This window comes from Diplotaxodon limnothrissa, linkage group LG10 (genome assembly GCF_057381915.1).
Source record: "Diplotaxodon limnothrissa isolate DT_005_m linkage group LG10, D_limnothrissa_male_GT1.1, whole genome shotgun sequence".
NCBI lineage: Eukaryota > Metazoa > Chordata > Actinopteri > Cichliformes > Cichlidae > Diplotaxodon > Diplotaxodon limnothrissa.
In genome coordinates this window covers 23,226,147-23,370,325 of record NC_140605.1, presented here as the reverse complement: position 1 = coordinate 23,370,325, position 144,179 = coordinate 23,226,147, and the positions used below count along the sequence as shown (strand labels likewise).

The 144,179-nt window shown below is 39.6% G+C and overlaps 2 protein-coding genes across 7 annotated transcripts; one reads left to right on the top strand and one right to left on the bottom strand.

Moving 5' to 3' along the window:
• Positions 1–48,879: 48,879 nt before the first annotated feature.
• LOC146624484 (putative fibroblast growth factor 1) lies at positions 48,880–52,715 on the bottom strand. Of its 5 annotated transcripts, none has more exons than XM_085363960.1 (4): positions 52,601–52,715; positions 50,419–50,635; positions 49,828–49,931; positions 48,880–49,306 (listed from the first exon to the last, which is right to left on the bottom strand). In XM_085363960.1, exons 1-4 carry the CDS (start codon positions 52,640–52,642, stop codon positions 49,121–49,123), a joined length of 549 nt encoding a protein of 182 aa, XP_085220086.1. In that variant the 5' UTR covers positions 52,643–52,715; the 3' UTR covers positions 48,880–49,120. The 5 variants fall into 5 exon arrangements, with proteins under 5 accessions (XP_085220086.1, XP_085220087.1, XP_085220088.1 ...); XM_085363961.1 differs by lacking the exon at positions 52,601–52,715 and adding an exon at positions 51,304–51,815; XM_085363962.1 differs by lacking the exon at positions 52,601–52,715 and adding an exon at positions 51,643–51,815.
• Positions 52,716–57,341: 4,626 nt separating this feature from the next.
• On the top strand, positions 57,342–140,544 carry LOC146624483 (rho GTPase-activating protein 26-like). Of its 2 annotated transcripts, XM_085364616.1 has the most exons (25): positions 57,342–57,420; positions 57,496–57,762; positions 98,450–98,545; positions 101,315–101,376; positions 101,596–101,667; positions 105,590–105,691; positions 105,805–105,915; positions 106,243–106,347; positions 108,529–108,658; positions 109,046–109,146; positions 110,966–111,060; positions 112,600–112,678; positions 113,469–113,505; positions 113,696–113,761; positions 114,763–114,837; positions 114,965–115,049; positions 116,218–116,276; positions 121,338–121,443; positions 123,051–123,210; positions 124,011–124,149; positions 124,813–124,996; positions 134,146–134,181; positions 134,325–134,435; positions 135,842–135,933; positions 140,050–140,544. In XM_085364616.1, the coding sequence occupies exons 1-25, from the start codon at positions 57,342–57,344 to the stop codon at positions 140,136–140,138; spliced, it is 2,538 nt and encodes an 845-aa protein (XP_085220742.1). In that variant the 3' UTR covers positions 140,139–140,544. The 2 variants fall into 2 exon arrangements, with proteins under 2 accessions (XP_085220742.1, XP_085220741.1); XM_085364615.1 differs by lacking the exon at positions 57,342–57,420 and having other exon boundaries at positions 57,495–57,762.
• Positions 140,545–144,179: the final 3,635 nt, after the last annotated feature.

The window sequence follows — 144,179 nt, the reverse complement described above, 5'->3', positions numbered from 1 at the left end:
ATGCAGAAAAACAATACATACCAGAATCTGCGAGAATATAAAACGTTTAATAAATATAGTGTACGTCTGAGGTTTATTTTTTTGCCTCATTCAGCGGATTCTCAACGAGGATATCAAGATACCGGAGGTCACATGCCTCTGCTCGATTAGACTTCATAATAGCCGCTCCCCTTGTGTTCCTGTTCCAGCTAAAGACATTTATTGCGAACAAGGACATGCCCTTCCTTCCTCGGCAACAATGTGAGGTATGACTACAGCCTCTCTGGCAATGTTAAAAAAAAAAAGAAAGAAAAAAAGGAGAAGATGAGGAGGAGGAGGAGGGGTAGGAGAACGGCGGGGGGTTTAACGCCTACTCTGAAACACAAACCAGCATGAGGGCAGGCAGGATTCACAAAAGGACAGGATGTTGTTGATTTGTACCGAAACCACACGGAGGAAATGAGTGCGAATTTCCTTTCTCACTGACATCCTAGTGTGTGTGTGTGTGTGTGTGTGTGTGTGTGTGTGTGTGTGTGTGTGTGTGTGTGTGTGTGTGTGTGTGTGTGTTTCCCTGCAAACTCCCCACCACTATCCTACCTCCCCTCCCTCAGCTTGGGGCTTTTAACCAGTCAAAGGTTAACAGTTGCCCTATTATCCATTTGCACTCATCACCATGGAAACCACTACATCTCCAAATTGGGATTATTGTTTTGAAGAAAAAGGAGGAAGAAAAAAGAAAGAATACAAGAAAGAAAGGGAATTAAGTCAGCATTCAATTTTTGAATATGTGTTTGGATGGACTGGCGTATTACTGTGATATGTCGGTAAAACATGTATTGAAAAGAATTTGAATTTAGTCAGAGGTGTTTCAAATGGTCAGGTACGGCAGTAGGAGACATACGAAAACAATCACACCTGCAAAGAATAGCCTATTATTTAATTTACATTGCATAAATGACTAAGTTTAAGAGAACTTTTGCAGCTTCTTGTAGTCTCTTGTTTTGCTCTGGTGGGAGTCATTTTATAAGATCAACATACTTGGACCACATTTTTTTGTGGAGCTTTGGCTCTGTACGCCACCACAGTGAATTTTAAATCAAACCATCAAGATATGATTGAAGTGCAGGTTTTAATCAGATCTATTTCTAAAATGGCCATTAAACCCATTTGAATTAAAACAGAAAGTCTGCATTTTATTCATATCTTAACAGTTTGATTTCAAATTCACTGGCGGTGGTGTACAAAATTACAAATATCTTACCACTGTCTAAATGCTTATAGACCTAAACATATAAATGAGTCTATAAATCGATGAAGTGTCACCTCATCATGGTGAAGCGGTGTGCAAACCTGTGTGGTCCCAGGAATTGTATTGTTTTGCCCATGGTAGGGTCTGCCAAGGTGAGAAGCTAGAGTAAGTGCGATTCACAAGATCCCCTTGACGAAGAAAACAATGGTCCTCGTTACTGCTCCCAGAACAGGATTATTGAGGCCACTCTCTGCATCCAGTTCTGGGGGAGGGGCTTATCTCACAAGGCCTAGCCTGAATGTGCCGTATGGGCTAGCCCTCATGTGGGCCTACATATACAGAAAAGGCCATAGGGGTCCATAGCAGTCAGAAGTCAGGGCTTTGGTGGTTGTGATCTCCAGTTGCTGAAACTGGATTTTGATACATGGAATGTCACCTCTCGGGTGGAGAGGGAGCCTAAGCTGGTGCATGAGGCTGAGAGATATTAGCTAGATATAGTTGGGCTTACCTGAGTGGAGAGTTTGAGTTCTGGAGCCAGTCTTCTGGAGAGGGGCTGGACTACTCAGTGCTGGAGTTGCCCTCGGTGCATTGGGATTTTTACCAGTGAATGAGAGTCTTGCTTTCCTGTATCTTTGGGTCAACGCACTGGCTTTGACTGTTGTTTGTGCAGAATGAGTTCAGAGCGCGCGGGCATATTGGAGTCACTGGTGGTTTAGGTTGCCTTTTCTGGGGATGCCATTGACCTACTGGGTGACATGAAAGGGCCACGATAGGCTGGCCCAATCGGAACCTGGCTGGTGTTATGTTACTGGACCTCTGCTGGTCACATGTTCTTCATTCTCACTGTTCGAGCATAAGGATGTCACCAAGAGAAGAACTGAACTGTCAGTTGATCAGGTGGTGGGGGAGGATGATAAAACAGGTTGGGAAAGGAACTTGGTTGGCTGGTGAAACTCTGGAGATTTGAGGATAGGGCAGTAGCTGAAGCAAAAAACTTGGATGTGAGGGACATTTACCGTGGACATGGAACAAGACTATTGGTTAGCCTCAAGGAGATTGTGGCAACCCATCAGGTGACTCAGGACTAGGAAGCAGTTTCCTAACCATTTGGGATCAGGTGCTGCTGAACTCAACCTAGTCAGCTGGTGGAAAGAATAATTCAAGGAGCCCCTGAATCCTGCTGATGCACCTTCTGTATTGGGAATAAATTGCCCATTGCTGTAGCTGAGTTCACCAAGGTAATTAAAAACTCCACAGCAGCCAGGCCCCTGGGGTTGATTTGATTTGCCTGAAGTCCCTTAAGGCTCTGGATGTTGTGCAGCTGTTCTGTTTGTAGATCAGTGGACCAGCTCTTTATCCTCTCAAGAATCTACATGTGTTTTGTAGACCTCGAGGAAGCATTTGAGTTCATACTTTGGGCAGTGCGTCGGAAATATGGGTTAAAGGGCTCAGTGTTATGGGCTCTTTGACCCCTGTTCAGCTGTAGTGAGAGCTTGTATTGCATTGCTGGCAATAAATCAGACTAATTCCTGGTGACAGGTGCACTCTGCCAGGACTGTCCTTTGTCATTGATTCTGTTAATAATTTTTATGTTGTGCGACACCTCAGTTGAGGTGGTTCGGGGTTCAGAGTAGGATGTCTCCTGGGTGAGATGCTAGAGATATGTTGAGCTGGAAGGAGGCCTTTGGAGCCAGCCCAGAACAGACTGTGACTGTGACTGTATCTCTCAGCTGGTTTAAGAACATTTTGGTTTCCCCTCCAGAAAAGCTGGAGGAGGTGGCTGAAATGGAGGAGGTCATCTCTTCCTAGACTGCTCTCTCCTCTGATCCATATTTGGAGAAGTAGGGAAAAATAGATGAATGGACCATGACAGTGTGCTGGCTTGTTAGTCTGCAGGGATATTTTCAGTGTAAAGCTATCTTAAAAGAGTACTGTAAAAAAAAAACCAAAAAACTGAAGACATAATAAAACATTAGGAAATGGCGGCCTCCTTTTCCTTTAGCTCACATTTTTGTATGTCTCTTGCACACACAGATGTGCAGACATGCACAAAGACACACACTGTGGATACTTGAAGATTTCTGTCTGCAGCTGGCTGGTTTCCAGGCATGGCCCACATGAAGTGCTCGTTGAATTGTAGATTTCTCATCGGTGTGATCATCCAGGCATACATGCACAGAAGGAAAGGCCCGGATTTCTCTCCAGAGTCTTCCCTCCCTACTTTTCTTCCTGCCACATCTGCTGGCTACTGCTGTGAGTTTGAGATTAGCCCCATCTGCTTCACGAGCAGTTTGACATACTTAATGTTAAAAGTATTTTCTACCATGTCACTGAGTAAACTTTGGAAAGTCTTCATTATTTGTAATGTAAAATACTTCTACTGTATGAATTGTTATCCTCAGCTTTGTTTTCGATGTGCTCCAATCCCCAAATGTCTCAGTCTAAATCAAATTACAGCATCAGTACACCTTTTGCTTATCACTTAGGTCTGTCTGTCTTTGTTTTTCACTAATCTGTTGCTGTTTGTCTGTCTAATATTTCCTGACTCTATCTGTATTTGTGTGTCTTAGCATGTTAACGGTGTTAGGTGACGGCCCTTCAATGCAAATCACAGTAACAGCTTTACAGGGTACTCACACCTTAAATCTAAAGCTTCCTCTTGCAGGTAAACCACCATTTATTTTTTCTGCCCACCCCTTCCCCTGTTTCACGTTTTAAAATCTTTCAACAATTAACACCAGTTGTGTGGGGCTCATGCAGAAATACAAACTCAAGAGTTTGAATACTTTCATAGTGCATTCCAAGGTCACACCATGTTTGTATGCTCACAGCTTTCCCCAAACACATGAAATAGCTGTGGAGCAAGAATCAACCTTGAGAAATAGATTTATAACCAATGATGAAGAAATGTTAATTAAACATTCACAATCAGCTGCAATTGAACAAAATTTGCCCATCAGAAATCTGAAGTTGATTACACAATACCAGCAGGAAAAAGCCTGCATTTTAAAATCAAATACAAATGTCAATAAAAACCACAGCTCCACATAAATCCTCAGCTCACTTTAGAGCTCTGTCACTTAGTTGGCAAATTTCCTCTGTCTACTTCCTGTAAATATTTGAGTTGTTAAGGAGTACTCAGCAGTCCAATTCAACCTCCTGGCTGTAGGCAGGGGACCTTTGGTGCATTCAGAAAGATGACTATTTCCTACAAATCACAACAACTCTGTTTGCTTGTTATGGTATTGTGCCTGGCTGTGGAGCAGAGTGTTTGCTAGTCAAATTTACAAAAGCATGTTGATGCAAAAATACTCCTCCCACAAATTTTCATGTTATTTATCTGTTGTGATATTTAAATGTTTGCATCAATATATGAGTGTTAGCAGGAGTAACCGTGCTTTACGGAAAGCTTGCGAATAAAGATATTGTCATATTTTTGGCAAATAGACCAAAAAAAAAAAACCCCCCACTACTTTTGGCTCCTTCTTTGAGTTTTTAAGCCACATGCCCCTTCTGTCCCAAAGGAGATTGGCGTTTCTAAACCAGCAGCTTTTTACTTGCTAAACAAATTTGCAAACCACTACAATAAAACACCAATTAGACAGCATACTGAAATCTCCATTAATTTGAGTGACAATTGTTGAAATAGTTCACAAAAAAGTACAAACTAGTGGCTTAATGATTGAAACTAAAGTAACTGATAGGTGAACTTGTTGCTAAACCACTAAAAAGCTGGTAGAAAAACAAAAAAAGACGACACTAAAACAAAACACACCAGAGGGAGTGAATAAAACAATGCATCATTTTCTAAAAGCAGTAACAGATACACACCTAAGACTGGCAAAACATACTGAAAACACAATTAAAAAGGTAAAAACAGAGTAATAAATAAACACATTAAATAAGTAGCTAAAAATAAAACTGATACTATGTAGACACTGAGGTAAATCAAAGAAATGCGTAGTTATTGGTTGTGCTAATGGCCAGACTTGATAGGAGCAGTATTTATTTTAATCAGTATTGACTTGTGAGCCTCGTAAACGTTATAGTTTGTCATAGATTCCATGTATTTTGAAAATGTATGATGGTGTCAGTAAGGGTGTATTTTAAGGGATTGTGAGGGAATGCCAGGCAAAAAAACCCCATTGGAAATCATTGCACCAGAGCAGATCACCAGTATGTGTTTTTCTTAAGTCTTACAGTAAGAGTGGGTTTTTCTTAAACAGTAGGGTAAGATTAGAGCCAAAGCTAACAGAATTCGCAAATGTAATGATGTGTTAACTTACAGTAACACTCAAGACGAGCAAGCCGAGAGCTGCATTGTAGGAAACACTATAGTTTGCCTACAGTAAAATCTTGACCATGAGGCCAGGTAGCCCAACTCCTCAAATATTGACTTCCTTCCTCGCTGCCCGCCTGCTCGGGGTGTGTGTTTGTGTGCTTTGGAGTCAGGAGAGGTGTGTGGTAAGAGAGGTAGGAAGGGGTGGTGGGGGAGCATGTATGTGTGGTTGTGTGAGTCTGTGTGTCCACATCCATCAAAATAAAGAGTCTGATGACTTTGGCCTGCCCTCATTGCACCATAATAGGATACATTAGACCTAATTCACTTAGAGCCATTAGAGAGCTCAAAAATTCCTGTAAAGGAAAAACAAGACAGAGGCCAAATGAGCTGCACTGGGTCTGCTGCCACAGGAGTTTTACAACAGATTGATTTGTAACAGCATCCCATTGTATTCATTTTAATCAAACGTATTTGTAGACTTTGGGAAATCAAATGTTCTTGTTCCATTTGACTTAAAAATTTGTTTTGCTCTATAAGTTGAAATCGTTCCTAACTTCAAATTACAAAGAAACTGCCAGTAAAAAAACATTTCTTTCAGCAAGTGCAGTATTGACTTGTCGTCCAACCAATTGAATCGTTTTGCAAATATTGTGTATTACTTCTGCTTCGTGCTAGAATATTTTCACTTGTAATATCTTCTTCATAATATATATATATATGGTTTAACGTTGGAATATTTAACATACCATAAGTGCATTAATTTGACTTATTTCTTTTAATGTCTGTTTTTCATGTTTGTATTTTAATAGGACATCTGTAGCTAAACCATATTCTATCCAGGTTCTTTTATCAGGTTTTCAGTTGGGCTGGAGCCTATAGCAGACGCAATGTTACACCCTAGACAGGTCACCAATCTGTCACCAGGTGAGCACGTAGAGATAGACAACCATTCAAACTCACATTCATGTTGATGGGCATGTGTTTGGACTGTGGGAGCAAGCTGGAGTACCTGGAGAGAACATGCAAACAAAGAAAGACCACGGCCTGGAATCAAACCCTGGAGACACAGTTGTTCTAACAAAGCAGAATGAAAATAGCCCCTATTTTACCAAAGCCAATATATTTTTTGCCAGTCTGGTCAGTGCTTATATGACTTTATTCCAGACAAATCTTGTAACCGATTATTTGACATGGCTGTGCAGGAAGAAAATGGGTTTTCTCCTTGTAGTTTAACATCCACAAAGCCTTCTCCCTTCACAGAACTTTATCCAGTCAGCAGTTATTTTTTTTCCTGAGAGGCCATTGCAGAAAATAAAGGCTCTTATGATCTGACTTTGTTACCTTTAAGAGAATATCAAGAAACACGTTGTTTAGCATAAACATTTATCTATAGTTGCAAGAACATTATATTAAGCAAAAGCCATATGCTGTGATCAGTTAATTTATATTTTCACATGTGACGAATTGCACATGAATTAAATGTAGGTTTAAAATCTATCAGGTTAAAGTCTATGAGCCTGATGACTCAAGCTTGAAGATCCCTGACCTTGAGGTTGAGTAGACTATATTTTAATGACTTGGCATCCATGTTGGTCGCAAACAAGACCCTGATTTTATGTCAGCTGCAGGGGTACTGCACTGTTGCTGACCCTGACCTCTGAACTTCCTGGGCTGGTGGAAAAGCAATAAAAAATTCTCTGCAGGGATCAATGAAACCATCTAATTAAAACACTGTGATACATTTGTTGCATGGATTTCCACAAGGAAACCAACACTGTAGACCATAACATGTAAGGCAAACAAATGTCAAGCATCCATCCATCCATCCACAGTTAGGCCACAGTTTCACATGCGAACTCTGTCTGTAAAATGAAAATGTGATTTTTGCATCCTTCAGATGTACGTTCTGTATGGAACGCCTTTCATTGTTGGGTTTGAAAACAAAGTGTTCATATCCTTTCCACATTTTCCTGCCCCAGCCCTGCGCTATACCAAACACTGGAAAAGCTATTTTTGAACAGGGCCATCATTTAAACCCTAATGGAAACTCTGTTTTGTAGGGGTTTTTTTGGAAGAAAAGATGCAGCAGACATTGTGGCATCACTGACTAACTTCTGTGTTTAGTCAAGTACAATATTATTTTCAGCATCTTTTGACCTGCTTTTGTCTGGCCCTGCTGTTTCTACATTTGACCTCTTAAACACAACAACAGTAAACATATACATTGCACAGTATATATAGTAAACAGAGCATTTACATACTACATTTACTCTATATGTACAAGCACTGAAGTCATCCATAAAAATCTATGAATAGCTAGTACAAGCAGAAATCACACATGAACACACATCCCTAACTTGGCCCTCCAACACTGTTTCCAGAGTCAACTGGTTGGCTGATATTATGTCTAATTTCAGGCATGTAATTAGTGTGTAGCCTGCTTTGGTTCTGTCTGGGGCAGCGTCGAGACTGCGTGTGTATGTAAGGGCGGTGTGCGCTTTTACTATATGTGTGTGTGAGTGTGTGCGAGCTGTGTGTGCGAGTATATGTCTGATGTTGGCTAGCACCAAAGAATGGGATGCAGACTACACGGCTTAAAGCTGAAAAAACACTTTACTGAACACACACATACATACACACTCTCAGGTCAATCCTTGGTACCCTTGTGCCAGGAATACTCGAGCAGTAATACACAAATAGCAAAGAACAACCGAATGGGGCGATGTGTTTTACCAGACAGCCACAAAACATACACATGCCTCATATTAAAACTCGTGCATCTGCCAAACTAAGGTGGAAGACAACTAAAAACGTCTTACATTTGTAAGACTTGTTCCAGCAAATTTGAGAGAGTGTTCCTAAATTAAAGGCTTTCTTGTGTAACTTGTTATACTCTGTCGGCATAGAAAAGCTCACAGACATTTACAAACTCATCGGCTGAGTTTGAGTAGGGTAAAGACATTTTGGCGTGCAAACACCTTCAGTCAATTTTTCACCCCATCTGTGTCGGGTATATGTATGTATGTACATTATCTTGGAGTTCCTGGATGATATGTGTGTACAGTGACACTTGGAATGCCCAGAATGTGAGGTGTGGTGAGGAGGAAGCCCCGCCTCTGACGGCAGGTCACGCTATAGTAATTGGTTGGTCCCTAGGGGTCAGAGTGCAGTTGGGGTCCTGTCGCTCCATTGAAGAAAGGTCAGAGGTCAACTTCCACTGGAGCTCTTCTTTCCTCCTCTCGCTCAGCAGGGCTCTTCCAGGTTACACGAGAGCCACAAAATCAAAGCTGAAGTGTTTTCAGGGCTTTTCAAAAGAGCAGAATAAAAGCTTTCTCTCTGCACGCGTGCAAGAAAAGTGGAAAAAAGGTGGAAACTAGTACATGACCACAGCTGACAAAATGAACTACTAATCTGAAAATATTTAAACCCTGAAGCAACTTCATTATTAGTTTTAGTGTGTAAGACAAATGACTCCCAATGGCAGGATGCAATTGTCAACTTTTACTGAGAAATTACATACATTATTTATACGATTTACCAGTTACATGTTTGAAACAAATGTTATTACTGGTTCAGTGATGACTTGAATTAATGAAGTGTCCTAGATGAAAGAAGCTCAAGCAGAACTATGTTTTTCCCCCATAATGTATATCAATGTGAAGGGTGAATGATGCTTTTTATACAACCTCTGTTTTTGCTGATTAACAGCTTTAAAGCTTTAAACTTATCTGGAGTTTGTAGTGTTAGTTTTGTAACCGATCTCTCAACTTTGATGCAGGTATTTCTAACTTTTCCTATCTCGTGACTAACAGTTACCGTCGTCTTAATTTGTAAAACAGGTGACTCATACTATTATACATAGTTCAAAATTAGTTTCCATTTCCAATAATCTCACCAGCATGTGCCACTGATTTTCTTATACTCAAAAAAGAAAACACAGCCTCTTTAAAAAAACTAAACATCACATAAATAATATACTAAAAAAATTGTATCAGGTCTTAAAATTAGGTAAATACAACCGCAGCTGAAATACAAAACATGAATATTATACTGCATCATTTATTTTATTTTATTTTTTCTGAAAAACGAAGCCGAAATGCTAAAAAGACGTGTGTGAAAAACAAAGTACACCATTACTCCTTCCATAGAAATTAAGAGGAATCAAATGTCTTTGACTTACTGATTATCAGCAGTTGTAAGCACCTCTATACAAGCTGAAGTTTTGGTAGCGTGCTGGTCTCGAGCATTCAGAAGTGTGTTAATAGAACACCAAGGAGCAAAGACACAAACAGTGATCTTAGAGACTACCTATCAGTCTCTGAAGGCCAAACAAGGTTATAAGGCGGAACAATTTGAAATGATTAAGCTTATTCACAAGTTGAAAACATTCACCCAGCAAATTCACTCCAAGGTCAGACCAGCAATGCCAAGAGTAACTACAAAGACTCTACATGCATCAGTTAACATGTTAAATTTTAATGTTCATGTCAGTACACTTAGAGATAGACTGAATGAGACAGCCTGTTCTCTCATGGCAGCAGAGCGTAGGTTTGGAGACATGTGTCTAAACAAAGCACGAGACTTCTGAAACAATGTCCTCGGACAGACAAAACCAAAACAGAAATGTTTGGCCACTATTGACACAGCATATCAGCATAAACACCTCATTCCAACTGTCAAGCATGGTGGTGGAGTGGTGACGATTTGGGTTTGTTTTGGAGCCACAGTGCCTTGACACCTTGCAGCCAATGAGTCAACCATCAACCCCTCCATATACAAAAGTATTCTAGAGTCAAATGTGAGGCCATCTGTCCAATGGCTAAAGCGTGGCCCAAACTTTTTCATGCAACACGACGATAATCCCAAGCACAGCAACAAATGTGCAACAGAATGGCTGAAAAAGAAAAGAATCACGGTGTTGAAACGGCCCAGTGAAAGTCCAGACCTCAACTACACTGAACAAAAATATAAACGCAACACTTTTGTTTTTGCTCCCATTCCCCATGGGATGGACGTAGAGACCTAAAATTCATTCCAGATACACAATATAACCATCCCTCCCAAACAGTGGTCACAAATCAGTCCAAATGTGTGGTAGTGGGCACATCTGCTATATTGAGATAATCCATCCCACCTCACAGGTGTGCCACATCAGGATGCTGATCTGACATCATGAGTAGTGCACAGGTGTACCTCAGACTGCCCACAACAAAAGGCCACCCTGGAATGTGCAGTTTTTTGCACTATTGGGGGTCTGGGGACCCAGAACCGGTCAGTATCTGGTGTGACCACCATTTGCCTCATGCAGTGCAACACATCGTCGCATGGAGTCTATCAGATTGTCAATTGTGGCCTGTGGAATGTTGGTCCACTCCACTTCAATGGCTGTGCGAGGTTGTTGGATATTCGTGGGAACTGGTACACGCTGTCGTATACGCCGGTCAAGCACATCCCGAACATGCTCAATGGGTGACATGTCCGGTGAGTATGCTGGCCATGCAAGAACTGGGACATTCTCAGCTGCCATCTGCCCTGAACAATGTGAACCATGATTCATCCGTGAAGCGCACACCTCTCCAACGTGCCAGACGCCATCGAATGTGAGCATTTGCCCACACAAGTCTGTTACGGCGACGAGCTGGAGTCAGGTCAAGACCCCGATGAGGACGACGGGCATGCAGTTGAGCGTCCCTGAGACGGTTTCTGACAGTTTGTGCAGAAATTGTTTGGTTGTGCAAACCAATTGTTCCAGCAGCTGTCTGGGTGGCTGGTCTCAGACGATCTTGGAGGTGAACCTGCTGGATGTGGAGGTCCTGGGCTGGTGTGGTTACACGAGGTCTGCGGTTGTGAGGCCGGTTGGATGTGCTGCCATATTCTCTGAAACGCCTGTGGAGACGGCTTATGGTTGAGAAATGAACATTCAATGCACGGGCGACAGATCTGGTTGACATTCCTGCTGTCAGCATGCCAATTGCACGCTCCCTCATTGCTTGTGGCATCTGTGGCATTTTGCTGTGAGACAAAACTGCACATTCCAGGGTGGCCTTTTGTTGTGGGCAGTCTGAGGTACACCTGTGCACTACTCATGCTGTCAGATCAGCATCCTGATGTGGCACACCTGTGAGGTGGGATGGATTATCTCAATATAGCAGATGTGCCCACTACCACACATTTGGACTGATTTGTGACCACTGTTTGGGAGGGATGGTTATATTGTGTATCTGGAATGAATTTTAGGTCTCTACGTCCATCCCATGGGGAATGGGAGCAAAAACAAAAGCGTTGCGTTTATATTTTTGTTCAGTGTATATTGAATGCTGTAATGCACTTTAACAGAGCTGTGGATAAACAAACGCCCACAAACCTGAATGAACCAACAGCATAAAGAAGAGCGGGTCAAAATTCCTCCACAACAATGTGAGAGACTGATAAAGTTATACAAAAAAACATTACTTCAAGTTAATGCTGCTACAGGTGGTTCCATAAGCTATTGAATCATGGGGTGTACTTAGTTCTTCTCACTTTGCTTCTGGAGTTTGTGTAATTTTTCCTAATGGCACTGTGTTGTGTGTCATGTAGCAATTTTAACACTAGAAAAGACGAGCTAAATTGTTGTTATTCCCTGATCCGTAAAACCTGAGAAAGAGAGTGTACACCTCTTTTTACCATCACTTTTTACTTAATGACTTAGCACATAAAATTTTCATGGGATGTCAAAAGCCAATGACAATTCATAGTTGCTCACAAGATGTAATTTGATGTCAGTGCAATGAGTAACTAAGTTATAGGAATAGTGAGACACACTGGGTAAACAGCACTTTCTGGGCAGTAAAGTATTTTCACCCAAGCCATGATCTATGTACTCCCAAACCTAACCAAGTAGTTTTTATTGCCTAAAACCAACTATGTAGTTCTGGGTGCCTTAATCTAACCAGAAAATCCAAACAAAGCAAAACCAAGTGCAAAAAACAAACTTCCAAATCGGACATGGAAAAATTAACACCAGGCTTCTTCTCAAATACAAAAAAAGGCAAAGAAACCACACACATACAGCTGAAACTCTGAGAAATCCCCAAAACTTTATTTTTAAGCTGTGTGAAACAAATTAATTTTAGGTTTTTTTCTTCTCTCTTCCTTTTCTGTTAAATTAAAAGACTGAAAAAAGGAAATAATACATTTTATACAATCGGGAGTGGACATCAAATTATCAAATTTATGGCAGAAGCATCAACAGTATCCAACCCCAACTCTCACACACTCTGAGGACAAGCTTAAATCAAGTGGTCAGAGGAAAAATAGGAAGACACCAGGACACCAAAGAAGTGAGGGAGAGAAGGAAAGACAAGAGCATCAGATGAGTGGAAAAGGAAGCAAATAGGAAAGTGTAGGAGAATGGCTAAGGAGGAGGGAAGATGAGAGGGATGAGCCGATCAAAGAAAGGGAATAAGGGATGGAGGTGAGAGGAGATGGTGAACAGTAACTTCCTGTGAGCCATAAACCTGGAGAGGAAGTGAAGCAAATGAAGTGGGTGGCTGACAAAGGAAAATTAGTTCCATGTTTGCAACATGACTGCAAAGATTTTTCAGTCTGGTCAGTTGTGAAATGCAGATGAAGGCTTACAAAGGAAGGGAGCAGGATAACATTTGATGTGGTGCTGAGATTTTGCTTAAAGTCCACTAACTCCTGGGCTGATAGATGTTCATATATTAGAGACAGTACACCTGATAATGACTGCTGTCTGTTGGTGTTTTTTTTTAAAGAAAGCTTCACATTGTGCGTTAGTAATCCAATAAAGATACGATTTTGGCCCTTGGGACAATTTTGGCCCCTGGGCCTTATGTTTGACACTCCTGGTCTAGATGATTAATATAAACCTGACCATAAACCTCTACGCCTTTAACTTCAGTGATATTAAAGAATAACTGATAACATAGACCACCCTGCAATTGGGTTTTATCAGTTTACCATCTGTAAAGGCGTATGTAAATCAAATATAAGACCTGACAGGTGGTGTGCGTTTGTGTGCATTGTGTGCATAGTGAATGTGCTTCACGGGCCTCTGATTAATATAACAAGATCTCCCCCTGAGCTGAGAGGATGTGGCTCAAGGGGGGGTGCTTTGAGTCATCAGCTCTTTTGTTGTGATGGATGATGAGGTGGTCAATTTCTGAACGCAGTCCCAGTCAATACAGGATATGAATCAGGATCAGATTCAATATGAAAAGAAAATAAACAGCAGCTCTTCACTATAAGGTCTATTTTTACAGTTCTCACTAAAATGAATCATTCCAGTTTCAGGAGCTGAGTCAGTTGCAGTGATTATATCCTAACAGTCAGATAACCTCTGCATAGGTTACAAAGAACACGTGTCTGACTTGGATGAAAATGTCACTTGGTGCATTTTCTTGTAGGAAAGTAATCTGGTTACTATCAGCTGTCACAAGTAACCTAATGTCATTTGTCAGGGTTCTAAGTTCTAAGTTTCTGCCGTGACCAAAAAATTTCCCACATGTGGGACTAACAAAGGTTTATCTTATCTAAGTTTGGAATTACGGTTTTGGTTTCATTGTAATTGTATCAACGCTTAACTTTAAATGTGCTGAATTTTACAGTTTGTGTTCCTGCTTGGTTTTATCGCTGTTCAAATTTTTTAAAATGTTCACTTTTGCTGTTTGGGTCTTATGTGCTTTCCTGCCCATGACTTCTTGTTTAGTGTTAGATTTCATGCCATGTCATGTCAAAGTGCTAGTTGTATTTTGGGTATTTCTGATTTCACTATGAAGTGTAATTTATACTGACACTTAAGGGTATGCGGATTCAATGTAGTCTTGTCCTGAATGACAGGTTTTGCAAATCAGAAACAACCTCTGCATCAGCACTGGTATAGAAGCAGAGGAAGTAGAAACATTAAGCAAAGATATCACCAAGATTTTTCCATAATGTCTCATCTTCCTTTGTTTAATCTGGTAATCTCTGGGTGCCTCTACTGATATTTTACCAAACTCTTGTTAAAAACTGATACAAATGTACACTTGTGTCTTCAACCTGGCCTTGCTATGAGTACCAAGTTAAAATAAAAGCACTCCAGAAGTGTGTTACCAGTCAAAACAATACCAGATCATGATGCATGCCATCTGGTATGTCACTTTTATATTGCGCTGCCATTTAAAAAGTCTATCATAAACTAGGTGTTAGTCTTCTGTGTATATATAGTCCTGTCTCTCACTTTGCCAAATCCACCTGATTTATCTCTGAATGTTTCTCTTCACTCTGCTGACTCTGGAATTTCTGCTTATGTCCCCTTTTCTGGACCTTTGTGTCACCAACAAAGGCTTTTGCTTGTTTTACCACCAACATCTGTCACCTGTATCTGTGTCTTCTCCTCACAGCTCGTGACACCAACGTTACTTTCAAGGAATCAAATGTCAACAAATAAAGGCAGACAAATGAAAAAGTCTAATAAGTCAATTTGTATTGATAAAGCTGGAACGATTGTAGTCAAAATGAAGAAAAAAGGCAGTTAACAAATCCTTCTATCTTAAACTGATGCGTTTGTTTGCTCGTGTTCATGCAAAATGCTAAAAGTTAGCATTTAGTTTATAACAGAGCAAAATGTAGTTGTTTGGTATGATGTTTGCACTTCTTTGACCTTTGTGCAAACAAACTCACTGAGAAACTTGTAAGACTGATGTAAGTGGCCTTTTCCTTCTCCCTCCTTACACCCCTCTCTTCATCACCACACCTTCATTACCTTAATTGATCCCCACATCCTGCATATCAGGCCGATTAGCTTTGGATTAACCAGGTAAACACAGCCGTGTGTGTGTCTGTGTGTGTGTGCATGTTTTAAACCTGAGGGGCGAAGTGGAGTCTTTGATCAGGCTAATGAGCTGCCAGAGTCCCTTCAGGGCCTGCTGGTTGTCTGGGGGTGTATGGACACCTGAAACAACATGGACACCGCGCATATCCTCAGGTGCCACTCACACACACTTTGGCGCGAACACACTCAGCACACACACCCTTATCAGTGCAGCACATCCACATCCTGTCATCATTATTCTGTCTCTGGCACCTCCTACCACCCCCTGCTAGTCATCTCCATCCATGTGTCAGTCACCCATCTCGTCTGCAGCTCCCACCCGACTAAACAGTAGATTAACCTTTCATGACACTCACACCACCCACCCACTGCCTTGCTTCCTACCTGTCCTCTGATTTTCAGTCTAGCACACTTTAACCTCAAGTCACTATCATCTTATTCACCTTTATATGGTTCTTCCTTTAATGAAGCAAAGGAGCTTGTTTACTTTGTCTTGCCAGCTTCAGAGACCCCACCTACATGCATACATTTTCTTTTCTGTCATTTTGGTCTGTCACAGTAATACAGTGACACACAACTGCTAACTAGACTGCCTCATTTCTTCCTGTATCTGCCCATTTCAATTATGTGTTGAAGAGTTCTGCCAAATGTCACACTTTTTATTATTTCCTCTCAGATCTTCCAGTACCACAGTTACCACCTCAGTGCTTTTAAATGTTAAAGATTAAAAGTCTGCTGAGTTGTCAGTTTGAGTCTTCTTTTTATATAAAATTATAACAGATAATTGATGCTGTTGCAGCAACATATTTCAGTAAAATGTAAAGCACAGGGCACAGGATTATAGTCAGATTGGATAATACAAGACACACTAAATGAAAATGAAATAAAAACCAACAACAAAAAACTCCTTAATGCCTATTATATTATACTTGATACATGTGTTTTTGAGAGTGGTTGAGACTTCTACATCATCAGTGTGATTTTTTCTCGTCCCTCACAAACGTACATAAATTGCAAAAAATAAAATAAAATAAAATAAAATAAAATATTGTGTGGTAAATATGATACTAATTAAAAGTCATATATGCAAATTAATATTAAATCCATTTTTAAAAAATCGTCAGAAGGCTTAATAAACACTCCATTATCAAAATAATTGTGAGTCCATAAAATGGTGTTTAAAAGTCTTGAAGGTCAATAGGGAATGATTGTTTTTTTGAATGAACTTCAGGTGGCTGAATAGTAAATTCAGTTTTTGATAATTTGGCAGTGGTTGCTCTTTGATGCTCACTGATAAGTTTGGTTCAGTATATCTACCTGTGAAAATGTCTATTATTATATATTATTAGAGCTAGTTCAGATGTCCCTCCAGAGGCAATAGACAACCACTGGGATTTCTGATGAGCTATTTTATACTTATTATCTTTTACCAATATAACACATACACACACACACAAACACACATGCTTCCTCAACCCCGTTGAACCCTCAACCCTGATGTGTGTCGTTCAAGGTGGTGACAGCCAGATATGGTGGTGCCGACACGAAGGCACTCAAGCGATAAGCATTTGTCTTTGAACTCCTGCATTTTCTTGTGTGTCTGTGCGTGTGTCTTTTCCTCTGTGGCACCTGCAACAATTTTACTATATGACCCATATGATCTGTCTTTTGAAAGCTGGCAAAGCAGTTTGTTATTTCATACTTTAAAGAAATATATAAATTCCAACAAAAGAGTATTGTGGTATTTTAACTTCATAAGGGCCTCTAAAAGTATAACTTCAAAATTATTTTTGTCCTTCTATTATGTACTTTTGTCTGTGTTTGTTATGTTATATGGCCAACGAACTTTCTTAGTCCATCATAACTCAAATTACAGGTCTATAATGATCAGCAGGAGAAACTTAAAATTATGGTTCAAAATTCCTGAACCTTCTTGTGCTTCTTCAAACAAAGCCAAGTCTTCTGAATATACTAAACTTACTCACTAACCTCTTTATGAGCCATCTTACAATAACTGCAGAACTCACATTTTCACAGCCTACCTCTCTCCACAGCGCTTATTTGCATGATTTAAAAACCATCCCACCGCAGATGTCTCTGTGTTATATTTAGCTCTCTGGGGTAGCAGCACTTTCAGCTTTCTGTGACACAGGAAACCAAAAAAAAAGTTTCCGAGGTGAGAAAGATGGAAACAAACCACTGATACGCTGCTTCTGTGATCAGATTTGCTGATGAAATATGGTGTCATGACATATGCATGTGTTAAGATGTTAGGATAAAAGGTCGTAAAAAAGATGCTGCGGTTTAATCTTAAAGGTTATCTGTAGATCTTTGTGATAGATGTGGTTTGCTAATGCATGTTTTGCCATGCTGACAAAACATGAGAAGTGTCATTTGACTCATCCATTCATTAGATATACATCTAGACCGCCTGGGATGCATAGATAGGCAGTTCATGTTAAAAACTGAATGTTATGCTTTCCTTTTACATCAGCTGAGTTATTACTCACCTCACATGGACATTTCTTGTATTAGTGTGTGTGTCAGCACGTACTCAGGATGTTTTCTCAGCACTCAGTTTTGACAGGGTGATTTACATCCTCCTAGAGATTCTTACTGAGGAATCACACACACACACACACACACACACACACACACACACACACACACACACACACACACACACACATGCATGCTTTCTAGAGACTTACTCCAACCTTGACCACAACTACAACTTGCCTAACCCAAACCTTTCCCCAACCTTAGATTTTACCTTAAAATTTTAATGACTACAGTTTGTCTTTCCCATAAATGTGACCGTATAACTTGATTTAGGTCCCCACAGCATGAGTAACTCACATGCAAAAACACACACACACAAAAGCCACATTGCACAGGCCAAAAGAGCGGAAGACGTGCTCAGCAAGAAAACAGGTTGATGATCAAACTGGTTTAACAGAGGCCTCAAGATGTTTGTATAGAGTTCTTGTCCTACAAAATCTGTTTCACATACTCAACCCTGACAGCACTTCCGCTGAACTCTGAATGTGAGTGTGATGGATATTTCAGAAGTTAGCAGAGTCCTGTCACACATGCATTCTGTTTCTGTAACAACTGGATTCTTGGCACAGGTTTAAGACCTGAAGCCACAATTCACTTTGACAGCATTTTTAAGTCACTCCTTGTATCGTGAGAAATAAACTGCTAAGTTTTTTCTTTGGTTTGTTTCAGGAACATTTCACCATGACAAATACAAATGCTTAATAAGTTAGTCCAGGAAGTCTGATGTGCTGTAATTTCCTCCTCCAGTTCAACATGCTGACAGGAAATAGTAGGCACAATGTATACAAAGAAGGCGGTAGGTGTTACCCAGATTAATACATACGGTAAACACCTCTGGCCTATCATCACATTTCCAAGCTAAATGAAAAAGAGAACTGTGACATGGTCGTGTGAATCAGTGGAGCTCCAGTATTATGTTTTTAGTGTTAAGGACCATTTAATCCATTTGAAACATTTTATAATGGAAATATTGGTATTTCATGAGTTTATGTGTGGTTAAAATACACCATTTTCAATTCCCCTCAAATTATGCATTTTAATCATATTCAAAACTACATTTACATTTACTGTAAATGTAGCTGTATGATTTTAGATACTAAAGACTGCCTCATTCTCTGGTGTTAAGCCTTGAATATATTTTCCACATCCATGAGTCTACTGGGTTCACATGGGTCCGTTTGATATAAATGTAATCATCAAACAGCGAGCGTCAGAGGACACATGCAAACATCCATATGAATGTCTATTTTTGTGACTACGTGTAATTCTCTGCGGAGAATTTTCATGACAGCGCACCAAGAGTGCACGCACCCCAGGCAGCGGACATCAAAGAAGTATAACAGGAACGACTACTTGGCAGAATCTGGTTCGCAACTGTCTGTTTCCAAATCCGCAACGGAATATAATCAAGGCGTTAGTTAGCTCACCGCTATGGATTATGGGACGTCAGATACCCCTCATGGAGTGCTTCAGAAAGCCAACAGCTACTTGCTTGTTCACAGAATGCTGTATGTATTACTTTTGGGCAGATGGGCGACAATGTTGGGGATCAACAATGGTCGAAGTGATGAGAGCTCATCAAAGGGATTTTTAGTAAATTGATTCGCATCATCAAAAGAGAAAAAAAGAGGGAAAAAAATCCTGACTACTGAACCGATTTTTACATAAGAGCTTAATGGAGCTATAGATTTGCAGAGACATTTGTTCATATTGTCACCTTAACTTTCCATCAAGAAATTTTTGCCAGTGAGAAGGAACCAGAGAATAGGGCAGGAGATACAGGTGGGATATTTTATGCAGAAAAAACTAATTGGGCCATGTATTAGAACTATAGGTGGAAGGTATTTAAGTAAAGAACTTTCAGATTCTATGACTTAATAATATTATATTAATAATTATTAATAAAATTACAATTGTTCCTGGACAGAAGAATTAGCTTTAGTCATTGTATGTTATGCTTGATTAATTTCTGACTTTTCAAAGAAGTCAATAGGAGAACGTGCACTTTTGCGCTGTATGTTAGAATCCAGATTGTTGCAAAGCTAAATCTGGAAGGGGGCAAATATTTTTTTATGGCACTGTATATCAGTTTTCTCTTCCGCACATTTTGAGCACTTTTTAGGACATGTCATATCACTGCTATGCAGATGACATTCAGCGGTAAATGGCTGACAATTACCTCTGAATAAAGGGAAGGGAAAACAAAACTCCTTGTCTATTCTCTTGCCATATTTATGAATTCTTCTCTCATAAACCTTAGGGTAGGTTTTGACTCTGCTTTCACTCTGGATGTTCATGTTAAATCTCTTGGTTTTATCGCTTAGGAAATATTTCCAAGTTGTGTTCCGTTGTGTCACACTCTATTTTGGAAACTGTTATGCATGCATTTATTTCATCACATTTAAATTCACTATTCACTTGTCTCACAGTTTCCTTGGAACACTTGCATAACTCTGTCAGGCTTCTGACTTTGTACCTGTACAATGTTTCCTACCGTCACACTGTTGCTAATTCAGTTGCACTGACCCCTAATTAACTTTAGAGTCCTATTTAAGATTCTGATAATGACTTTTAGAGCCCTGCATAGACAAATACCAGTGTACATCAGCAAACCTTTACATCCATACATCTCCAGCAAGTCCCTGAGAGGGCTGTATGGAGGTCAGGGGCTGCTGACTGTGCATCATACAAGCCTGAAAACTAAAGAAAAAAGCGCTCGTGTAACATTGGTCCCCAGACTCTGGAGCTTTCTCCCACTGAGCCTGAGAACTCTGGACTGTGCTTAAAAAGCAGCTAAAACTATTTATTTTTTTGTTTTAGGATTGTTGTTGTTCATCACTTTTTGATATTTACCTTGAAAGGTGCCATTAAAAAAAACTTAATTACGCATGTATTGCAGGAAGATTTGGAATCTTCCTTGATTAATAATCTTTACAACAAGTTCAGGTGTAACCCCGTGTCTGCATGCATGTGTCTATTCACATGTACTCCTGCTCTCAAACAGCTTCCACTCTGTGTTACCCCTTTCCCCCCCGTTGTTCTTCTTCTCAGGTGAAAGGGATCCTGGGAACAGCCAGGTTCCAGCTTCCCAAAAGCCTCTCAGTGCTCAGATTTTACAATGGAACAAAGATTGTCTCAGTGTTGTAATGCTTCTGGGAAACCAAACCCAAACTATAATGGGCACAGTTTGACAACTGGGAACTAAGAAGAGACTGAATGGAAGCCTGGACCTACTGTATAAGCCTGGGAAATTAGATTTCTACACTTTAATAGTGTTTTAATATCACACATAAATATTATGATACCCAATATCAAAATTACAATTTAATACAGTGCTGTTAGTCTTATTATTCTTAATATTATTAGTGCTGTGATGTCTGTCTGCATTATGGTTATTCCCAGAGGATGTGGCAGTGCTCCAAGCAAGTTCATATTATGCTTTTGTACAGTAAAATACTTAACATGATCAGATAACATGTTTTAGCAATTTAGTCCAGAGATTAGTCTATAGTATAGCCCAAACTAATTTGTAAGATTCATCGCCAGCCATGTTACAAACAACGTATGGGAATGAGAGAGCTTCAGTTGCCTCAGGGACTACAACCACAGTAAGAAACAAATGTTGCTGAGGAGAAGAATCCTCCACTCTTCTCTCACCTTTCAACTAAAGCCTAATCATGATGAGAAGGGATTATCGGCACAGGCCCAGCGTGAGTCCAAAAGAGTGCACGATGTGGGGGAGTGGCGGCCCAGGCTGTATGACACGTAGTTAGGAAGAACATACCTCCCACCATTTATCAAGATAAATAACTTTTGTAACATACCAGCACTGCTATAATGGATATAGTGGCAAACAGCTCGATTCAGCATGAATGTGCATGAATCCCATCCTGTGCTACCATACCAGAGAATGAAATGAAATCTGAGAAAGAGCAAGAAGGAGCTTTCTCTCTTGGACTAGTTTTCAAAACTGACTGGGTACTCAATTTTGTTAAATTATAGCTGGTTAAATCCAAGACAGAACATGATTTTGGAAGATATTTGTACGATTTACTAGAGATGTAATAGAGAATGACATGAAGTAAAGGTCTGTGCATCCAGAAATCAAACACTGTGTCTCGTTATCTTGTGGTACGTGCCCCAATCATTGCATCCTGAGCTGGTCAGACTTGCCATGGCAGCAAACCATCATTTTCTTTGAACAGAAACCCAACAATATTGAAGATCACGCGAAGAGAAAACAGATGGTAAAAGCAAACAGGAGACATGCGTAAACCCCACCAAAAAAAACAAAACAAAAACAGGTGATGAATGATTGAAAGTGCATTATTCATCGGGTGTGACACCACAACAGAGAGTCCAATGGTAAACATGTGTGTTGGTTTGGGGTCTAGTGACTGCCTCAACTCTGAAACAGACTTTCTACTTTGGGTTAGAAACTGTAGGCTTGGCCTGTCTCTCAGTACTCTGTGAGTGGTATGCTCAGGGATTTGAATGTGTTAGTCAATTACCTACTAATCATAAATTTATGTGTGTAAAATATTTGCCTGTACATATCTGTGTAGATAGGAAAACCTTTTCACTTTTTTCAGTCGATCTACCATATCCGAAAATTCTTTGCACATGGTACTGTGTTACCTCACGACAAGAAACTTGAGATTGAACCTCCTGGTTGGTTGAGGCCTGTCTGTGTCTCTATGTTTTCCCTGTGCCTCTGTTTGAAATACATGCAAATTAATTTAAATTGGTCATAGGTATTAATGTGAACAATTGTCTGTGACATACTGACCTGTGTGCACCCCAACGTCTTGTCTTATAACTAAAGGGATAGGACCCATCCCCTCTGCAACCCTGAGCTGGATAAGCGGTTAAGAAAACGGATGGATGGCAAGGGCAATCAGTTAATGGATACAAGATAAACGTTAGCTGCACTTAACAACAAAGAGTCATGCTTTAAAAATTAGCTGGAGTTTTGGAAACCTGTAAACTTAATCTTTCGTCATTATTAGAGCATTCACGTTTTCTGACAAGTCCAACCTTTACCCTGGCACGCTGGACTTACTGTATTCAGAGAGATGCATTGTTCCTGTTCCAAATGATTTGTATTGGTTAAAAAAAACAAACAACTGGATTTCCCAAATCTTCCCACTGCCCATTTACACATGAGTAAAGTATTGGCAGCTTTAGCAAGCTACAATCTAAATCTGCAGGCTTCAATCTGAGGAACTACAGAGAGAAAAAAAAACTAAACCATGCAAAGGCCCTAATCTGACAGTTTTCCAGTCATTCATGGGGTCTACCTGCAATCTGTCTGTCCGTCTGTGTGGGTGTGGTCATGGCTGTCTGAAGTTTCTGAAGTTCAGAGCAGAGCATTGTACAAAGTGACAACCCCATCAAAGAGACTGGGCCTGCATAAAAGGACATTTTATGACTCTGCCCTTCAAAAGAACAGTTTGAAGAGTTCAAAGCACACACACAGGCTGTGGATGGAAAGTTCAGCGCAAAACCAACAGTGAGACAGTGAGACGGTGGAAGAGAGAGCGAGGGGGGGGGGAGAGAAAAGTGAGAACGAAACATAAAAGGGAAAGAGAGGAAAACCCTCAAAAGCTATTTGATATCTTTCATCAAAGAGCGACACTAACCTGCCGCACTTTGCATTTCCATCTCGATGCTAAATCTCCAACATGAGGTTGTCATTCTCCCCCCACCCGACGCACATCAATCCCAGCCGTGGTGTTTGATCAACCTCACCAGTTTGCACGTGCGTTTTTAGGGCACACACCTTCCAGCCATATGCCAGGGATTTCTTCTGAAGACAGGAAATGTCATTTCGTGATTTACAGCGAGGTACTGATGTTTGGTTAAAGCAGAAACAATGGCCAGTGCTCATGGTTTGCCCTTTTGTACACCTTTCCAGTACAGTGCAAAGATTTAAAGCCTCAGCTGAATCATCTGGCCCAAAGGCAGACACAGGCAGACACCTACTGTGTTTTTAATTAATGGCTGCAAATCAAAGGTGGCGAGCTACATTTTCTTTCCAAAAAGCTTTAAAGTCATAGCTTGGATATTAAAAAAATAAAACGTTAAAAAAAGAAATCCAGTAAAATATCTCCATTTGATTCATATCATTTGTTTCGCATCAAACCAGTTAGCGAAATATGTTTATTCAGATTACTTTGGGCCCTTTAGAACCAACTAATGCTCATTGACCACAGTGTACCCATTTAGTGGCTGCTTGCATGTTGCAAAACTTCAGTAGTCTCAAACTGGTTTCTTGAGCATGAAAATGGCTTTTCTGGATTTAAAAGTCCTCTGCATTCACCAGATCTCAGTCCAGTAGAGCAGCGGTCCCCAACCTTTTTTTGCGCCATGGACCACTTTAATGTCAGACAATATTTTCACAGACCGCCCTTTAAGGTGTCACGGATAAATACAACAAAATAAAATGATACAACCAAGACAAAAATGGTGGTATTTTATAAATAGAACAATAAAAGCGAATTAACTAATGTAATTGTGTAACTTTATTAGCAGCGTCCTCCTGAATCGCGCCAACACTGAGAGTAACATCCTCCCCTGTGTCCCTCAATGCTTTCTGGTCACTATGGTAACGTGTAATTATTTCTTTCAAAATGAGACCCACAACTACAGCACGGGAAAAGACCCAGGCAAACCGAGTTAATGATAAAAAACACTGAAAACCATACATTTCACAGCTGAGCCTCAACTCTCGTGGCCCGGCACCAAACGACTGACAGACCGGTACTGGTCCGTGGCCCGGGGGTTGGGGAGTGCTGCAGTAGACCACCTTAGGAATATGGTGGAACAGGAGAGTCACAAATATGAATGTGACTGGAATGTCTGAGCAATGAGTCCAGCACCTTGTTGGATCTTTGCCATCAAGGCTTAGTTTTGGAGACAAAAGGGGGTCCAACCTGCTACTAGCAAGGTATACCTAATAAAGTGACCACTGAGTGTAGTATATGCAATTACAAAGGTGAACGCTTATGTTATATACATGTAAAGAATATAGGATTCGCAGTGGCCACAGTACTTCACCTTCATTCTGGTGTTGTTTTTCCACAGCTCAGCTGAGTTACTGAAGTTTACCAGAAAGTTGCTACCCTTGTAGTGCAAAGCACTCCAACATCCACTGAGTCATAGTCTTTCTTGTAGTCAGTCCAGGCAATGATCGGGTTGCCTTCCAAATGTTAAACACAAATCTTTCTCAGAAAACTTTAACAATAACAGTGTTCAGAGATCCACAATGAGCAAGTAATCCAACAAATCAAACCAAGTAAACACTAGTGGGTATGACATGAAAGTGCTCTTTTCAACTGCTAGAATGCATCCTAAACTTCAAAATAAAACCCCGTTCACATCTGTGCACACATGGCATTTTGTTTTTTTCATTCCATGCATGTGCGGAGTTAAGTGTGCTATTCTGGTGCTGGTGATAATTGTGGAGGTGTGAGAAGTATGGTGTTGGAGGTGGCAACCCTACTCTCACCACCTTAACTAATCCCCCAGTAACAAAAGCCTGCTTCTCTGCTCCGTTTGACACTGAACCCTGCTGGACTCTGCCTCGGCTGTTTACAGTTTCCCTGCTCCTGCTTAAATGTGGCTTTACCTCCCAAAAAAAGGGTGTGGTCGTGCTAGAGAGATGGTTAGCGAGGCAGAGGAGGAGGACAAATAGGTGTTTTTTTAAGCAGAAATAAGGGAGCTATTACATCGGAGATGCAGAAAGGAAGGGAGAATCATCGGTGGGTGGTGAGTAGAAGAGGAGGAGGAGGAGTAGGAGAAGGCGGGAGAAGACCCCGTCAGGGATTAACCAGCCAGCTGCTCCCTCAGGGACCAGACCTGAGCGACACTTTTATTCTGATAGGAAGAGCAGCTCGAGAGAGCAGCGAAGAAGAAACAGAAAGAATAACTGAAAGAAGTTGAGGGATAACAGAAGGACAACTGGGATGGGATAAAATTTAATTTAAGGTGTTCATTTAGCTAGCAGACATGGCCGGAGGCCATCCAGTGTCAGGGCCAGGAGTTTCAGATTCAAGACAGCACACTTTGAATGTAACTGAGAAAATTAGCTAAATAAAGCAACAAATCAAGTCTTAGTGACCCCGTAGTTTCCTTTTTCTTTTCGGCATGCTTATTATCACTCACTTTAGGACAACAAACTACCTGTCTATGGTAGTTTGTATGGTCAGGAACCTTCACCTGAGCACTTGTTGTCTCATTGGTCACCATCTTTGACCCTTTGCATTAGTCTTCTGTCAGAATCACAGGCATTGTAATTTAGTGAAAACACACAGAGCACCAACTAATACAGAACATTAACCGTTGATCTAATATTTCAATATTTTCTGTCCCCTAAAGCAGTAAACCTCCTTTTTTGGTAACTTTTACAGAAAGGAGAGAAGAAATGATCGATCCAAGCATTTGATTAGACACAGATTTTTATGCTAGATGCCTTTCTTGATGTAATGCTGCTTTGGTTCAACACTAGGGGTACACAAGCTAGAAAAGTAGCAATAAAACACAATGGAAATGTCTCAATATGCACACAAAACTATGGAATCTATCTTTTAGCATTGATAACTTTTTTGCTTTTGTTTGTTTTTCGCCATACATCCGTAAAAAAAATGTGCTATTATCTCAAAATGTGTCATTATGTCAACCTTCTACAGGAGCCCTGCTGACAGGCTGAATGACAGTTTGGTATGGGAGTTGCTCTTCCAACAGCCAAAATCACTACAGATTGTGGTAGAGGTGGCAGAGGACATATTTTTAAGAGCCTTCCTGCCATTAAGATCCTCTACCTCCAGTGGTGCTTACGTAAGACCCACAGTATTATTGGGTATCATAGCCATCCAGTACACCAGCTATTCTCCTGGTTACTGTCAGGTACACGATACAGGAGTGTGGCTGCAGGGATTACCAGATTAAAGAGCGATTTTTATTGTCAAGCCATCGGACTCCTCACCTGCAACACCTGACACCTGACTGCTGCTTACAACTGTCAGATCTCTCATGTGCAACATGCTGCTTAGCACTGACCTCCCACCTTATCTACATGTGAATATTCAACAATGTTTATTCATTTCTTAGTTTTTTTTTGTTTTTTTTTAAAGCCTTACTTATCATTTTTTTTGCTACTTTTTTTATCTTGTGAAATTTTCAGATTTTGAATGTTTTGTTTTGTCTTTCATCTCGCCAAACATGTTTCGTTGTAATGTTGACCCTGTGTGAACTTACATACTCAAACAGGAACAAAGTTTCAGGTTAGATATCTCAATTTTGTATTATCTGAAAGTTTCTACTTACTCAGAAGTTTGAGCCATCCATCCATTCGCTTCCATTTATCCTTTTCAGGCTCGCGGGGGGCGCTGGAGCCTATACCAGCTGTCATAGAGTACACCCTGGACAGGTTGCCAGTCTGTCGCAGGGCTAACACACAGAGACAGACAACCATTCCCGCTCATATTCACTCCCACGGGCAATTTGGATTAATCAGTTAACCCATCCCCACAAACTGTGGAAGGAAGCCGGAGTACCCAGAGGGAACCCACGCAAAGAAGAGGGGAACATGCAAACTTCACACAGAAAGGCCCCGGCCTGATGGTGGAATTGAACTCAGGACCTTCTTGCTGTGCAGCAACAGTGCTAACCACCATGCCACCGTGCTGCCAAGCTTGAGCCAGTCAGTTGAAAGTTTTTAAATGTGAAACTTGAAGTTTTGAGATGATAACGTAGCTCTTCCTGATGGGTTTTTTTCAGTGGTGGATACAAACCTTTATATAAAACTGTGCTACTATTGGCAAATTGTTTCGTTTTTTTCTTTTTGGAAACCTCCTAAAATTAAAGTTTGATTAAAACCTTGTTCTGTAAACCACTATGATTGTGTACAAGGGAAAACATACGAGGATTGTCTCTTTGACCAGCAAATTATAGACCTAACCCTCTGCCTGAATAATGCCATTTTTTGTGCCACCATTATTGTGAAATAGTAAAAAATAAGTTATATATGAGTTATAAATAAAAAATATTACTTCCAAAAAATGTCTTTTGCATTTATTAGCAAGTTATTAAATGCACTTGCACTGGTGATAAATTGTGAATCATTTTATTAAAATTAGATAATATAAGATGCATTTGGCACCATTACTGAAACTCTCCATACAACAGTGTCTCTAGCGTTATGTACCAAGTTTAGTTTTACTGAATGTGTCATGTGTGGCAGAGAAATGTGTCCCTATAGACCGCAGAGACAGAATGAATGTGGTCATGGTTTACAGCCCACAGAAGCTGTACATCTCTTTACAATGAGCCACTAGTATTGATATCTCCATCAGCTCGATGAGACAGCAGGCAGCTCAGATGCATCCCTCATGTTCATGTGGCACGAGACCTGAACCCATGCAACAGGAAATATTAACATGCTACCGTAGCATCATCCAAAAGATTGAAATTTAAAAACCCTTGAAGAAAACCTCCTACAAGATCATAAAGTATGAAGATACAGCAGAGAGTTTTTCTTCCTTTCCTTCTTCTCTGCCTCTCTGTCTTTCTTTCTCCATATGGCAGCCATTTGTCTGGAGGAGGTCTGTCAGACATAAATAATAGGTTATGAAAAAACAGACGGAGGGAGGGGGGGGGGACGCTTGCTTTCTTCCTGAGGGACGGGATCTCTAGAGGGCTGGTGTCCTTCATGGCAAAACAAGGAAAAAGTGAGACAGAGGGAGCGAGAGAGAGTGAGAATGAGGGGGACTGAAGGAGAAACTGAAAGAGAGGGAGAAAAAGCAAACTTAGAGCAAGGAAAGTTGACCGGCAGAGCCTCGCATATTTGAGCTATGAGTTTCCGCACTAAAACATGATGAAGTTTGATTAATTGACCAATCAGTGCAGCAGGAAGGAAGACGAAGAGCCAGGAAGAAAGAGAACGTGAGGGAAAGACGGAGAAGAGAAGGGGGAAAGGGAGATGAAGTGCAAGGCAAAGAACATTAAGGCCTTCTCAAGTTTGTGTGCGTTGATTTTCATCTGAAACCAATTAGTTCCAAACCACGAAGACAACACCAAGCCTAGTTTTTAAAAACATCCTCTCTCTTTCCCCTCATCTTCCCCCCTCCTGTCCATTCATGTGTCAGGCTCTGCAGCTCTCTGCTGGGTCTAGACTCCTTTGTGTGTATGCATGCAAGCATATGAGTGCGTGTGCATGTGTGTGCGTGTGTGCGCACTTAAAGGCATTGTGATTAACATTCGCCCCAATTCGCTGAGGGACACGCATTCTAAGCCCTTCCTTCCTGCTCCGAGTGGAATTCTCATTAGCTGATAACTACTTTTCAAGAGACTGCTGCATTCCTCTGCTCGATACCAGAGGCCTTACACACACACACATGCATGCACGCACACACTCGTGCATGTACACAGACAAACGCAGGCACAAATGCACAGGCAAAATCATAGATACAAACAAGCATTCTCACTGGCAGGGAAAACCACAAATGGAACACTCTGATTTTGGACCTTTTCCCCCTGTTTTCATTTTGAAAAGTTTCATGGCTGAAACAACTCTCATACCTGCACTACCAAAAGTTTCCGCAACCACAGACAGGTAGACAGGCAATAAAAATTTCTGATACCTTGCTTCCTGCATTATTCTGTCTTCCAGAGACTGAGGACCAAAGCACTTTCCTTATTAGATTCAAGCCAGAAGTTTATGGTATCTGTTACCAAATGCTCTCCAGCATCTTTCACTCACTTCCCAGGACAATGACGCTGTCAAACAGTGAAATATATAAAGAGAGGTGAAGGTGTCTGTTTTTAAGTGGGAGCAGACAGAGGGGTTGGGTTGGGGGGGGGTAGACGGCGACACCTGGCGCTCTGTTTTCTCATCATCATCACACCTCATTTGGATTCATCCTATTGTGAACTTTTGGCAGAGTTGTAGACATTGACTACAGCCAGAGGAATCTGACATTTATAGTTCCTTTGGGGGCATGGAACCTGTTAATGGGGAAAAGAAATATTGTTATATGTCAGAAGGATTTAAAAAATAAACATATTAGAAAGGATTTGGGACGACATCCATGAAAAAAGAGCAAAAATGAAAGTTCTCTAATCAGCCAAGTCTGGCAACACTGTTACAGTGCAAAAGGTAGCCTGTGAGCGATTAGTCAACAAATGACCAGCTGTCTCATATTCTTCTATATGTAAACTCACCTCCTTTGCCTCTCCATCTGCCTCTCTGCTTACAATAACAATGGCGTGGACTGTTTTGCTTTGCGACATTCAACTCTGTCTAAAAAAACGTCGCGATTTCTCGGGTGCTCAAAGTGCGCCGCAGGCTCGATTTTTCACGTCAACGAATGGGGCTATTAATTTATAATGTGTAATGCAGAGCGGCCTGGTTGTTGTAGAGGAGGAGTGCGTATCAGAAGTAATGGAGAAAGGGAGACTGAAGGGAGGTCACCTTTAAATCCTAAATTCTAAAAAGATTTTTGTGCAGGATCACTGGGGCAAGACACATAATGCAAGTAAGCACTATTTAAATGATGCAAACACAGCAGGGCGTAAGGGCACAGCAGAAACAAGACACAAGTCATGAATCAAAGCATGTTTGTACTGTCCAGTTCCACAAAGGTTCAGAAATCCTGTTAGTTCACAAAAAGGTGGCCACAATGTTGCCTTGCATGTGCCTGTAACTCCTCTTTTCCGCTTGTCAGCTAGAGGAAATCTAAAGTTGTTGCTTTTTTCTGTTAGTATTTCATCGCTCGCAAGCCGCAATTTGTCTCTGTGCTTCCTCTTGTCTACCTGTTGGACCATGCTCTGTTATAGGCCAGTATTGCCACCTACTTTGCTCTCACTCAGCCATTTGTCTGGCTCCTTCCCCTCCCCAGGAACACTTCCCCTTAGCCTGTAAAATGATCACCGGATGGCTACTTGATTTGCCTCTCTTTCTCTCTGTCTGCTCTTCTTTCTCCCCCTTCCTCTCATCTCCTCTTATTTTCACTCTCTCTACTGGCCTCCCGCTCGCCCACCCCTTTATAACCTTAAGTCTCGTGGTCCTTCCTCTCATTTCTCTTCCTCTATCATTTTGTTCTTCTTCCGTTGCTCCTTTCCTCTCTAAAATGGATGCTGTTCCCTGGGGAGTGGTCAGCAGAGAACAGAGGAAGTAGGAGGAACTTACTGTAGAGCTAAAAACTGATGCTCCTTAAATGAAGGCTGTTAATTCAAGGAGGTATTACGTGTTGGCAGTTGAGGTAGATGAGACAGGCACTCAAAAGGTCCTAAAAGGATTTCCTGTCTTAATTAAAACTGATTAACACAGTTTGTCATATTCAGCTTGATTACCACACTTGGAAAGCTAGGTCTCATGGTTTCTTTAGTGCTCCACATTACCTGCAAACTTACTGCACAAACATTTTGGGCTATTTTCAGCTAAAATATGGAAAAGCATCTACTTGTTATACTAAAAGTTTTGGACTATATGTTGCCAGATTTTAAAGTGAGCAGAACACCAGCCGAAAACAGGAGCAGCTTGCTTTACACAGTCAATAACCTGTAGATCAAACAATCACGACATGGTGTGTGGTTGCATTATAGTCAGGGTACAAGGAGTCCCTTTGCCACAAACTGCATGCTGTTCCAGCTCTGCACCATTCCTGAGTTTGTTTCCCTGCTGTTGTTGCGTGATCAGACAGTCTCAGAGGCCCCTGGTTGCACTGGCTGACTCCACTCCTTTTCAATGGGGTCTTCCGCTGTCATAGTCACAGCCGTGGCCCTGAATTCCCATTCCCGTACACACATAAACGGCCCCTTCCAATCCACCCATATGTGCGCGCACACTCACAGACATCAGGGGTGGTGGTGGAGGCTGAAGCCGGAGGTGGGGAGCGCATGGGGATAGCCCCAACCGGAGGCACGCTTCTAGACTTGTGGATGAGGCAGAAAAGCCATTATGAACTGTTATGGTTGGCTGATCGCTCCCTTTCAGCTGCTGAGCTGCAAACAAAAGCGCCAGGCAGAAGCTAAAATAATGGATCTCTTTTCGGCACGCCCCCTCCGGAGCGTATCTGACTTTGTGTGATCACAGATGCATGTTGAGAGGTGGAGGGGAGTGTGCGTTTGTTTGCATCTATAAGTGCACGTTCTCGGAGAAAGCATGCGAAAGTAGAAACGTCATTTTTAGCAACCCATTCAAAGGCCGGGCTGTTTTCTTGAATGGGTTCATAAATAATAGACTTTCATTGACCAAAAATGTTCACGAGGGGTGATGTTCAAAAGGTATTAGTATGATCCTCAGGTGTTACCAGGGAAACAAGGCTATTTTTAGTAAAACACACACACACATATTGAAACACACAAAAACATGGATGCATAAATGTGGATACAAACTCCCACACGGACATGGAAAGAGCCACATCATAGTGAGTAAGACGGTGTACAGCCCTGCTTGCTTAGATTGCAATTGTGATATTAAATATCATCACCCACACAAAGAAAAAGCTCAGCAGTGATGGTTGAACTCATTGTCATACTATTCTTTTACTACTAGGAAGAAAATGTGGGTTTGAAAATTATGCGGCTTGTCTGATTTACAGGCAGTCCTCAAAATATGTTTGCAGTTACCACTGTGTAAACAGCCTGCTTATTTTGAAAGGGTATTACTAGCACAGCACAATGGTAGTGGCACATCAGCTCCTGTTATGTCATTGCTTTCTGTGACATTGAGAGGAGTTACAGCTATCTATCCATGCACTGGTCTATAAATAGACCTGGAGCCATTTATACACCAATGCCACTCTGTGATGCTTTAATGCTACTTTTTCAAAATAGGATTATGTCTCAGTGTTATTCTTTTATATTTCTTTACATTGCTGTTTTACAGAGATTTACAAGAAAAGGAAAATGTGTATTATTAGAAAACATACAAGTAGAGATAATATATTTACTTTTTTTTTTAACAAAAAGAAGATGACTCCAGCACTCATACACTAGCATCTACTGACTATGAGTTTCTTCAAATAGGCACATGCTGAAACCCTCGCCCACTGTTTTCTTCTTGAACCCATCATCGTAGACGTCATCTTGTATTCTGTTTCCCTGAGCGTATGCATATCTGCTCTCTATATGGAGACCAAACTTGCCACAATTGACCTCAGACTTGATGCGTGTGAAATTCTGTGTGTTGCACAACTACTAAGCAAACATCTGCTTCCTCCGTGAGGTTTGAAACAAAACATTCAAACACTTAAAAGGGCACGCAGAGTACACTCTCCACCATAGCCAGCCCATTATATTTCAGTGATTTGGAGCTTAGCTGGAACTTTCCTTGCCCGTACTCCACCCCACCAATCACATTTCATGAAATTCGGCCTGTTGATTTTTCCATTATTTTGCTGACAGCCAAGCAGATTAGCAGAATGATTGAATATCTTATATGCTGTCAGTACAGAGTGGATTTTTTTTTGTTGTGGAAAAGCTAATCTACTGTATACTGAATGCACTCCCTAACAGTTGGCTACACTTTAATGTCTTGTGAAAATGATTGTTTTGGCTTAAGGCAGACACCAGACTATAACCTGTGTTATAGGTTATATCTCCACCTGGACTTTGTATTTGGGAGCTGCCAGGTTAGAGGTTGTTTAATGTCTGATCTGACTAAAGTTCAGTAGTGAAGACATGTTTTCTTTGTTCACAGATACCAATAACTTGATTGGCATAGATTCTCAGAATCAAAAAAGTGCCTGCCTTAGTTTGATTGATGTCATGTTATATGTGCAGAATTTCCTAGTATGAAGAAATGAAAAATACTGTGCAAGTATAATGAAAAACCCTTCCCCTCTATCATTCATTAGCCTAACCGCTTGTTTTATTTGTACAAAGATTCCTGTAGCAGCTCAACTTTTATCTGAATGGAAACATCGGAGGTGCTGTCAGTGCTGTTTATGACGCCCATTCACACCACAGTTACAAAACTCCTGTAATCAAACTCACAAATCTGTGTGTTTTATAAAGCTACAGCGAAACGGTAACTTTCCCTCCTGCTAGATTTGCTAAACTGAATAAAAAAAGATGAGATCACAGAGTTTAAGGGGTCTTTTTTTTTCTCTCGTGAAAATACAGTTGAATAACATTTTCTTACAGTTAACAGGCAAATTTCTGAGTAGAGTTGATAGAAGTCATTTGTTATCTGGGTTGTTTGGACTTGAGCGATATTATAGCACAGACCAAGCTCTTTACACTTTTCCCACCCACCAAGAAAGCTGCACTGACTCAGTCAAAATGTTTTTTCCTCTCATTGTGCCTGATTCAAACAGAGTCACAAACGCACAATTGACTGTTTCTGATGAATTTTCCAGTGATCTATTTCTGCCCAAATGACGTTAATCAAAGATATTTTTATCCTGTTAATGTCTTCCAAGTATTAGGCGTGTATATATGCATTTATTTAATTTCATATTAATAATAACTTTTGGAAATCCTCTGTTTATCGAGTAAACAAGGTGTTTTTACACTTTACCCAGTTTGCTGCTCATAATTTTTCTTCATCTCTGTCTTAAAGCCTTTTATTTGGGCATTTATTTATCTATTTTTAACATCAACTGGAGATGTTCACAGCAGTACCAAAGTACAAAAAACTTCTTTTCAACTAAAAAAATTCCAATTTCTAAGTTTTGAGAAAAGCATTTGACTTTCTAAGAAATCTTTTTCGGGTTCAAGGGGAAGGGAAGTGCTAGAGATCTCTTTTTCTGAGGACTTACAACACTGACAGTGAAGGCAGCTCTTGGTGACATACAACACTGGGAAATCTGAAGCAGTTTCTTGACATCAGGCAATGTAATGATATGTCATGTCAAGAATTAGACACAGCAGATTGAGCAGTTCCGTGTTACTACTGTGCTCACTCTCAAAAACCTCAAAAATATTTAATCGTTTTCAGTTCAGCTGCTTATTGGATCATAACCCAATATTTGGTCATATTGGACTGCGGTTATTAGTGATCACTGGAGTCAGAGGTGTTCCTATAGTGTCGTATTTCTGTGGCATTTTGGACTATTTAGGTGGGCTATTTGGGCAGGAGCCTAGTTTGAGTTTTGAAAAAGGAGGAAGGGGATGGGTGAGGGATAGGAAGAAAGAATACAATTACAGCTTCCAGTCTTAGAAGGCAGATCCGGATCCATTAGCTCACTAATCACTAAATCAATAGCCACCAAAGAAGCTGGTAGTTCACTTAACCGTGTCTGAATCACATGCGGAAGCGTTGTGCCTTGGGGAGGAGCACTGACTATGCACACCCTCATCTTTAAAATGGCCTATAGGAAAGCAATACATTTTAATGGCAGGTGACAAAACTGCCAAACTATGAACGCTGAAATAGACTAACAATGGAGATTATTCTGTAGATGGGCTCACATATTCCTGTTGCCCACCCGTAGACATATCTCTTGCATTTATCTTGCTAGACTGCATGCAAAAATAATACATGCAGATATTAAAACTATGTTGACTGTAGAAGAAAAATCTGTGCTAATAAGAAACAGGGTTACATATACGGAGACTCTATTCTCACAAATTCCTACTTCAGAATAAAGCATATATATAGGAGAAGAGAAAACCGTCTATATACCCATTGTTCAGCAGATTTTGGTGCAGAATTTGAATCTGGAACACCTTCTCAACTTCCAACTCAGGAAAGTAGAAGGAATCTCAGAAACCCTGAGTTAACAATCCTAGATGGCGGCAAGGAGCATAAACAGGATGTAAAACAGTTAAACTTTTCATCTGTACTGCCACTGTTGTGTATTTTTGTCTTGCTAAAAAGACTTTATCCATGAATGTGCTGCAGCAGCACTTTTAAGCACAAAGAAAAAAAATGCATTATGCTGTACTGATAGTGATACCTGAAGGACTCTACCTTGCCAAGGACCAAAACAAAAACAAATTTGGTCTTTGATTGAGAACAATTTAACAAAAAACATGACATATTCTGATGGCGTGAGGGCAGAGCTAGGTTTACATGAGTAATCTCCCTTTCACTAGGTTTGTGGTGTCAAAGTTGACACACCAGAAGAAAAAGGAGTAATGGCTTCCAGGACAGACAGTTTTATATTGCAACATACCATAAGCGGGCCATCTATATCCTACTCAGGACAACAGCAATAGCGCTAGCCTTGCTTTTTTCCAACACATGAGCCCTGGGGTAAAAACTACTGATATAATCATGTCACCGTCACGGTCACCCTTGTAGCACAGGACATATTTTAATGCTTTGTCTATATGTTAGACAAGAAATCGCTGTGAAATTTGGTAAAAAAAAATGTAATAGATGGTGGAAAAATAGCATTTTGTGCATAAATATAGTGATATTAACAATATTAATATACAACATGATCTATCCCTATATGAGTATTCTTTTTTCTAAAAGGAAAGCACTAGCTCCAAGTGTGCTGTCAGTCCTGATAATGAGTGATTCTTGGTCATGTGTGAGTAATAAAGCCCAGCACACTGTTTATTTCCTCAACTTGACCTCTTTTTAGAGCATGCATAACTAGGATTATTACACCAACTGCATTGAATGATTTCAGCTTTAACATATTCAATATAAGGTAAGTGCGTGTGTCTGTGTGTGAGAAAGAGATTAGCTGTAAGAGATTAACTGTAATGGCTCTAATTCAGAATTCATATAAGAGGAAAACCGTCCATTCATCATATTTGCTTCACTTGACACAACAACAAACATTTCACTTCATTTTGCTTTCTTTCACCCTATATCTCTCTCTTCCCTCCTCTTATCGCTCTTACTCTGCCTCCATTTGACTTTATTCTGCTCTGCATCCCCCCTCTTCTAAGTCTCTTCCCCTTCCGGTCTTCCCATGGGCCCACAGCCCACAGGAGACAAGGTGATGTCATACCTCCGCTTCCTGGCGATGTGGGTAACTGTACACTGTGTGCCTTGGGCCATGGCAGAGTGTGCGTGTGTGTGTGAGTGTACGTGTGAAAATGTGTGTGAGTAGCAAGTAGGTTATCTTTTTGAATGAGAGACACAAATGGAAAGAAGAGGAGGAGAGAGACAGTAGTGGGATGATTGTGAAATTTGTTCCAATAAAGTTTAATTTGTGTTTGCACCATACAATGTTTTCACTTAACTATGGTCCAGTTATGATCATGTTTTTTTGTGGTTATATGCAGTTTTTTGGACATAAATGTTATATATCAGCAAGTCCTCTAGCCTAATCTGTGTATTTGAAACAGCATTTTAACAGCGCTGTGGTAGAATCAGCTATATTCCTCAGTATGGAGCCATAGGCTAGTTTTGTGCCCAGAACTTAATAAATGTACAGTAAATACCTTAGCACTGACAAATCTAAGTATGACTTACATTTAATTTCTGCAAATAACATAGTAAAACACAACCTTTAATTCTTGTATCATGAGCAGGAAATCAAGCATATATGTCTTACATACTTTTCTCATCTGTTTCATTTGGTTTTGTATTTATGGTTAGGCTTAGGGAAAGATTTGAGATTACCTTAAAAAAAGAAATTTGTTTTCATAGTTTTCATAATAAATACAAATTTAAATAATGGACATAATTTAGAGAAATGTTGAACCTCAGTGTGGAACGTTCCATGTCATCCCATCCATCCACCCTGACCTCCTCCCAGCTTCCAGCATCGTCATCTTCAAAATTTGCTAAGACCGCTTAGATTTGTTGGATATAAGATAAGATCAGATAGCCTTTATTAATCTCAGTTTTCTCTTACCGTAGGTGTGATATATGGTTGACAACATGAGTAGACATCAGTCTTATTTAAGTCTGAGAATGAAAACCTGTATAAGTGATATTAATATACATGATAAGTTTGTGTCAAATGATTTCAGTACAAAACTCACATAACTGAAATTGTTAAATATCTAAGGCAGCACGGTGCAACGTTGGTTAGCACAGCACAGCAAGAAGATCCTAGGTTGAACTTCAGCATCTGGGCTTTCTGTGTTCGTTTGCCTGTTCTCTCTGTGTGCTCTGGTTTCCTCTCACTTCCTCCCACAGTCCAAAGATACAGTTAATGGGGCAGAAGAAAGTGGATGGAATAATAGCTTATATTTAAAAGTTGATTCGTTTGCATGCAGTATCTGTAAATGTTGCTGAAAACCTTTCTGGTACTGAATTATTACTAATATATTTTATAAGTATGTATGCATGTATGTATGTAACTATAACTGAAACTGTTTAATTGAATTGAATTTTCTTGCATTTTCTTGAATTTTCTTGAATTTTCTTGAAACCTTGAGTAGCAAGCAAAGGACAAAAAGTTAGCTATGTTTGTGTAGATGTTAGAGAACTGATTTTAAACATTCCCACAGTTTTTGTAACCTGAGTATATGTGTTATTAAAAGCAAGTTCTTGGTATTCATTTTAAACAAAATTATACTTTAAAACTCTCTCAGACAGGAGCAGAGACGAGAGACTGGATCAAAGGGAATCTGACAATAACTAAACCACTGAGAAAAATGAGATCCACCCTCCCCGCCTCCCCTCTTGTACCTGTAAGCTCTGCCTGTGCCCTAAGCCCAGGGCAATAACACTGGATAGCAGCATGAAGCTGTAAAACAATGTTGAGATTGTGCCTGAAGCAGCTCCCATATAAATCAAACATAAAACCATGCTGGCACTGCAGTCCACCTTGGCCCGCAGCAGCACTTTGAACAGACATCACGTGGAGCTTTCACCTTAACAAGAATTGCTTGCAGCTCCAATGCACTTACAGTAAATGGATAGTACTGTGTGTTTTTATTTTTTCTTAACCTTGTTACTTTATTGCTTATACCCTTACACAGTTTTAGGTTGGATGAGAGAAACGTTTGCAGCATTTTTGCTGACTTGACTACAAAAAAAATAATTCTGACATGTCTTTTAAAATAGTTGACGAAGCCTGAAAATCTAACAGCATTAGCCACATTTAAAGGTTTTATAATAAATAACTGTAACTTATATCATCGAGGATTTAACCAACCAGTCCCAGATTCAGCTCCAAACATACAGAGGCACTCTGTTAAATGTCTTCCATGCCAGTGTTATGTTTACTATGGGTTTGCCGAGGGTTTGCTTGGGTCAGCGTGAAATTTCATCATCTCAGTGAACATGAGGCAGACGTGTGGACATCCACATGGGTTGCAGTTTTTTGTGACCCCTGGACTTTTCCATGAGACACTACACTGCAACACACTAACTCCACAAGCCTCATTCATGTATCCTTCCTTTGTGAAAACCAGCAGTGATGCGGCAACCAGCATTGAAATGTATTCATTTGTAGGCTCTGCACTGTTTTTAGGGTGTTAGATGGTAGGACCTAGTACCAGGTACTCAAGCAGGGATCCAAGTGATCTAAGTCAGTGATGTCCAAACCCAGAGGCCTCGAGGGCCGGTGTCCTGCAGGTTTTAGATGTGTCCTCGATCCATCAAAGCTGATTTAAATGGCTAAATTACCTCCTCAATATTTCTTGAAGTTCTCCAGAAGCCTGGTAATGAACTAATTATTTGATTCAGGTGTGTAGACCCAGGGTGATATCTAAAACCTGCAGGGCACTGGCTCTCAAGGCCTGGAGTTGGCCAAACCGGATCTAAGTAATCCAAAAATGTAACGTCAACAGACTACAGCCTGTTGTCATCACCAATTGGCTACTCAATGAGACATGAGAGTGACTCCTTCCTGAAAACCAAAACCGCCATTTTTGAAACCTGACAGTGAGGGAAATGGCTATACAAACACCCTGGTCCTGGAGTTTGATAAAAAGCCTTAGACTGGGTAGCAGGTATACCTTTGCCTCGACATCCTCAATTACTGACTTCACGGGACTTTCAGCCACGTTGAGTGGATGCTCATAAGGTGGAATTGTAGTGGAAAATGTGGAAAATGCCATATTTTTTTGTGATACCCTTGATTTATCAATAAGACACTACTATATAATACAACAACTACACAGGTGTCCATCAGGCAGACTCCTAGCAGACTGGAAAAAAGTGTGCTGTGACTCTGAACATGGTATCCGGTCTTTAAGTCTGCTGTCATTAGCTGTTTCCCGGTCCAAACTCTGCTTCAGATCCCAAAGCCAAAGAAACACTGCAGCATCACTGAGAGTTAAAAACTGTCTAAATTCTTTCGTCTTTAATAAAATGATCAGTGTGGCTGCTCTACCAGGGGAAACATAAGTTTAAAGTTAAGTTTAAACTTATATTTTAAGTTTAAAATCCAGGCATCCATGAAAACAGAATTTATGAAATTTAATAGAGTTAGAATTTAGCAGGGAGTTAGCTTGCTAGTTCCCATCTAAAGATGATACACCATGTTCTGACTGAAAAATTAAAACTTACAGATCTGCTATCACTTCCGACATAAATGAAGACAGAAAACTAAACAGCAGTGATGTTTGCAGGGTTACTGAAGTCGGGCTAACTGGTATATAATTATGTGCTAGGTGGTTGCTAGCTATATGGTTAGCATGATATAAACACAGTGAAGCTAATGTATGCTAACTTTTTTCCACTCGATAAAAGTTAACACGAGGGTGGTTAGGGACAAATTTCAATTGCATGCCAGGATGCTTTAAACTGACCAAACCTCAGTCAGGAGAACAATTGAGATAATCAATACACAATATGAGGTTAGTCATTAATATACTGCTGCATGGGCTGGGCTGTAGTAAGATTGTAAGGTTTTAAAAACTGATCTTTAAAATGAACAGTGATAATAAAAACCGAGAGAGGCCGACAGTGGTCACTGACCTTTTGTAGGGGCTTGTTCAGATTAAATAGAACAAGATACAAAGCATTAAAATATGTTAAAAACACAACAGCCTTAATAAACTCAGAGCAGTTGGGAACTGGGAGCACAGTTCATACCTCATTACTAAAAGACCAAATAGTTGCTGGTGTCTGATCGGGTGGATGTGGGTGTGAGTATTTCAGAAACTGATGATCTACTGGGAATTTCCCACACAACCATCACTAGGGTTTAAAGAGAAGTAGTCGGGGGTAGTATTGTGAAGGACATTTTCTTTGCATCCTACAACCAACTGAGCATTGTTTGAAGGCCACAGCCTCACTGAGTATTTTTGCTGACCATGGTGATCCTTTTATGACCACAATAAACCACAGTATCTTCTGATAGCTGGATAATGAACCGTGTGAAGCAAACTAAAATAATCTCAAACTTGTACCTTAAAAGTCACTAGAAAAGGGGGCCCAACATGGCACTAGCACGGTGTACCTAATCCAATTACAATGCAGATTACTAAGAATCTTTATTTTCTAACCCAGTCTCTCCTTCCTTCTCTCTTGTCCTATTTGTTCATTTTTCCAAAACTCCCGACCTCTCCCTCGTTGCCCTCAGTGTTCACCACCTCTTCACCTACTGAAGTCGGCAAACAATGAACCACTTCAAAAGGTTGGTTTGCTTTAGACATTCCTTTTTGGAGAAGGAGAGAACAATTATAGCTACTCCTTTGGTCTGGGAACACGCAAAAAGGATGTCACCTAAAAACAGAAATGAAAGGAAGTGGCAACAGGATAAAATAGGGAGTGAGTAAGACATAAAGAAAGAGAGAGAGGAAGCCACAGTATCCTGCAATGACATGGCTGCGGCCACAGCCAAACACTCTGAGTTATCTGGGATGTGTGGTATTTAAGATATTTGCCATAAATAGGATCCAGCTGTTTGTTCAGAACTCTATTTTTCCTTTGGTCTGACAGGTTTTTTTCTCCTTTTTATTTTTGTGTCCTGAATGAAAGGAAAAGGAAGAGGAAGAGATAAGAGGTTAAACTCAGACATTTCTTTCCCAGACAGGAGACTGGGCAGCAGCACAGAGAAGAGTGGGAGTAATGGCTTTGCTTACGCATTTAGTGCCAGAATAAGAACTATTCCATGATCACTTCCAGGAGAATGAAAAGAGGATACTGTAATGGCTTTTTCATCATGTTCCTGACATTTGTGAAGTCATGGTTTTACTTAGAGAAACAGGCTTTCTGTTCCCATTGCCACATAAAGAAACAAAATTTATTATATTATGTTGTATTATATAATATTATGTGTTTAAAAACAATTGAGTTGGAATGAAATGGAATGAAAAAAGAAACTCATAGTTTCATAACTTTTTCTCAAAGTTATGGGAAAGCTGATGATTTTTTTTATGGTTTAGAAGTGAATAATACTTAAACAACTTAATAGCAAGCCCTTTCCTTTGTTCTGAACGTCATCAGGAAGTCTCAAACGTCAGTCATACTTGGAAAAATGAAGTAATAAAAGGTGTTTTCAGTGGAAGGGGTCATAACTCAGTTAACTCAGTTTCCTGCATAGGATACTGTGAGGTGCCATTTGCCTGGGTGTCCTCTAAAGATTGTAGATTGTGTATTGTAGCTTTCATCACAGAGTGTATCTGTGAATGTTTTTTCATCTCTTGTGGCAGAGTGCAGTGTCAGTAGTGTAAAATTCCTGAGCGTTGAAAAGGATTAAAAAAAACGAAAAGCAATGTGACTTCACTCCTAATTATTCCACTCGGGATATTTTTGACCATTCGCAGGCGTCATAGCTGCAGTTGGTCTAAGTGTGAGAGTGTATTTGTGTATGTGAGACATCGCAGCTGAGACGACAGGCCAGCTTCCGGTCTTGATAAAATGTGTGTGGGTGGGTGTGTGTGTGTGTGTGTGTTGGCTTCCCAACTAAAACAATAGATGACACTGCTCCCACATTTGTGGAAGTACAAACAGTGATTTAGAGAGTCACACTTAGCACGTGTAGGACTGTGGGTGTCTGTGCACAAGTCATACCGAGTGCAGGTATGACAGGGGAAACAATCACGCTGTTATTGTCGTCCCTCTCTTACTATTTTTAGGAAATTTGCAGGATATGAATGTTTAGAAAGTTCTGCTTTGCAATATCTGGTAACTGTGGTTATGTTACACTTTTGTCTGCACTTGATTTTGATGATATTGGTCATATGCATACTTTCGCCTCCACATACAAACCTTTTCATAATATTTTATCAGAGGTGATCCTTTTCCCACTCCTCTCAATAGCTTTGCCTTTTATTCACACTGAACTTGTTAAAAGAGGATTGAAATATCGCTGCTGCCTACTGTGGAGTTTAATTCTTTTATTTCATTGGAACCTTTTAAAAGCTTAAATCTTCTTGTTGAAGCTGACACCTTTAGGGGTCGACTCAGTGGATCAGCTGCTTCCTATATTTATATAGACCATATATAAATTAGCAATCTATGAGACTACTTACATTTAAAAAAAGATTGAATATTAAAAATAACTCTTGCATCTCTGTCCGAGTAACCTAGTTCAACATTACTGTTATTAAAAGTGAATTAACAGTGAAAAATCAATTTGTTTAATAGAAACAATGTCTCATGAACACAAATAATTAAAATCATGGGTATACCCCAGCAACCTGTAATCCATCCACTCATCCATCTATTCATTTTCTATCACTTATCCAGATTTGGGTTTGTGGGGGCACTCTGAGCAGAGAAGCTGAGACTTCCCTCACCCACCTCTTCTAGCTCATCCTGGGGGACACCGAGACGTTCCCAAGACAGCTGAGAAATGCAATCTCTCCATTGAGCCCTCTGTCTGCCCCGGGGCCTCCTCCAGGTAGGACATGCCTGTAATACCTCACCTAGAAGGCGTCCAGGAGGCATCATAGTCAGATCCGTGAGTCACCTCAACTCGTAATTTAAATGCTTTTTGTAATGAGATCATGTTTCACATGTTTCATAAAGGTCATTAAAAGGAAAAAAAAGTATAATCTTGCAGCTCTGTAGCACACTTTGCACAGAGGGATCAATAGTTCTGCTTGTGATTGATCACATGACAGTTTTCATATAGGAGCATAATGGATAATAAAGCATGAAGGTTCCGTTTAAATTTTGGATGGAGAAAATGAATTGGGTCAATCTTACTTTACAAACAAGGTTCCCTCATAGACTAAGACTTTAGTTATTATTTAGTTATTTATTTATATCAACTAAGGTGTTCTTGAAATTTTCAGGAACTAATAACTCATAACCTCTATTTGTAAAACCAAGACCAGGACCATTTATATGAGGTAATACCAAAACAGGCGAGTTTTCTGAATACACTGCATTACTGCAGTTCATGCAGTTCCATACAAATGTAGCAATAGCTTTGTATATTTAAAAGAAGACTGCAGAAAAACCATAATGTAGATGCTGTACTGCTCTATTGTGCTGAAGTGAGAGATGAGTGTGAAAGCAAAGCTGATGATTTATTGGTTATCAATGGTCCTACCCTCGCCTGTGTCCACCAGCTGTGGGTAGTGACGGAAAGAATTAGAACACTGAAACCAGCAGTGGAAATGAGCTTCCTTCAAAAATGTTGGGCTCGCCCTTAGCGATGTAGCGTGCAGGGGGAGGCTCTGACAGCAGCCCCTACTCTTACACATTGAAAGGAGCCAGTTGGGGCAGTTGGGGAATCTTAGTAATATGCCTCTTAGATGCCTTCTAGGTGAGGTGATTTCATCCATTTCTAAATGGTAGACGATCCTGGAAAGAACCAGGAAACTCTGGAAAGATTATATCTCTCAAGCTGGCTTAAAGTTTAGGACAATATTTCATGTGGGAAAACAACTTGTTTGATAGGAAGTTCAGTTTTTTGGGAGCATATCGACACATCAGCAGATGTAAAGCTCATAAAGACATTTATTATGCTTTAATTCACTATTCTTTCCCCTAAAAAGTTCCGCAACCAAGGAGTGTTAGCAGTTGCGCTAGTTTATTATGCAGTGACAGTAGTTATTATTAGTAGTGTTCTAATAAAACCTTTCTTTGTGTTGATATTACAGTCTGCAGACGGGGTTTGCACTTACGAAAGGTTTTGATCTTCTCAGGATTATTTCTTTCTTTCCTTTGTTTTTTTTAAACAATCTAGAAAGGACTCTCTTTGCTATATAGTAGTTGAGCTTATTTGTTGAACCGTACCATTTGCTTCTGCTCTGAGTACAAGATGCATTTTTGCAGCCCAGCAGAATGTGTCTATCCAGCAGAAATCATTTATTAGGAAAACAGTTGCAATAGGGCAAACCACAAGCATCCGGACGATTCTCTGAGTTGTCAAAATGCTCCTTCTCGCTTTCTCTGTCCCCCTAGTCTGCCTTCCTCCCCCATTGTCTCAGAGTGCAGTAGCAGATGGGGAGACAAGTGTCAGCATTTCCAGTTGGATCAGCTGACGGATATGCATCCCCTGCTTCCGTTCCTGTTGGTGTGTAAATGTTTGCTTGTGTGGAGGAGAAAGGTGACATGACAGAAAGGTAACATGTAGAGCAATCCTTTTTTAATATCATGAATTATTATTTCTTTGGCCTGCTTTAAAAAGCAATAGACTGTATTTGTTTCTCCCCCGTTTACAGGGCTTGATTATTAAGATTGTTGCTTAACCAAATCTGCATCTGTCTAATAAGAAAATGCAATGCAAACTTTCCAGAGGTATCCTCTCTTTGCTATACAAACTTTGTAAACTTCCCTGATAGGAGGGAGGAAGCAACACAGAGAAAGAAAGAGAAGAGAAAAAAGAACCATAAAAATTAAAAACAGAAGATAAAACAAAAACAAAATAAGGAAGAAGAGCTGTTTGAAGAAAATTGATGCGGGAACGTAGTAGGATGGAGCAGGAGATGAAAGTAGGCTGGAAATTGAGAGAAGGGCAGGAAGGGAGAGTAAAAAAAAGACGGAATTGAGGAAAGAGAGACGAGTAACAGATGAGAGAATGTGTCCTAGTTCCAGCGTGTGTACGTGCTGATTGCTGTGTGTGTGTGTGTGTCTGCTAGAGTGGTTTGTGTTGCAGGGATCTTGGCTGCTGTCAGGCTAGGGGACTCCCAGAGGAAGCCAGTCCTTGTTCAGTTTACAGTGAATGATTCCCTTCCTGCCCTGCACAGCCCTGCAGGCCAATGGCCAACCAGGTTTGTGTGTATATGTGTGTGTCTCTGGGTGTTTGTGTACTGAGCTGCTTCATAGGGTGGCCTGCTGGAATGAAGGAGAGACACTGTCCTGTAAATGAGAGGTCACAAGTTGTGTAATCGGCAGTGTTTGTCCACCAACAGCCATGTGTCCACTTAGAGTCCTTAAGAAAGAGAGGTCTACCAGTTTTTTTCTTCTTCTGCACATGAAATGTCTTCACAGCATTTTTGTGACAGAAAACAAATTTAAAAAGCAGAAAACTTTTTTTTTTTTAAAAAGCATGTTTATATTTATTCTCCTTAAGTCAGGGACTATACATAAAGAACTCATACTGAAAGCAAAGGCAATTGCTATGCAGAATTGCCCTTTACAGAGAGCTTCATATCTAAATTACTATTAGTTTAGTTTAGTTTAAATGTTATGATGCATTGTTTGCTCTAAACGAATTATCTATGTCCCATATAAATGTTTAGAGTGTAAATAGTTGACAATGACAAAAGTTGATACATCAATAAAGAATTTAAGATTATTGAAAAAATTGTATGGTAAGACGGATTACAAGTATTTTAATTTAGCTCTAATTTAACTTGTGCACAAAATGATTATTTCAGTAGGAAAGGGCAGACCTATTGCTCAACTTGAAACAGTAATTTGTCACACTCATGGTGCTTGGATAAGTAATAATCCTACTGTAATGTTCCCTGCCAACTCTGTTTAAATCCCACAATAATATGGGACTTGTTGGAGACATGAATCAGCTCCAGTCCTCCTGAAAATTTTTTAAACCACGCTCCAGTGTTTCCTCCAGGATATTTTCCTGGCACAGTCGACTCTAAAACAACGTTTCAGGCCATGTTCTGTTTCAGCCGTTACACATTAAGTGTGGATTAGATGAAGAATGCCACGGCTTCCAAAAATGTGGTGAAAATACTTGATCGGGGTGAATGGGGCTGGTAACATCTGTCACAGCTTTGTGGTTACAATCGTTTCGACTGGAGTGGAGAAAGTCTTCACTAAAACTAGTGCATATGGGGTTTCCTTACAGTTTTCAAAAAATTAGCTGCAAGTGCTTTGTTATGCAACTGCTCGGTACACATATTGTGTCTAAGAATGAAAATCTGTCAACAGCAGGAAATTGACACTGGATGTTTGGCATCTATGGGGAAGTTCAGCTATTTCAGATATTTTGGTGGTGGAATAACATTTTAACAGCATAATATTATTTTAGGTAGAAATAAAAATAAAATTCCAGTCCTTCAAAATGTAATTATCTTTATACAAAGAGTTAGATAGTAGAATGACTCCTGGGATGGCTTTCCTTGATTATTTTCCTTCTGCTTTTTCAGATGGTTTAATTTACATTGATTTTTTGTACATACTATAAGACAGTTAATATATAAAAATATACTATATCAATTGTTAGGTATGCCTGTTATATACACGAGTCGTCTTTACTTGGATTTGGACGTGTAAACCCAAGAACCATACATGGAAGTTTAGACAATGCCTCCATCTTGTGGCCAAATGTATATTTTGCCTATAGTAAATATCTTTAACAGTGTAATTTATCAATAAAACACCAGTTTTCACATTGGAATAATGCCATAGAAATTACATCAGAAACAGACTAAATACAAAACTAAAGGCACTACAAGAGCGCAAACATCCGCCAAGGCAGCTCAATAGTAATATTATATTTTGCATATACTGATTTTGTTTTTTAAATGCACTTTAAGAAGTTTCTCGTGTTGTAAAAACAAGTGCAAAGTGGAGGCTTTTGGTATCTGCCATGTTCAAACCTATTTTTATATACTTGACATCATTTTTAGTGTAATTATTTGTTGTTATTTTTTATTTGTGTAATTGTAGTACATCAATCAATACGCACCACATTTGCAAGAATCATAGCTTCTAGGTTAAAATGCTTTTTGTCAGTTTTTGAGCAATAACTTGATCATTTGAAGACCTTGAAGACCTTAGTGGATCCATGCCAGATTTTAATGGATCGTTAACACACACCCAAAGAATGACAGGCACACAACCAAACTCCTACCAATAACATATTGCTCCTTGGCAGAGGTAATAACTATCATAAATACAGTAAATCAAAAATAGTATTTATTCATTCATGTATAATAATACAGGCTTAATCATTACATTTAAATAGAGTGAATACAATATGTATTACTTTGTGAAAAGGTGATATAGTTACCTTTTTATTCCTTCACTGTAAGCATACATTATTTAGAAAATGTCTTTTACAATGTTGAGTAGAATTAAATGTTATTAGCAATAAATCTTTATAAATACATATTCATAATAATCTAGGATAAAGTTACAGTAACAGGATTTTAACTCAAAATTAAAAAGGGGGGAATTTACTTGAACTGTGAAGCATTTTACAAAATAAAAGAAAGCTTACGTTATATACCTGCTATACATCGTACATAAACACACTTAATAAAAGCTTCACTCATTTCTCTGACAAAGTTTTCACATCTGCTTTTATAGGTCTGTCAGCCTTCCAACAGTCACACAAATACAGTATATTAATACAATAATAATTCTTAGCAACACAAATTATTTAAGAGCTGCTGTTTTAAAAGGAAGAATTCTGGCTTCACAGTAACACCATATCATCTTTGCTCTCTTGACTCCCTCGATCGACATATTCATTACAAAATGAGGAATTGTTTAGGAAGACTAAATATCTATTGATTGAAATTCAATTATTATTATTAATTCAATCCATATAAGACATTTTTAGATTACTACTGTAAACCTTGAATATCTTTCCTTTCTTAAATTTTGAATTCAATGCCATATTTTTGGTTTTATTCTTTAATTATATTCTTTTTTTGTGCCAGACATTAGTAATGCTAAATACATTTACGTATGTAAATTGCATATTTTTTCCTCCCTGTGGTGTTTCAAATCAGGGTTTAAATTAATCACTTTATATATTTTCTATCTGCAGTGAGATAAAGTATATATGCTATGCACTTACAAAAAAAACTGTGCTGGATATGATCACATATCCATACAATGATCATTTATAAACTGTTCAGTCAAATGTTAAATTTGTGTATGAAGAGCGACATTTAGCCCAGTAAGAGTTTTGCCTCAGCCATTACCAGAAATAACAGATTTTCAGTGACCTCATAATCGTTTGTCAAGTGTAATTTTACACTAATAATGTGCATTTAAACATTTTAGCGAATATACAGTGCCTGCTGACATTTGGCTTTACATGTTGCCTGCAGGCCTTGGCAGGAAAAAAACGGCCTTCTGACCCTGGTGGGTGTCTGGTCCGGCTTTGGGCTGGCCGTTCCTCTTCAAGGCGACGTACCAGTTGTACTTCTGAGAACGATACGTGTTGTGATGGTTCTCTTCATATTTCTCCAGGAAGTAACACTCATCGTTCAGAGCTTGCTGAAGCAAGAAAATGAAGGGGGGGGGGGGGGGGGGGGGAGGGGGAGGATTGATTATATCACCAATATACGGTTAAAGGTAATGCGGGCATTCACAAACAGTAACTGAGCAGGATACAACGAGGAATATTGTAACATACTGAATCACCAAAATAATAATCAACATAACAACCCTCTAAAATAAAGCTTGTCTGTTTTATTTTAGACATCCCAGTGACAAATTATTAGTCACAGCAATTTGGTAATTACACTGAAACTTTCCACTGTTTTGCAGTCTAGGTTGTTTTGCACAACCGTTACAAAACTGTAACGATCAGCGAGTTTAAACTTACGCTGAGAAAGGAATGAACAATTGTGTGACTTGATGAAAAAAGAATTGAAACTGTTACATAGAAAGACAAACGGGACCAGTGAGCATTAGTTGCAATCTGTAAGTGTTCAACCTTTCCATCCAAAATTCATTTTTAAGTCAAACTGCAAAATATATATATATATATATATATATATATAAACACAACTCACTACTCCACAGAGGCGTCCATTTCTGTTCATAGCCAGATACCTTCCTGTCGCCTCACCTTTGATGACCACCACCCCCGCACTCACAGCCTTCAGCCTCAGGATGTCTGCAACACACATTACACAACACAACACCACAGCGTTATTGCTTTTTTGTTTTTTTCTGTTTTCTTTTCAAAGTTAACTGGACGATCAAATCATGTAAAAACAATGTAACTGTGATATCCCGGAATAAAAGTTTAATAAGTATTTTTCAGGGAAACTAGGCCCTGCTGTCCAAATGTGTACACAGGTTAAGATGCTATTATTGCAAAACCAAATCACTGAGCAGCTTTACCAGCAGCCTAATTATTATTCCTTTAGTGGCAAGATGTCCTCTTTTCCTCATACCCTCATAACCTTTAATCAAAACATCTTAAGTTTACCCATTCTCTTTTGTTTACCATCGTTATAACAATCACGAAGACTTTTAACCTAATGTTGAAACTAAAGTTAAAAGCCTCCCCTTCATATCTTGCACGTAATCTCTGGCTCCTGATTTTGAAATATAACCAGCAATCACAAATCAAACAGTTCTTTTGTTTTTTTCCTCACCATATGTGTCATTTTCTTGCCTCCCACCATTGACGGTTCCATCTGGTAAAATCCTTAGGTGATAGCCTCCATTCATACTGTAGAGCCTGGTCAGTGTCTGGGCTTCCTGCTTGGACAGGTCCAGGGACCCAGGTCCAAAAGGCAGCACTGTAATGTCTCCCTCAGACATCACACAGAGAGTTTGAGGTATGGACGGAGCAGCGTGATGTCCCTGTGTCTGCAACGACAGAGAAGATCCAACGTTTTCACTGTTCACGTCACCTGGACTGCGGCTGAGACACAAGACGAAACAGGAAGGGGAGGACAACGTCGCCTTCATAACATGATTACAGGAAATGCTCCCCTTTCCTACCCTCGCCTAATCACTTTCTCCATCTGCCTGGCTCTCTGTAACTTTCTGTCAGCCTTTTAAGGAACACACTTTATTATGAAGTGATAAAACCATCCAGGGATCAGTTCTGGATGAAGGCCAGGAGGGGCAGCAACATGACCGGACTTGTTTTAGAACTGAGCATCACTTTGATTCTCTTTGGAAAAATAATTTCCAGATGGTGGGTGATGTAATCTTACACCTGAAATCAGTGTGAGGCTAGACAACAAAATAACCAACACATGGACATAACAGCCAAGAGAGAAATTTGTGGTAATTGTTTAACTTCCTTTAAGTAAGTTTTATATTAGCCAGCATAATCTTACAAATAGGTGCAAACACATGACGCTGAATCCTACTCGTGGGATACTGGACCCTTGACATTCTTCCTACACACTCTGAAGCATTAACACTAATCTATCGTTCAGCTGGATTTAACAGACATGTTAACACGTCAACAAATCAGCGACTATCAATATGAGAATTTAGAGCCCAGGCAGCCCTCTTGGTCTTACCCCTGGATTCCCTGCTTCCTCAACAGCTTTTCCAAAAAACAGTCAAGCTCATTTTAAAGCCACACTGTCAGTATAGTTTTTATTTCCTGGATGCTTGAGATCCCAGAGCAGCGGTAGCTGTCATAAAGTCAATCCAGTCCAGAAACAGCAGTGGCAGACCAAGCCAGTGGGGATACTCTAACACTCACAGGTCTTTGTTATCATTTGAAACCGGAGGTATAGCTGCTGAAGAGCCAAGTTAGCCCACATCTGGAATGTCTTGGAAGAAGCAGAGAGAAGAAGGGGAAAAAGAGAGAGAGCGAGGGAAAGTGAAAGCCACAGGAGGAATGTAAGGCCTACCCACTGGCGGTCTGTTTTTCCTAAGAACAAGATCTGGAGGACAGGATTACTGGATATGAGAGCTTGTGCCAGACTGGCTTGGGGACCTTCGGACAGAGCAGCAAGTGGGAATGACGTCAAAAGTCCAACCAATGACCGAGTCAGAGTACAGATGTGTGGGAGGAGAGCTGGAATCTGTGTGTATTTTAGTGTTTATTTCAGTGTAAAGATGAAGAGCATGACGGTGAGCTAAAGTAAAGTTTGGTGAGGGGGGTGCAATGAAAGCCACAAAAATAAGAGGCTTTCCGTTGACCCTGCAGTGGTCCGAGTAAACAACCTTTAGTTTGCACGTTTCTAGCACCTCTTTTACTTTGAATCACTTGGCAATAGTTCTACATGTGCTTCACAAGAAGTTTTCTCTTATTTCATTTGAATTGGCTTCACTGTAAGTTGTTTTGGCCTTTGACTAACAGATTGTACTGTGTGGTAAAACGGACTGTACCACATACTGTAACCACTCATCTACCACAATATTTCATTATTCTCACGTGCACTCTACTGGTTGTTACCTTGTCTTTAACTCTTTACCCCTTGACTAACACTCTTTTCTGACTGAGCAGTTTCTTTCGTATTTCAGGCCTGCCTATAGAACAAAACAACTAGGTTAGTGACAGTGATCACTAACCTATACATCTACCCTTGGAAAAACCCAGAAGCTGTTCTAACGATCATCAAACCACATCTTTATTGATATATGTATATATATATATATATATATATATATATGCAGAAGTATCAAAAAGCAGGGGAAAAGTTATGTTACAGATATGTACACACACAGACCAGACAGTCAAAAAGAAAGCACAAAGAAAGACAAACATTAACTTCATTTTTTGTTATAAAGATCCGTATTTAACTCTGCAGCACTAATTACTAGCCAACTTTATTACCACACAGACAATAAGCCATCTTCACCTACCTGTGACAATGTCATGTGACAGTGCCCCCGTTGAGCCAGCATGTCCTCTTTTTTTCCTCTTAACTGAGGCTTGACTGAAACAAAGTTTTTGGGGCCTCTTGTGCCAAACTGTCTTCCTCCTTTCTCTGCCAGTGAAGTGTCTGGCCTTTATACGGGCTTCTTAAGTATGAATTTGAACTCCATCCACTCCTCCCTCACCTCACCCCCTCTTCTAACAACGTCAGAGGACGCATTTTAACAGGCTAACGTCAGGACTAAAATTACCATCCACGACTGGAGAGGGAGAAGGAGGACAAGCCAGACCCTAGAAATGAGCCAGGCCGCCTGTCTGACTGAGCACTGATACATTCTTGTAGTGGTGTCCTCCTGGAGACACTGGCAGGCAACACAATATAAACATTTATAAGAGACACAAAGGGAATGACTTCAGCTTCCAGAATTAACATAATGCCAGTGCCTTTGGATTCCAAGTTCTGCTTCCCATATTACAGGATAATAGGATTCCATAAAATTCCTGCAAAACATATAATGCTCAGGTATCAAAAGTACGAGTGCATTACATGTATACAGTAAAAGTATGTGGGGTGTAAATGGAGGAATACTGTACTTAAATGAGGCATTAAGGAAAAACAAAGTTGTATTTTCAACAAAATACTTCATATCCAAAACAAAGATTCATTAAAAAAAAAACAGAAAGAAGGAAATGTCGAGTTTTGTACCTCCATAATTCCAGCTCTGTAATCTTGAAAAAGAACAGACACACTCTCCTAAAAGGTTAACCAAAAGATATGAGGCTGATTTTTGACTGGCAGTAACACTGAAGCAGCTCTGAGAGGAAAACACATTAAAAAAAAGGAATGTAAGTCCAGAAGATAACACAGAAATGATCGACACCCTCACATTAGCGCTTACACAAGGTTAATGTTGGGAATTTGGGGGGAGTTATAGGAATTTATGATTCAAAATGCTGCAGGACATATTAAAAGCATTTTCCAAAGCCTATAAAAATAGACATTTTTGGATATGCACTGTGATGCGCTGACATTTCTAAAAATGGTGGAAATGGCTTCCAAGACATGGCAATCTCAATATCTATTTTTGCAGCCGTTCACTGTCTTTCCTGCAGCTATGTGAGAATAAACAGTGGCGGTGTGCAGGCTAGGTGATATATTCACACCGACTACTTTGTCCCCGTCTTCTTCTAATGGATTTTTCTCTCCCTAATTCATCATCTGCAGTGCATCTAAAGGTTAAAACCATCACTTTGAAGTCAAGTAATCACGAGGCACAAGACCGTGTCAAGAATGTGCAGAAAAAAAAGAGTGATAACCAAAAACTGAGGAATCTGACCTACTTTTCTCTCACCTGTTCCATCAGCATTGAACTGCTTCTTTTTCTTTGCTTCTATTAACCACAAGATGGCAGAATGGGTTAACCTTAGAGGTGCTTCAGTCTGCAAAAAATCAAGTCTGCTGTTCATGTCCACAGAGCTGACACAGGCATATTTAGAGCATGCACCATTATACTGCATTCTCATTAAACCGGCATTCTCAGTTTTTTATTGGCACAGTATCAGAACAGTGAAAGTAGTATCAAATGCACATTTACACGCTAGCATTTATTGGGTGTTTGTGTGTTTGAGTGTGATCAGCTGGTGAATATCAACTTCAATATTTCCATTCCTGAAACAAATATGCGGCTAATTAGCTTCTTAATGTTGTAGATTGTACACCAGCCTTGCCTGCCAGTGAGATTGTGTGCAGACAGTGTTGTTTGTCAGAGCTTTGACACCAAAAATTGGTGTGAGTGAACCAAAAAACTACAAGCTGCAGATTAAAAAGCTAAAGTCTGATAATTCTCCTTGGGTTCATCTCAGTTCATATTGCATGAATTCATTTTATGGGGCTTTAAAAGGCTAACTGACACTCAGTCATCATATGCTTTTATCTTTGACATGCTGCTGATTAGGTGCCATTAATCTACAAGTATTCTGCCAAAAATTAAATCCCCAATAATGTGTCTGATGCTTGAGGCAGGTTTGTAACAGTGCTTTCTTTTTCTCTAGATAATTCCACCTAAATTCTTGAGTTCCTGGCAGTCTTGGGCTTGTCATCAAAATGCATTTGTTCCAGTTGTCTTATTAAGTGCTATGTTCTCCATTTCAGATACAATTTCTTCCCCTTCAGTTTTTTGTGGTCTATTTTTTCTTGGCGTTATCAGAGAATTATTAAGACCAAATGCTGATCCTAAAGAAAAATCTGTTTCCTGCATCACCTCGTTGTGTGGTGGTTAATTCTGGTTCTTAAACTAGCCTCCTGGATTTTTAAAATTTATACATAAACAACAGGTGACTTCCTGTACATTGCATGTCTGCGTACACCAGACTGTGACAGATGGGGTAATGAGCAAGCGACCAGATGCAGTGCTCTACTCTGACAGAGGAAGTGACACTTCTAAATATGAGCTGTTTTCGCACAATAACCACATGCACTTAGTGTGCATGTATCAGTGACATGAAGTGAGATCTCAGGACAGGAATCAGTGGCGGAAATGCATTAGGCCTCTTCAAGCTTTACCGGATCTGCCGGTAGATCAGTATCAAGCTGATATCAAATAAATACAGAGCAAGTATTGCCAAAGCCAATAGCCTATGTAGGGGAGAACAGTGAGTCATGGTAAGATAAATCACTATTAATTTGAACAATTTTGAACACAAAGATAAATCACTTTCGTTTTTACTTGCCACAGTTATTAGCTAATGCAACAAATCACGCCTTTCCATCAAATATCGATACTATCGATCTATCAGCCCACCCGTAGTGCTCACAGCTAGATCAGATCACTTTAAAACGGATGTTCCCTCTTATCAAAGAGAGTCATAGAGTGTAAAAAACATATCTAAAACTACCAGTTTAGAGCCATCTGGAACCATATTTATTACAGCCTATTATATATATATATTTTGATGATTTGGCGTATTTTTACATTATATTATAAAACATCACAGCTATTTTAATGTGATGCAAACAACTATGGACCAGATTTTCAGAAAAGGCAAACTAGTGCGCTCAGGTGTGGTTGGTTTTATGCGATAAATACAAAAGTCGCAGCCAGTTTTTCCCAGTATCCAGTGCAAAAAATAAGGTATGCTCTTTCACTGCGAAATTAACATTAAATTGGCGTGTCGCAAACGACAGTAACTCAGTTTGCATACTCCTCCCAGAAATACATATACGACAGGGTGAGTCGCAAGGGTTTCCGAGTTCCCACCTCTTACACGTAATGCCCCCTCTCTGTTTATGCAGCCTCTTACCAGTAGAGGGCGCCAGAGGTGATGAGCCTTGGTGGGTACCTCTCCTCTCTACAGAAATTCCCCGCTCTGGTTGAAATGACATCACCGTCTCCTCCCACCAACCAGACTCCGGAGCCGCTGCATACACAGATCGTTTATTCACAAAAAGATGGTTCACTCGATCTTTGACAGGTTTTGACCTGTGGGACGCTTTTAAGCCGAAACATGTTCCGGTCATTGAAATAAAATGAATGAAAAGTATTTCATACATGTGACCCAGTTATTAGTCTTTCATCCCAGAGCGAGCCTACTTTCTGGGAAGCTCCAATTGACATTGTTTTTACCCCACGGGTTAAAGTTCACACCATTCAATAGAAACTTTGAAAATTTAGACAATTAAGCAATTTCGACTCAAAATGTAAACCGTTCTCTTCTTCAAATGTAAAGATATGTCTTCCAATCTTTCAGAAATCCTCATTTTATACAATAGTAACCAAATATTTTTGGCGTTTGAGCTTTTGGAAAAACCAAGAAATTAATAAAGAAAGTAATAAGCTCATCATTTCGGTTTAAAGGTAACTGTTGTGTACCTGATACTCCCTTTATTTTCCTCCATGTACACTGTAGTGGGAAGTGCATAGTATGCTGATTGCTGGGGTAGTGGTTGGTGATGTTCAGAAGTGGTCCAGTGGACCGGGATAAAATGCAGTACATACATTTACAGGTCTTAGGAGATCAGATGTGTGTTGACTTTGGTGAGCTATTAACTTTTCTTCCAGTGATTTACTTTCTTTGTTTTTCTGTTTAGAGTGTAACATGCTGACATTGGTTGAAGTATCAAAGGTAGAATGTTGACTTAATAAAATTAAGCCTACCTGCTAAGTATTAATTACTAATTAATTATGAAGGAAGTAGTAATGTGCGAATATTTTCACTGTTTATATGCTGGGTGCTGCTCTTTCCATCTAATTCTAAGAGTTCACTTTTCCAATGCAGTTTCAGGAAACTTGGTCAGAGTGGACCCTCCTTCTTTTATCCCACCCATCTTTGCTCTGGAGAAGCTCACCGCTCGATCCGCCCCTAAATGGTCGAAACTGCCCTCCACGTCGTGCCTTGCCATCTCATTGGTCTAGACAGACGTCAATCAGTGGATTATCCTTGTCGGGGTAGGTTGATTACGGTCTGCGGCGCTGAGCTGAGCGGTGCTGGGAGAAAACAGTGCATTTAAAACCGCCCAGGGAAGACACCGCATTTACGAGCGGAGTTTTGTTTTTTTGCTGCCTCCCTCCTCCTCGGCCCCGTTTCAGTCTGTCCGGTCCAGAATGAGTCGTTCGAGAGGAATGCAGCACCGGCTTACCTGAGCAAGTGGACACCTTTTCTTTGAAATCCATTTCCAGACACTTATTCAGCTCTGTCTCCCCCCCCCTTTTGAAATTTAATTTTAATTGGATGTCTTGTTGTGTTACTGCTGCTGCCTTGTGTGTCTGCCTGAGTGTTTTCCTTTGCAAAGAAAAACGAGGTTATGTAGGTAGGGATTTCTCTCGGATCCATCTCCGCCCTGTTGTTTTCATGTTGTAATTGGATTTTCTATCATTTACAACAGCAAAAGCAGCACCAGAACAACAGGTTTTCTCCCTCCATCATCATCATCTCGTTCCTCTTTCCTCCTGCTGTCCCAATCGTTTATTCTTTTGCCGGGTGGTGGTGGTGCAGAAGATGGGATTACCTGCCCTGGAATTCAGCGACTGCTACCTGGACAGTCCACAGTTCAGGGAGAGACTCAAGTCTCACGAACTAGAGCTGGACAAAACCAACAAGTTCATCAAAGAGCTGATTAAAGACAGCAAGGCTCTGATCCAGGCTTTGAAAAGTAAGTGGAGGTTGGAAGGGGCGTGAGTGTGTGAGACTGATAAAATGTGTGCGAGGAGGTTGCAGTTGACAGTTATATGTGATGTCCCTAATTATTGAAATAAAGGGGAAAACAGCCAAATCTGGTTCATGTGGGCTTGATAGAATCACAAGGATTGAGAGGTGAGAAGCCCCCAGGTGTGAAAGTCTCAGTTTCATTGGATTCATGTGAAAGGCTTACACTCTGCTTTGTGTGTGTGTGTGTGTGTGTGTGTGTGTGTGTGTGTGTGTGTGTGTGTGTGTGTGTTTCTGATAAGGCATGCTGAGAGGCTAGGCGGGTGAATTTGACTGATCACAGTGCATAGTGTCCTCTCATGTTGTCAGCACATTTGTTCCCATTAGCTACATTGTGAGGTGTTTACAGTGAGCGAGGGGGTGTGCACTGTGTTTCATCTACATTGATATCTGCTGCTGTTCATCTGATGGGATTTGAGGCTGTGATATGCTACAAACGTTGGCCTTTAATCTAAAAACAAAAGCCTTTATTTTACATTAAAATTTTTATTGTAGAAAGGCATAAAAATCAGAGTGGGATTGAACGGAATATGACTTTTAGGTGTGGTGGTAAAATATTTCTGCTTCTCTATAGGTCAAACTTAGATCAGCATTACAGGCCAAGTGTGTTTATGCATGCACGGAAATGGGCTCAGTGGTTCTCACACATATTTACAAGAGAAATGATGAGGAATAAGCAAACATTAATGCATGACGTGAACGACAAAGAAGGTTGGAAAATGCATGCTAGTGTATACATTTAATGGCAAGGTTTATCTAATGTGTATTCTTCAAAAGCAAGAAGATATGAATTTGAATAATAGCAAATGTCCAACATTCAAATGTTAATCTTATCATCCTAATCAGGGCAGCTCCTATCACATAACACTGGGTGAACCATGACTACTAACCTTAAACAAAACATTAATGTGTAACTTTTATGCATAACTTTACTTCAGTGAACCACGGTTCAGCTAAGGCTAAGCATAATCCCACCTCCCTAGTAAAAGATTAAACTAATAGTTTTTTCCATGCAAAAATATGAAATCCAAGGCTTTCACTTTTGGTAGGGAGTCACGAGCACCTCAGAGGCTGTGACAGCACTTCCTGCTTCGGTAGTGTAAAGTTCATTCTTGTGCCTACACAGTTTTCATCAGCATGTGCAAAGATAAACAAGTGCCATTAAAGACTTGCTGTGTCTTTAATAGTCCTGTCAGTACTATTCAAGTCTAACTTTTTATTGCGCCTTTTAAGTCTGCATTGATGTAAAGTTCATGACGGGCAGGGCTCAAAATGACGTGCAGTAAGGAGGGAAGATTTGGTGGTCAGTATTACTGTGGTATGTTCTAGAGGCTGGTCCAAATGTCTGCACTGACCAGCATGAAATCTTATTCTGGCATAAACTTTAACAAATGAACACATTCAGAATTTGTGATGTCATGGTTCAACTATACTAAAATTCACAGTTAGCAGCTGTTTTTACTCAGTGTAGTTTGCTTGCATACAGTCTTGAGCCACCCCAGATTTCTTTCTTAGGAAAATTTCCCATTTTCCTAAGAAAATGGGAAATGGGTGCAGAGATTTCATTGAAACATGTGCAAAGATACATGGAAATCCAGTGTCCAAGGCAAAAACAGAGTTTTTACAATTGTAATGAGCATGACGGTCGATGTCAGGTAAGATCAACTTTAATTCTTTAACACAGCCGGAACTCTCTTAGGTAACATTTCATGTTACCTCAGTCATCTTCATGAATAGTTCTCCAAGCATCTTGAAGGACATTCAAAGCTCGTCTGTGGACGTTGGCTGAATTTTGCTCTCTTCACTGTTGAGATGATCCCACACTGAGGTGAGGGCTCTGGGGAAACCAATCTATGATTGATAGGAAAATAAATCAAAGACCACTGGTTCGTAAGACACGATTTTCAGATGCTGCTCATCTGCTATAGATGTGTATATATTTAGACCTGCCGCTTCTTCTTTTGTCCTCCGCTTGTTTCCTCAATTCTTTTTAAGGACACATTAAACAACGTGCTGTGTTATGCCAGTTTCCCAGTAGCTCTTTGGGAATCCCCTTGTTGGTGCAAAAGCACTGTTTAATGCATGTTCTCTGTAATGGACATTTGTTTTTAGTCTATATCTTTTGACTTATTTCAGGTACCCTATTACGTCCTGATGTACTACGTAGAGGACCTCCTGGGCTTTCCAGTGATATCTCCTGTATTTGGGTTACCTCTTTTAGATCCAAAGAAAAAAACGTTTAATGGGAAGATTCTTTTTTCCTCGGTTCTCAGGAGGATACAGTGCTAAAATTCTTCTGTAATACTACTACTACTACTAATGATGATAATAATAATAATAAAGATAATAATTTATCAACAAAATCATGTTCAAAGTGATCGTGGGCGATCGTGGCTCAAAGAGTTGGCAGTTCGTCTTGTAACCGGAAGGTTGCCGGTTCGAGCCCCGGCTCGGACAGTCTCTGTCGTTGTGTCCTTGGGCAAGACACTTCACCTGCTGCCTACTGGTGATGGCCAGAGGGGCCGATGGCGCGATTATGGCAGCCTCGCTTCTGTCAGTCTGCCCCAGGGCAGCTGTGGCTACAACTGTAGCTTGCCTCCACCAGTGTGTGAATGGGAGAGTGAATGAATAGTGGAATTGTACAGCGCTTTGAGGGCCCCAAAAAGCGCTATATAAAATGCAATCCATTATTAATAAAGTGCTTTGAAATAAGTCACATTGCTTTTGTGTGAAAACGGCGTTAGAGCAAAGTAAGATCAAGACCTTGAAGCATTACAGAGAAAAGCCAGTGTTCTCTGCTGCTGTTATGCATGACAACAATGTGGAGACAGCCAGGACTGTTTGAGGTGTGGGGAAAGAAAAGAAAGAAAAGTAATGAGCAACAACAAACAATAAACACAGAGTAGCTTGGTTACCTGGAGCCAGAGATCCCTGCAGATAGATGGAAGGAAAGGGACAGCGGGAAGGAAAAAGCATGAACTACAAGAGAGAGAAGTAGAGCAGGGCGATATGGCCAAAAATATTTATCACGATATATATTTGAAAATTTGCGATAACGATATAACCGACGATATAATTGATGCGAGACAAAATACAACTCCACAACATTACTAGCGCAAAAAGACAACCTTCCATTTATTTTCACTTAAACAAGAAGCTGGTTTTTATGTACATTAAAGCTTTATAAAAATGTAACAGTGCAAATGCAAATTCCTTGCTGAAAGTTTAACCAAAAGGCATTTCCAGTAGAAATGGGCTGACATATCCTGAGCATAACCATGTATAATATCCACTGAAGTTAAAAAGAGGTGCTTTGCAACATTAAACTGCAGTGTGCAGTACGCATTTTTCGGACCATAAGGTGCACGGGATTATAAGGCACATTAAGCGAAACAAAGCAGTCAGATAAATCAAACTTTATTAAACTCATTCTTCTTGCTTCCTCCACTTCTGTACCATTGATTCATTAATGTTGAATTCTCTGGCAGCTGCTCTATTCCCATGTTGTTGCAGTATATTAATGACTAACCTTGTATTGTGGATGGATTATCTCAGTTGTTCTCCTGACTGAAGTTTGGTCCGTTTACAGCATCCTGCCATGCGATTGCATTTGTCTCTAACCATGAAGAACCTTCACGTTAACTTTTATAAGTGGAAAAGTGTTAGTGTTCGTCCTCCAGCTTCACTGTTTATGTTATGTTAACATAGCTGTGTCTACAAATGGCAATAAGAATTAGTTCTCAAAAGTTTCTCCGTTTCTGTTTTGTCTAATGAACTGATAAAAGTCGTCGTTTGGAGGTCAAACCTTTACCAATGTTGCTGCTGCAGCGGTATAATGACAAAGTTAACTGTAATTTCATTTGAATTTGATTGTGTGATGGGAAATTAAACTGTTGAGCATTAACAATTTTCATAATACAGGCAGTATTTGACCATGATTCTGGTTTCTAGAAATGATAGAATGTCATGCAAGAATGAATGAAACTATGACTGGCACTCCAGAACTGGATAATACCACAGAGATGAGTTAAGTACTTTGAAAGTGACTCCAAAATTTGGTTTAACCATATGTGAAATCATCTCTTTGGCTAAAGCTTAGTAGATTATTGTATTCAACAACATATTCAGTGGTGTGCCGATGCTAAGATGACCAGTAGTAATGTGTTTAACAAAATCTGTTATGATGGTACTGGAAAAAGTCTTCCAAATTCCTCTGGGGAATGAACCCCAGTTATTGAATTACGAGTTAAGAGGAACTCAGGCATGCTATGGCTGCTTTTGTGCATGACCAAATTGGAAGTTGTGTCACTTGGAGACTGAAACAGAGGTCTGTTTCCTCCTGGGAGATGTTGCTGAAGAACTGTTGATGCAGCAGGAAGATGGCATGTTTGTCCAACGTGTCTTCCATGGGGAAGATCCTCATTGCTCATTAAAGAGAGGGCCAGAGTGCACAAACAGTATATCCATTGCCCGTTTGTTGTCGTGAGCCGAGTTGAACCAGTCTCTGAAGTTGGTCATTGATAAATTGTCAAAAATTCTTGGCTACAACTTAACACCACAAAAGACATCATGATGGACCTTCTTGCTCTGTTAGGTAAATTGTTTGGATTACTTGGCCTCGCTGTTGCAGTACAGAGTGATCCTTGCAGTCAGCAAACCACAAACAGGGATGAAGCTTGAACATGCTTGTTCAAAGTAGTTTATTATTTACACTGTTCAGATAGGACAGAACCTGCAAAGGGCAGATGTTCCACTCTGCTAAATATACCTTTTTTAACAGCAAACTAGCCCAATTCTCTTTCACGACAAAGCGCTGGTCAGCTGATGTGTGGCTACGAAGACAATTCTGCTTTTGTCCAATGTGGGATCCAGAAATCAGACGGCGTGACCTGATTCACTAAGGCCGGGATGAGAGAGGGAGATGTTGTTGCGTGTTCTGTGCCATTGTAGCAGGGTGCTGGCAAATAAAGAGCAAGTCAGCAAATTTTTTGAGTTAATCTTTGTATACCTGCGCTGTGCTGCGTCATGTGCTTTTGAATCCGTTGCAACAGGTCTGTAATATCTAACAGCATGTCAGAGTCCTCTTTGCAGTTACATAAGTAACTGTCTGCGCACACGCACCTCCACCTCCTCGGCTTTTCTGTAAACAGTGAGGGGGATGTGTGACTGTCCCGGGAAGCCCCTAAGGTTTAGCTGGTTACAGTTTGCTGCTGTTTGCCTGGGGTAGCCTGACAGCTTTCACTTGTGTTTTTATTATGACAGTTTTAACCTTGGGCTTACTGTAAAATATGCCTGTTCCTGTCACTTTTTTATTTTCAGTTGAGTAGAGTTCGTCATGTGATGAGACTGGTGAGTTAAACATGTGGGTCCTCTGACCCACATGTTTAACTCACCAGTCTATGTAATGTTTTTGTCAAGGTTCTGTTTCTTTTAACTTTGACAGCAGTTACAGTGAAGCAAAACTGTTTTGCCTGCTATATCCTGAAATCCCCTTTCTGCACAGTCCATTTGTACGCCACCATGCCCACGATATCCACCATGTCAAAAGGTCAATCTGACTGGCACGTTGTGAGGCCTGTAGAAAGGACTTTCTGACTTCTTGCAAACTAAAAGTGTGCTTATGACCATATCTCACTTTTGGCCAGACACAATGTTGGTGATGCTATTTTGGGTGACCAAACAGAAACTGTGGCGGTTTTATATACCTTCCTCTGCTCCAGATATACTCATGTTTAGACTTTATACCTTCTTTTCCAGCAGCATTCATATTGGAAGCCTTGTCAAGCATTTCCTGTAAGAACTGGCTTAATTCCCCCAAACATATAAACGTAGTGGGGGGATTTTACTGTATTTTCTTTTTTGCCCTAGTCAATAAACTTCCACATTAATAAAGTAGAGGTAGAGCAGAACAAAACAGCAAAGCTTAACACTGGACTGGAATGACAATGTCTTTATTTTTTCTGCATTTATTTTTTTATTATTCTTCCCAAATTGTTTTTCATTTTTACAGTCTCCAGATTTGATATGTAATTGCTCATCACATAGTCATCATATTATTTACCAAAAAACGAATGTTGCTTGCAGAGGTGCCATCGCCACTGTTGCAAATTAACAGCAGCTTCATCCTGTTTGAGGGTAACAGACTGGCTTGTGTAGCAATTACAGATGTAGACACATTCAGACCAAAGCCTGTACACATGCAAACGCACACAAACTGTGTTTTAGTATAGACTCTGACAGCCACAAACCCTCACTTGAATAAGTAGTTTTGAAGCGTGCACAAACGTGGGACGTGAGATGAACATGCGCATGAGCAGATGCCCATGTGTGCGCACACGCAGATGTTGATGCGATTGCGTGTGTTAGCCAGATGTCATTTTAGGGTCGACCTAGCTTGTTATTACTGAGGCTGTAGAAATGTTTGGCTCTCTGCTCCACCTCTAACATGACACGGCTCAATCAGCCAAGAAAATCGTAATTACCAGCTAAGCGTTCACTGGAGCTCCAAAGGAAACGAGGCAGCATGCTCAGACGCTTGCATGACAGCAACATGTGATTTTTGCAATGTTTTCAGCTAAAAGTGTGTCTCAAGATTCAGAGTTGTGACTTCTATTATCTGTTGTGATACTTGATCATTTTTTGTTTCACATCTTAAATGTGTAAATATAACTCAGTGATTTAGTTCTGGTATTAACACTATTGATTGAAAACATACTATGCAAGTGTTTTGATTTGTAATAGCCTTATCTTGGTTCTTGTGATAAGCTAAAAGGTCTAGTTGTTTTTGGAACCTGTCTAAGACACATAATGAGAAAACTGCTGTAATTATTGTAACCAGTTAAAGACAAAGGACCTGTATTGAACCTAACATGACCACCCCAACAATTCACCATTGCTTTTACCCAATACTGTTTCACAGTTATAACTGCTGTTTATGTTTCAGTTATTTAAACAATGCTTCAGCCTGTAATTATATTCCAGTTTGGAGTCTCGGAGCTCAATTGTGACAATTTTTAAACAATCTGGCCATAGTCTTTGTAGATTAGCCACTAATGTGTGTTTTGGTTTGATTTATCTATTTTTTTTGGCCCAAGCCCCACAGGTTGTTTTTCTTTCCAGGTACTATCCCAACTTTCTCTCTGTGTTAGACCTCAGTCACATAATCCTGGGGATCAGTCAACGACTCCCTGTCCACCAATGGTCACAAGTGAAATGTGTCGAGTGAGTGAGGGCTCTCGCTGGGTGAACCTGGGTGTAAGGGTGCTACACCAAAAACCTCCTGATGATTGATTTTGTTGGTAGCAGATTGTTTTAGTGGATGTCACAGATTCATCAGCAAACAATTTACTTGCCAAGCAGTACTGAAACTTGGAAAAAGTGTGCTGCTAGCCAGAAATGGAGAGTGTGTCTTCAAAATCTAACTTCTACCTTATTACAGCCACTAACACACTTGAAAAGATGAGGCTTTTACTTTGGAAGAAAATAGTCTCGGTTTCTGGTTTTCACACTTCCTACATCCACTCTACAAGCACTTGGTGACTGCTTGTAGATGAATTGCATGAATTTGTATTGTGCCCAATGCAAACTACAGGCGATCACAGCAGTCTGCTAGTGACATCACCATATACCTCTTTTTGTGAACACTTTTCTCTACAGACCATTGATCACCAGGAGGTCAACGACTGGTCTCTAGACCTGTGTGACTGAGGCCTTCACTTGGATATGTTCTAGCCTCCCCTTGAACCCTATACTGGTTCCAGTGGTAAATGGACTGAGTCTTATATAGTACTTTTTTACTTGAGCACTCAAAACGTTTTATACAACATGCCTTATTCACCCATTCACACATCAGAGAGTTACTTGTGGTATCTTGCCGAAGGATGAAGCATGAAGAATGGAGCAGCCAATCAGCCACTGAACCACCAACCTTGCATTCAGTAGATGACCTACTCTACCTACTGATCGATAGCCATCCTGTAAGGCCACACATTATGTATGTGGTTACTGTATATAATAAGACAAATTATAACACCCACAGTTTTTTGTGAATTGAGTAGAAAGCAGCTTGCTGATGTATTATAACAGCAAGCCCCCCAACAAAAAGCTCAACGCTCTTAGAATATTTTCTGGTGACTACTCAGTGTGTATATAACTGTTTTAGTCTGATGGTTTATGAATATGATATGTTAAAATCAGACTGTCGTGCAGGCGTGGATGTGCAGAAAAGGACAGCATGACATCCATACAGATAATGTTCCTTAACCATGCATGCCAGGTTGCACATGTTGAGAATATGGACATAGTGCATTCTTTAAGTATGAGGTCTGTGTGTAATATACATGTTGTTTAGTTGGATTTACACTTTTGATGAGATGTTGCTACCAGACGGATGATAAAAAGATGCCAGGAGGACAAACTGTGCTCCTTTACAACCCAGAAACGAGGGACAAAGAAGTGAATCGTGTTTGATTTTCATGTGATTTTCAATCACTAAGTAACTGAGAATTTTAAAATTTTGTTGGAGTGTAAGGAAAGTTCAGGCATCTGCATAAGTTGGTGTAGCTATGGCTTTACAAGGACCCCTGTCTCTGTTGTAGTTTGGACACAAATGGCTGAATAGTAAAATTTTTGATGACCACAGTATTTTAACTGTGATTGTTATAATGTGCAGACCAGGTTTAGCCAGTAAAACAATGCCAGAGCTGGGTCTGTAGAAGAAATAGTTGATGGCTAAATTTTATTAAAGTAAATTTACTCCCTAAGAATTACAGCTACACGGACATGTTGTAGTAAACCTGTAATGCTTCCTGGCTGCAAAAATATAGTGTGTGCATATATTAAAGGCTAACTAAAATCACAAGCATATTGTTCAGGCATGTGTGCTTAGCTGCATGCTGTCTGTTACTGGTTTAAAAACAGGCTTTCCACCCATTAGGGCCATCTTGATAATGGCTTTCTTTTCAAGCATTTACTCTGACTTCAAATTGACCTTTAACTGTCATTGGCAACCTCACAAATAGGCTGCTGGCTAAGTGAATGTGTAAATGTCCCAGAGGAGAAGAAGAAGAAGCAGGAGTTCCCTGAAGCTCTGAGACCGCCTGTTAATGGCGGGAATATTATGCTTCTACTCCATGTGGCTGTTCTGTATAAAAAGCCTTTTAGCCAGCAGTCTGTGTAGTGACAGAGCCAATTCAGCTCCCACTGTGATGCTGTTGCATTTGGTGCCACACCCCTCTGGTTCTTTAACACCAGCACGCTATGTAAAATCACACACTTTGGTGCCATCGCGCTGGCTTGGTGTGTTTAAGTGTAAACATGCAATTGCGCTGTAAAGCTAGCTGTTCTTAAAGGTAAAATCTGTGAGTGGAAAAGGCTTCATTCTTCTTCTCACATTACCTTCTTTCTTTTTTCCGTAGCCACCCACTGTGTTCTTGGTTAGTAACAACAGGGGTAATGGCGGTTATTCAGTAGTTCAGCTGTCAACTATTCTGATGGATGAGGGTTATACGCACACACAAGTGCACACCACACCATAACTAATTCTCAATTATGGCACGACTGAACCTTTCTTTCTTTCTTCTTCTTTTTAACATCCAGAGCAAAAGAAGAGTTTGTGCTGGGAGGCAAATGAAAGAACCAGTACGTAAGGAGGAAAGGAGGTGGGGGGTGCGGTTGTGTTTCACACTGTTTAAAAGCTAACATGACCTTTTTTTTTTTTCTTCTTTCAAAAGTGTCTATAGAGGAGCCTCTGGCTTGGTGAAACAAAAGAGTAGAAAAAGAAATGTGTGAAAAAGAGTAAAAAATGGAGACAGAAAAGAGAGGCGTTTCACTCCTCTGCATATGTCGCATAAGAACAAAGATGATACAGTTACGTGTGCATGCATGCAGTTATATTCTAACTGTGCACCCTGTACATCGTGTGTGTTTCCTATTAGAGGCACATTTCTGCTTGCAGAAGATTTGTATGCATACAGTAAACGTGTGTGTGTGTGTGTGTGTGTGTGTTTCCACCGTAGCACAGCACAGTGGGGGCTGGGGGTCTTCCTCTATCTGTGACGTAGCATGGATGAAAAGGAAATTAGGGCACGACACAGCCCTGCTATTTTGCTATTGTTGTCTTGCATTGACGCTGGATGGAGACAGTCTGAGACACACACATGCATACACATTTGTACACACAAGAAGAAATTTAAAGGTTGTGTAAATTAAAAAAAATGTCTAGTGGGTATGATGTATGTAAGGCAAAAAGGATTTCATAATCTCTATCTTTTTGTCAGACCAGCGGTCATTGCTTCATAATTGTGAAGCAATAATTGTGGTCAGTAATTTGTGATGGATATGTTTTAATGCGCACGAAAAGATATCCATCTCACATTGTGTATTTATTGCACATTAGCATTGAACTAGCATAATGATGATTAGCATAATCATGATGAAGGAACTGACCTCCCAGTCCATTTTTTCCTTCAGTGGGCTGGTTTCAGTCATTATGCAAATGTACTGTTTATAAGATTTGGAGAAACCTGCAGTAGGGCTGGGCGATATGACCCAAAATTCATATCTCGATATTTTTTAGCTGGATGGCGATATAAGATATATCTCGATATATTTTTTTAAAGCCATAAAGTAAGAACAAGAAGAGAGTTCTTAGTCAAAGCTGTGTCCCAGATGTCACACAGGCACTTTTATTAACATAGAGCAGATGTACATAAAATTTACTCAAAAATAAATTATGAGCATTTATTAAATAATAATGCTCCATAAATAAAAGAAAACAATGTTGTTTTTGTGCATAACAAAAAGCTCACAATTGTGCAGTCAAAATGTAAACTAAAAGACGCTGAGCATAGTAACAAAGACAGATTTCACAGCTGCTCTGTTCCCAACTTGTACTGACTGACAGCCTGGAGTTTGAAATCCGCTTCATAACCACGTCTCTTAACAGGTGCCATTTATGGTCCTTATACACAGTAGGGTAATATTACGTTGAAGCACAGTACGTATCACTCCGCGAGGCTCAGCCGTAATGCTCCGACAATCCATCAAGCGGTGCAGCTCCGTAGCTTACCAAAGTCGTACTAAAACATTTTTTGACAGATTGCTGAGCGCCGTGTTCCACATAAAATCGGTTCGCGGCCATCAAGCACAACCAGAATTCATACATAAGGCGCGCTGTCAACTTTTGAGAAAATGAAAGGATTTTAGTCCGTGCAGCACCTCTGGGCTGCATGGCGTTAGCGTGGTTAGCTCGTTAGCGTGGTTAGCTAGCTAACACATTGACGCCGTCCAGCCCCACGCACGGGGCGATGCGCAGTAACTCGTTAACGGAGATTTGCCGTGTCCATCTTGTCGCTTCCTGCAGGTGAAGCGATGGGGGAGGAGGGGGAGTTGTGTTCAGTGAAAGAGAGGCGAGGCCGAGTAACGTTGCGTAGAGACGGAAGTGGACGAAAGAGAGGCAAACTTGCGGCTCCACAAGTATAATTATAACGTAACATAGACTATATCGATATAAAGGATATTGTCAGATCTTATATCTCGTATAAAAATATATCGATATTTTTTAAAAACTCGATATATCGCCCAGCTCTAACCTGCAGTCAGCTGAGACTGAAGAAGTCACTTGGATGAGTGACGAAACGTTTCTCCCACTGAAAACGCTACAACCAGATGAACAGAATCAACTTTTGGAGAAGCATTCATGTTGCAGTATAATAAATATCCTCATTAAAAATCTAGTAGGGTCGTATCAGGTCATTTAAATGTAAAATGGTAAATGGCCTATATTTGTATAGTGCTTTACTAGTCCCTAAGGACCCCAAAGCGCTTTACACATCCAGTTATCCACCCATTCACACACAGGTGATGGCAGCTACATTGTAGCCACAGCCACCCTGGGGCGCACTGACAGAGGCGAGGCTGCCAAACACTGGCGCCACCGGGCCCTCTGACCACCACCAGTAGGCAACGGGTGAAGTGTCTTGCCCAAGGACACAACGACTGAGACTGTCCAAACCGGGGCTCGAACCGGCAACCTTCTGATTAGAAGGCGAACTCCCAACTCTTGAGCAACGATCGCCCCGCAATCGTGACAAAGACAAGCGATTTGAAGCAGAAATGGCTTGTTTATCTATATCAGTTTTAAATTGGCGTTACTACTGCTGCCCTGTCATCTGATTAATTGAAACTTTGACGTGGAGTATTTGGATTCAGAATCAATTAGAATCCGAATACTTGTCCAGTATTCAAGCTGGACGAAGGCTTGTAAATATTTTAGCTTATGGTTATTCAGTTACATTGCTTGGCAGCAATACAGTAACTCAACCCCTCGATGTAGTGAGTACTTGTGTGTTGTGATAATTCTGACTTTTTGTTTTTTGTTCATCTTCCACGTCCAGTATAGGCTCAATAGATGCATACAGATCAGGATGACATGTTTCCTTTTGTCTCTGTGGTTGCGTCTACTCGCAAATTCACACATTTGACCATATATTAATGTAGAGGCAGTCTTCACGAGGTGTGAAGCATGCATAAAAATAAAAATGCCGTTTCTCTTTTTCGTTATCTGTTCCTTGCCCTGTTAAACCTAAAATGATTCAGTAAGAATTTATAGTCACAATGTAGAGATACAAAGAGAAGTCACTCAAGGAACTGAAAAAGGAACTGCAAAGCAACAAGTTCGTTTGTTGCTCTCATGCCATGGTTAGAAATGCACAAAACCCATCATGAATTAATTATAGTTGATCGTTCATGAAACTGTAAAGAGGAAGTGGGATTTGCACATAAATGTAAATTTAAAAAAAGCTTACAACTCTTGCACTCCTCACAACCCATACATCATTCTCTGACACGTACAGTGAGTTAATTGCAGAACCGATGCATGTGGTGAGTGTTTGCATATGCATGAAGTCATGTGTGTCAATGATAGAGGCTCCCTATCTGCTTAGCCACAAAGTTGCTGTTTTGTTTACGGGAACTACTGAAATAATTTAAAGGCATCTTGCACTACTTTAACCTAAATAAACCTAACCATTGCTGCGAAATACTGTATAAGTTCTTCTTTTTTTCTCCCTTTTTGCAACATACTTTGACTGAAATACACTTAAAACCAAGTTGTACAACCTATTGTTACTCTGCTAAATGAGTTGGTTACACTGTTTGTAATCCCCTGAAGCTCATCTTCTCTTCTTTCCAAAACCTTTTGAATTTTCTTTCTTGCACAAACAGTAAAGGTGTTCTGGTCATTTAAAAAGGGCTTGTATGAGGGGTTTTAATCACGGTGGTGGGACGGTGATGATTTAGGTTTGTTTTACAGCCACAGGACCTGGACCCTGACAATGAGTCAACCATGAACTCCTGTGTATATAAGACTGTCAGATAGCTAAAGCGTTGCCAAAACTGGACAATGATCCCAACAAAACAGCTGACAAAGAAAAGAATCAAGGTGATACATTGTCCCAAAGTCCAAATCTCAACCAGATTGAGAATATTTATTTATGCATCTCAAACTTTAAGTGATGTTTCAAAAAAAGAGTGAGACTCAACCTTTTGAGAGACTCGTGAAAGTCATAAACAGTAGCTGCTGCTGGTGTTTTATAAGCTGCTGAATCATGTGGTATGCTTTCATGGTGTACACGAAAGTACATGGTGGGTTACTGTCATGTTTTTGTTTTTACATGACATATTGTCATTATGTATGTAGTATTCAGTAATTCTTGCTTTCATAAACAAAATACTTACTTGGGAAAGCAAAACTGATATTTTTTCTTTGCTATTTAAGTTTTAATATTAAAGTGCAGGAAAATATGGGGGAATAAAATGTGTAGAGCACTTACAACTTTTTGCTGACTCCTGACTATACTTTGGATCTTTACAGCTGCATGGAGGAAATGCCATTTTAACAAGTGAAAGCGATATGTTCATTAACCTTAGGACTCGTTTCTCTGCGTAAAGCAAATGAATCCAGCTGCCATTAGTGGAAAACTCACTTGCAATCCAATAAAAACCAACTTGATTAAAGAACGTTTTTGAATTTGGCTTCAGTTTCTTCATGCTTCTGCAGGTGTAGTAGCAGTCTGCCTTTTTCTCCCTTAAAGGCAGTAAGCTATCTATCAACTTTAAGAAAAATGCTGCTTAAAGGGTAAACGTGATGTGTACATTTAACCGGCTCTACATTCACGTTTTCACATTGGTGTACTCTAAAGATCATAAAACACCCGGAATCGAGCAGGAAGTGAGAAGGGAAGCTGAACTCTCAGGAATGCTCTTTTACTTTCTGTACTCGGATAACTGATTGCTGCTGTTCGGTCATAAAAGAGACAGCTGCATTTTTTACAGCTGTTTAAAAATTTACTTTTACTGCAAGAGGTTACGGGAGCAAATTGTTTAATTGCAACTATCGAAGGTGATGTTGGTGAATGGCTGTACCTGACAACCCACCTTTCTGAGTGATGTTGCACATTTAGCGAAAGGATTCATGTTGAACCAGGATTTTTATAGTCAATTTACACCCTGCAAAACTGTTAACATACCACTGGCTACAAGTCTGACGACTTTACTGAGAATTTTAATAAAGAAACACGTTAGAAATGTCATCCGTGCGAGTGTGCTGGGTCTGGCTCTCTATAAAGTGTCACGTGTGAAGGTTAGGTTGGAAAATGTGCTTCAGTGCAGTAATTCCCAGATACTTAAGTTATGGAGTAATAGTAATGGGTATCTGCGACCCTAAAGGAATGTAACATGGTGGAATTTAGTGAGATTTATTTACCCCCAGCAAACCTCTTTAAAGTCAATTTGCAGTTTAAGGTTTTTATTTCTTAGCCTGGAGAGCTGAACCGTCATATCCAAATTCACCATGTCTGTGATAATGTCCTTTAAACTCAGCCTGCGGTGGAGAAAAGGTGTTGCTCACAGTTGATACACCTTTCAAAGAGGAACCTCAGGCCTCTGTAGCCGATGCCCAGACTTGCATATTCAGCAGGATGGGTTATTTTTTTAACCCTCTGACATATTAAGATCTGTCTGGGAACACTTGCAGAAGCAAGAAGACAGATGTGGCTTAAATGAGATAAATGCACAAATGCATCAACACACACGCCTTCTCTTGCTGACACATGTTGTTAATAAAACCGTCTATTTTGCCTTCACATCAAAGCCCTTGAAATGAGTCAGAACAAAAGGAGAGAGGAGCCTTTGTTGCATGTCACAGCTGGAGTGTGGTTGGACTCTGTCCTCTCTTTCCAGGGAACTGTGAGTCCGGAGGTTGTGAGGTTAAAGCAGGTGGTTGCCGTGTCCAGAAGTGCAGATGCTGCCTTTCATACAGGAGAGAACGCTTCCTCTTTCTCGTGTGTAATGTGGAGTCTTTTTCAGGTTAATCGAGTTTCGGTTGAAAGCCTTTTTGCAGGGAGTTTGGTATCCAGCTGCCGCCGTAATTTGAGATCAGTGGTTGTATTTTAATAGTTGCTAAAGTATTACTTACTGAACGAGGTGTAAATCCGACTGACTTTTTCATTTCGTGGCCACATCTTACTAAAACTGAGAAGTGAATCTTTTCCACAAAAATGGTTTTAATATATCACAATGCAACACAGCCTCAGAAAGCATTGGTGAAACTGTGTCTCCTCCTCTCTGTTATTCCTGTCATTCCAGTATGAATGTGGCAAGCTGGGGCATGTGTCTGAAGCTGTAAAAAGACATCTCTACTGCAGATACTCTAAGTGATCTACAAGATGACAGAAAGCCTTGAGGGGGGCATGCCAAGATAAGATAACTGTTGAATTAGTGAAGATTGTCTTTCCAAAACTCTTTGAGGGGAGACCCTAAAACTTGTGGGATTTCTCCTCCTGAGCTCTTATTGTTTTAACCTAAATTCTATCTGTTTCACATTTCACTAGGTTTTATGCTTATGATGTATGACTGCACTTCTCCGAAAGGCTGATATTTCATTTTGGCCTATTTTTATGGAATGGCGAATTCAGAATTCAAACTCTTCAACTTTGTATCCTCAGTGACTTCCTTACTAGCGCTGAAATCACACCCTTCCTTCCCCTTGTGGCTTCTTTTACCAGAGTGAGATTTATCAGCTCTCTCTGGTCACACATTTTTGGTTTTGATAAAGAATTTAAATGTAGTGTTAAAACAGGCCGCGAGTAACTTGTGTCATGTCAACATCCAGCTTGCCACCTTTAAAAATGCTCTTAATTTCAGCTTAATCTGCTAAGAGAAGAAATGATTAATGAAAAATGAATCTAACGTTTAAGGAAGAGCTTCCAAAACAATGATTTCTTCTTTCTGCTTTCAAATCTTCTTTCTCCTGCGTTACATTTTTTTTTTTTTAAGGTGAAAGTTTTTGATCATTGTATTGTAAATATATTAATCCCATCCTTCGTCATCCTCTTCTTTTTCTCATCCTCATGTCCTTCCTCATTTCCTTTCATCAGCCTGACATGGAAATGACTATTCGCCTTCTTCCTTCCTCCATCGTCTCTTACTCTGTTTCCCTCTGTGTAGTTACCCTGTTTTGTGTTGAGACATTGTGAAATGGCGTGGCGGATGAGTGAAGGAGTGTGTTTTAAATGAGGTGCAGGAGCCTTTAAGTGTCTCCATCACTCCCATTGTTTCATTTTGTACCACAACAGCAATGTCTGCTTTCTTGGCCCGGCTTTATGGTGCCATTTTTGCCAGAACCTGTGTTATTTTTATAAAAACTAGACATGAGCAAACCCCCACTGTGCTGAAGTAATCACACTGGGCATCAGTCCGATGCAAACACGGGAGACTTCTGTAATTCCATGACTACTGGCAGTCTTAAAAAACACATACTAGAATCTATAGTAGTAAAAATACATGAAAATACAGTATATAAGACAAAAACAGAGTTTGTATAGTTCTAACCTGCTTGAAAGTCAATATTTGATATGTCTACCTTTATTCTTAAACACAGCCCAACTCTCTTAGATAAGCTTTGTTGTAATTTCTTTAAGCAGCTTTCAGGAATGGTTTTCCAGGCTGCTTGAAAGACATTTAAAGCTCTTCTCTGGATATTGGCTGCCATGTTTTTTCTGTTATTTGTCAAGATGATCCCACACTGCTTTAATACTGTTGATGTGCAAGTTTTCAGCTAATAGCCCTTTGGAGATCACCTCACTGGTGCATATGTCTGTGTTCTGGCTCTCAGTCATCCAAGTCATGATATTAGTCAAAAGAGCTCAAAAAAGAAAGCAGCTTGAGTTGTTCAAGTTGGTGGAAAACAAGAAAAGTCGGTCACCTTCTTTTTCAAGCCCTTAAGACTTGTTGGTACAAAAATCCTATTTTTATGTCTGTCAAACTATGTTTACTTTGAGATTTTTCATAGATGCAGCTAAAGAAATGGAAACAATGATGCGTTTTTTGTATTTTTTTGGAGAGACTGCTATTAAGAAAGTGGAACTCATACTTTGAATTAGGTGCCTTTTTGATGCTTGAATAGGTCAGTGTTAAGTGGCTTAAACTCAGAAAATCAGTCAAAAAAAAAAAACAACTTTAAAAGGTCTCCAGAAAGCCTGAAGAACTATTGCTTAAGAATACTTAAAAGATCACAAGCCAGTTTGGCTCATTGGAAGAAAAAGTGAAGAAAACTGGGTTGGCTCAAGAATTTTGCACATTACTGTGTGTATGAAACTGTGACTGGAACATCAAATGTCTAAGCACACGTATCCAGACATTTGTTTTTAAAGTAATGCTCACAGATACAGGCCACATGTGTTAGTGAGCCAACAGATTAGGTTGGACTTTTGGGGTTAGCGTCTTTGCCAGTGTTGCACTTAGTAGGTGGGAATTGAACCAGCAACCCTGTGATTAGTGGACTGTACTTTTTGGTTTTCCAACCCACCAGATTTAGCTTGAGATGAATGCAAAACAGTCCTAAAAAGGAACAGATGCGCTGAATTATTGAACACAATGCAGTGACCCGAGCTGAGGTGTGGCCTTTCTGTAACTATTGCTGTGCTGTCTTGTGAGAGTCAGCAGGCGCAGATATGAAAGCAGAAGGAAAAGGGAGATGATCAAATAAAGATTTATAGAAGTTTTGCTATATTTTATTTATGGTGAAAGAGATGGTTTGCATGTTTAGAGTCAGCATAGTTGTCCCACTGTATGATCAGAAGGAATCAGGAGAACAGCCAGACTTGATGCAAGCGTATGCAAAGTCAGTGGAAGAAGCCAAAGTTTCAGGTTTCAAGGCTGTCAGATAGACCCATCGTAGTGCAAACCAAGATACAGATGTGTTGTGTTTTTAAAAAGCCTTTTGTGTACCACATCATTGCACTAAGTCTAATGTTCTGTGAAACAAAAGAGTGTTTGTTTTGCATTGAAAGATGTTTTTATGACTCAGAAGAGGCCACCTGTAGTGATGAGCTTTTTTTTTTTTTTTATGTCATTTTTTTGTGTTATTGTCTTGTTCCTTTGCATGTTAATCACATTCGTCTCACCCACCCTTGTAGGTTTTTCCAGTAAATCTGATACATGGTGTCTTCCTAGCACATGACGCCAGCTGACTAACAGGAAAGGATAGTGGGTTAGGTTGATGTAAAAGAAGAAGAAAAAGAATTCCATAGTCTTTGTGTGGTTGTTATTAATTAAGATGAAATGATGAAATACAGGTCAACAGAATATACTCCAAGACATGCATCCTGCACTTGTTTAGAGCGTCGTTTGTGGGTGGAAGGAAGTGTGCTACGCCTCAACTTCCAGCGCCTTTTCCCCCCCATCCAGTTAAGGCAATTTATGCATGTAATGCAACAAACCTAATATATTATCTCGCTCACTCACTTTACCTCTTAATGGTGTTTAGTATGCAGAACACCGAAGGCACACATTTTAATTTCACTTTGACTGTGTGTGTATGAGTCTACGAGACAGGAGCGCGTGCAGGGGTGGGCTGAGACTTCCCAGAGCCAACCCAAGCAAACCACAGTCCCCTGGCATGGTGAGCGAGGGTGTGCGTGTGTGCGTGCATGTCCATTAAACCGAGTGTGTGTCTGCATTCAGCTCCGGTCTGTTTTGTCCTCCAGAAATAACCTCCCGCTAAGAATATTTAATCCCCAGGTTACCGCTCTTCTCCATCTCGCTCTTTATCTCACCCTCACACATTTGATATACATATTTTACACACTCGTCCACACACGTGCAAGGCTAAGTGGGCTGGGGGTCTCCTGGTGTACAGCCGGCCAAAACTCTTTGGCTTAGTGGGGGTAATCTGGTTGGTGAGTATTGCTTTACTCTGTCTGGGTGTAAAGTGGTATTGGCTTGATTTAATGTCTGGCTCTCGCTCTAGAGGAGAGTGAGATTACACTGTTTGATATTTAAATATTTTATAATATATTTATTTAAATCTTTTTTTTAAGGATTTTTTTAGAGCACTTTTGGTCTTTAACAGATTTTGTGGGGCTGATGGGACTGAGGGTCAGGATGTCAAGACTAATGCTCAAAAACTGAAGGGTTAGGGTGATGTAGGTGGAAGAGGATTGAGTATGGCAGGCTGGGATTAATGCCCATCTCAGCAGGAAATTGTAGTAAACACAGCTTTTTGGGTAGTTTGGTTGATGATGATGGCAGAAGGGTGTGGGGGAAGGGGTTGATTAAGCTGGTCGACCAACTGTATATTTCAGTATGATGGTTGACTCATGAATTTTGACTTAATGCAATGCAACATCCATTCAAGGCCGCACTTCAGGCGAATGACTCATTGGGGTTCAATATGATCTTTGCACTATTAGCTCTACTTAACCTGAAATGGAAAGCTGAAAGGCAGCTATATATATAGATATATCTCAAATAAGCATTTTAGTCTACCATATTTAATGTGCTTGTGTGCATTTTTCTAACCGCTACATCAACTGATTATTGCAATACCAAAGAATACCAGTTGTATTTAATTAGGGTTTATTTATATGCTGTCATATATAATCATTTATATCTTTAATTATGGCTGTGTGAGTGCCATTTAAAGCTCGATTTGAAAGTCTTACTCTTATTAGGTGATATGCATGCAGCAAATGGGACAGAAATTGTACTTTTTTTGCTTTTTTTGTAAATAATAGACCTTAAATTATGAGTTTCATTGATTCCCATTGTCATCTAGATATGTTAAATACCTCTGAGCATTTAGAAATATATTCTAGGAAGCAGTACATAAGCATGGGTCTTCAGCACTGTACCAACACTTATGAGTTCTGAAAGCATCTGTGCATCTTATTCCATTGGTCAAAAATTAGTGCATAACGAAAAGTTTTACTTTTTTGATATTATTATTGTTCTCTTTGACGTGCACGATCTCAGAGAATATGTCAGTTTTATATAATTTTACTGGTCTGAGAGAAAAAGTTTATATTTACCCTTACACAGATGTTATAATTTTAACAGAATGAAAATATTTTGGCGTACAAATTTAATTGCAATAGAAATATTATCGTGTCACTATCTGTGTTGACACAAAAAGCCATATGGGCTTGCCTGTCTTTCATTGTTGTGACAGAGGAGTTGCCTAATCCAATTAGACATTTATTTTGGAAGTTTGCACTGGCAAAATTCTTCTCTCTTCTAAATTTAGACCCTTGTATAACAAGACACAGTCTTTCCAAATGCGATTTGTTCTGTTGTGGCTTCATTTGAAGAGGAAAATGAGGGCAAATGCCAACTAATCTCTGACCAAAACTAAACAAATGGAATCCTGGGGGGGATACATTCTCTAAACTATAAAACAGTAAAAGGAAAAACCTTTTAAATGATGCAGCAGTTTAATATTTTTGCTTTGCTTCATGCATCTGGCAATAAATTAATCAATAAGTGAATAAATCAAGATTCAAAGCAGAGCTCTAACATTGAGAGGCATTCTGTGAAAATCAAACGCTGACCACAGGAATGCTGCGGAGGATCATATGGTGATAAAAGCAAATTTTCTGGCCCAGAACTGAAACACAAAAACCACAATAATGTAAGGCTCATTTGTCTCTCTGTGTGCTGTTGGTTACACAGAGTCCGTTTCCCATCTACTGTCAACAGACCATCACATGTAGAATTCTTTGTGTGATCAGCTAATCGGAGGTTTTCCAGTTTCTTTCAGTGGCTGTTGATAAGACTGTTAACCCTAAACTAAGCGAACAACTTGTTAAGATGCTAAATTAAGTGGAAATCGCCTCTCGGTTTGTCTGTAAACCATTCCCGCATCTTATTTGTTCTTTGTTCGCTATCATTTTCCACACTGACGCTGAAGTCTTAAGCTGGGATTTTGGCCTCCATTTAAAAATTCTGTCTCTCCTCAATTAGTTTTGGTCCATTCGTTGTGGTTTCATTAAAATGTGCTTTCACCACTACATGCACCATTTATACATAGTTTAGTGAAGTTTATGTCCGTAATTAATGTTGTGGGTAGGACTAAGGCAATCTCTGTCTCTCATATTTATTGAGGTTTTGCAGACCTGTGATTGCTAACATCTGATGTTAACTTGTTGGCCATTTTGGGCAGGTGGCAATATAGGATCAAGTGAAAAAGCCAACCACGCAGGCTTGGAGACCGGTCCGTGACTATCTGACAACCATCAGTTGTGAGGGGAAAAATGAGTATTCCCCAGCTGGCTGCAAGTGGCTGCTGGAGGTTGATAGCAGAAAATGATAACTAAACCCCCCCAGTCACACAGGCCCAGAGACTGACCAGTGAGCCCCTGGCAACCACCTGTTGCTAGGGAAAAGTATGTGATCCCCAAGCAGTTGGTAAAAAACCTTCAAGTTTCAGCTTCCTGGGAAATGACAGATAACCTGACAGTTTGTTATGTCTCCCCCCCATGCTTTACATGTGTCAGTTATAATCTGTCACCTTATAAAGATGAAGCGGACATTTGCGGGCCATGAACCTGCCACAGCGGCCTCAGAGGAAGAGCTTAAGCAGACAAGCCACTCAGCTGCACATCCCCCAGGCTGCTGTGATCCATTCTGACAGAGACAAAGCGAGAGAACCAGGGTGAAGAGGGCGAGAGAGAGGCAGTGATGGCTATGCTAACAAAAGAGTTGGAGGGCACAACATGTACTCCGTCTTTATTTCTGGTATTTGTGTAATAGGCGCTGAAGAGAAAAGCAGGCTATGCCTGTGCGTGCAGTTGGTAATAAAGAATATGTGGATGCCTTCGGGGCTGCTTTTTAGTCTTCTACTCAAAGAGTGATTTTTGAGGAAGGAAGTTGAGCTTGCATGTTTTCTGAAATACGTCAGATATACTGTTTAACTATAGCTCATCGGCAGTGTTTCCATTTCTGTATTTCTGTGTGACTTGTTTACTTTTGCAGTTTTTCTGGTTATTTCTTCCATTATTTTTATATTTTAAAGTTTACACACTTTTGCTTGATGACAGCTTAGATGGATGGATGGATGGATGGATGGATGGATGGATGGATGGATGGATGGAGTGATCAATGAAGGGTCTAAAGTTAGCTGATTAGAGATGGCTGTTGGACGTACTATTGAGGGATTGTTTTTCCTCAGACCAAACATGGTGGATTAAACAATTTTTGAAAGCTGCAACACCTTTTTTTTTTTTCTTTTTTTTTTTTAAACGTGAGAACTGCATGCGAGCATATTAGGTTACTGGCATTTTGTGTTAAGTGTTATTTTTTGTTGTTGTGAAGGGATCCTATTCATTGACATACCGAGTGACATTTTTTTGTGCTGTTACATAAACACTCCAATTGTTGACCTTTTCCGACCCTTAACCTATTTAATATCAATCATCATATGGATGGATTTGCTCTGTGCCTTTCTTAACCTCACAGCTTCTTGCCCAGGGCTGCAGCAGGTGTCAGGGACAGCTTGTCCGCACATGCCTGGATACACACAGCAGCATATACTCACACACACACTGAGACACACACCTCATTAACTGTCATCGCCTTGTAGCATTGGTGATGCAATATTCAGAACATTTACAAATTTGCAAGTGACTCTCTGAAAGTGCTCTTCATGGTGACGCATGCTACGCGGTAAGAAATGAGAGCTTAAGGGCTTGAATATAACACTAAAATCTTGGTGATTTAATAGGATTGGCCTGATGACCTAGTAAGATCTTGACAGGAACAGACCGAATGGGAGAGCGACAGATTAATGAGAAAAGCAGAGAAGAGAGGGAAGGGAGATGACAACTTCGAGGTGCTTGGTCCGCGTGGGGTTTGGCTTTCTATAGGTCGAGGTTTTAGTGCTGGAGATGGTGGGGGTTGGTTGGGGGGTTGGGTATTGATGGGACAGACATTGAGGCCCATTCATAGAGCCAAAAGAATATTAATTTAAATGCATATTTCTCTGACTCTAGGGAGAGAGAAAGAGGGAATACAGATAAGCGAGAGAGAGAGAGAAGTTTATAAAAATGTTGCTCATATTTAAAGGTTGTGGGAAAGATCAAGGTGCAATTTCTTTTTTTTATTACTGTTTGCAGATTCTTTTTGAAGCTAGATTTCTCTGACTATCCTCTGATCCCTTGAAAATGTTCTGCTGTCAAAACACATAAAAGGCATTGAGGTATTGAAGGGGGTGCTGTATCCAATGCCATCCAATGAGATGAGTTTTGTGCTCAGAGGACAACTAGTTTAGGCCAAGTTAAAGTTCGCCCTGTGTGGCAGCCTTTCAATCAGTGTGTTTAGTGCTTCATAAAAATAAGATGACTTCTTGCTGTGGGTGTTCAATTTTGGCATAATCAGTTATTTTTGGCGAATACTGAGATCTTTGTTATTTAACTTTACGAACGTCAGAATTAAGTGAAATGTTTGGTTTCCTTAGACTTTAAAAATGTTTAAAGTGATAAATTAATGAAAGCATAGTTGGTTAAGTATGCAAGGTTATCGGGTCAGAATTATAGTTTGTCATGCATAACATTAAAATCAGCAGCATGATATTGTGTTGGTCCATCCAAAAGAGCTTTTGCGTGCAGGGCTGTAGCGAACACTGAGATCTGATGATGACTTGTGGAGCCAGCATCAGTATCTTGGGCTCCTTATCACGTTGCTCGTGCAGGATCTGAGCGCTTTAAGGAATGATGGGAAACAATTTCCTTCTTGGGGATGTTTTTGCCACTGAATGATGCTGCCATGGGGGCATGTGACCATGTTTAGATGGATGATTTCAAAATAACGTTCACTAAAATGCCAGGATGGAAACTTTTCCAACAAAACTTTGCAGTGTAAGAATATTGATTCAGTTTTTCTGGCTGGAAAACTGTCTGGATCGAGAACCTACTTCCTCTTCCTGTTCCTGTGTGGCCTTTCTTGTTCCTGACTTCCCAGACCTATGACAAAGAAAGTAGGCAAAGTGCGGGTTGAAATCTCACAGCCTGGAAAATCGTTTTGTTAAACACAGACAAAATATTCAGGGCTATATTTAGGTTTATTTTACTTGGCAGTGTTGTGTGGAACATGACTAAATCAGGAATCATAGTAATTTTCTAGAACCTAAGCTTCAGATATCATTTTTTTCTGGACAGTCACAAATGGCCAAGAAGCAGTTTATTTATAGGCTTAAGTACTTAAAAAAACAGTGAGAGGCAATAAGTTTATGAAAAATGACAGTTTATCTCAGTTGACCTTACCTACTAATTGTATTTCTGGCTTTTTCCTGCATCCTGTTTACATCGTCATCCTCTCTGTGGTCGAATGCTCAGTTAGAAAGTAGTCGTAGTTTAGATCAGTCATTGCTCTGTTAACTAATGAAGTAATAATCAAAAATATAATAAATACACAAAAAGACGAAGAAACTTGACTTCCAATTGGTATTTTTTGTTACGATCGTAAGCAATAAAGTTTCTCTTGATCGAGTAATTGGCTATTTAAATGATCATTTTTTTTTAGATGTCAGAGGTCCGTAGCATTGTGGTTAACACATTTGGCTTGTACACCAAAGGAGAAATGACCTCCTCAGGGGGTTGTAAGCTAGTGTACTAGTGCTGGTTCCAGCCTTGGGTAAATGGGGCCGTTGTGTCAGGAAGGGCATCCATGCCAGATCAAATATGCAGTCCATCTGTTTTGGCAACCCTTTAGAGAAAAAAAAGGAACAGATAAAAGGATCTTTCTAAGTCTATTTTCCACAGCTTTGTGGGGTCTTATGATCTTTCTTACTAAGCAGTACTTATTCAAAGCTGCAAACTTACGTTTTTATGACTGCCAGCCATTCATCCATTCAACTGCTTATCCAATTTAGTGTCTGGACTGTAACCTATCCCAAGTTTGATAGAGTGCGAGACCACAGTCAGGTCACCAGTGTATCACAGGGCACAGAGAAGCAGACGACGCATGCTTGCATTCACACTTGCAGTCAATTTGGAATCAGCAGTTAACCTAACATGCAGATCTTTGGACTGTGGTAGGAACTGGATTCAAACCCAGGACCTTCAGTGAGGCGACAATGCTACCCACTGAACCATTGAGCTGCTGACCACATTTCGCATTCCAAATTCTTAGTTCACTGCCAGTTTTCACTGCATTACAGGGTATATATATATTGGAGGTAATAAAAAATAGACCAGGACTTGTCATTGTTTTATGCACTACTCTGTCAAACACAGCTTTCTTTTTTTTGTTTTTTTCCTTTGATTTTGCTTCATTTGTGAGTTTCATGCTTTTGTTTGTTTGTTTTTGTTCCTCTCTTTATTCTTTCCTTCATCTGTCTCATAAGAGTTGATTGAATGAGGTCAGAGGATTTCACCCAGGCCCACTGGAGACAGCTGATTTATTTCCTGGTTGATGTCACACAGAGTCTTTGCTTAGAGCTGCTGTCCAGTGTTGTCCTCTGTTGTCTTGGACAGAAAACACTGGCAGCTTTACGAACACCTCCAATCCAGTCAGCACTGGCACTCTTGCTCGATATTGGCTGCCAATTCAAAGACAAGTATTTAGCTGTTAGTGAGTTTGGCTTCCCTTCCATACAAGGCAAGTTGCCATGCTGTATGGCATGTAAAGGAGAACTATTTAATGTCTTTAAAACTGGTATGGCAGATGTACTAGTTATAATAGCCTAAATTCTCCTCATCTAAACTTTGTTAAAACTCCATTACACTGTATGGCAGTAATGTCCTCTGACTAGATCCTCTTTTTTAAGCATATTTGAGACGATTAAAGTGTAGCTTTTGATCTAATACTAGCATAAACTGAAGGTTCAGGTCCTGTGTTAGTTAGTGTAGATGAACACTGAACATCCCATGATACATAATATATTTCGGAAAATAATTAGTAAGTGCTGGAAGGAATTATGAAGATTGTGTGAAGATAATTGGTATCTTTACACAATGGGCAATATGCAGACATTTTTCTGGCTTTTGGATGATACTAAAAAAACCTTTCCATTTATGTTTGCACGAAATCATAAAATACACAGTGGTTTAGATTGTCTTAGATCCAAGCTAGATAAGGTTTACATTAAGCAGTACTGCATAAGTAGGACTTACATAACCAGTCAAACATTAGACAATGAATATACCTCTCAGTGCTAATAGGTTAAAAAACCAGCAGTAAACAGTAATAACTTCAGTATAACTGAATTAACAAGGTGACAGTTCAGCTCTCAGGGAGAGTTGTAGGCATTGTTTTGCAGCATGTTTGTGTTTCTATCTGGAACAGAGGTCAAGTTTGTGTCGGGCGTAGTGGAGGAAGTGGACGAAGGCTATTTGGAGACTGGCACTAATCTGGTTAGTGTGGTTTCCACCCTCTCTCCTCTTTCGTATCACCGCTGCTGCCTTACTGGTCTGATCTGTAATGCGTCCAACAGGCATTCAAACTGTAGGCTGCCACTTGGATGTTGTTTAACTCAAGGGAAAAGCACTTTCAAGATGTGTTTCCTATTGTTTTGTAGTAACTGGTTGTTTTGTAGCCACAAGTTGGGACCCAGGGCAGTTGAATTGTCTTGCTTCATCACAGAGAACACTGCCTTGTGAAACTGGACGTTTTTTGAGAGAAACTTGTGTAAAAATGTGTGAAAGATGTCCTCACCATTGTTGCATAATGTGATTTATTCACAAATTCTTCAAATAATAATGAAGTGTAATTATTCTTTTCCCACTGTTTGTGTTGGAACAGTATTTAGGGTGTTTGTTACCAGCAATGACCTCTAATGGGTCAAGTCTCTCCGGCAGCTCAGCAAAACTGTACACAACAGAAGGAAAACTACTCCATCATCCTTGTTTTCTTCTGTTTCTTACCTTCTGTACGATGAGCTGCTTTCCTCTGCTCTGTCACTCTGTGTCTGTATCTATCATCGCCTGCACTCCCTGTGAGCTCTGTGCAAAGGGAAAGTCATATATTCTCTTACGTTTCCTGTTATGAAGAGTGCGCTTGGGCTTTAAGTAAGTCATGGTTGTCATATGAAGGGCTGCCGTTACTGGAGATGTCTTCAGTTTGCAACTGAGTCAAACTCCAGAACCCTAGTGACCTGAAATAAATATTATTTTATTCCTTTTTTTAAATTAATGTCATAAAATTGTTGTATTATACAAAATGTCTAAATATTCTGTTTAAAGTCATAAAATCTCTCAAACGGTGCATCTGAAAATTTTCAAAGACCAAAATTTGAGCACAAGTTCAAAATTATGATGAGTACTCAATTATTTATCACAGGAAACAGGTGACCTGAGGCTGTCTTCAGACTAAAACCACTTTTTTAATGCTTGTTGCAGATGGTTTCAACATTGTGAACAGGGCTCCAGGGCAAATGATCCTGGGGACACTCGGATACTTGTGGTGTCTGTGTTCTCCACATTTCACAAGAATGTTATAAAACTGGCTGAAATCTTGGTGTTTTCCTTTAAATTACGAGGTAAGTTTTAGCCAGAGCAGGGCATTTCTGGCCCCCAGTCCTCCGCTCGGATTCCAGCTTAGATTGTCCCACATTCCTGCTGCGGATTTTTCCAGCGGCAGTCGGCGGTCTGCAGGATGATTTCACCCCGCAGATGCTCTTTTTAAAAAAGGAGAGAGGAAAACCTCCCCGGTTGTCTCTGTTCGCTGTGTCAGCAGCAGGTGTGGCAGTGCCAAAATGAGAGTTTGAAAGGGAACTACAGACAGTGTGTGAGGCAGGAAGGGGACAGAGTGGGATTGAGTGTAAAACTAAGAGAAGCTGATGGGGACTAAAAACAACAAAACAGTGAAATGTAAAAGCTAACGATGGAAAGGCATAGAGAAAAAAGTGTCAAAGAGAAAGCTGAACTGTAAGGGAGACACAAACGATGACACAAACTAAACTTTCTGCTTGTCGTCGTGGTCTGGCTTCTTTGTGCCAGTTGCTAGGATACGATAGCTATGTGGCCTGGGACAAGAGGAGGGAGAGTGTGAAAGCCTCGGTGATGTACAGTGTTTCTCTCTTGTCCAAAGCTGCACAGATAATTCATGACTGTTTGATTTACTATGAAAATAGAAATGGTGTTTCTCCCTGTCTGTCTGTTTGTTAGCAAGACTATGGACTGACTGTGGCCCAGCTGACCCAGTCTCTCACACACATGGATACGATGCTGTATTCTAAAGAGTCATTTGTGGCAAATTTGCCCGTTTGCGAACCCAGTCTGTTTCGACACTAAATAGAGAAGGGTTCTCACCCGCTGCAAAAGTGCTCGACGTGCATGACATAATTGCATCAGTCGGATCCTGATTGGCTTGACCAGCAGGCTGGAATAGGGAAGAGAGTAACAGTTCATCGGAGAAATTCACAAAAATTTGGTGGACAGATGGAGCATGAGCATTGAAATCTGGTGTGGGAAAGATTACTGTCTTTAAATGTGAGAAATGTCAAATCAAGTTTGGTGGCAGATTTATACTAAAAAAAAAAACTTAAAGAAGTCCATTTGCTTTGCTTTTCAAGCTCCTTAGATGACCATGACCTGGATGACTGAAAACCTACTCAGACAAATTTAATTTAAATGTTGTTATTTAATTATGGAATTAAGTGGGATTTATTAATCCCACTTAATTCTACTTTGATACTAGATCCCTAGTATCTAGAATTTAGGGATCTAGGTACTTTGATATACCCAGATCCCTAAATTCTGTTTATTCCACTTCCTCCCTGAGTCCTTAAACTGGCAAGAAATAGTTCACATTTCCTTCTCTTACAGCTGTTTCTCAGCTTAGTTCCCTCCTTCGTTCACTAAACCTTTGACTTTCTTCCTCTTGTGCCTATGTGTTTCCCCTGAACCTTCCTGCCCCCACTCCAACATACAACTCTCAGTTCATTCTGGCTGGGACTTTGTCATTGTTAGGGTCTTTTTTGTTCCCAGGCTTTATTTAGCCATTGTTCATCACTTTGTTGGGCTCTGACCACCATTGAGACAGTTTCTGATGAGCCAAGTACTATTGCAGTGTAACTAAAGGCCACCATAAACTTAGTGTAGACTTTATAATCTCTGTAAAATTCAGAGGATTTTTAAAAAAGTGTTTTGTTTTTTTTTCCTGTTTTTCTTTCTCTTGTTCCATCTTTAAATACTTTCCATGAGATTCTTCTTTGGGATGGGCAGTTTGACACTCATTAAACAGGAATGAAGATGTTGTTGGGTGTGTACTGTGTGTGTGTGTGTGTGTGTGTGTGTGTGTGTGTGTGTGTGTGTGTGTGTGTGTGTGTGTGTGTGTGTGTGTGTGTGTTTTCAATTTGAAATATGGGGAAAAATAAAAGCTAATTACAATGAACTCCTACAGTGCACACATAACACGTGTACACTCAGTCACTGCACTGACACATTCAGATGTGATGAAAGCCATCTGCTGAGACAGACAAAGTGAGTGTTTCCAGTGTGTGTGTGTGTGTGTGTGCGTGTGTGTGTGTGTGACAATGATGGGTCTGCTTTGTTAACCCCACTGCTGTGTCATGTGTTGGCCTGTCTTTGCTTTTATAAATGCTTCCAAATGCAGGCCAATGACAGCTCATGTAGTTTGTGCATGTTTGTGTGTGTCTGTGTGTGCACTGTCAACTCTCACATTCAAGGGGACTGAAGGGTGTTTATGTATCATGGATTTTCTGTTGACACATGCAAAATTTCACAACATTATTGTAATAACTACAAAAAAACAAAAACAAATACACAAACAATTACCCTGATCTGCTCATGTAAACAAAATGCATTTGTCACCAAAACTATAACCATGCTAGATTTTTACAATTTATGATTTTGGAGGTTTTAATAATTAAAGTTGATGAAAAATATAAATCATACCTTTTTGTATAGTCTGAAAGACAAATGTTTTTTAGAGCAAATGTAATTCATTGTTATTAAATGCAGAAAAATATTCTAGCCAGTGTTCATTTTTAGTATTGTAGCTTCGAAATGACCTTTCCCGTCTTCATTGCTCTCTTTGGTTAAACACGTGTTTAAAATAAAATTGACAGTGAATGGCTGCTGTTGGTGGCAGTTGGAGGGGGTGTGTGTGACTGACGCACTGGACCTCATGCCTGTGTGTCAGCTTGTAGTTAAACCACCAGCAGGAATATTTATACAAGTGGCAGCAATTAGTGTATGATTGAGAAATATGCAGAAACTGTGTGTGTGTGTGTGTGTGTGTGTGTGTGTGTGTGTGTGTGTGTGTGTGTGTGTGTGTGTGTGTGTGTGTGTGTGTGTGTGTGTGTGTGAACGTGCACCTGTGGGCGTCTGTATTTGGTAGCTGAGGTTTTGATTTGCCCTGGAGCTCACATCTGTAGTCCCCATGCTATAGAAGGTGAAGCAATGGGGCCAGTACATTACTGAAGCCGCATTCTTCCTCTGACAGATCCCAATAAAGTGCAAAGAATTATTCTATGTAATTTCAAAAGTTACAAGAAATATTTAAAGGTGAATAGATCTTTAAAAAATAAGCAATCATGTGAAAAAGAAAGCTTTGATAGGTCTCCATGGAGTCCTGTGATTAAAGTAAGTACATCCCATGATTCTTGCTTGCTGAACCACCTTTAGCAGCAATAACTTGAAGCAATAGTCTCTGTTTGACTTTATCAATCTCTCACGTCATGGTGGATGAATTTTGGCCCACTCTTCTTTACAATGGTGCTTTAGTTCATTGAGGTTTGGGGGTATTTGTTTAGGCGCAGCCCTCTTAAGGTTGACCACAGCATTTAAATTACTTGAGGTCTGGACTTTGACTGGCCCATTGCAGCAATTTGATTCTTTTCTTTATCAGCCTGTTGAAAGCTGATAAAGTTTGTATTGTTCTCCTGCTGTGTGACACATTTTTGGGCCGAGCTTTAGCTGTTGGACAGATGGCCTTATATTTAACTCTAGAATATTTTGGTATACAGATGAGTTCATGGTGGACTCAATGGCTTCAAGATGCCCGGGTCAGTTTCAGTCTGAGTCAAGTGATTACCAACCAGAGGACTTGAAGTTCTACAACAACAGGATAAAGGTGGTTAAGGGGTGCATGAAAGTCGGTATGAGGTGTTTGTGATGATGTGGTGTATTTGATTTGAACTAAACTGTATATTATGGCCAAAAATCTCCTCTTTGGTCTTGGTCTGTCTTCCAGAAGTCTTGCCGTTTGTCTGTCATTAACTTTAACATGCTACATGCTAATTGAGGCCTCTAGAGTCTGAGATGCAATCTCTTTTTTGTAAACTCTTTGAGCATTGCATGGTCTTACCTTGGAGCCATCCATGAAATTTTGTACAGATGTTCAGATATTCCCCCTTCAGTTTTTGGCAGCTATTGGATGGATACTAGCAATACAGCTTTTTCACGGCAGATACCGTTACAAATTATAAGAGGGGCAAATGTGTCTGTTAGAGCAGATTGTTAGACTACTTTTGACTGTAAGCATCTTAGTCATAACCTTAGCTCAGCCCAGCCATTATATGGCATTTTTCAGCCATTTTAGTGTTAATAAGAGGCCATACATTCGTATTACCAATAAACTGGTCCATGTTACACAACTTCAGGAGAAAGAATATCAACCAGACCAAGAACTGGGTGACCCCCTAACAAATATTGTAAAGGTTGGTAAGGTAATTCAGTCTTAGCCTGATGAGGTGTAATAAAGTTCTTGATCTCCTGAACCATCATCAGTTTTAAAATGTACTTGTAATCATTTTTGTTTATGACAGCTAATCCACTAACCTTAGCTGTACTTTGTATTTACTTACATTTTGCATGCTGGCATTAACATTTACCTGAAGGATGACATCAAGGACCACCAGTCTGGCTCCAGACTTTTAGTTGTATTGCTGTATACAACATTCTAATAAAGGAAATGTAACCTATATGTGCATGTGTGCTTGCGTCCATGTAGACTGCATAAGTAGGCTATGCGTGTGTCTCCTGCATCTGTGAGGATGTTAGCATAAAGAGTCCAAGCTACAGCCCGGGGGTTGTTTCATGCATCTTGGCAGCAGCTTGTCGTGATGACATACTTGCTGTAAAGACAGCCAGGCTGGACTTTGGAGGGAATGATATAAAATATAACTCTAAACTGTTTTTCTCTCTTTCTCTTCATTTCTCTGCCAATCTCTGACTCTTTCTTTCGATCTCTAAGGTGACGTTATTGTCGTCGCATCCAACTCAAACGTTCTCCCATGCCATAACAAAGCTCTAAGCTCTACATTTTTTGTTCTTACACTCACATAGCGTTTTTTCACACAAAACAAATTACCATCACTTGTGCTGCAATATTTTAATCACTGAAGAGGCTGAATTTGATTCCACCTTAATTTAACCTCTGAACATCAACCGTTTCCGCACAGTCCTCAGGGAATGCATGGCAAGATATTATATGGTATGGACTTAATATTAGCAGACAGCGGTGAGCGTTTTTTCCTGTGGCCCCCCGCTGTGATGGTGGGTTGTATTACAAGCAGATGACGGATATGAAATGTGGATGCGTAACAGGATCTACACTCATGGCCAGATTTGACCTTAATCACCCATATATGCTTCAAAATGATAGTGATGAGCTGTGTTGTGCGACAATGAACGCCCTACCCAGTTAGCTTCCAATAAAGCTGGCTGAGCTGAGTGGACAGACACAACGTGACCTATGAACCTTGCTCCCCCCCCCAACCTGCACTCACCATGGTAACGCCTGAAAAACAGCCATCTCCACTTCCTTGCCTTTTTATGCTCTCACACTTTCCCTGCTTCTGTGGCCTGTTGTTGCTGTGAAACTAGTGCTTCCTCTCCACTACGCATCAGTTTGACCTTGTGTGCTGCGTCCAACAGGAAAGCCTGCCCATATACAGACGTTCCTGCTCAGCTTGATGATGTTTACTCATTGCAGGCGTCTTTTCCTTTTCATTTTTGGTTCTTGTGACATGTCTGCTTTACTAATGAGCTTTAAGGCACTGATAATGCATTTGTTGCTTTAGATCTGATTAAAGTGTCACTCAACATGACTATCACTAATAAAAGAACAAAGGCAAATTAGGAAAAATAGAGTCCCCTATACAATAGTATGCATCCTTCAGTACATGCAGTAAGACATGGTAGTATAGAGGTATAATAATTATAAGATTAATACAGTTTTGTTTTTTGACTGTTGGCATAGTTTTGTTTCTAATTGATAGATGTATTTTAAGGTGTAATTCAATAAGGAGTCAATGGGTAACAATTATATTAACTTACAAGCTAAGCAACACTGGAGAGGACTTTACATTGACTTCTATTCATTTCCTAGATGTGCTTTAGCACTAACCCTAATGACTACTTGCCAAATGACAACTGACCTAAATGTAGCCAAAACCCAATGTTAAATCTTGTCTTCAGTATAATGATTCATGTATGAGAAACTCTCTATTTGTTCACTAAAGGGGAAGCAAGGCCCAAGAGTGTGCCTTTTCAAACACATTTTTGTTTTGTTTTTTAATCTGTGATTTAGCTAAAAAATATGCACTTATATGTATTTGAAAGCAGTTTTGGCATTTACTATCTAGTAGCCAGCTTAGCTTATTATCTGGATATGAAAATGGAAGGGCACAAGTGTATGATAATGTTGGTTTCTACTGTCATTTTAATGGTATTCCCCTACAGAAGCTCAGAGTTATACAGATATGCAGAGGAAGATTTAAATCTCTGAAAACTTGAGACTTTGCCGAGTGTTTTTATCACCAAGTCTTTGCTTCCAGTTTTGTTGACTTCTCTTCCTATATCAGATAGGATGTAGGGATACTGTCTCAGTGGCGACACCTATCTTTCAGGGGAATACTGCAACTGCTTCCTGCAGTTTAATGGTGAGCAATACGAATATAAGTGACTGCATCATGATGTTGTGGTTGTGCCCGGTACTCAATGTGAAATAAATTGCCAAAGTCTCATTGATGCAAGTCTAAAGACTGGTTAGTGGTCAGAAACAAACATTCTCCATTTCTGGGTTAGTTAGTGAATGTTTGTAGACAAATTGGGATCTTCCAAAATTGAAAACTATAGGTGACTGCAGAAAACTGCTAGTGACAAAAGCAATCACAAGGAGGTTTTTGGTGCAGAACCTTCTTTGCACCAATTACAAAGCCAACTAGTTGAGGCATGGACACTTTTCACCTAGTTAGAGGGGGAAAAGCAGGGCGTTGCTAACTAGTCCCTAAGACTGTGTTACTACGGCCTTTACTGTGTCAGTGTTTAAACAGAGAAAATTTGCATTAAATGGTTAGAGAATTTAATTTGACCTCCGTATCAGGCTGTGAACAGTTAATTTTCAAGTTCCTGACAAATTCCCGTCAAACAGTTGGCAGTCGGCCATTATGAAAAATGCTTTATTCATATGCACTTTTTAAAAATAGGGTTTTGAAGTTACATGTATAAATAAATTAACATAAAATAATGATGGTCCTTATTTCGTACAATATTAACCTTGATGCAACATATACACTGCCAGTAACATCATAAAAATATGTGTCCCAATGTAAACTCCCATACAGTGCCTCGTACACTACGTAGTGATTTTTACATTCCTTCCACTATAATTGAGTCCATCAGTTCCTCTCCTTGCTTGGCTGCTGGGTCATGTAAAGAATTAGATGAGGAGACTGAAATCTGTCTTTGTCTCCCAGATGAATTGTGTGTGTGTGTGTGTGTGTGTGTGTGTGTGTGTGTGTGTGTCCTACTTGATGAATAAAGTTTCTATTCACATGCTCATGGAACAAAGCTTCTGTAGAGTTCAAGCTACTGTTGGATATCCTGTTGACATCACACAGGCCCATTCTTTTGACCGTGTATGTGTGTGTTTGTGACACACATAGCGGCCGTTGTAGAGCTGCTGCATGGTTGTGGTTAATTACAGATTCCTTTTGTGTAGCTTACAGTGCTCTGTGTGTGTGTGTTTCTCTGTGTTTTTTGAGTAAGATGCAACATTTCAGCAGTATCCAAGTCACTGTCATACAAATACCTTTGTTAAAATGCAGCACTGAGAGGATTTTTCTACTTTTGCAGTGAGATTTTCCACTGTGACTCAGAGTACTGTCTTTAAAAGTGATTTTATCCAATTTTGACAAAATATTTATCACGATATATATTTGAAAATTTTCTATAACGATATAACTGACGATATAATTGACGAAAGACAAAATACTTTACAACTCCACAACTTTATTAGTGCAAAAAACCCCCCATCAATGTATTTTTACTTAAACAAGCAGCTGTTTCTTATGTGCATTTAAGCTATATAAAAATTGAACAGTGCAAATGCAAATTCCTTGCTGACAGTTTAACCAAAAGGCATTTCCAGTGGAAATTGAAAAAGAGGTTATACGCACATAATACACAGTACGTAATACACAGTACGTAATACTCAGCGAGGCTCCTGACTACGGTAGCCATAATGCTCCGACAATCCATCGAGTGGTGCGGCTTCGTAGCTCAGCAAAGTCGTACTAAAACATTTTTTGACAGATTTTTGAGCGCTGTGTACCACATAAAATTAGTTCGGTAAGAACTGTAATAACGACGGCCCGCTTGCATGCTCTACCAAAAAAATGTGCTGTGGTGTGTCTGACGGACGAAAGCCAAACCAGTTCCACACCACTGAAGTTGCACCATTTTTACAAACCAATTCTGGTTCATCTGTTTCGTTCAATGCTCCGCCTTCGCCCTTCTCATTCTCCGTTGCCGCCATGCTTTTTTCGCCATGTACGTATGAAAACAAAGGCACTGGCGCATGCGCGTTTTATCCATATTCTATCGCGATATTTCATTTTCTTACCATTACCTAGCATTATACCGGTATTACCGTGAATGGTATGATATGGTCCAGCCGTACTTGCATATGTTCAAAAAGCCGCCTTCCCACATTTTCTTTTTACATTTGTTCATGAGTGCTCTGATTAGTGCCTGAAAGAAAAAGCTAAGTGTGTCTTAGCTTACCCCTAATTATAGAGTGGCAGTCATTCAGGAGGGGTTCAGAGTACTCCTCCAAACAAAGTTAGTTGAAGTGCTTCTGATGAGATTGCGTCTTAGGCGAGGAAGTTCAGGCATGTCCCAGCTGAGAGGAGCCCTTGGGCTACTAAATATCTGGGTTGCTTTGGCAGCACCATAATATTCCTGCAGAAGAGCTCGATTGATGGATGGGTGGAGTTTGGAGGCCATGTCTTCATCATCATATTCATCAAACTGTTCTTGTGGAGTTCTCTTGCAGCAGGGCGTTTGTCCTATCGGTGCATGTTTGTGTGTTTCCGTTTGTGTTTCTCTTTTTCGTTGGTGTCTTAAGCTCAGAATTAAAGGAGCGAAGCATGGCAGGAATTTTGTCCTGTGAGTGTGAGAGAAAAGACGGAGAGGCAAGTGTCAACAGGGTCATCTATTTTTAGTTGTCCTTGTCTTTTGCTGTCCTTCCTGCCTGGGCACAGACATACAGGCGCGCACATACAAATACACACATACTGACGACAGGGCATCAACACATCCAACTGTGTGTTTTTATTTTAGCTTCTAATCTGATTCAGCATATTTAAAATGGTTTACATATTTTCTCGTAGAATTTTAAGATTTTTATCACATTGACAGCTGACCTATGCACTAATAACGACAATGGGACAGTGCTGTAGTGGCAAACATGCAGTTCAGTTCTGTTTGGTGGTTAAAAGTAGCAACAAGCAGCCCAAAATTTTGAAGCACACAGTCTGCTATCGTGTTAATAGTTTTTGTATAACTTTAGTAATGTAAACCATCTACTTTTCCCTTTCCTTTTTAGTACCTAGCCAGAAATTGGACTCATGTGTACAAATGACTGACCAGTGTTATAGCTCAGCCTGTCAGCCAGTTACAACCTTTCTTTTAACCTGGAGCTTGAACATGTGTCTTACCGCATTAAATTGGATGCCATAAATGGCAAGCATCACTTCTTGCTACATCTGTAAGTAGACTTTCCCTTTTCCTAAAGCTTTCTGGACAATGTACTTGTTGTGGTGTGATTCATTTTTTTTGTTTTATAGTGATTCCTTTGTGTTGGCAGGATTTTACAGAATCTCATCAGCCAACAATGTGGTTTTGATTTGAAAACATGGTTCATATAAGCCGAGAGACCCGCATGGGGCTGACACGTGTATGTGCGCGTGCATAAATGTGTGAATATATATGTGGATTTATGTGTGTCCTGTTGTGTCATTGCTGCCAAAAATGCTGACTATCCACTGGTCCACTCCTGATGCGTATCTGTATTTATGAGCCAGAGTAAAAAGTTACCTTATCACGCTGTTTGCCAAAGTGTAGAGTGAGACTCTCCAAGGGAAAGTAGGTTAAACAGAATTTCGCACTTTGATTTTTATTTTTCCGTCACATTTTTAAGTGATTCAAGGGGGAAACAAACCTTAAACTTTCATGCAAAAGTGCTATGATGGTGTGTCTGAAAAATAATGCAATTATATCAAATTATTTTTGTCCTGTCTTAATGATGATACTTTGCTACAAATAACAAAAACAGTGTCCGTTTCAATTTTCTCTTAGAAAACCTGAAAGATCTTATCTAGGAGATAAGATTTCTCGAAGGAATTCTTCTTAAGGCTAGTAATATTACTTTTTTAAATTTTTTATTTCAATAGGACAATAACGGCTGGGAGAAAGACCGGGGAAGACATGCAGTGAATGGCCTTGGGGCCAGATTTGAACTCAGGCCTCTGCAATAGCCTTGCAGCATATGAGTTGTCTACTTTATCTAGTGTGCTACACACTGGTGTTTATAATGTATTTGTCGACGTGCTTGGGGTTTCCATGACATGAAAATGAGATTTCTAGGAGGAATAAAACTTCATGTTGTGTTCAAACCTTTAGTTCTTTTTATGTTCTGTTTATGGGCTTCCAGTTCTTCCCTGGATGGAAAGTGCTGATTTTTCTGCTGACATACTTATCAAGTGATATACTTTTTTCATGGGGTCAGGAAGGTTTGGATAGTTTTTTTTTTTTTCCCTTTAAGAAAATTAAAAATCACCATTTAAGAACTGCCTTTTGTATTTATTCAGTTTATCTTGCTCCAGGTTGTCTAATGTTAGAATTTGTTCAATGCTCTGAAACATGTAAGTGTTTAAATATGCAAAATCAGAAAGGGGCACTGAGTGTGTGTGTGTTTAGTTTGTGGTTAGTTGTGATTTGTGTGCAGGAGAGCACACAGAGTGGCTGAAGCCGGAGAGGAGAAATCATCGATGGGCACGTTTCACTCACGGGGTGCTGAGAAGAACTCTCAGTGGGAATAAAGGAGGGGGAAAAAAGAAACTGTCAAAAAGGAGACCTAAGGGAGGTGGAGGCCAAAAATAAGAGAGAGGAGACGTAAGAATGAGAGAGTGTAGAGAGAGATATGGTTTTATACAGCTCAGTAGATGTGATGTCACTATTGCCAGGGCTGGATGTGATTCCCGCTGAGGCCACCCGTGCTGAAAATAAATCACCCATGCTACTACACAAAACAAATAAGTAAGTTTACTGAAATGTGTGATAGAAAGCAGGCGCCTCGGTTACCCAAGATCTGGCTCATAGATACCTGAGATCACTCAGTGCAGCCTCATTTGCCAATATGTAATGGCAGTGATTATAAAGCCTGAAAACAGCATGTTTAATCATTGAAACCTAAAAACACCCTGAAACGTTTGAGAGCTGAGACCTGCTGGCTTTCAAAACGACTGAAGAAAAGGTTATATTACTTTATGTATGCTACTTATATTAGTTAGTTATTTATGCTGTAAATTCACTGGCAATATGACATTATAGACGACATTTGGTTTTCATTGCAATTTTCTATTGGAAAAACATATTTGCTTCACTATATACATGTTTACCTTTAAACATTGTTATATATTTAATTTTATTAAAATATGTCACATGATTTCTGTTATGTAATTGCAGCAAAATATTGAGAATTGGGGAAATACTGTGAAAGTACAGTGGGTTGTTTTGTTTTTTGGACACTGACTGGCACCGTAAAACCGCAGTTTATCCTTCAAGTTTGGAGTGTGGTCTCATTTTGGTCATACTTTAGTTATTTTGATGACACAGGGCCACTGTGACTCACTGCTCACGGACATCCTAAATGTTTTTTTGAGTCAGTCCGGAGAGAGAAAGTGGTCTGTGTGCGTTTCTCTCTGCCAGCGTGCACGTTTTTCTGGCAGCACATTTAAGCGGAGCTGCTGGGCCTGCGTTTCATTTCTGTGACTGGCAAACTGCACTGATCTACACAGAGGAGCAGTGGTATTTACTTGAACATGGCCAATTACTCTCTGTCTTTCTTCTGTCTGCGCTTGCTGTCCTTTCCCTGACTCCCATGCGCATTTTCATGAAACTCTTGATCTCTCCTCTTGTGTTTTTTTTTATTTTCCTTCCTTGCCTGGATTTAATTATACTTTCTATCTTTATTTTACAAAATGCCACAAATACATATTTGCTTGTGTAGCTTTTGTATAAATTTTGTCCTCCTCCCTATCGTCGTGGGTTTCCCTGCTGAAGCTGACCGCGTCATGCATAAGTTTCTTTTCTTTTTTTGAATGTTAAAGTAAAAGAACACTTTATTCAGTATAAAATGATAATTATTTTAATCCATTCCTTCGGGGTCGGTGTCAGAATGGCGAGCAAGCCATTGTTGCAGGGTGCTGTTCCACAGCATGCGATTTACAAGAAAGTTATGTGAAGTCTGTTTCTTTTTTGTGTCTTCCTCTTCATCCTTCCACTATTTCATCGTGATCCTTTGAATGTTGCTGACCTAAGCCAGTCAAGCAACAGGAAATGTTGTAGTGGAGGTGACCCTGCGTTGAGTTTAAATGCAAGGGAAGCCAAGCTCGCCGTGAGTGTCTGTCTCCTAGGAGCTCTTAGCGCCTCATGTATTATTTGAAAGGCATCCAGCTGTCTAAGGCTTTTCAGTTCCTCGCCTGGCTAATGTGACTTAAGTCGAACGGAACTTTTTTTTTTTTTGCACTTTTCAGCACGAACACACACAAATATATGAGCTGTCAACCTCCATCACTGACGCCACAGGGGACCCACTCGTGTTGTCCGCCTTTCCACTCACTTTCAGTACCTGCATTAAAAGTATAATCAGGACAAAACAGCTATTCTCGTCCATAATCTTATCACATTATTTAGAACTAGGTTTTCTAGAGTTCAGATTAAGATTTTTCGGTACAGCTTGTTATTACATTATTACAAACTCACTTAAAGTGAGGTGGACCACCATAAAATACGACCTTAACGTTCTTATTTTTTCTGTTCTCTCAGGTCTGTCGACAGCGAAGAGGAAGTTTGCTGACTCTCTCAATGACTTTAAATTCCAGTGCATTGGAGATGCTGAGACGGATGATGAGATGTGCATAGGTGAGTGTGCGGATGTGAAATCCAATACATTCGGTGCACCAGAAGAGGAAAGCCTCTAAATAGACATCAAATGATGTTGTATCATGTCTCGTCACTAAAATAGAATAGCCAAATCAGCGTTGACTTCAAGGTCAGCTTGATTTTCATTTTAGTGCTGCTGGACAGGAAACTGATGAGTCTCAGATTAGGTATCTGCCCTGAATGTGCTATTTTTGTTAAAATATCAAAGCTTATTCTGTACTTAATAAAACTACTGGCACATTTTGAAAACGGGTGTAATTTTGATCCATCTGACTTGTGGCTTAAAATAGTTCAAAAATTGAAATGATTATCAGCAGCTGATGGACAGTCTAATAGTAACACTGTAAAACAAGGAAAAAACTGGACATTGGCTCAGATTTTGCAGCCCTTTCGGTATAATTTCATTATTTTTGATAGCTACAGTTAGTCTTCATAAATGTTGTAGTTATTTCATGAAATAAAATGTCATTACACAAAAGTTTGTGATATTGGTGTGTAAAATATGAGTTCCCAGAACTCATCCGGCTGTTTCTGCTCAAACAGCCTGCTGTGTGAGAGTCTGTGCAGTCACCACACCCTCTCTGTGTCAGTCTGCAGCTCTTTGCTGCCCTGATTCTGACCTACAACCCTGCTGTTGTTTCACTATCGCTGGCTATCTTTCCTGAACAGCTTGGTGCTCAGCTGGATTGCAGCACTGTTGCTGTTAGGCTATTCATGGCGAGACTCATGTCAAAACCCATCTTCATCTCTCTGATGCTATAATAAGTCCTCTTAGAACAATGTGGAAAAAAACAATAGGTACTGATTTACGTCAATGTGTCAACATGAAAGAGTTTAGATTAATCGTCAAGTTTTGATTGCATAATAAGAGCCGTATTACAATTTTATACTATTTTTAAGACATCAGGATTTATTTGTAGAAAGAACTTTGTCTGCATTGTCTCAATAAGTCGGACACATTTGTTTGCGAGTATTATACGCCACCAGGGCTTTCATCTGTCATGGATTTTGGTTATAATTGTTATGGACTGAATTTGTAGCCCAGGGTGGATGGTGTTAGATTCTGTGGTCTCTCTCTGGATGTCATCTCTCCTTTCTGCAGATGATGTGGTTATGTTGGCTTCACTGAATGATGACCTCCAGCTTGTGGTTGGGAGGTTTGCAGCCAAATCTGAAGCAGCAGGGATGGGAATTAGCACCTCAAAGTCTTGAGTTGCTGCTCTAAGTGTGGGAGTTAAAGAATTTTAGGGTCTTGTTCACAAGTGAGGGGAGAAGGAAGGGGGAGATGGACACACATATTGTCAGCAGTAATCTGGATGTCGTACCTTCCTGTTGTGGAGAGAGAGATGAGCATGAAAGCAAAGCCGTCCGTTTACCAGTTGATCTACATTCCTACCTTCACCTTTGGCTGTGAGTTGTGGGTGTCAGATCACAGGTGGCAGAAATGAGCTTCCTCTGTAGGATGTCTGAGCACTCCTAGATAGAGTGAGGAGCCCAGCCATTTGGGAGGAATTTAGAGTAGAGCTGCTACTCCTCCACATCAAAAGGTGCCAGTTGAGGTGGTTTGGGCATCTGATTGGGATGCTTCCGAGGTGCTGTGTTTTGGGCTTGTCCCTGTAGCTGGAGACCTCAGAGCTGACCCAGGACACATTGGAGAGATTACATTTCCCAGCTGGCTTGGGAGTGCTTTGATGTCCCCTTGGAACAGTTAAAGTAGGTGACAGGGGAGGGAGGGCTGTGGTCTGGTTATCTGTACTTGGACTAATAATGGATGAAAGAAGCCATGTGTAGGGTGTAGTGTCAGCTGACAGTACAGATTGCACCCTGATTAATTTCTGTGTTCTGGTGATGCTAGAGTTGGTGCTAAAACACAAAATGGAAAAGGCCCTCTGTATGGTTTGTCCATTCTGGGCTTCTATAGAAGCACCTGGACGTGTACCTGCAGGCTCTGTAGATAAAGAGCTTATTCTGAGGCAATGAAAAATTGTCTCCTACACTAAAAATTCAATTCTACGCTAATTAAAACACAACTACAATTATATCACATTTCTGCCATTAGATTCCACTCAAACCTGGACGTTTAAGGCCTGCATCTACTTTTTAATAGCCAAATACAAAACCTATAATTTACAGAAACATGAAGTTTGATGTTAATGAGGATAAAATGGATAACTGTGGAATGGATTATCACAGTGCGCATACAATTTCTGCATGCCTGTGCATAAGGAACACATGTTCGGAACACATGTTCTGTAGGCACACTCTTCAATTACTTGAGGTGCGCTCAGTGTGCCTGAAGAACAAGTCTGTGTGTTCGTGTGTGTGAAGTGTTGGACAGGGTCAGAGGCAATTGAAGTGGAAACTCTGACCTGAACAATGTAGCTGTGGCTCGTTTGCCAGTGAATGGGGTAACCTTGCACCGATCCATGCTGACTGTGAAAGCACCATAGAAACAAACCCTTTAAGTTGCGGTTTCATTTCCAGTTAATTACTCTGCTATGTCATGAGTTTAGAAACATTTCGAAACCTCTAAATAAGTGGTACCGAAGCAGAAACAAAGCACCTTTAACCTCTTTACTCCCCGATAGCTGTATTCTGTTCGATGCTTTTCCCTTGCATCTTTTTTTTGTCTCGCTCTTTATCAGCATTAAAAATAGCAGTGCTTTGCCTTTCTGCCTCATTTTTATTTTCAATGATCTCTTTTGTCTCTTTCTCGTTCACCCCATCTACCAACATGACTGTCCCTAGCCAAGTCACTTCAGGAGTTTGCAGCAGTTTTACAGAACCTGGAGGATGAACGGACACGAATGGTGAGTGACCTACCTAGCTATATTGTCTATATTATAGGTTATTCTTAATGAGAGTGAACGTTTGGTCTTTTATAACCACGGAAACATTAGTCCTCTCCAGAAAATGACTGGCGGCTGTGATAGAAACTGCTGGTACAAATGATACAAATATTAAAATACCTGGTGTATACTGGCGTGTCTGTAACATGGATTTTTATGGTGTGTATATCTGCCTTGTAGATCGAGAATGCCAATGATGTGTTAATTTTGCCGCTGGAGCGGTTCAGGAAAGAGCAAATCAGTGCAGCCAAGGTAAGAAGGGTGACAGTACACACAGAAATGACTTTTAACTGTACATGAGCTGTGGGTTTGTATTGATACATGTATGCTAGCATGAAGAATAAATCAATAATGGCCTTTAGTGCTTCTGGAGCTATTAAAGGATCTGTGTCAGACAGCACCTACTCAAAACATACAGATCAGAAAAACATTCAGATTTTTCTCTCTTTTTTTTGTTCTCGTTTTTATTGTTTTTTGTGCCTTTTGCTGGTTGCCAGGGACACATGCATACAGTTTCACATTAACTCGTGAATGCAATGCCTTTGATTTTGAAACTTTGCTTTACCACAACTAATACACGCCCATTGTCTGGCCTGTTTAGCTGTTGGTAAACCGCAATATGTAATCACGGTTAAAAAATTTAAATGATTAGAGGAGGTGGATTTTGTTTATACATTGAAAAGAGGTCATTTAAGCCAATTGATAGGTGGTAGCCTGGCAGCATGATAATATCATAGTATATCATGCATAATTAAGTATATGCGGATATGAATAAGACGTTATTGTTGTAAAATTAAAGCAATAGCACATTTTCATATAAGGTGCTGTACGTGCATAAAGTCTAAAAACGGGTCATTTGAGCAGTGTGATGGTGTCACAATATATCATTCAAAATTCAGCTTTTCTCACAAAATAAACACAATACAAATCCTTTACAGGTGAGTAAATACTAAAAACGTGATATTTTAGCTCATTGCTAGGCAGTTGCTTGGTAAGATCATGGCATTATAGCTGATCTAGGGTAAGAACCTTCAGCGGCCCAAGACTTTGGACTACATGTGTGTCTGATGCTCTAGGAATAATTTGCAGAAACTGTTAGAGTAGATGTATGTACAAGATTTTTAATCCAGAGAAACACTCCAGTTTACTCACCTGGTTAGCATTACTGCATAATATCTGACTTTAATACAATAATATACTATAATTATACTATATTTACCAGTGAGTGTCTCGATGCATTTTTAAAAAAAATTGGCTATATAGTTTGTAGAGTTGTAGAGAGATGGTTCAGAATACAGGACAGCCTTTAAGAATTTCCAAATACACCAATGATAGAATAGAAGAAATATAAAGTACAATGCTTAAAGATTTTATTTTGATGATAAAATTTCGTGTTTGGAACTCAAACACATGAGTTTAGTTACAGTTGTTGTTACCGCTGCACAGTGACATGGAACTAATAGGTGCTTTTCATGTATGCTTGGAATAAAAGGCAGCACACTTCACACGAGGCTCAGGGTCTCCCTCTCCTTACGTGATGGGTGTATGTTAAGGTCTGAACCATTACTAAATGACCTGGATAAGAGATTAGAGGAAGACATAAATGCTGCCATAAATCACTGATTCCCTCTTACATGCAGGCTGGGCTCCCTCTAGCAGGTCTGTGTGTGATTTATTTATCTATTTTTTTAAAAGTGTGCTTAAATCTCTTCATTTGCTTCTTATTCTATAGAAGTAAAACATAAGTATACAAAGTTTTTTGATGTTATGATTGTGTTAATTTTTATTTTTTCACACTCCAGAAAAATAGAAATCCTTTAAAAAGATAAAGGATGAACACTGAACTGTACATTTTTAAATAACGCCGGCCCCTGTGCGGTAAATATACCACGCCCCAGCGTCTTTAATCTCCTTATATAGGGTCATGGTGTGCTTGCTCCATGCTGTCATTAGCCATAGGGCGGCACGGGGTTCCCCTGATGCATTCAGTGTTTTATCAGTACATGATCTATTAAAACATGCCCATGTTGCAGGTCACTGTCTGATTTTGACATTATGGTCAGATTAAAGTGTGAAGCATAATCACTTCAGTTAAGTCACCGCGAGTGATGCACTAATCCTAGTTTAGCCCCAAAAGAACCGATAATATCTTGGCCTGGCACAGTTTCACCTTGTCCCAAAGCTACAGAGCTGGCAGCCGTCTTGCACGGGACCAGTTTGACCAAAATAGCAGCGAATGGCTAACAGATAAAAGATAAATATGTTTAAAATGTGTGTGTGTGGGGGGGGGTTACACATCACAGTTTATTTAAGGAAAACTCAAGGTTCAGATTCTAATCTTATTCACAGAGGAATTCACACCAATCAGATTACTGCAGCCAGTAGGAAACATTAGACAAGAAGTCTTTACATAGAGCTTAAGTGTAAGACTAAATTTTAAAAAAAAAATGCTGTTTGCAATTCAAGGTCTTTTTGTATAAAAACACTTCACTCATGCAACAATGACGGATTTCTGTTAAAACGCACTGAGAACATCATCATTTCCAGAAATCCTTTTAGTTGTTGAGAATACGTTGTCAGGCATCACTTTGCTCTTGTGTTTGTTGTCAGTTATCCACTTTAAAGTCATTCCAAGTTGCTGCGAGTGACAGCAAGTGCTGCTTTTGTTAAAAAGGTGTGTTTTAATAATGCACGTCTTGTAAACAAAGGATTGTTGGTGCATTTGTTGGCTTTAGATTTGACTGGGACTTCTATGTAACTGTTGCAAAAGAACCTGATTTGATCTGTGATGAGTCAATCTGGTGGGGTATGGTCTTGCATCAAAACATTTTCAATTACCTTATATTTCTGGGAAAAATTAAATAAATAAAAAAGGAAGACATTTTATCATACTGTGAAGACACTGCCACCTGCTGGCTGAGGGTGGAAGTAACCTAAAGTAAATGAAGTTTAACACCTTTAACTTTTTAACCCAAGCGTTAGGGAAAATAGAAACAAGTCATTTTAATGTTATAAAACCTTTCCTGATGATTTGTCTCACGCAAATGAATTCCTTTCACAAAGGAAGCCTGTCTTTTTTTTTTTTTAGTTTCAAATTTTTCAAAAGGCTGTAATGAAATCTCTAATAATGAACACATGGGAGAGGGCTGCCACGACACTCGTTTCAGACATGATTTCCGCAGAGAATATGACAAATCAGAGAGGCAGACTTTAAACAGAGGCCTTGTTGTTTAGAGGGGCGTTCATCATTTCTGATGCTTTCCGCAGCTGCTGTCTGTTCCTCCTCTGGCCAAGAGCACTCAGCTTCTTGTTGCTGAAACCAGCTCGGCAGTGAGCAGAGATCATCTTACAGTACACATCGTATTATTTTAGTGCCAGTTCCAGCGTTGTTAAAGAAATGGTTAAAAGGAATAATAAAGGCAAAATGAAATCAGCAAATGCACATGCGGCTCACTGATGTTCAGAAATTTCTCTTTGACTTTTGAAATAAGTCCAAGTTATTTTTTGTTTAATGACCAAACAATTGAATATATATTGTTTTGTCTTGTGTATATATATCATTTAGAACAGAAGTGTCAAGTATTCACATTCAGTAAGCACTTCTCTCATACCCCAGTTTGTTGCTTCAAAAGTAAATAAGATTAACAGGCTGGTTTCTCTTTATGCGTCTTACTGTACTGCTATCTCTATCTTCCTGTTGAAGTGACACGTTTTTAAGTTTAATGATCCTAATCTGACTGGTAATTCCAACATTGCCTGTGTAACAGTTTCTTTCTGTTGCTTTCATTCCATAAACACACACCCTGAGCTCTCTGTCCCAGGCTCATCATCTATCAAAACATGTCTGTCTCTCATGTCGCTGATCTCATTTCTGATGAAACAGTCTGTTGTTTAATAACCAGCTGTGCTCCCTGGAGGAAAATATTCATTGCTTTACTCCCTAAAAAAAGGGAATTTGTTATTAGAAAGCTAAAAGAAATCTGCATTATATGAAGTTTTGCTGTGCTCCCTGTTCTCAAATCCTGACTGCAGATAACTGCTAAAATATACTACAGTACATGTGTTGGTTTATTAAAACTGGAGGAAAAACTCCCCGGTACAAGTGTTGAGACAGTTTCGTTAAACTCAGTCAAAAGATTTGTATTTTATTTTTAATTTTTCCCCCCTGTGACAGGACGCCAAGAAAAAATATGACAAAGAGACGGAGAAGTATTGTGCAGTACTGGAAAAGCACCTTAGCCTCTCAGCAAAGAAGAAAGAGGCACATCTACTTGAGGTAAGATGCCGTGTCTGAGTTTAGACCTTGCTGGTTTCTCTGAGCGAGCAGGTTTTACGTGTAACCCTTGATTATCGGTGTGTCAGTTTCCTTAATTTCCTTCTCTGTTGTAGGCGGACAACCAGGTAGATAACGTGAGGCAGCATTTCTACGAGGTTTCTTTGGAATACGTCTTCAAGGTGCAGGAAGTCCAAGAGAGGAAGATGTTTGACTTTGTGGAGCCTGTAAGATGCTACTAAAAAAAGTTCTTCTTCTTCTTTAAAGATGTTGCACACAAACTTTCTTTTTGTAGCAGTGATTTGTGTTATAGTCACACTTTAAGATAACCAAGCACATTAGCTACTCAGTGCTAACTTTTGTTGAGGTATTCCCTGTTTTCCCTTACTTCTTCTAAATTGTCAACCTCTTGCTCAGTCTTCCTGTTATGTTTTCTTTCCTCCACTCAGACACGTGCATTCATTTTTTCTGATGTACATTTTCCCCTATCCCCGTGTTGTTCATCTTTTTTAAATCTTTACCTTCATTCTGTTTTTTTTTTCTTCTTCCTGTAGCTGTTGGCATTTCTTCAAGGCCTTTTCACCTACTATCACCATGGCTACGAGTTGGCAAAGGACTTTAATCACTTCAAGACCGACCTCACCATCAGCATACAGAATGTAAGATCAAGTACACACACCACACACACATACAGTAGTGTATCAATGGGGCATTATATCATTTTTTGAAGACTTTCTCTAGTCTTAACCATATTTACTACTTGTCTAACCATAATCTTAACCATGACCCAAATTGACCTTAAAATCACCTGATGAGTACTTCCTGTTATTTCTCCTATAAGGAAATTATGTCTCCACAGTGCAAACAGCAGATACAGTGGGGCAAAAAAGTATTTAGTCAGCCACCGATTGTGCAAGTTCCCCCACCTAAAATGATGACAGAGGTCAGTAATTTGCACCAGAGGTGCACTTCAACTGTGAGAGACAGAATGTGAAAAAAAAATCCATGAATCCACATGGTAGGATTTGTAAAGAATTTATTTGTAAATTAGGGTGGAAAATAAGTATTTGGTCACCTCAAACAAGGAAAAGCTCTGGCTCTCACAGACCTGTAACGTCTTCTGTAAGAAGCTTTTCTGTCCCCCACTCGTTACCTGTATGAATGGCACCTGTTTAAACTCATCATCTGTATAAAAGACACCTGTCCACAGCCTCAAACAGTCAGACTCCAAACGCCGCCATGGCCAAGACCAAAGAGCTTTCGAAGGACACCAGGAAAAGTATTGTAGACCTGCACCAGACTGGGAAGAGTGAATCTACAATAGGCAAGCAGCTTGGTGTGAAAAAAATCAACTGTGGGAGCAATCATCAGAAAATGGAAGACATACAAGACCACTGATAATCTCCCTCGATCTGGGGCTCCACGCAAGATCTCATCCCGTGGGGTCAAAATGATCATGAGAACGGTGAGCAAAGATCCCAGAACCACACGGGGGGACCTGGTGAATGACCTGCAGAGAGCTGGGACCAAAGTAACAAAGGTCACCATCAGTAACACACTACAACGGCAGGGAATCAAATCCCGCAGTGCCAGACGTGTTCCCCTGCTGAAGCCAGTGCATGTCCAGGCCCGTCTGAAGTTTGCCAGAGAGCACATGGATGATACAGCAGAGGATTGGGAGAATGTCATGTGGTCAGATGAAACCAAAGTAGAACTTTTTGGTATAAACTCAACTCGTCGTGTTTGGAGGAAGAAGAATACTGAGTTGCATCCCAAGAACACCATACCTACTGTGAAGCATGGGGGTGGAAACATCATGCTATGGGGCTGTTTTTCTGCCAAGGCGACAGGACGACTGATCCGTGTTAAGGACAGAATGAATGGGGCCATGTATCGTGAGATTTTGAGCCAAAACCTCCTTCCATCAGTGAGAACTTTGAAGATGAAACGAGGCTGGGTCTTCCAACATGACAATGATCCAAAACACACCGCCCGGGCAACAAAGGAGTGGCTCCGTAAGAAGCATTTGAAAGTCCTGGAGTGGCCTAGCCAGTCTCCAGACCTCAACCCCATAGAAAATCTGTGGCGGGAGTTGAAAGTCCGTGTTGCTCGGCGACAGCCCCAAAACATCACTGCTCTCGAGAAGATCTGCATGGAGGAATGGGCCAAAATACCAGCTACTGTGTGTGCAAACCTGGTAAAGACCTATAGTAAACGTTTGACCTCTGTTATTGCCAACAAAGGTTATGTTACAAAGTATTGAGTTGTATTTTTGTTATTGACCAAATACTTATTTTCCACCCTGATTTACGAATAAATTCTTTACAAATCCTACCATGTGGATTCATGGATTTTTTTTTCACATTCTGTCTCTCACAGTTGAAGTGTACCTCTGGTGCAAATTACTGACCTCTGTCATCATTTTAGGTGGGGGAACTTGCACAATCGGTGGCTGACTAAATACTTTTTTGCCCCACTGTAACTAACCTGTTTGTTGCCACTTGGTTTTCCAAAGAAAATTGTTTCTATGTTAATGACCCCACAGCTAATTTAATTTATTACAACAGAAAGCACTTTTTTGATGAGTTAATGGCTTTATGTAGTATATAAAAGTATTTATTTAGCATTATATGGTCCAGTTAGAATAAACCTGATGAATAATGCAGGATCGCCCTTACTTGTGATGTGTGTTTTTAACCCAAAGATTCTCAACTTGCAGCTTTAAAATAGGCCTTCAAAACTTGTTCATTCTGCAACATATAAGGCTTGTTATGTACTTTCCCATCTACAAGTTGAATTTCTGAGGAAAAATCTGCACTCCTGTGTGCTTTTGTTGGCAGACGAGGAACCGTTTTGAGAGCACGCGGTCGGAGGTTGAGAGTTTGATGAGGAAGATGAAGGAGAATCCACATGAACACAAGAGTGTCAGCCAGCACACGATGGAGGGCTACCTGTATGTGCAGGAAAAGCGTAAGTAAGCCACATACAACAGTGAACGAGTGTGTGTGTGTGTGTGTGTGTAACGAGGTATAGTGTGTGGATGTTAGTGGCATCTTGTTTGGCTCACACGGTGTCAGAGCAGCAGAACAAACAAGCCATAATGAACCAATGGTTGACAAACTCAAGTCTGATCTGTTGGAGACGTGACAGCAGCTCTGTCCACGTGCGGTAGCCATGGTAACACTAAAGCACTAAAAGAGGTCTGACCAGGACTCGTCCTTTTCTTTTTCTTTTTTTTTTGGTTCTTGTTGTTTTGACCCTGTCTCCAATTCACCCATTTTCTTTTTTTCTCTTCTCCTTTCTTGTGTTTTTGTTTTTTTACCACTCTTCATCTCTATGTTTTCTATCTATCTTTAGGCTCATTTGTATCTACTTGGGTGAAGTACTACTGTACATACTACCGTGAGTCCAAGAAAGTCACCATGGTCCTGTTTGACCCTAAGTCTGGAGGTAAAACGGTGAGTAGCCTGTGCTGTTAAAATATACAGATAAAATCACAAGTTCACTAACAAAATCCAGGTTTGGACTTGTATGGGAGAAAAAAAAAGTACACATTCAGGTTCACTTCACAAGCGCCCTCATATACAGGCGCTCATGCAGGCATTCATGCAAATGTGCTTCGTCCCAGTGTGGATAAGCACAACTTGGTGTGTGTTTTTATTTAGTTATTTTTTTATTATTCCCCATGCCCGTACCACTGTTTTCAGCAATCAGCTCAAAAAGCTGTGCGTTTTCATTCGGTCGCACAGTCACAGAGCGAGATACTGGTTTTACGAGCAAGTGCTAACGACTTCTTCCACGTCACCCTTAATAGGTGAGAGTGCAGTGTGGGTGAATAATGTTCTGAGTAAGCAGCAGTAAGCAGAAAATGTTGTCTCCAACTGTTTTCTCAGAGACCTATCTCTGATCGCCCTCCACCTACAAACCGATTAAGCCAGAGCTGATATGAGCCCGAAGTGCAGCTCAGTTCTGAGAAAGTTGCCACAGTTTCATTTTGAGTAACTGAAGGAAACTTGGAAACATTAAAAGTCACAGAAAACCCTTTGGCTTTAACACAAAGCTCTGAAATCCAAAATAGCAAATAAATAGTAGGTGGACTGCACTGAAAGAAAAAAAAAAGCACTCACTAATGACATCAAACCTGGCCCATCTGCGCTTTGCTTTAGAGTATGGCAATAAAACCTGTACTTTGAATTGGTATGACACCAGAGTGTGTAGCCATCTGTAGATTGTGAGTTATCACACTCATCTACCCATCCATTTTCTTCCCCGTCTGTGGCCATTTTAGAATCATCAATAAAACTAAGTACTTGTTACTACTACTACTACTAAGTTAAGGTTGTGGGAAGAAGCAGGAGCATCTGGAGAGAACCAGCATAGGCACACAAAGAATCCATGAAGGCCCCAGCAGGCTTGCAGATTCAAAACCAGTATACCAGTATACCTAACCCTAACAATTGTTACTACCTTTGAAAAGAAGTGATGTCACCATAGCATAAATTGTATAATATTGTTGCTACAGGTAGCAACATTGTCTGTCTGTGTTTTCTTTACTTATAAGAAAACCAAGCTTTTGAAAAGCTAACAAGCTGAGTGTCTCATGGATAATGTGTGAAATGGAAATAATATTGCTGTAATCCTTTATATTGGTTATAAAACTGCCAGATGGCACTCCCCGCACATCAGTTTATAGTGTCTATTTCTTCATATTGTTCTTTTTAAAGCACATATGATTCATTGCTCAGTTCAAACAGCAAGTCTTACTTCTAAAATGGAAGTCAAGGCAAATTTAAAATGCTAAATCTTCAGTTTTACTCCAACGTAAGATATATTTCAACCAGTGATTCATTTCTAATAATAATAACTATATGCTACATACTGGGTTTTTTTTTTTGTTTGTTTGTTTGTTTTTCTGCCCTTGCCTCTGTATAATACGCCTTATCGGACAAGCCTTGGAGCACAGAATAAACTGCTATTTAGGTCTTCTGTTTGCGACGGGCAGCCAATTAGAAAAAAGTCGGCTTAAAGAGAGGAGGAAGGGAGCTAAATGTGCTCCTTTCAGACAGGATATATTGACGACCTGCACCAAGACTCCATATGGGAAAAGTACAGAATATTTTAATCAGTGAATCTTGCAGAGCTAGTCTTAGTATGGAGCTGAAAATTACCGTCCTGGCTATTAAATTCCACTCAAACAGTATGGTTGCATTATGATGTCTTAAATGCTCTTCATGTGTTATTGATGTACTACATTGCTTCTTGCTTTTGCTGTGTCAGGGAGAGGAAGAGAGCTTTATTCTCAAGTCGTGCACCAGAAGGAAGACGGACTCGATAGAAAAGCGGTTCTGTTTCGATGTGGAGGCTGTGGACAGGTTAGTGAATATTCACCCAGCTTTCTTTTCACCGGGTTTTACTTTATGTGTCATCGATATGAAAGATTTGGTTAAATGTGGTTCAGTCCCAGCTCATAATCTCAGGATTAGCATGGGCTTTTTTTCCTTTTTTTTCCCCTTTTTTTTTTTAAAGCAGGATGTAATTACAGCAAACCAACACATGAGGGCACTGCACAGTTGGTGTGAGCTTGAAGATTGAGGCTCTTTTTCCTGTCTGACTCAGCCCTCTGTGGCATTTCCCTTCTTATACCGCCTCCACTGTTCCTGTCCACTCACACACAACTTCAGCTATCCTCTATCACACCCTGCCTATCTGTTAACCATCCATCTTTAGGCTTAACTCAGGTCCTTTAGGAACACAAAGCAGTCTCACTCTTAAGCGGGACAGATTGCTGTGGTACAGTAACTCATGCTCCGTGAAGCAGGTTTATTTTAGAGAGCCAGCTCTAAAACATAAATCTTCAAATTGATCAAAACAGTCTGATCACTGCATACACAGACTCGTTCCTGCAGGATCCTGATGGGGGGGAAATGTAGCAAATTATCAAGAGCAATAGAGACGGCATAAATCATTTGTTTGGCATTATAGACAAGTTTTTTTTTTTTTAACAGAGCTTTTAACACAAGGAGGGGGCGTTTATAACACAAAGGGAAGAGTGGCTACACTGACAGAGTTACAGACTGCGTCAGTGCTTATTCATTCTTCTTCCGTCACAGTGACTCGGAATAAGAGGAGGGAACGGTGATCATCTCTGTGATGAGTTTCCCATGCAAACACAGAATTTAAAGCAGCACAAAATAAAAACAAAGGCCAGTAAAATTGCACACAAAACGAAAAGTATGAAGAAGACGGTAATAGGAGCAATACATTACATATTCTCTATGCAAAATACAAAATCATGGAATTAACAGAGCCGGCTTTGTTATCAAGGATTTTTACGATTTTCAGGCTTTATAACCTCCGAAGAGCTGGTCTCAGTTTAAATCATGAGTACGTGCGCATCACACGTTGCCTGTGTGGATGATTTTTCGCTGCTTAGCCTAATGAATTCTTGTTAGATGCTGAATTTTCATGCTGTATTCGTCATCTTTTTGTTATCCTTTTAAGGGGAAAAATCTGATTGGAGCTGCTGATCATGTGATTTACTGGAACACAGTAGTATAGTCATAGCTCTGGCACCCATAAATGAATATGTTTTGCTATAAAAAGAACAAGACTGGCATTTATCTAAGAATGGGCACATCTATTAAGTAGTTTTTAGTTAGAACATATAACTACTTAGTTGAAAACCTTCATAAGAATTTCTTTAGTTGATAAACTTTTTATTTAAATACAATGATTTTATTACAGTTGTGGTTCGATTTATAGGTGCCCCTTGTTGCACCAGTTATCGACATGTTTGTCTTTGTGTGTATTTGTTGAGTATTATTATTTGATGATCTAACACCTAATGTTTGCAACTCACCTGTATGTTTGATAAGCTTATGTGCCTTTCCTGTTATTGCTTGTGTGCGAAGGCCGGGAGTGATCACCATGCAGGCTCTGTCGGAAGAAGACCGTAGATTGTGGATGGAGGCCATGGATGGGAGAGAACCGGTAGGTTGCCATGGTTACCAGTTTGTTCTCATGTGACACAGACAAACAGGAGAGTGAGGCCGAGACAGAAAAGGGGATGGGATGAGAGCTAAACAAACCACGAGGTGTAATTGGAAAACTGTTGGCTCAAATTCTGCGTCTTTTCCTCAGCACATGCTGTCCACGTCTGGTCACATTTAGAGAGACACAACATAAGTCTGAGAGGGATAATTTGGTCTTTATGCTCCACAACAATCAACACATCAGCTTTCTGCCAACCAACTTCCTCAGCACTTGGTTTATACCTCCTCGGTGTACAGCATTTTTGCTCTTTGGCTGGAAGTCTATTTTAACGCTCTTATTCAGATGTGTTCTTGTTCCAACACCTCTCTCATGTCTGCATTCAAGTGTGCAAAGGTAATCCACATTCAGGAGCTCACCACAAGTTGGAACACGCGGTTGCAGAGTTCAGGGGAACGGTCATAAAATTAAAAAATGCTGGCGATCTTGTTCTCTGGCTCCTACTTCTCGTCATTACAAGCTTGCCACAGATCATGACTGTGAAATACCAGCAGCAGACAAAAGGATGGATCTGAGCATTAGAGTCATAGCTACTGTATTTTCTATATAATGTGACTTTTGATAGAAATAATAAGTGGATATTCCCTAAAGAACCCTGACTATATGCTTGCATAACTAGATTTATCTATATTTATATTTATATTATAGCATGTGAAACACTGGTAATGTACTTACGTTTGCTTCCCTAATTAAGCATAACTGTGAAGTGTTCTGTTCTTTATTTCTGCAGGTGTACAACCTCAATAAAGATAACCAGAGTGAAGGCAGTAAGTGTCTTTAATTTATTTGGATTGAGTTGATTATCGTTGCCATCTTCAATTAATATATAAGACCTAATAATACTTGTGCCTAAAAAAGTGCCAACAAACTTTTAGGTTGGAACACTGTGTTTTTAGTGATGTTAAAACAAATCGGTAGTTGGCTCAGATTCATTCTTGTCGCTTCCCGCTCCATCAGTGGCCCAGCTGGATGTCATTGGGTTCAACGTGATGAAAAAATTCATCTATGCGGTGGAAACGCGAGGTACAGTGTCAACCCACGTTATTTCCTTTGTTTTTTTTTTTTAAATGCTCTGTAAATCTTTTTGCTTCTTTGCTGTGATACACTGTATTTTTTTATCCAATAAACTTTATCGTCTGCTGTATCCAAATCATTGACAATAGTTTCAATAAATATCAGAAGATAATACTGTTTGTGGACTGTTTGTTTACAGTCTTCTCGTGAATATTTTTACTGCATTCAGTGTTGCAGTCACCGTAAAGCTCTCAATGCTGCCATGCGTTTTTAAGGGTTTATCTCAGTAGAACTGAAGTTTTTCTCAGTTCATTTGATACTAAATAGAATTTTTAGGAATATTATTTCTCTCTCTTTTTTTTTTAAATATTTGCACCAAAATCATTGCAAATAATCTAAAAAAATAAATGAATATTTTTTATAATGCAGAACATTGGTTTGCATGAATTGAAATTCTGTTCAGGAGTTATGAGTGCGATTTAAACCTTCCTGATGTGTCTGGACATCGCTCCCTACAGATCTACAATATCAATACCTCTTTTTATCTGTTGCACTAAGAGCACCCATTTCTGGTCACTCTGTACCTTTTCATTGCTTTGTCAGGTGGTTTTGTATTTAGCTTATATATGAAGGTAACCTTGGATTTCTTAGCTGGGTCAGGTTTGCAATGGGACAGATAAAGATTAAACACATTAAATTTATATGAGTTTCATGCTGATGCCAAAAAAGTGCATCAAAGCACAACAATGTGGTGCCTTTTTTTCTGTTCATGCCTTATTTGGCACGATTTTAAATTGGTGAGAGGAAGACACATCGTAGTACATTAATAACACTTTAACACATACAGAAGAGCATCTAAAGCATTTATCAAAGTAGAGGAACTAAAGTTTCGCTGGTAAAAATCCCCTTGCTGAAATCTCCACGTGCTTGCTTGAGGGAGAATTTTGTAGTATCATAAAGTCCTGATCTTATCATATCAGTTACAGATGATCTCTTGTCTCCTCCTTCAGGTATCGATGAACAGGGCTTATACAGAATCGCTGGCGTCAACTCCAAAATACAAAAACTACTGAGCTTGGCTATGGGTAAACACTGAAGCACATGAATAAAAAGCACATGTTTAAATTGTATCAAAACAGTAACTAAAATATCTTTTTAAAAAATTTATCTCTTTTGTTTCTTTCTTTTTCTCTTCATATTTTTGTCCATCAGATCCAAAGACGTGTGCTGACGTAGAGCTGGAAAGCCCAGAGTGGGAGATTAAAACAATAACTAGTGCTATCAAGCACTATCTCAGGTTTGTGCGAAAACTCTTACATAAATGCAAACTCACAGTGATTTCATTTGTTCTTCTACTAAGAATTATTGGCAAAAAATAATTCTTCCAGTGTTCACCGAGCATGAGTGCATTTTAACCTCCGTGACCGTGATGAATGAATTAAATGTGCTTTTTGTGTCTTGGAATTATTCCTCTTATTCTAAATTATAGCACTTTTCTGCACTTATCACATAATAACTTGTTAAAAAGACCTCTGGCCTGAATATATTTTGCTTGATTTTGCTGTCATTTCTATCATTTGTGGTCTGTTTTTCTTTATTTTATATATGTTATTTAATGCTGTGTCAAAACTGCCCGATATTCTGGTCATTATATTGCACGTTATAGTTAATTTACTTCCTCTGGTGCGGTGCAACAATAAGAGAAGGATTGTGATTGTGGGAAGCCAGAGATGAGCAGCTGAAATGGAAAGAAAATGTAAGGAAGGAATGAGAGTAGCAGAGGTGTTCATGCTGTGCTCAATCTGCTGTAGCTAAATGAATCTATGCTGTTCACAACACAAATCCACAGGCATACAAAGATTCGTATTCATTCGGTTGCCCGCAAGCACTTCGCCGGTACATAAACAGACAGATTTATAGAAACACCTGCTGTCAATTCTCTCGTACATACACCCATTTACACCATCAAGACCTCAAGTCAGGCCTCATTGAAGACCAGCAGGTGCCATTATTCACATCAGGCAGTAGGAGAAAGCTCATGTCAAGCTGGTGTGTAGAGAGAAAATATCAGAAGGTGAAGAAAATAGAAAAAGATAAATTGAAGAAAAAATGTCCCAACTAAACACCTAGGAATTATTTTGGTCTAAGCTACTAGATAGCAGTCTCCACTATCATAAAAAGAAGGAGTATCTTTTGTAAGAATAGTCTTTCCTTCCTCAAGTAGAGTTCCAGTCTTCTAGAATGACTGCCAAGGCAGATTAGAGCTGTTCTGGCTGCACATGGTGGTCCAATACCATACTAAGACACTTCATCCTGGTGTTTCCTTTAATTTCTCTCCAAACTGTAGTGAGATGAGTGCTCGTACAGAACTCTTCAGATTTATTGGTTTTTCCAGAGAAGCCAATCCTAAGCTCTTGTTCCATTTTCCTTGCTGATAATCTTCTCCTGACATCTTATGTTTCCAGAATGCTACCTGCACCTCTCATGACATACCAGTACCAGAGGAGCTTTATAAAAGCTGCCAGTGAGTAGTTTCCTTTTGCCTCCTGATATCTCGTTTTCTTCACAAAATGTCTGTTCAAGCTGTTTAAGTTGTTTAAAGCCAACCTTGATATTAAATAGTGCAGACTTCTCTTCAAGGCTACCTTGGATAAAAATCGACTAGACAATGCTTAAATAGCTTTTGTTTGTTTTTAAATTAAGCTAATCCTGTTGATTCATTTCAGTTTATAAATGGTTGATTGGAGTTGGTGAAATTTTGCATTATGTTGGTTCTGAGAATAAAAAGTCTTGCACAAACACAAAAACAAACAATGACACTGTGTTGGGGGAATGACCCAGATTCGGATCCTGCTCCATGCCAACTTTTCAACAGGCTAAAACTCACAGCTGTGCCAGTGTGAAAGCTGCCTCTAACTATGTAAAAGAGAAATGAAAATTCAGATTCAGAGAGTCAGATTTTACAGGAGACTCAAAAATCCAGGAAGTATTCCTCCTGGGTGTTAAACACTGACTATCTACATCAGGATTCCCTAGAAGGTGAGACCTGCAGCTTCTTATTTGAACTTGTTAAATTGCAGCGTGGCTGTTATCTCACAGTTAGAGAGTCTTACAAATAAGTGTTTTCTAACTAAATGTTGTGCACACGGTTTGTTGGCTTTGCTGCCGATGGTGCGTCTGCTGTGATGGGCTGATTGGAGCAGCAGCCACACTCCGCTGTCCATTGTGGCGCAATGCACATTGCAGAACACGTTGCAGAGCCGAGAATTATGAAACAGAGTTTCATAAATACTCTGAAACTCTGCTTTTAATGTCAGTACATTAACATGGTGCCTCCTTTCCTGTATGCAGATTTCCAGATGTGGTAAAAGAGGGCCATGTCCTGTAGACCACGCTTCCCAGGGAGGCAGAAAAAAAAATCTGTCTTGAAATTAGACCACTGTCTTTAGAATAGTTAAATAGCATAGCTGGGCAAATGGTTATTTGTATCGCTGGATATGATCAGCTGTGTTTAAAGAGGAAAATAGGCTAAACGTCCTAAATTTGGTTAGTTGAAATTCATAATTATTCTATTATCACATTGACAGCAGTAATAACAGTTCACCAGGCCTCAGAGTATCTAGAACTACTCTGGTTTCTGAATTACTATCATAGAGATGTTCTATTTCCACAAATCCTTTGCTGGTAGAATATTTAATATGCTCCCATATGTTTATAAGTAGTTCAAAGTTTATGGTTGCTGTTTATTTTCCCTTCTTCTTTAGTAGAATTAGGAGAGTGACAATATATTCACTGAAAAACTCTCTTTATTCTCTAAATAAGGTGTTTTATGGTGTTCCTGTCTTGTTAGACGGTTTTTAATTAAACAGTTTATATACATACATAGCGGGGAACTGGTAACTCTGTCTATCCGGTGCGGGTTATACAATATTATAAGAAGCCTGGAGAGCTTATCAGAAACGGACAGCCAATTAAAGGTTTACTGTTTTGAATTTCAGTGGATCACATAGCAGCTGCAAAATGCTCCTTTTTGGTAACTGCACCTGATGGGTGTGGTTTGAGTCAGGAAACATTTTATTAAAAGAAAAAAACCCTCAGCTGCCTGGAAGATTGCCTGAACTCTCCAACAGCCATGGCAATCATTTCAGTGTATTAGATTCTTGTCATGAGGCTGCTAGGCTACAAAATAAACTTTTGCAAGCACCAACTGATTTAGAACATGAAATGGAGACTTTGCATGAACCCCTCCTTTGCTAAATCTGTTCATTTGGATTTCCTTGTTTTTCTGTTTAACCATAGTTTAGCTTGCTTGGGTCGATTAACCATGGTTATCCATGTAGCTGCTTCCTATTTTTTAATGAATATTCGACACAGACAAAGTAGATTAGTACAATTCTAGTGTTGGAGGATGCTTTAGTGATTTGTTTTCTTTGTTTGGCAGTAGCTAATCGTATAGGATGCCAAGCTGACATAGGAAGGAAGTCCAGGAAACGACTGTCTGTTTCTGGCCACGGTACCAAGACAGGCTCTGCAGTGAATCCAATGAAGATTGTTTTTTATGAGTGTATTAAGAGAAAGGAAAAGAGGATGGCAGATAAGTCTACCAAGATAGCTCGGTTGAAAACAAGGCGGACCACCCATGTGATAATGGATGCGATTATGGTTTTTTAGTAATCATTAAAAAATACTTGTGTTTGTGAAGTTGCTGTATAAGTTTACAGTTGTGTGCCTAACCTGACCTCTTTTCCGCAACACTCATTAGTTTGGTTGACGTCATAAATTTCTTTCAGAATGCATATGTGCAAGAAGGCGCCTCTGTCTGTGTGACTTAGCTTTCGAATTTTTTTCCAAGGTGGAACTCTGCCGAAGCAGCAGGGTGTTTTTTAAAGACAGCGTCCTCATTTGAACTCTCTCTTTTAGGTCCTCCCTTTTTTTCTCTCCTCTCTTTTACATGTATTCACCAACTCCGCCCACAAGATCTGATATTGCATCGTGCTCTTCCTCCTTCTCAAATTTCACGAGAGACAGAATAGAAAAGAAAGTATAAAGTGTATGAAGAAAATGCTCTGACTCTGTCCATCTTGTGTCTAATATTTATGTACATCACCAGAATTCCTTCCAATTGGGCTTTATTTCTCACTCCTACTAGGAGGAGTGATATTTTGTAAGGCATCTACAAAGATCTACCAAACGTTATTCACTTGCATTACTTAATGCAGTCCATAAGAAAGACCTGAGATGAGCCTCATCTCCGTGACACGTAAATCAAAGTCTTATTTTTTTTAAGAAGCCAATTTAACAAGTACTGTTTCTTCCTGTTTAGCAAGTACTAATTGACATTAATCTTCTAAAGCACAATTATGCATGATAGACGGAGTTGTTTGCCGCCTTTTCTACAAAAGTGTCAGATAATCTTAAAGCTGAATAGGCAAATTTCTGGAAAATAATAGGTCAGGAAATACCCTGATCTGTAGATTATAAACACATTATACTATGTTTGCAATATTTTTCTTCTATCCCTACATTTTCTATGATTTAATCCTTATTTTGGTACATTATGCGTGCCAGGATACATTAAACTTTAATTAAACATTAAAGTTGCGGGCCATGGAAGATGGTTTAAAAATCATCCTTCAGTTGTGACATCAGCAAACCACTTCATCAGTCACAGATGTACCAGATTTTTCTTAATTTATTTTTTTAATCACTATATCTAGTGAGATATTTCTCTATATTTAATCACTTACTCCTGTGTGAGTTCAGACATATTGGCCTGTTCACTCATTTTAAATGACTGACTCATCTGGCATCCTGGCTGAACAGCATTGTGTCCAGTGAACACCATAGCAGGATTAATGATTAGCCAGTCACCACCAGCATGGGCAAGACACACAGGCTGTTTATAAAGACATTCTGCAGACTAAACTGTTACATTGCTGCTAGCGGTGCATACACACTAGTAACTAGAGCAGTGTGTCTTTGTGGATATTTAGGGCAGATGAAGAGGTAAAACAGAAGAAAAGCTGGTAGTAGCAATATTTCTAAATCCCCAGTCTTGCTTCCAGTTTTAATGCTAGAGCTTAAAGTCTTTTCAAAATGTCAGTTAAATGTTTGAAACAACCGAATGACGATTGAAAACAAATGTTTGTGCCATTTGACATATTAACAATGGATTTGTTTTGGCTGCTGTACATAATCATCTTGATCCGTCGATGTAAGTAACTGCTTCCCTACGGTCTTAAAAGCACCCAAAACTCAACTTGCATCACATTAGCAGCTTCCTCAATAATGAGAAAACAGGTTATTGGTGAATCAAGTGTAATTTCCTTGTTTATCTCTCTCCTGGGATGCGGTTGATGTTGGCTGGATTCCTACTCTTATTAAATTCAGAAAGCGTTTGATGGTGTCCTAAATCTACTCCGAATAAAATTAAAGGTCTTCAGTACTGTAAAACCGAATGTGTATTCGTACTGTGCTGTGAATACACATGTCTGGGCTGAGGTTTAAAGAAAAACAAAGTTTTGTTTTTTTTGTCCTTTTGTGCATGTGTGTAAAGCCGTGGGCACCATAATAAGGAATGCTGATTTTTATTTTTTATTTTTTTTGTATATATGTGTGTCTGCTGGAGCCCAGCCCAGTTATGTAAGAAAATAATAAAAATTATGGTTGCCTGTGTATAAGATGCTCTGTCAGTTGTGGGAGCGTTGCCTGGCACTGACAGCTGGGGCCTGAAGGTTGATATAGTGTGAGTCTGCTGTCATCTCTTTATTGACTAGCCCCGCAGGCTTGAGTTATTATAGTTATTCATCAGCAACAGGCTGTTCTGCCCTGCTTGCCATGGAGCTTTTCCACTTTGTAACAGTATTAAACACACAGTGCCAATAAATACCCACATGCATCCTCAGCTCTGTCTCTGCATCTTGTGGAGATAAACGTTTTAATATGCGCTTCATAACTAGTTTGGCAATGGTACACAGAAACCCTGATTCCCTCTGAATATTTATCACCTACCTAACCTTGTTTATGACACTCAAGCCCATTGCATCAGTTGGTTTCCTAAATCAGCTGGACTATTTTTTTTTCTCACAAAAATGGCACAAACATGAGTTTATGGTGCGTTTTCATAGAACTGCAGGTTGATACTCATAGTGATTATATCACTCATAGTGATTATATAGAATGCCAAGATGGCATATGTGGGTCTGATTTTTAATTATTGTTGGAAAACAATGTGTTTACAAAAGAATATAAGCAGCTTAAGACTGTTAGGATGATAGTTGGTTGTAGCGACAGGAAAAAGGATGTGAAATATCTGTGTGACATCTAAGAACTCCAGCGAGTCTGGATGTTATTCAGACTTTTATTTTATTGAAATCTTGGGTATACTTGTTTAATTTCTGTGGCGTGTATTGGAATGACTGCTTTTTAGTGTCTACAACAAAAATAAAAAAGGCATCACGACTGCCTTGCATGGTTGCAAAATTACCTGTTTGATGGCTTTGCATGTGCTTGTTTGTGTCAATAAAGATATAATAATCAGCGACACACTTGAATCTCTCAAGTCTTAATATGTGTCTCTATCCAGAGATGGACAATCCAGAGGCTAGAGTAACAGAGGTCCACGCGCTAGTGCACCGGCTACCAGAGAAGAACAGACAGATGCTGGAGCTGCTGGTGAAGCACCTGGCCAAGTAAGTGGAAAAATTGCACACATGGGACAAGAGGTGTAACTGCATTATACGCTGTTCATTTCTAAAGCAGTTTAACACTGTGTAGTGTTATTAGCATTAGCGACTCCATTTAAATTGCTATAATGCTTCTTTGCTTAATTGCTGTCCAAAAGAATTAATGCTCAGCGTAATCTGTTGACCACATGCGCTAATGCTGTGTGTACTGAAAATAGAAACCCATCCGCTAACCACTAGGCGAAATCTATTTCTGGACTTGGGCCTTTAAAAAGAAAGACGAGCTAGTGGCCGGATGCAGGTATTTCTGTCAGTACCAAGAAGAGTTAATCAGACCTTATTCTCAGTGTCTAGTTTACAATTGGATTAAAAGTGGTTAAAAGGTTAAGAAATTGCACATATATTTTTTTATGTAATGTAATTTTAAACTTTACTTGTTTCTGATGCCAATCCCGACTTTCCCAGCAAGATTAGCGCTCGACTTTAAGTTCACCCACCTAGTAAAACCCCTTGTCACAATTTAGACTTTTGCTTCAGTGCTTTAGATGCTGCTGTACTGTACACATGCAGTGGTGCTTTGTATTGTACAGGTGAGAGAAATTGTGAATAAAACCCATTGTCTTTCTGCAGGTCACATTCTGCAAGTTGCTGTAACACATAAGCAGAGATAGCATGATACCGCTAGCTTAAGTCTACTTATTTCTCCAAAGCACCCAACTTGCTTTGTGTTTTCAGTGTAAACCCGCATCTAAGCCCCCATGGCTTTATCTGGCTTTTCTTCAACAGCAACAGCATGATACAATCTGTGGTAATGAGGACATAAGCCGCATTTAAACCACATGTAGGTGAACGCATTTGCAGAGAGTTCCGAGGACATGTTACCTGGGTTTAGTGGATTACAGCTGCCAATAGCTATTATCATCACAGGCTTATAGGTAGAGGCTGGATCACACTGTAGCTCAGCTCTCTGTGTCATTTTGTTCATGTATGATTTAAGATTTATTGCATTGTTCAGTGTATACAATGAGGTTTGTAATGGTTGAGATTTAATGAGAGCGTAAGTGTAAGCCAAATGTATTATTATGTCACAATCAGGTTTAACATATTCTCCCTCATTATGATTTTCCTGCTTTAATGCCATTTTTTTGGACTGCTTAGGCAATGTGCCGATCTATCTTGACTGAGCTCTTACATTTTATATGAGTTTCTTATTTTTTTTTATTTTTTTGTAACCTGTGTTGTTTGGCAGCTTTTGAAATCAGGATTGTGCTCTGAATGCAGTGAAAACACATTTGCTTTTCCTGTAAGCTCTATAAAGTCTCTGCAGGCTCCTCCTGTTCATTTGTTTCTTTTGTCTGTTTGTTTATTCATATATGTTAGTGTTACTTCTGTTATTATACACAGGAGAAAAAAAATAGGAGTTGCTTCTCCTGAAAATGGGTAAAATAAGTGAGGCTGTATATTTAGGTAATAATTATGTGAGTGATGCGTCATGTGAGACTTTGTTAATGTAAGAAAAAAACTGTCAGGAACTGTAGCTTCAAATCGTGTCAAGTTCCACGTTTCTAATTTGGATTTACTGTGTCGCCCTTTTCTTTGTGTAACCTTAATAGTGTGGCCAGTCACCATCAACAAAACCTCATGACCATTGCCAATCTGGGTGTAGTCTTTGGACCAACTCTGCTCCGCCCACAGGAGGAGACTGTTGCAGCCATCATGGACATTAAATTCCAGAACATTGTTGTGGAGATCCTCATAGAGCACCATGAGAGGGTAAGATGATGCATAACCTTAATGAGTAGCATAACTGCAGAGAGATTAAATGCACCCGTTACACAGACATTGTGTATTTATACAGACACATAGACAAACACACACAGCTCAAGTTGGCACTCCTCAGTCTTTTGACTTTCCCAGACTACTGCTGTATCTACTGGAATGTGTGAAAATATAGTAAAAGAAAGCAAAAATCTTTAACACGCTTGTCTCACCATAATGAAGAAGCATGTACAGTGTCACAGGCGATTAACACAGCCTGCAATAACAAACTAAAAAGCATATTTGAAAACTAATAGACTTATGTAATCGGTTCGAGGAAGGCGGAGGTTAAAAAAAAAAATTACTGCCTGTGTTTATTTTTATCACGTCGTGGGGATTTTACTTTCCTGACTGTACTTAAAGTGGAAGGAAATTTCAGTAATGCCATGATCACTGCCACAAATCTCAGACTAGACCCAGCAATGTCCCCTGTTGTTAAATCTCTACATGTGTAATTACTCTCATTTAAAAGACGTTTCACACGCAGCTGCAAGCAGCTTTGTTGCAGTGTTCTGTAATTGCAATGGTTGAAGCTGCTGCAAAATAAAAAAAATCCAGGAACTAATATTCAGTGTAATGCTTCTGCTCACAAATGAATTAATGTCTGTCCTCAACGTAATGGGCAAGGGCAGTGAATTATTGTTTGCTTTTATATCACTGGAATCAAATTTAAATTTGCCAAAGCACTATTTACATATTTATGCACTGTGCTGTTTCTTAGTTTGTATTTAATTCTGATTGTCTTGTTTGTGCAGATATTCAGAGACATGCCGAATTCTTCTTTGTCCAACACGCAGCTGAAAACGCCCAGGAGGAGGAGCACAGACAGCAAAACTCCTTCCTGCAGCGAAAGGCCACTCACGCTTTTCCACACCCCGACACATTCCCACAAGGGTAAGCTGAAGGACATGACCTCATGCAAATGATTTATTTATTTATTTTAGGATTTCTTTATTTAATTTTTGTTTTTTTTAAAAGCATCTGTTTGTTTGCATTAAAACATAGACAACACAGGTATACCAAACAAACCGAACAACAAACAGAACAATTCCTAATCCTAATTCCTTCAGCCACCTATTAAAGGGAGGAAGTTTGTCAGACATGCAGGATTGCAGTGGAATTTTCCTTGCTAACAGCTTTGATAAGTAAACCTCATAATGATCTTTCGTACTCTTGAATAAAGCACCCAAAATAATGCTGTAAGGGGGGGCTCCCTATTAAAAGCCTTGGTGAAAAACAAAAAAAGTGACCCCTAAAGGTCAGTAATCTGTTACATTAAATAAGAATGCAAGGTTTTTACCTCTCAGCTGTAAAAGGCTGTTGGAGTATTTTCGTCACACCGCCAGGTGAGCGGAAGAACGGGTGGCTTTGACACCAGAGTTTGTGAATATGATAACCCAGGAACGATTCAACGTAGGATTTTCAAACTAATACCATAAGTGCATCTACTAAAAATCTCAGATGAGAGTGGTTGCCAGTTTTTCTAAATAGTTCAAACCATTTTTATGAAATGAGAAAGCCCCAAGGAATACATCACTCACACATTTACTCTTACAGGTGAGAAAAGGAACAGTGTTGGCAACGCCACAGCTGCTGACCTGCAACACTCGGTGTCCTCGTCTGCTAACTGTAACAGCAGCAGCAGCAGTAGCAGCAGCAGCAGCCAAGGTCGAACCCCGAGACACAGCCTGACAAGCAATGATGGCGAGCAGGACAGCCGGCAGAACCGGCCCACATCACTGTGAGTAGGACAGCATTACGAAATAAGGTTAACCCAAGTAGTTTCTAACAGATGCACCAGCATAAATATGTGCACTCGATTTAAACATTAAAATGGCACAGTGGTGTGGTGGTTTGCACTGTCACCTCACAGCAAGAGTGTCCTTGATTCGAATGCACTGGAGAGCTGGGACGTTTCTGTGTGGAGTGTGCATCTTTCATAAGGGACTCTGGCTCAATCCCACAGTCCAAAAGCATGCTTCTCAGGCTAACTGATGATTCTAAATCGGCAGTAGATGTGAGCGACCTGGGTGTACGCAGCCTCTCGCCCTGTGACAGCTGTGATGGACTTGTTTTGTTCACTGAAAGCATCTATGAGTTGGTGATTTACATAAAATTAACAAGAATTTTAAGAAGAAAATTAAGGTAGTAAAGATAACTTAGCAGTCTAATGGTTTTTTAAAGGGTATTTTGAACATATTAATATATGAGGTACAGCAGATAAAGCTCTGTGCACAAATATGAAAACATTTAACTTCAAATATACATACAAACTAAAAAATATATACACTATGTGAACTGTTTTCAATCACACTGATGAAACACTGTGCTACATATTTGTATATCAGTATACATCTCCATGTATGGTTGACAGGAGCTTAGTGAAGTATACTTTTGACTGGCTGGTTAAATCCCAAAGGATTCTGGTGAAGTTCTGCAGCTGTCTGCTTCTCCTGAATGAATAAAATTTAAAAATAGCTGCTGCATAATCTAGCCAAGCAGGTTTTGATACAATGAAAAAGCATAAATGGTACTTGATATTTGTCATGCTGTGCAAAAGCTGAGTTTTTTTCTTTCTTTCATGATCTGTTGCAAAGCAGCATGACAAAAGTGGCAAACGTACATCCAGTCATAAACCCCTTTCTTCACTGACGAGAGGGTGACATGCAGCAGATGACATGTCCCACGTGGAGTCGATGCACCTTAAATCCAACTTCTAAAAGATTGTGACTTTGGTTTTTTTCAGTGCACTTTTAGTTTAAAACTCAATGTATGGCATTAAAAAGTTGGTATGGTAATAAGTGTCTCAGATTTACCTCTCACAGTGTGTTCGCTTGTCAGATTATCTTGTCTGATTGTCAGTTTAAGAACTGAAACCAGCTGAGATAAAAATATTATCACAGGGCTGACTGAACCGGTCTCCTGCTGAAAATAACCATGTTTTTATGTAAACGTTAAATCTGGAACTCACAGAGACAAAGGTTGGCCAGGCATATGGTCTGACACACAAATGTACAGGAACACAAACAATATCTTCTGTCTGTCATCCTGATATTATTTTATGGTGTTTGTTGTTAACATACACCTAGTTATAAAGACTGCAGGCCCAGTCTGTCACCAATAATTGTTTCTCCTTCTCTTCCACTGATACTGCCACTCATTCTCCTTTATTATCTCCCACGGCTTGGAATTCATTTTTTAATTTTCTCAACAGCATGCTACTGTTCCACCCAGCCTTTGTTTATCAACTTTGTTATTTGTGTGAGTTCTGTGTCAATTTTGCATCTTCAATCTGAACTTTGATTAATGTTAGAAATGAACGGCGATCAGTACTGTAAGGTTTCCTTCATCAAACAACAAAAATACTTTTGGCTGCTGATTACTTGAGTATGGCTGTGGACTGTAACAGAACAGAAACATACCTCCTGCCCTTGTTGATGATGTTGTTCCTGGGATTCACTGGAGCCACTTGCCTAGCTTGGGAGTCACTGTACCTAGTGCTTCTATTACCACTGGGACCACTTGTTAAGTCAAATTGTTGAATGTTGTCATTGTGTTTCTTAAATTTGTAAAGTCTCAGTTCAAGCAGTAGGATCAAAGAGATTCCTTTGATCCTGACCACCTCTCCAGCCACTCTGTGCTGGGGGAGGTTTTATTGTAGATACATCTTATCTGAAAGATCTGTTTCTTTTGTTGTAAGCTTCCTGCTTTTATGACCCTTTTGGTGAGCAGGAGGTCACACAAACGCACCCCCATGACACACACACACACACACACACACACACACATAGTGCCTTGTCTTAGAACCATTGGGGGGGTTTACGGTGGGAGGTGCTTGTGCTGTGATGTGTATTGTAACTGTCATGTCAATAAAAAGGCTACGAGGGGAGCTGCTCTTTGAAGGATTTGGGCTAGAGACAGGTGAGGAGCATTGCTCCACTGCCTGGTTCTGACCAAAGCTCTCCCTCGTTAGCGAGTAAAAGACCGGTTGAAGATGTTCTGTCTTGTTTTCGTTCTTCATGAGGAATAAGTCTCTAAACTAGCGGGGCCTGTGGAAACATAGACTCAACACCACTGTTACCTTCACCCTCCACATCTTCTCTGACCCCTTGGTACTTCTGCAGCTTCCTTCTTCTTGATGTTGCTGTCATTCAGAACTGTTACATCTATCACTACGGCCGTCTTCCTCTGTTTGTCTACCACCACTATGTCTGGTTGGATAGCCATCACCGTTTTGTCTCTCTTTATCTGGACGTCCCACAGGATCGTATCTCGGTCATTTTTCACCACCCTTGGGGGCGTCTTCCATTTTGACCTCAGGACTTCCAGGCCATACTCGCCACAGATGTTTCTGTACACTATGCCGGCCACTTGGTTATGGAGTTCCATGTATGCCCTGCCAGCTAACATCTTACACCCTGCTGTTATGTGCTGGATTGTCTCAGGGCCATCTTTACACAGCCTGCACCTGAGGTCTTGCCTGATGTGATAGACCCCAGCCCAGCGCTTATTCCTGTGCTGCCATGATTACTGCCTCTGTGCTGTCTTTCAGTCCAGCTTTGTCCAGCCACTGGTAGGACTTCTGGAGGTCAGCCACTTCCTCGGTCTGCTGGTGGTACAGATAGGGGTCTATCCTTCCATGATGGATCCTCCTTATCCTCTTCTTTCTTGGGTTTCTGCTGCCTGAGGTATTCACTGAGTATGCGGTCGGTTGGAGCCATCCTTATGATGTATTTGAAGTATTTTCCTGTTTCTTATGGTATGCTTATATTTGGCTTAAATGCTATCTTTACTAATCACAATAGATCAATCAGTAAAAAAACAAAATAAATTAAAAAAAATCATCTTTATATCTTTAATACTAATATTACTGAAAGCATTTTTTTTTTTTCAAACGAAAGCCAATGGCTGTATATAGACAGTATACTCTATATTGTGTGTACAACATAAAACAAAAGATGTATGCCCGTATGCTGTAGTGATACAATTGAAATTTAATGGGCTCCACGCAACTGCTGCTCTGCTTGATGGAGAGAAAGCTAACGGATAAAAAAATGTTTATGCATACAAAAAGTCACAACTTACATTTTTCATCGTTTAATAATTTGAGTGATTTGTGCACACAATTCATAGAAAACACATACTTTATATTCCAGGTGTAATAATAAATGTATTTGGGATATTTTTTTTTTTTTAAACTGAGCCCAGGGTCCACATTAGGATGTCTAGAGAAGTGTTATTCGTGATATGTGAAATGAGGGGAGAAATAAGAATGCACAGCAGGAACAGGTGCTTTAAGAGATGCTCTGAAGAATACAGAGAACAGCCGACAGAGAAAAGGGCTTTTTTGGAAACTCTTTGCTTTATGAGTCACAAGGAAGAAGCATTTAATGACTGTAGTGAACAACCTGTGATAGAGCACCTAATGGTGTATGCAATTATATGTTCAAAGCCTGCTATCCTTATGTTTTTTCCTTTTATCCCCTTATACTTGTGCTTGGGCAGAACCGTATGTTTGATGTAATTGTTTTTTATACTTTATGTCCCTTTCTGTTTGCACTGTATGTCTCCAAGCATGTTAAAGGTAAATTCGAACTTGCTTAATTTACTTTGCTTTATTTACTTCTGCTTTTTGGTGTATATGCCAAAGGTTACTGCAGGGTCCTTGGTTTGAGGTTTGGGTGTCACTTGCTGTCTCCCTGCTTTCATGCCTGCCCATCCTCTGAAAATAAGGCCTTTAAAATTCCTACAATCGAGAAAGAAAAGAAAAAAATGACCAGCATGGAATCAAAACTCTACCAGCTCAGTGTGAACAGACACACATTAGAGGATTTTCGATTTAGCTGTTGAGGGATTTTCAGCCAGAGTGAATACACTACACCTTGGGGAAAAGAGTCATTCCTAAGCTGCTGGACTGGACTAGCAAAGATAGATATGTGTAACTGACTCTGATCCCAGCTCGGATCATCATTTCATATTCTCCCAGAGCCACATCACAAATTGGCAGGAAAAACCAGCCTCAGCGACCTCATCATATGCGCAGAGCTACAGAGCAACCGGTTGACATCGTTAGCTCTGTCTGTTCTCCTATTCCCTACTACTATTTGTCAGGTGCTTTTTACAAACCTGCAAACCTTTGACTATGTCTAGAGGCAAACCTAAAAGAGATGTCAGTCTGCAATGCACTGGGGTCTGAGTTGGGTCAAATCTACGAGGTCGACGGTGGCCTGGACCTGATGTTCTAAGGTGAAAATGTAAATGCCAAAAACCTCCTGCTCTGCTCTGCTCTTGTCTCTTTGTGAAAGTCAGTGAATTGTTTTGTATTTATCGTGCTGTTTTTTTATTTTTAATGAAAAGAAAGCAAAGCAAGAAAATAATTGTTTAGTGGAGATTGATTAGTATAGAGAGAGTGACTGAAAAAAACACTCTCACGTGCCATCAATGAGAGGAAGAAGAAAAACATCCATTAAGGATTTGTAGACAGGCTGTCATCAAGATACTCCCTCCTAACAGCATAACACCCTTTTACACACATGCATTACCAGATTACATGTGTCTGCTTTGGCTGCTTTTATTGATAAACAGCTTGTTTATATAAATATTTTTTCTCCTTCCTGCTCTCAGGATATTACAGATATTACACTGATTACTTCAGAGCTCTAATAAGGGATAAATTCATGCCACCATCAGTAAAAATGGACATGTAGTATAAGTAAAAACCAGCCTCTCACTTTTCTCTGCACTACTTTAACCTTGCGTACAGGTAATGCTGGGCTCTGTGACAAAAGAAGTAAGTAAAATTTATGATTCTCATTACTAAAATGTTCTCAGAGCTTTTTGCACCCTTGTGTTTTGAGTCCAGACTCAACATTTGCAGGCAATTCTGGGGTCAATCTGATTTATTTCTTAAACTATAAATTCTTGTTTAAGGCTGTAAACTGTATTTGTCGCTCTCACATCTGCAGAGGCAAACACTACATGGTGGTGTTGTGACTCAGCAGCATGAAGTCCACTTTAAAAACAAAAGAAAAAAAATCAGGCAGCTGATTCCATGAGTACAGGTCATATTCGTTGCAAAATAAACACGAGATTCACCATGAAATATTCAGATTATTTATAATTGCATTGTTAATTCTCAAAATGTATTCTTGCATAGTTTTACTGACATAGAAGTTGGTCCCCTCTTGCCGTGTCTATCACAGTGATCTGTGATTAGTGACAGTTAAAGGGTGCTGTCCACACTGATTGATTTTTTTTTTTTAATGTTGATTGATCTCTGAGTGGAGAATAAAGTAGAAAAGGATGGATCAGTTACTGTGACTCTGCTGATCCTGATAAAGCCACGGTGATAATATCAAAGTGCCTTTTTGAGCTTATTTAAACCAAATGATCTCACTTCCTGTCCTGTTACTAGTTTATTTACCAGAGTTCAGAGTTAACATCAAGTTGAAGTAGTTTGACTTTCTAATAATTTATTTTCTAAAGTAAATTTAGAAGTTAGAAGTTGCAAGATTGATCTTCCAACTCGTACTTCTCTCACTCTGGAGTTGCCAAATACTGATGGTGTAAGAAGAGCTCCAAAATAATTATGGAGGGGGTGAAACTGTTTCTAGATGTTTCTAAGGTCAACAAAGATATATGTATCACTTATCATCTTTGTTTATGTGTGTTTGTCTTGTTCTGTGTGCACTGAGTTACTGATCTAAAAGCTATTTTACTGATGCTTTTATTGTAGTGTCCCAAAAACATCCATCCATCCTCAGCTCATTCAGTTTCCCTGGACAGGTTGCCAGTCTGTCACAGGGTCCCTGAAACAAAACATCACAAAACTAACTTTTAAATATAGCTACGTCACCATAGCAACCATATGTTACATCATCAAAAAAAGGGAAAGGCTGTTATAATATAGAATAGAGCCGACTATGAATCTGTTGACGCTGTGCAGAGAGGGAGATAAGAGGAAAAAATAATAATCCTCTGACTCACCAATGTGATGTTATATAAAATGAATGAGGGGATTGATCTGACACTGGAAGAAAAAGAGTACAGTCTGCTTTTGCTAGGCAGGTGCAGATTGTTAAAATAAAATAATAAAGAAGCCATATCTTTACAGTAGCCCATTTATTAGAGTTTCTCTCTTTTTACCATTTTTAGTGGAAGGATATATAGAATTTTTCACCTCACTGTTCATTCAAATTACTTCTTCTGTTTGGTATGGTAAAAAAAAATCTTCACAGAATTTAAAATTACCTCTCAAAGTATTTCACAAATAGAAAATTCTACTCAGATTTCCTGTACTTTCTGGCTACCTTTTGAATCCACTATAACATATCAAATGCTACTATTTTGGCACTGTTGGCTATAATATGTCCTTTTAACTCCATTCTTCTAATAAATTGTCACTGATTATGGGGGCAAATTGAGTATTTTAAAGGCCAGTTAAATGTGTTCACTTGTTGGATTCCTGGTGATTGAAGCAATCAGAAGTAGCTCAAGAATCAGTTTGAAATCTTTTTAAACAATTGAGGCAAATTGCTTGTGCTATTAAGAATAAGTATAAGAATAAGAAGACCTGCAAATAAGACTCCCAGGAAAAATTCAGTTTAGAAATAGGTGTATAAATATACGACTTTTTTTTTAGTATTTAGCTTTTATGAGTAATACAAGTAAGAAGAAGCAAAGGCTTCCAAAAGAAAGCCCAAAATAAACGTCGACGTAGGGGATGATGCACAGCAGCATGGCTGTGTTTTCAGTGCTGTGAATGCACAACAGTGGGTGTTCTGGTTCTTTGTGACTCTGCTGGCTTAATTTACATGCCAGTTTTCTGTGATGCATTTACGTTTTAATCTCTGAAACAATCTGGTGTTGCCTTTTATGTAATCTTTGTGTGTTAAAAGTGACAGTTCATCTGCATCCTGCATCATTGGATTAGAAAGACTGAATGAAAAATCTTTTGGGGAAGTCCAGTGTTGGTCAAGTTACTTTATTATTATTATTTCTCTAAGAAAGTTATCCCATTACTTTTCTGAGGTAAATAGTTACTTTATTACTTAGTGACTTTTTAAAAACATAACAAACTTATTACACTGTTCCTCTGTCTCTCTTGCTGCATTGAGCATGTTTATGACAAAAGAATTTCCCTCGGGATAAATAAAAAAACAAAGTTCTAAAAAACAAAAAAAAGTTCTTCTTCTTATTATTATTATTAAATACACGACATGAATGTGTTATAAATCAATAGACCTTTCAGCCCAATTCTATTTTTTTCTGCATTATCCATCATATAAAATTGAATCAAATGAGAAAGTCTCTTTTTAAAGCTTGTTTTAGTTTGAATCTTTTAACTTTATGCACTTCGCATCAGGCAAAAATTAAATTATACGCAACAGTCTTTGACTTGAAGGAATTTGTTTAACATTTTAACCTATTCTCTGCATATTTCAGCATATGAACTAAAACAATGTTTTGTGTTTACACTCAAATAGATGCAAGTACTTGCAAAGATTCAGCGGCACTAAGTACAGTCGTTCTTAAATCTATTTTTACCTGTTTAGCAGGAGTGGGGCATGTGGAGGTTTGCCTAGTGCCACAGCAGTCATGTCAGTGGGGGGATCCGGGGGTTTCTCTGTGAATTTCACATTCCCATGGCAGCGTTCTAGGTGCTTGCTCAGATTTGAAGTTAAATTTTTCGCTGTAGAAAAAGTTTTTCCCCCCACGCAGAGTGTACAGCAGACGCGAATGTTTTTGTCACTTTTTTACAGAATCGAACTCAAAGTAAAGTCAGTACTTCGAGCTTTAAACGCTGCATGGTCGTACTCTCCTTCACAATCCATATTATTCATTGTTGATCTACACACGTCTGTTGTTGCTACGGACGCTGCACGCTTGTTCGTCATTATCATGAGACACTCCCACAAACATCACAAACAAAATCACGGTTTAGTAATGCGGTAACGTAGCGTGCTTATGGGAAAGTAACAGTAATCTAATTACTTTTTTGCCATAGTAATCCCTTACTTTACTAATAAAGTAATCAGATTACAGTAACACATTACTTTTAACACGCTACTGCCCATCTCTGGTGAAGACATGGATCTTGCTGAGAAAGTTGAAATACATTTAACATCACCACGTTGACCAAAACTGCATCTATGACTATTCTCTTACAAAGAGTATCACTACAACTGATTCTTGGATCAGTCCTTTGTAGTTATTGATTTTTTTTTATCCCCACCTAATTAAAGTCTTGTTGATTTTTTTTTTTTTTTTTTTTTTTTTTTTGTTACATGTAAGGATAAATATAAGGATATCGTGTTTACCCTCCTACGTCTTTGCATTTAACCCATCCTAATTATTAGGGGCAGTGGGAATCAACTATGCAGCACCCAGGAGACAACTACAAATGCACACCAATTCCTTGGTCAAGGGCAGCATGAGTGGAAAATTAAACCTGTGCAACCACAGGGAGAACATCCACACTCTGACCTCTACCCACTGTGTTTACAGACCGCAAGATTCAACTGGGACTGTGTTAGGACTTCACCAAGGGAAAATTCAAACAGCCTCCATATTAGCCTCCATTATTCTTGTTGTTTTAGTTGAACACGAAGCACATTACACTTTTACAGAATTTGGTATGGTTTGGCTTCTGGATTCACTATTTTAGCTAAGCGAGATTGGAGGGCTACTTTGCTGACTTGTCATTTATTCCTCATGTGGTGGAAAACTCTCATGTAGAACTGTGGACATCATTGTCTCTCAATTTATAATGTACAAATTCATTCCACAATGTATTTTCCCAAGTCCAGAAACACTTCTGTATGTAATAAAATGCACTGATAACAACTGATTGATTCACTTTGTCTTCTTTTCTTGTGTGTGTGTTTCCAGGCTGAACCCGAAGCCTCGCGCCAGCATACCAACAAGGTACATTTAAAACTGCTTTAAAGTCACACTTGCCACTTGTCACACCTAATTTCCAGTACTTTAGGGTATCAACATGAGGTGTTATTTATCCTGTTTTTATCTAATTCTATCAACATGTCATTCTCTGTAAATTTGTCCTTCAGTGCAACGTCTTCCAGTCCCACTTCTCCACGTTCGCCCTCCTGGCCGATGTTCTCAGCCCCTTCCAGTCCACAGCCAATATCTTCTGCCTCCAGTGACTCCTCCCCTGTCAGGTTAGTGCACAGTATTTATGAAATGACATGATGCTGACTTGCCAGCAATAAGAATGAAACTGCAAACTGTGCTCATTCTAAGAAACCTTAAACTGCAAAAGTCTAGGACGGCATGAAAGTAAAAAAGATGGAACTTTTGAAAGATGAAAGCAGTTGTCATCAATTATTATTCAGGAAAAATATATTTATACAAAATTGTAATATTTGCCCAACTAGTTAAAAAACCTTATCTGAAAGCTTATGGATCTCCATTATTGTAGTTAATTTGATCAACACACTTCCAGCCAGCAGAGCTCAAGAGGCATTGGTGTAGTGGATGTGACTGACCTCTCCTCTTCCCCATGAAACGAGAGAGCTTAAGAGCTAACTCGTCCCTCGGGGTATTACCGCAGTATCTCAAATCAAGGACACGTCAAGCAGCAGTCATTCTAATATGAGCCTCTCTATTGAAACGGCAATAAAAATACGCCTTAATTTGATGCAGTTATTCATCTGAACCTTGGTAGATATATAGTGTCTGTCACTACAGTTCATTTCAGTGCTTAACATTTTAAGCCTTAAGTGTCCTGGTGCTGTTTTAGAAGCTGATAACAGCTAGTATTCTTTTCAAGTGCTTTGCACCCTCAAAATATCAGGTCTTTAAAGCTGTGACCTCTAAATGACTCAGTAGGAGACGGTAGACAGATATAACAGTAAATTATATCTGAATGAAAAGGTAAAGTTTACAAGGCAGAAAGAAATGACAAGCTAGAACTTTAAAGACATACAACACCATGGAATATTACAGTGTCGACATAAAACCATGTCCAGAGTGTCAAATAATTAAGTAAACATATGCAAACACATCCTCATGTGCAGTTAACACTGACGTACAGCTTATTTTTAAAGACTAATTCAGAGTCATGTCACACAATAAGCAGGTAATGAGTGTATTATTTACCAAACAGAAACGCTGTGGTGGGTTCATTCCTGTCCAGTTCCATATCAAAGACCTGGTTCAGGTTTGAACATGTACAGATAATTTTTTTTGTCATTCCTGATATAGAACAAAAAGCTTCATTATCTTTATCTTCAGATCCTCCACACAAGCAAAAGGATAGGGTTGTTCTCACAAGCACTGGGTGCTCCCCCTCAGCAGATTTCTGGACATAGGCCTGTTTCCACAGAGGATCAACTGTAGGGCTGTTAATCCTCTGCTAAGTGTAGCTTTGCATGATGTACAGTCATGCACTAATATTTTATACCTACTCTAAAATCAGGAAAAGGAAAAAGTCCATGTGTGAATTTAACCATCTGATACTTAATAAACAGAGCATATAAAGTGACCAACCTGCCATTTGTGTTAAATTGAGGTACTACTTTGGTGTCTGATTACTGGCTCAGTGTAACTCTCTTCTTATTTCCAGTTTCACGGGCAGAAAAGCTCGAGCTCTATACGCCTGCAAGGCAGAGCACGACTCTGAGCTGTCCTTCATCGCTGGGACCATCTTTGAGAATGGTGAGTCACAATCTGGACTTGCCAGCAGAAAGGAAAAAGGAAAGAATGTGGGTTGGCGTATAGAAACTATTTGTTGTCAAAACAAAAATCCAGACTTGGGAATTTGCTTGGCCTTGGTGCTGAGGCTTTCAAAAAATCCTCGACGTTTATCCAAATAGTCAGCCGTCCAAAAATTATATATGATAGGCTTATAGCACCACTTTCCCTTGACTAGAACTTCTGGAACTTCTTCTTTATGATATGAAGTGAATATGAAGGAGCATAGAGGAATGTACACTGCTAATTCCAGAGACTGGATCCACAGAACATTTGTTTAACATATTTTATCTGGCACCTGGCAATAAAATGTGCTGAGACTTTAGAATCTGGCAAACAGACAAGCTGCTAAAGCAATACACTGGACTGAATATGTAACAAACAGCAAAGACATGCATACTATATATATGAAAGTTACCCAGAGACATACAAACCATGATAAAGGGAAATGCTAAACATTTTCCCCTTTCTTTACTTTCCTATTTACCCACCTTACCAAAGGAAAATAATGGTTGGACACTGCTGCGTAACTAAAATTATTGTCACTGTGTGCAATGATCTAGTGTTCTCGTTTCCTTTGAAATGGGTCCTTTGAAGATGGACACCAGGTCTGTGAGCACTCGATGTCAATTTCTGTCTTCAAAGCACTTTGTGTGTCAAGTGGGCAGTAAGCTAGAGTTGGTTTGCTGTCAGTTTTTGATTGAATGCAGTCGTCAGTTTACTGATAAAACAATGAACTTGAACTGCTTACATTTATAGTTTAGCAAGAACTTCATTAATTTGAAAGGAAATTCTGAAATTTTCCTCAGAAACGATGATATAGTTTCTGTAGAAATGGCAACTTACAGCCAAATGATGTAGAAAACGTTGCTTTTATAAGAAAATAGAGGCAGAATAAAACTAGTCTAGTCCCCCATTTCAAAGAGACACAGTGTAGATAAATTATTACCTTCACTTAAAAAAAAAAAAAAAAGATTCTTCACCCTCAGTAACCATGAAGCAATAATTTTACGTAAAATCCAACAGAAGTATATAAAAAAGGTTTATTCATTCAAATAATTCATTATTAAGGCAAAAGTGCTCAGTATAAACTTAATATACAGTGGGGCAAAAAAGTATTTAGTCAGCCACCGATTGTGCAAGTTCCCCCACTTAAAATGATGACAGAGGTCAGTAATTTGCACCAGAGGTACACTTCAACTGTGACAGACAGAATGTGAAAAAAAAATCCATGAATCCACATGGTAGGATTTGTAAAGAATTTATTCGTAAATCAGGGTGGAAAATAAGTATTTGGTCACCTCAAACAAGGAAAATCTCTGGCTCTCACAGACCTGTAACGTCTTCTGTAAGACGCTTTTCTGTCCCCCACTCGTTACCTGTATGAATGGCACCTGTTTGAACTCATCATCTGTATAAAAGACACCTGTCCACAGCCTCAAACAGTCAGACTCCAAACTCCGCCATGGCCAAGACCAAAGAGCTTTCGAAGGACACCAGGAAAAGTATTGTAGACCTGCACCAGACTGGGAAGAGTGAATCTACAATAGGCAAGCAGCTTGGTGTGAAAAAATCAACTGTGGGAGCAATCATCAGAAAATGGAAGACATACAAGACCACTGATAATCTCCCTCGATCTGGGGCTCCACGCAAGATCTCATCCCGTGGGGTCAAAATGATCATGAGAACGGTGAGCAAAGATCCCAGAACCACACGGGGGGACCTGGTGAATGACCTGCAGAGAGCTGGGACCAAAGTAACAAAGGTCACCATCAGTAACACACTACGACGGCAGGGAATCAAATCCCGCAGTGCCAGACGTGTTCCGCTGCTGAAGCCAGTGCATGTCCAGGCCCGTCTGAAGTTTGCCAGAGAGCACATGGATGATACAGCAGAGGATTGGGAGAATGTCATGTGGTCAGATGAAACCAAAGTAGAACTTTTTGGTATAAACTCAACTCGTCGTGTTTGGAGGAAGAAGAATACTGAGTTGCATCCCAAGAACACCATACGTACTGTGAAGCATGGGGGTGGAAACATCATGCTATGGGGCTGTTTTTCTGCCAAGGGGACAGGACGACTGATCCGTGTTAAGGACAGAATGAATGGGGCCATGTATTGTGAGATTTTGAGCCAAAACCTCCTTCCATCAGTGAGAACTTTGAAGATGAAACGAGGCTGGGTCTTCCAACATGACAATGATCCAAAACACACCGCCCGGGCAACAAAGGAGTGGCTCCGTAAGAAGCATTTGAAAGTCCTGGAGTGGCCTAGCCAGTCTCCAGACCTCAACCCCATAGAAAATCTGTGGCGGGAGTTGAAAGTCCGTGTTGCTCGGCGACAGCCCCAAAACATCACTGCTCTCGAGAAGATCTGCATGGAGGAATGGGCCAAAATACCAGCTACTGTGTGTGCAAACCTGGTAAAGACCTATAGTAAACGTTTGACCTCTGTTATTGCCAACAAAGGTTATGTTACAAAGTATTGAGTTGTATTTTTGTTATTGACCAAATACTTATTTTCCACCCTGATTTACGAATAAATTCTTTACAAATCCTACCATGTGGATTCATGGATTTTTTTTTCACATTCTGTCTCTCACAGTTGAAGTGTACCTCTGGTGCAAATTACTGACCTCTGTCATCATTTTAGGTGGGGGAACTTGCACAATCGGTGGCTGACTAAATACTTTTTTGCCCCACTGTATACCACTGGAGTAATTTTCATTTAACTAGACACTGATAAATTTAACATTTTACATTTGTATGTATGTAATAAAATTACGTGGAAAATTTAGAAGTAATTAAATGAGTTAAAGTTGGAATTTTGAGCATGAATATTCTTGCAATCAAAATAGTTGATGCAGCTACTTGTAAACAGTCGCCGAATATAAAAAAATTCAATGCAATCACTGGGTAACTACTGATTTTTCCCAACTGGAATGAAGACTGCAATCCATTTTTTATTCTACTGTGAATGAGCCATTAGGACTCTGATTATATAATCTCAGTTTCTTTGTGCAGATCTGGGCTTCATTACCCGAGATCAGCCAAATTTAAGAACAATAACTATACTGGGTCTTCTGCTTTGCTGGCTATTATAATTATAGTTGGCCTGAGTAAAGTTTCCTTGTAGACATATACTCCATGTTGGTGGGATGTAGTTTCAAACCCAAACCAAAATAGAATTAACTGCATAAAGACTATTTAGGCTTATGTAATGCAGACTCATGTTATCCGAGGCCTTTTGGTCATAATGTGTCCTTGGGGACATCCAATCCTTAACGTGGTATCTCAGCAATGCAGTCTGCTCACGGCTGGCGAAGGATGAAGCATCCCAGCTGTCCACACGGAGCTCATAATACAACCTCATAGTGCTTTCTTGACATTTACAAGAATAAAGCAACGGTATAATATTCATACTACAGGTTTGCTGAATTTAACATTCCCCCCCCTACATAAATAGTAAGAATCAAATACGTGCAAAGGCTTACATGGTTTTATTTTTCTGTCTTTGATGTAAATGTGGTGCGCAGCTTGGTGCAAATTAGATTCCTGGTGTGGACAAATCTGGTGAACACACAATCTAACCCTGTAGCAATGTTGCACTTTCGTATTTATAGGATGTTTAACCACCACAGCACCCCAAACTAATCTAATCATGTTTCCAATTTAAAACTGCACTGCACTTTTACCAAGCTGTTGGAACAAACCATCAAAAGTGGTATGTTTGAGTTAACAATTTCATTCCTGCATGAATGATTTCACAAGAATGAACTTACATGTTCATGTACAGAAAAGACTTTCCTGTTGCAGGACGCGTGCCTGACGTTTCGGGCTCATACTGTGTTTCATGCTCACAAGTAAACAACAGCCAATCTGTGATGCCAGAGATATCCTCTCCAAAGTATTTAGACATTAAACACTCGATGGGGAACATGTGGAAGTGTTAACCATCATCTTAAGCCTGCTTCTCCACCCTCTCACCCTCAGTATGCATAGTGTCTTCACATTTTTATGAACATTTCAGTTCTATGTCAATGCATTTCAACAATATCCATGTTTTCCCCCTTCTGTCTAGTTCATACTTCCAGGGAGCCTGGCTGGTTGGAAGGGACTCTTGATGGGCGAACAGGACTGATACCAGAGAACTATGTTGAGTTTGTATAATTTAACGGCATACATGAACTGGAAGATTGTGGATGGGAGTAGACCAAACTGGATTTTAATGAACTATATTTAACTTCAGAAAACTAAACAGATTGAGGATACAGGCTCAATCACTTCTATTGTACTGGACGGGACCAATGCAGATAAGGTGACTTTTTGTTTTGATCAGACTGGAAACTGAAACTGGACCAAGCAGAACCATATCCAATAGATATGACACAAAAACAAAGCATACCGAAGTGGGGAGAGAACCCTGAATTGCACTGGGGAATGAAAACATATATAAAAAGACGAGACTGCTTTTATTTGATTAGCGTGCGTGGCTTTTAGTCTTGGTGAAGACTATATGGGAACAAACCCAAATTTGTGTGTGTGTGAGCGAAAGAGAGAGAGAACAGTGGGAGGAAGTTAGACAAACTTGTATAAATGATTTGATATTTTTCAGCTGCAATGTGTGTGAGTTCTTTGCTTTTATATTTTGAACTGCACTGTCCCTCACTCCAACCACCTTTTCCACACACTCCTTTTTTTTGGTTAGGTATAAATAGGCAACTGTTTCTGCAGAGATGTTGACAGGACGTATTAACTTTGGACTTCACCTATTGTAGAATTGATTAGTAATGCCAAATGGGACAGTTAAGCTTTAAAAGTTGACTTAAATGATTGGGTTTGGCTTTATGGCTGTAAATGTGTGAGCACTGCAGAAGTGCAGTTATTGCCTGGGACAAGACTCAACCTGGCTAATGTTTCAGAGCTCCAGTTAAGCATCAGGAGCCCCCGGGCAGGTCGGCACAGGATGAGTTTTCTTTGGAACTAGTTCACTCAAAGGTCAGCTATGGGTTTCTCTTTATTTATAATTTTTCCCCTGCAGAGCCCTCGCATAAAATGCGAAAAATTTCAAATAATCCCCACAAGCCCATCAGCAATTTAAAATGCAACAAAGGCAGAACAGCTGATTCCTGTCAGTTAAAACAAGCCCAGCTGTGAGGCATCACCATTTCAGTCCATTCAGGAAGATTGAATGAACTTGGGAAAAACATGTTTATTTATAATATTTTCTTTTAGTTTTAGCCATTATGCAGATTTAGTTACTTGGTTATCTTGGATGCTTAAATCTTGACAGCACGGTGCGACTGAAAAATTGAAATAATTTTGAAAGTCAAGGTATCACACAGTCTTTATTGTTCCATGCCCTTTATACCTCATCACTTTACTTAATATTTCAAAAAAATGTAAAGTTAAGCATCCCTCAAGAGTTGAACATTCATAGTTTCTTCTTTACGCCTAATTTTTCCTGTGTAGGAAACAAGATTACATGATTATCTAATTTAACCATGGCTGACCTAGTTGAGTTATTCTTTGATCAAAAATTTACTGCCCAGCCTGTAATTTGTAAATACATTCAGTTCAGATACTTGAAGGGGGAAAAGGTGATAGATTTTTCAGAATTGTTTTTACTTGTGTATAAAAGCTGGTCAGCTTTGTGGCTTGCTCATTCCTTGAACCACTTGTTAAGAAAATTATTTTTCCCCATTTTATCCTGTATCCAGTTTATAAATTCAACAGAAAAATCAAATGGGAGAGTAAAAAAAGCTTAAATGTGAAATAAGACTACTTTATTCAAATCTAAATTTTTTATTTATGAGATTACTTAAAGGCTAAATCCTGCACGGCATTCTTTTTGGGGTGTTTTCTTGACTTTGTAAATAAATACACAGTATTTGATAAGGTATACTTTTTTCATTATGAAATTTTATATTTTGTATTTTTAGCATACTAATTTAATTCCTTAATTCCATCTTTGTTGCCCTGATTTTTTGTATCATTTAAATCCTGCAGCCTTAAATATTCTTTTGAATGTTTTTGTGAAAAATGTGCAGAATTAAAGACAAATCTTGAACAGCTGTAGCTTGAAGTTTTCTTTCTAGTTTCCAATCCTGATTCCGATTTTTGTCTTCTGGTTTATTATTAATAATGTGTAATTATTCATCCTGTAATCCCTACTTTATATTTTAAAAAAATTGTGCATAAAAACAGCTATTATTGTTTTATCCTTTTTATTCGTTTTTATTTTTAATTTATTTTTGTTTTAATACGGTTTATTTTCAGTTAGTTTCCAGAGTGGAGTCGTACGTTTAAGTTGAGTTTTAAAAAAAAAAAAAGAAAAAGTTTAAATGTTAGATTTAGGCTTTTAACTTATTACTGTATAGAGAGCATACAGAGGCAAGAATTGAGAAAATCAGCATAGGTATAGCAATAAAAGCGCTAAAAAAGTATAAAAACTAAAGATATTTCTGCAATATTTTTATTTTAGGTTTTTAAAATTAACAGAATAGATTTGTTTTAGTTGACTAGAACAACTTTGATGCGCTACACTAGAATTTGAGTGGATTGGCTCATAGGTAAGCAGAACTATTCTCTCTTGCTAAACAGCACTTTGACACAAGGTTAGGCCATCAGTCAGCTGCACTGGACTTCATATTAAGTCATGTTTTTACAGTTTGGATTCCTTTTAAGTAAACGTTTACTGATGTTTATTTAAATTTAGAATCTACTTGTGGTGAGTCATAACTTGCAGCTAAGATGACATGAAAATGTAAGCTTTAAGTTTCAAGCACTCGTGACTGCAGGCTAATTCATTAGCACTTATTAGTTAATTTATAAATGCATTTACATGCTTTCTTTCTCATAAAAGACAAAGAGACTGATACCAGTACATTATGTGTGGGGCTAGCATCAGGAGGCAAATAGCTTACATATAGTTTAGCTTAGCATAACAGCTATATGACACAGGAAGGATACAGCTGGCCTCTTTTCATATTTAAGAACATAATACAACCCAGTCCATACATAAAAATCAGATTTCTTGCACACATGCTCTAAATGTTCACTATATTGCCAAAAGTACTCACTCACCCATCAAAATTATTGAACTCAGGTGTTCCAATATCTTCCATGGCCACAGGTGTACAAAATCCAGCCGGTATGCAGACTGATCTGGAAACATTTCTGAAAAAAATGGGTCGCTCTGAGGAGCTCAGTGAATTCCAGCGTGGTACTGTGAAGGGATGCCACCTGTGGATTATGGTGTGAGGGCATTTGTCAGGATTGGCCCCTTAGTTCCAGTGAAAGGGACTCTTAACGCTTCAGGAACCAAGACATTTTGAACAACTTCATGTTCTCCACTTTGTGGGAACAGTTTGGGGATTAGGGTCACCCCTTCCTGTTCCAACACAGCTGCACACAAGCAAAGTCCATAAAGACGTGGATGAGCAAATTTGGTGTGGAAGAACCTGACTGGCCTGCACAGAGTCCTGACCTCAACCTGACAGAACACCTTGGGGATGAATTAGTGCAGAGACTGTGAGTCAGGACTTCTCGGGACTTGAAGATGTTATTGCTGCAAAGCTTGAGCCAACATCATATTAAACTGTGAGGATTAAAAAAGTCACTCTAGGTCAGAGTTGTGTGAAAGCAGATGAGCAAAAACTTTTGGGAATATAGTTTACTTGTATGTTTGGGCTTGTTTCTTTTTTTTCTACAAAGAGGTCTGTGCACCTTGTTAGAGCTACGCCATGAAGAATTAAGGTAAATTTAGAAGACAAAAGGGGATCCAGCCTGGAACTAGCAAGGTGTGTCTAATGAAATTACCAGTGTTTGTGCTTTTGGACATGCCATATATTAAAAACATGTAATAATAATAACAATAATAGTTAAAATAACAATAGTAAATAACTATTTCACAATTTAAAGAATAGTAGTGCAAGTTTATATTAATTTCTACAGTTACTTTATACAACTATGCAAGTTTAAACCTCTCCACTAATATTAGGCACAGAAGCCACACTTCATATTCAGGGAATTTTATTGTGAAAGGAAGGAATGGGACGACTTCATTCTGCACATTCATAGAACACAATACACTACACATAAATGTGTGTGTGCGCGTTTAATTTAATTAGTTACATAACTTTAAAAAGGAAAAATGTGAAATGAGCAAAATAAAAATAAAATATAACTGTTTCTTTAATTTTGAAAAAG

Excerpts from the sequence above, each read along its gene's own strand:
- LOC146624483 (XM_085364616.1), top strand. The coding sequence starts at position 57,342 with ATGTCTTGTTGTGTTACTGCTGCTGCCTTGTGTGTCTGCCTGAGTGTT. Across the intron at positions 116,277-121,337 it reads GAGCTTTATAAAAGCTGCCA|AGATGGACAATCCAGAGGCT; the intron begins GTGAGTAGTTTC and ends GTCTCTATCCAG. Across the intron at positions 124,997-134,145 it reads CAGAACCGGCCCACATCACT|GCTGAACCCGAAGCCTCGCG; the intron begins GTGAGTAGGACA and ends GTGTGTTTCCAG.
- LOC146624484 (XM_085363959.1), bottom strand. The coding sequence starts at position 50,737 with ATGAAGGCGACGTTGTCCTCCCCTTCCTGTTTCGTCTTGTGTCTCAGC. Across the intron at positions 49,932-50,418 it reads GCAAGAAAATGACACATATG|ACATCCTGAGGCTGAAGGCT; the intron begins GTGAGGAAAAAA and ends TGTGTGTTGCAG. Across the intron at positions 49,307-49,827 it reads ATGGACGCCTCTGTGGAGTA|CAAGCTCTGAACGATGAGTG; the intron begins GTGAGTTGTGTT and ends TTCTTGCTTCAG.